Source organism: Thamnophis sirtalis, unplaced genomic scaffold (genome assembly GCF_051295495.1).
Source record: "Thamnophis sirtalis isolate CommonGarterSnake01/CBP01778 unplaced genomic scaffold, rThaSir2_p1.2 scaffold_1, whole genome shotgun sequence".
NCBI lineage: Eukaryota > Metazoa > Chordata > Lepidosauria > Squamata > Natricidae > Thamnophis > Thamnophis sirtalis.
Genome location: NW_028261381.1, coordinates 92,981,646 through 93,125,824, shown reverse-complemented (window position 1 = coordinate 93,125,824; position 144,179 = coordinate 92,981,646). Strand labels below are relative to the sequence as shown.

At 38.2% G+C, this 144,179-nt stretch overlaps 1 protein-coding gene across 6 annotated transcripts; it reads left to right on the top strand.

Moving 5' to 3' along the window:
* Positions 1-62,536: 62,536 nt before the first annotated feature.
* On the top strand, positions 62,537-134,863 carry ANO5 (anoctamin 5). 6 transcript variants are annotated; one of them, XM_087719000.1, is made up of 22 exons: positions 62,537-62,772; positions 84,333-84,403; positions 88,996-89,043; positions 92,507-92,551; positions 95,058-95,171; positions 104,331-104,399; positions 107,424-107,708; positions 109,061-109,174; positions 110,579-110,694; positions 111,592-111,726; positions 112,154-112,259; positions 112,348-112,408; positions 113,452-113,603; positions 115,977-116,054; positions 117,283-117,505; positions 118,846-119,015; positions 121,396-121,493; positions 121,915-122,045; positions 124,581-124,786; positions 126,595-126,776; positions 128,634-128,739; positions 131,512-134,863. In XM_087719000.1, exons 1-22 carry the CDS (start codon positions 62,712-62,714, stop codon positions 131,734-131,736), a joined length of 2,796 nt encoding a protein of 931 aa, XP_087575126.1. In that variant the 5' UTR covers positions 62,537-62,711; the 3' UTR covers positions 131,737-134,863. The 6 variants fall into 6 exon arrangements, with proteins under 6 accessions (XP_087575126.1, XP_087575133.1, XP_087575148.1 ...); XM_087719007.1 differs by lacking the exon at positions 115,977-116,054 and adding an exon at positions 116,494-116,568 and having other exon boundaries at positions 62,538-62,772; XM_087719022.1 differs by lacking the exon at positions 88,996-89,043 and having other exon boundaries at positions 62,538-62,772.
* The last annotated feature ends 9,316 nt before the right edge of the window (positions 134,864-144,179 follow it).

Genomic DNA, 144,179 nt, shown 5'->3' with positions numbered 1-144,179 from the left:
ATGCCCACATTGTACCTTCTGGGGGAATATCTTTTGTGAGTCACTGCTACCAATCTGTTATGGCAACCTTTTCGGGGCCTTTTAACAGCTGTTAGGAATTGTGAATTCAGAGGGGAAGATACATGCCCCACACAGGAGGGCAATTCTTATCCACCAACAAGACAGATTACACTGCAAGCAGTGCAGATTGAGGCATCCATACCATTTTATTTTATAAATTAGAATAAAATGAAATTATACCATTTACCAAGCCCACTTCTTTTTTAAAAAATATGTTTTTATTTTATTCAAAACAAAGTTAAAATACAAAACAGAAAACTCAAAAAACAAGAAGACAATAAAAGAAAAAACACAAAACAATCAAAGCATTTAAAAATGCATAACACACATGATATACATATTATATTCTCTAGTTGAATACTGATTAATATATTACTACATTATTAATTTCCATACCTTGCACAAACCCCACTTCTTACCATGTTAAAAAAAAAAAGCAAGACAATGGCATAGAGAAAGGAAGATAAGAATGATTCTTACAGAACTACCATTTCTGTTCATGGATACTGCCTCAGTTGCACTGCCTCATACTAAGTGAATAGTCTCATGGTTTTTATGAACTCAAGTCCTGCTTGAGGACTAAGTGGCAGTTTTGGCTAAGAGAACCTTTGCACAATTTAGAGTTGTACCGCAGTTACACCCATTCTGAAAATATTGTGCTACCAGTCACCCGTGCCCTAATCACCTTCAATTTGGATTACTGTAATGCACTCTATCTGGAAATTTCAGTTGGTTCAAAATTCAGTGACCGACATAGTTCTGTGCAAATTGAGACTTGTGTGTGTAACCTCTTTGTGGGAGCTGCACTGGTTACTGATTTACTCCCAGATGTAATTCAAGGTACTTATTATCACTTTTAAAGTCCTATATACCATTCCCTAAGATGAGATTGGCCACTATCTGTATACTTCCTCTCTCACCACTCCATGTATGTCCCCCCCAAAGCTGCATGCTTGGTTGAAGAGGGTGGCCATCCCAGATAGAAGAAGTATACCGATCCTCAGTCAAGGGTTATATTTTACATTTACATTCATACCCTCCCAAGTAAATCACATTTCTAGATAGGCAAACTGAGTCTTAACACTACATCTATGTGGTAAGACCTGGATTTTGGCATCAAAGCTTATAGACATTCCCCCAATTCTTCCTTTTCGTGGAAAGAAAAAGATTGTTTTAAAACTAGAAGCAAAAACTGCTGAAATAAGTGAGAAACAAGTGGGACTTAACATATTCCCACACCTTAGCATTAATGGACCAAAATTTCCTGGGAAAAAAACAGATATTTGGGAAAGGGGGTAAAAAAGGGAACAGGTGTTTCAAGAAATAGAATGCTTTGATGAGTAGTGAAACGTCTCAAACCAACAAGAAAATAAGTCCAGTTGCCTTGGTTCAATTTTCCAGACAACTCTACCAAGATGACTGAGAATCTTCATTAACATCTTGTTATGTACAAACCATGAAGTTTCCGGTACATTCCAACAACTCTACCTAACCAAGTTGTTCTAACTGAGGGAGCTGCTTGGATGAGCAGAGAAATGTCTTAAATCAAAAAGAAAGCAAGTCTAGTTGACATGATTCAATTTTTCAGGCAACTCTACCAGGATGATTGAGAATCTTCAGTGGCATATTGCTATGTACAAATCCTGAGGTTGGTGCAAGATTTACTGGTACATTCCAATGACTCTCTACCTAACCAACTTGTTCTGACTGAGGAAGCTGCTTGGATAAACAGAGAAACATGTCAAAACCAACAAGAAAATAAATCCAGTTGCCATGATTCAATTTTCCAGACAGCTCTACCTGGATGATTGAGACTCTTCCTTGACATGCGTCTTTCAAGACATTTGTTTCTGCTTGTTTCTGCAGAAATAGGTAATTTTTTAAGCTAGGAATCTACTTTGACTTTTCATGTGTTCTTGCTATATGAATTCTAGAAGCCTTATTCTTCCTTTGTTGTATTTGTCTGCACATCTAAGATATTATGTATAATAGAATGTCAGATCGGGTTCTTTATTTTATTTTTTAATTAATTTCTACGGAGCTTATATATATATTATTATATTTGTGCTGATAAATGTGCCGTTAGCTTCCTCCCATAATATATATATTGAAATATATATCTTGAAAGCTTTCTCTCTTTTGATATCGTTACGCTAACTCAGGCAAATTGACAGGAAAAGTACCCAGATGGAGAGAGGGAAAGGGGGAAACAGATAAAATACTTGCAGTTCCATCCACTGTTTTACTGTATTGGGTCCAGAGGCATTTTGGCAAATAAAAATGAAGGTTGATTGTAACATTTTTAACTTGCTACATCTATAAAAACAATACCAGTATTTTAAAAGTTAAAGAATCAGGAATGAGAGGAATAAACCCAGTTGGACAATCAACTCTAAATTACATAAGAAGAAACCTGGGATTCTCACAATTTAAAATTTCTAGCCAATAAGGGAGAATAAATATTCTATTTATAATAACATAATTTGACAATATAAAGATAAAAATCCTACAAAATGTAAAACTCTGAAGTATTAATTTATAACTAAAAATAATTGTTATAATGAAAATCAGCAATGGCATAATTATTGTTGGGACAATTTAATGATTTCAAAGCACAGGCTTAATTATTTCTTGGGGGAGGGGACTCTTTGCATAGCTATGTGTATGACTTCAATTCTAGAATTGCAAATATCTTATCTCTTTCCCTCCATTTTTCATCCCTCTCTGTCTTTCTGTTTCTCTCTTCCTTTCTCGCTCCTTCCCTCCCTCCCTCTCCCTCTCCCTTTCTCCCGCTCTCCTAGGTGAACATGGTTTTGTTGTGGTCCTTCTGTTCTGTTGTGTTGTGGTCATCAGCTGGCAGCAGAGCTGGTGGCAGATTCGGACGATGAGGAGGTTGGGGAGGAACATGGACCAGTGCTGGAGTCTGGGGAAGGCTCTGATGGATACTCTGCATCAGATGCAGTGATAAAGCCAGGCAGTCCAACATTTCCCAGCCACCGGAGAGGCAGCAGCCTTTGGAGCCTGATATGAGTGAGGAGGAAGAACATCTGGGACCTGTTTCAGATGCACATAGGCATTTAGCAGAGGTGAGCAATGGAGGATGAGGAGTTGACTTGGGAAGCAAAGCACATGTGAATGCTGAATGGCCCCTCCCTGGCTGGGGAATGAATAGAAGGAAAGGGGAGACAACAATTTGCATTTCTGAAGATTTGCCACAAAGCCTGCTTGCCAGAACTTAATTTGCAGCCTTTCAGCTGGGAGCTCATGGCCTTGCAGTTATCACAAGGAACTGATAAGGTCTGTACTGTGGTTAACTCCTTGAATTAATTCACAAGAGGTAAATAAAGAGGGGTTTTTCATGACAAGAAGTCTGCTTCTTGCCTCTGCTAAGGCTAGGTCAAAATAGATTCCATATAAGGCAACTGGCTGAAATACTTCTATAAAATATTTTATACAAATAGAATATTTATTAATATAACCCTGGGATCAATTGTTTATGCACATTCACCACTGTTGTAGTATAGCTGGGTACATTATACTGCATATGATAGGACTTTTGTTATCTAATAAAAAAACATCCACAAATATCTCAGGTTTATCTGGAATACATGACAACAGAGCAAAATTAGACTTCTTTGGATATTGTTATACTATACTATGCTATTAACTTATAAGATAACGTAACAATATATGAAGTATGGATGTTGCTGAACACCATTATAACAGCAAATTTGACATAAGAAATTTGATATGAAACTTAGGAAATGGGAGTGCTGAATCTTCCCCTAAAAAGAATCCTAATGATGATGGAGAGAGTAATGGTTTGATATAATTATCTGATTTCCATCTGGGATTTTAACCATGCTGAAATAGATTTGGGAATAAGACTTGTCTCTTTCTGATAATCAACATGAATGAATTCAACAAATTCAAGAATCAAAAGAAAGGCCAGAAGAAGGTATTTTGTAGAACTACTTGTTACCATGAAGACTGAAATTTATCAGACAGAATGGATAGAATTGGTCCAGATGGGAAATGGTGGCACTTAAGCTAGTTATTAATAATTAATAGTCAAACTCTTAGCCTGACCCTCTTTTGGCTGGTCCCAAGGCTTTAGTTTATGTTGGAAATACATTTTAAGGCATGTGGTAATGCTTTTATAAACTTACTTATAATTTGGGAAACTTAACTGGGAATTATAAAGCAGCTAAACCAAGAATTATCTGTGAATAGTTTTAAAGTCATAGCAACACATTGTTGGATGAAAACACTTCAAATAGCTGCAGACCATAGAGACAACATTTGCACTCAATAACACTATGTCTTAAATGATCTCACCTAAATAATTAAAAGCCCTCAACTCTCTGGCTATTACCTACTAGGGCACCCAGAATCTGATAGTGAAGACCATTATTTTGGTCTTCTGGTAGTTTATCATAAGCTGATATTCCCCACAGTAGCAAACTAAGGTGTTAAGAGCACACTTAAGACCAATTGGGCAGAGGTGATATTCAGCAGGTTCTGACAAGTTCTGGAGAACCGGTAGTGGAAATGTTGAGTAGTTTGGGGAATCGGTAAATACCACCTCTGACTGCCCCTGCCCCCATCTATTCTCTGCCTCCCGAATCCCAGCTGATCAGGAAGAAATGGGGATTTTTCAGTAACCTTCTCCTGGAATGGGAAGGGAATGGAGATTTACAGTTTCCTTCCCTGCCATGGCCACCAAGCCACGCCCACCAAGCCATGCCACACCCAACATGCCACACCCACAGAACTGGTAGGTAAAAATTTTGAATCCCACCACCGCAACTGGGGTTCTAGAAATAATGGTTGCATCATCTGCATAAATGTATAGCAGACATTGGCAATTCCAAATCATTGGTTTGGTTCTGAAGGTTCCTTATCCAATGAATTTATGTACACATTAAATAGGGAAGGGGGAAAGATACAGCCCTGCTTAATTCTCCCACATACAGAAATTAACATATACAGAAAAAACCTGATAGTAAACACTACACTCAATGCATTTCATTACATACATGGATTATGTTGACTAAATTGGGTCAATAAATTTATTGAAATAAGAGTATAAATTCAAATGTATATAAAAATTCTCAGTCATCCGGGTCATGATTGCCCTAAAAGTGCTTTCCAAAAAGCAACTGGACTTGTTTTTTTTTTCCTTGAAGATGTTTCATGTCTCAACCAAGAACTGAAAAAGCTTCTTGGATGAGAAGCGAAACGTCTTCAAGGGAAAAACAAAGTCCAGTTGTATTTTGGAAATCACCTTTGGGAGTATAAATTTAATTGGTTTAAGATTTTGACATATGGACATTTTTATAAAAGTTATTTATACCTTTTCAAGGAAAGCATCAATAGACATACATTTATTCCCCGCACCCCCTAAATGGCTTCAATAGATTCAATGTACAGCAGTGATATTTTTACTATGCCTATCTTTTGAAGAAATAGTGAAGGACAATCCTCATTACTTGCAGGAAGATTTAATTTTCATCACATTTTTTCTTAAGATTCCAGAGACATACATAGCTTACTACCAAGGTCTAGCTAATGATTATATAAAATACAAGAATTAACAGCAATAACAACAGAAGACTCTACACCTTTCTAAAAATAACTACAAATTCAGGTCAATGATTAATCCACCAGAGCCTGAATAATTTAAAGGCAACAATTAAGAAACATAAGCAAAGGCTGACAATCCAACTGAAATGTTCTTTTGGGCTGACCTCTGCTGCAATCACTTGGTCTCATAAGACAGTTTCATTAGATTGATTCTGCAGTGTTAAAATGCCTTTTAATTTATATCTCATACACCAGAGAGCCCCAATCTGCTTTTTGTTTGATGGACATGTTTGAAATATTCAGCATATGCTGGAGGTGCTCTTCTGGGGCGGCTTGCCCATTCACAAAATGGCAGCTACATGGAACATAACCATTGATGAAGTACCTTGTCATCAGAATGAATCAGCCATAACATCTAGACTAGGGTTGTCAAACTCGTGGCCCATGGGCTGGATGTGTCATGTGCTGGCCACGCTCCCATTCAGTTTAGCAAAAGGGCGGAAAGTCCTGATATGTCACATGATGCTGCCGTGACAACATGAGTTTGACACATCTGATCTAAACCATTCAGCCCACAGGAGTCTCGTTCCTACTTCTACTTACCTTCATTCTTTTACTGGCTACATCAGATGTGGAGAACCTTTATGACTTGTGGACTTCAACCCCCAGAAATTACCATCATTTTTATTTTTCTAACAGAATTTCTGAATTGCATAGTGTATTTTGGGCAATGAAAGTAACGCTAGAGATTATCACTTCCAGTTACTGAATGTGCCAGAGAAGGGAGCTAGAACAATATGAAACAGGCAAAGCAATTAAACAGTTGCATTTTACTTCAGGTTTCAGGTTTCAGGTTTATTAGATGTATATGCCGCCCTTCTCCCAAGGACTTCAGAGCAGATTCATGTAGATGGGGGGGTGTCAAACTCACGGCCTGCGGGGCAGATGCATCACATGCTGGCCCCGCCCCTGCCCGGTTTAGCAAAGGGAGAGAGTCCTGATGCATCACATGATGCTGCTGGGACAATGCGAGTTTGACATCCCTAATGTAGATGTTTTTTTCAAGACTTAAAACCATTCTGCAAATTATATATTTTCTCATTTGGGTTTTTTCCTTTACACACATGCAAACATTCACTAATCCAGCAACTAATCTCAACATCTGGAATTAATCCAGATTTCCAAGTGGGTTTGTATGTGCCTTGTGACTTGACGTGAATTATTTTGAGTCATGATTTAATTCAAATAATTTTAAGTGAAATGTAGGAGATAGTTTATATTACATTTGGCCCAACATAGATGGCTTTGCATGGATGGCCCTATTTTTTTTAAAGGTAGTTAGCTAACTAATCAATTAATACTTTGAGGCTACTGTTAGCTTTTCTTCCTTTGGACTACTGTAGATCTGAAGCCAAACTATGCGAGGATTATTTATAAACTTCTGGACAAGCATGATAGGGATTAATCTTATAACTTGATGAACATTTCATGGGAACTTAATAAGACCTTTTCAGCAGCTTCCTTTGGATTCCCTGCCGAGAGAGATTTATCAGGTTTATTTGTTGATGGCCTGCTGGCGAGTAACAAAAACTTCTATTTAAAAAAGCATTTCATATGCCAGGTTTCTTATTTGCTGCTTGGAATCTGTAATTTAATTATGTTTTGATCTAGCTTGCATAAATTCTTTTAAAAATTCCCTTCTATTTGATTATATTTTATAGTAAACATTGCTTGTTTTTTCCCAACACCACCATCCATGGAATTTTTTATTATTAAACTGTCATAGGATGAAAGAAAGAAATATTAGGTTTTGTGGAATTGCTTGTAAAACTGGCTTATCATATATAGTATTGGGGCCAGTATAAACAAAATATTTTTTTTATTTTTGATACCAGAAAAATTACTCAGATACACCATGGGTGTCTAACTCAATCATGTCATGTGACATCACATGATGTATCACAACTGTTTTGCCTTTGCTGACCTGAAGTGGGCATGGCCTGCATGTGATGTATCCTGTTAGTGGATCATCAGTTTGAGACCCCCTATGATACACAATGCAATTGTTATCATTTCTATATGTATGCATTTTAATGACATATTAATAAATAAGCAAAGCTGATACCTCTAACCAAATTGATAAAAGTATGTTTGATGACACTGGGAAAATTTTACATGATCAGATTTAGACTTGCATTGATAGCTACCCTCCAAAGTACTTCACAGTGGAAGATTTGCCACTTGTAAATCTTGGAAGAAATATTATGACTTGTTGGATCAAATCTTAGCAGAGTCAATAAAAGCCATCAGCTAATTTCAGGATTGTATTGCAATTACCCTTGGCATTCAATCATTCTATATTCCAACCATTGAAGTACAGCCAAATCATTCTGCCTGTGCTTTTTTAAACTCTCTGTTATCAAATTCAAGAAAGAAACTGTAGCCAACACAAAATGTTATGCTGAAAATCAGAGGTAAAAAGACTTGATTCTCCTATAATACATGGTAATCAGAGAGTGAAACAGAAAATAAGCACAACTGAAGATCCTTCAAATGAGTGTGTGTATGTATGGGTACATATGAGTAAATACTGTATACACATACAAACTTCCCGTTTGCCCTTTAATAAGAAATAGCATTTGACTTTTGCTTGGGATGTTACCCAGCAGGAAAAGAGTTAAAGTATAACAATGGTTATAGAAAGATAATATGACTGGGTTAATGATGGGCTACAAATCAGTACATTGTTCATAGTACTGCTTTCTGGCTAGATCTTGAGAAGTCATAACAAAGAAAAGTCTTTGATTTTTCTTGATGTTCCTATCCCTTTGCCAGAATCCTCTTAAGTACAAAAAATGGAAGGAAAAAGTGGAGAGTCCTTTCAAAGAAAGAGAAATACTATAAGACTTTTGCATACTTATACATTTACAATCCCACAGATACTACTAGGAGAAGGACACTTAACAGGATCCTGCATTGATCACAGGACTCACTATGAATTATTTAGTTTAAAGGCTTGAAATTCGACCTAGTCAAAAATCAATATTTCTTCACTTTCTCTGCCTGCACTGGGGCTGTTAGAGACCCAGAGTTCTTCAGCAAGTTCAGGTGTGAACTTTGGGAACTCTGTATAAACCCCCACCTCAAAAAAGAGATTTGTTCCCGGATAAGAGTCCAAGAAGAATTGCTGATTTCTCTGATTGACAAATGCATTCCAGTGCCAAAGGAGATCTGTCTCCTGGTTGAAGAAAGCCTGGTCAGATAGGGATCATGGAGGCCTTGACAGCACACTGACAGCTCCATTAGAGCATGTAATCTCTAGTTGCTGAAGCAACAGCTGCCGTCACAAGACTGTAAGAGCAGTGCTGAAGGACCAATGTATTTTGTTCCTATAGTGACCATGAAAATGCTTATGGAAAGCCCATAGGAGAAATCTCATGGCAACAATGCCCTCCCAGTCATATTTCCAAACCACTCTAATTGATAAGCATTCATCAAGCAATACATATAATTTTAGCTTTACATAAATATTTATATCCAACCCTTCTGTTATATATGGACCATTCAGAGCTGTTATATATCCTTAATTAGTTTTTCTTTTTTAAAACCATTCATGTTACTACCCACATCTGCGTAAAAATTACAATGGCTTGACAAAATAGATGGAAACAATTTTTTGTCACATTCTAGTAATTCTACCACTCACAGGCTTCACTACAGAGAATATTGGAAGATTCAGGACACAATAATGGAGGAACCTTTTCACATGGCACATAGTTAAATTTTAAGATTTATTAGCATAAAATGTACAACTTTCCCAGCTTTTAAAGGATATTAGAAACATGGTTTTAAAAAAGCCTGATACAAGATCTTCGTTACTTTGTTATTTCATGATGCATTTCTTACATATCCTCTGTATCAGTGGGTCGGGACCCCTTTGGTGGTTAAATGACCCTTTCACAGGGGTCACCTAAGACCATCGAAAAACACATATTTTCAATGGTCTTAGGAACTGAGATACCAATTTTATGGTTGGGAGTTCACCACAATATGAGGAACTGTATTAAAGGGTCGCGGCATTGGAAGGGTTGAGAACCACTGCTCTGTATGGCTCTTTAAATTACAGTTTCTTCTTCTCTACTTTTTGAAAGAATAACCAGCTTACAAACTACTTTCAGTCATACTGATTTTGCTATCGGCTCATTAATATGAGAAGGAAATAGGCCAGTTAATTCCACACAAAAATGGAGTCCACTCTTTTTTGCATCAAAGAAGCAGACACACAGCAAAGTTGCTCCCTCTCTTCTCTATATGTTCATAAGTTATTTATAATTTACATTTAAAAAAATCATTAGCTGTAAAATAAATGATAAGAGTTAGAAAGTAAACTATAGCAGTGAGATCTGCCACCAATATAAGGCATGAAGCTGCACCAGACTCTCATCTTTCCTGCTTAACATCTATATGGTAGAGGTCATCTGATGGAATGGATGCGGCATCATTAATATGCTGTATGATGATACCTAGCTCTACATTTCAAATCCTGGATGACTAAATGAGACTTTCAAAGTCTTGTCCCCATGTGTGGAGGTTATGAGGGTCTGGGTGTGGAGAAACAAACTCAGATTTTATCCTGGCAAGATTGAGTAGCTGGGCTACCTGATCACAGTGATTTTCCATCTTGTCCTGGATGGAGTAGCACTTCCCCATTAGCAACTGGTGTGCACTTTGGTTTTCCTGGACTTTCAGCTCTGAAGAAAGAACAAATGGAAAGAGAGCCTCTTCATCATGTAGGCCAATTGTGAGGAGGAGCAGAATTAGACATGCAAGATTCTGCTATTATAGTCTCATGGATATCAAACTTGATTTCATTGAGGGCCGCATCCGGGTTGTGTTTGATCTCAGGGGGTCAGGGTGGCCGTGGCCAGGGAGGGCATGGGTAGCTCAACACCAATCCTGTCATGGGCACTGTGGTGGCCCGAATACTCTGCCAGCAAAAACAGGCTCCTGAGCTCCGTTTTCGGCTGCCAGGGCTTCCTGCAACCCCCTGCCAGTGAAAATGAAGCTCCATTTTCACTGGCAGAGGGTTGCAGGAGGCCCTGGCAGCCGAAAACAGAGCTCAGGAGCCTGTTTTCACTGGCAGAAGCACCACAGCTTGGTCCTTCACTGTTTTCAGGTGGGTCTGCAGGTCAGATCTAAGTACCCCATGGGCGGGATCCAGCCCCCAGGCCTTGAGTTTGATACCCCTGGTCTATCTAAATAAATTGTGGTTCTGGTCTTCCTTTAGAATGTATTTCCTGATCTGACCTGCCTCAATCTTTCAAATAGGACTGTCTCTCTCCTCCACTGTTTCATACATCCAGGGATTTAGGAGAGAATCAGTCTGAGTCTCTTCTAAATGTTGTCTACTTTCTCAAGATTTTAGGAATGCTTCTGCCCTTTTTGCAATGTTTTTTGAATATTTGTTTTGAGGTTGCCTTCCTGAGAAAATTTTGGAGAAACTGTGCAGTAGCATTTATAGAAAAACACAATTTAAGCCTAAGAGAAAAAAAGGGAAGTGTTAAAAAGAAACTCAAACTGGCTTCATCCTAACTCCCTGGGGTATAAGGGGGAAATACAGTCTAGCTTTTAAGATTCTGTTACTATCAATAAAGCATAGTTTCTTGTGGAGTCTGTTGCTATGGAGTCAGGCAGCCTTATGTAAATTTGATAGATTAAATAAATAAATAGATAACCACCATGAATAACAAACTCAGGTCAATGGCATTGATATTATCAGCTTAATTAATGAATATTTTGGATGAATCATTTCCATAAATCTGTAGTAAATGAACCGAGATACTATTCTAACTTGCTACAAATATTTAAGGCATGTTATTGCTACTGAAGTGGCCTGACTAATTATAAAACTATTAATCAAAAGAGATATTCCAATATAGCTACCTACAAAATAGCTAACTAATGTTTTTAGCCTCTTTGTCGTTGTTTCAATGAATCTTCAACCTGTTCTAGACATAGCAAGACAAACCAGAAATATGGTCCACACCAAATTAGGAAAGGATCTAGAAACCAGAGATGGTATTCAGCAGGTTCTGACCAGTTCTGGAGAACCAGTAGCAGAAATTTTAGGAGAACCAGTAAATACCATCTCTGACTGGCCCCACCTCCATCTATTCTCTGCCTCCCGAGTACCAGATGATTGAGCGGGAATGGGGATTTTGCAGTATTCTTCTCCTGGAGTAGGATTTTGCAGTATTCTTCTCCTGGAGTTGGATTTTGCAGTATTCTTCCCCTGGAGTGAGGTGGGAATGGAGATTTTACAGTATGGTTCCCCTGTTATGCCCACCAAGTCATGCCCACCAAGCCACGTCCACAGAACCGGTAGTAAAAAAAATTGAGTCCCACCACTGCTGGAAACCAACTGGTGACAAATGAAGTTAGACCAGAATCTGATGCATCAGGGTAAATCCAGGATGGCGTTGAATAGATCTGAAGTGAAACCAAAGTACTGTTTGCTATAAAACAGAAATAATAGAAATTATCAAGAGTTAAAATTATTTGTACATTTGGCATTTACTGACTACTGATTCTATTTTACAGAAATTTGTAAAACAATGTGGACCAAGAAAAATGCAGAAGAGGGTTATTTTAATATCTTCCAGTCTTATTTCCTCTAGCCTTCAATTTGGCCCATGAGCTGATCTGTTTTTCTTTGTACTGCTATTTTATCAGACTGCTGACTTTTTTCTTTTCCTAGGCTACTTTTGGCTAATGCTTCTTCCAAAAGCTTCCTAAGTTGTATTTACTTTATATATATATATATATATATATATATATATATATATATATATATATATATATATATATATATATATATATATATATATATATATATATATATATATATATATATATATATATATATATATATATATATATATATATATATAAAGTAAATACAACTTAGGAAGCTTTTGGAAGCTTATATATATATTTCTAATCTTCGTTTTATCTTCCCTGACCTGCATGGCTTCCCTCTTTCCCTCCATTTTATTATGACATAGCTCATTTCTTGATGTTATCAATCATGCAGGGAATTGTGGAAAGGGAGAACAAGATGACTGAAAGGCTGCTATATTTACAAAGGAATCCACATCTTCATTTTCGTATTATTATTTTCTTCATCAGAGTTGAAGAGATAGATTTGAGGTTTTTTAATTCATCCAAATAGAAGGTCTCTTGCTTTTAGTCAAGAAGCCTAAAGATATTTCTTGAGACCAAGGAGCCACCTCTGGGACAGAAGAGAGGCTGACAAAAATAAAATATAACAAGGAACAGCCTAATTATTAAGATATTATTCCTCATTATTATTTCTCAAACTTTAAGAACCTAACTAACTAAACCAAGACAAAGTAACTAATCCTTGAGACAGACTGACCATCAGAACACAAGATCAATCTGAAAAAATCTAATAAGAGTAATTCCAATAGCCAATAACCAATAGCTCTGGTGGACATGCCCCTATTTCCTTCAAAATGAGACATCTTTATGGATCAAATTTCTGACCACAAAAAAGGATTCTATGTTATGTTTTTTTAAAAGTGTATCTGTGTTAAGAAACTGATCCACTTCTCAGTGTAGTACATCTATTACTGTTGACAGGAAGAATTGAATTATAATACAGGTCTCTATGTTGTACTGGAAACAAATAGCGGGAAGTATTCTTGGAGATCAGGGAACATGTCTCAGTTACAAAATTCATTCAGGAGTTGCAGTTGTAAAGGGGAACTTTCTTTTTGGTTAATTCATGGATTTTTTCTAATCCACTTCCATCAAAAGTCCTTCAGAGGAAAACAAAAGGGAACATAGAGATAGTAATGAATAGAAGATACAATAAGAGAGAGAGAGATACTGAAGACAATATCTCATGATAAGCTTCTGAATGCTTGGTCCAGATCCTTGGGGTTTTTAGTCAAAAGATTGTATTTCAGGACAGGAAGCAGGCAAACTGTTCTGTCACTGTGCAACTGCTTTCTTCACCTGAAGGTCACATTACATCATAACAGAACTAAATTGGCAGGTGCCTATCTCTCTGAAAGTATCCATGGTTTGAAATAAGCAAATAAAAAGCATCAGAACTTGGCATTCTGAAGAATTTCTTTCATAAGATATAAAAGCAAAGCAAAAAAAATATCCTTTTTTTATGAAGACAGCACCTGGTGATTGATAGGAAAGCAAAAATCAGACTGATGAAATATGAAAGGCATGGGTTGAGAAGCAAGATAAGAGATGCAAGTTATATAAAGTAAAGTTTCCCCTTGCATATATGTGCTAGTCATTCCCAACTCTAGGAGGCGGTGCTCATCTCCATTTCAAAGCTGAAGAGCCAGCACTGTCCGAAGACGTCTCCATGGTCATGTGACTGGCATGACTAAATGCTGAAGGAGCACGAAACACTGCACTATATTTTTTGGAGTATAAGATGCACCAAGGTTTTGAAGAGACAATTTTAAAAAAACAATTTTTGTATTCTGCGGACCTCCCAAAAAGGGCTCCATTTTTTTTTTTTTTTGAAAAAAGGGCATGAATAGCCTTTAGGGGGCTTGTGGAGTGCTCCTCAGGGGGGCAAAAATGAGCAAAAAACAGCCCATTTTTTGTGAAAATGGGCCCATTTTTGTCAAAAAAAAAAAAGAGGCATGCATAGCCTTTAGGAGGCTTATAGAGTGCTCCTGGGGGTTGGCGGGGACAGAATTGAGCGAAAAATGGCCTGTTTTTCACTCATTCCTGCCTTCCCCAGCCCCTAGGAGCACTCTGGAAGCCTCCTAAAGGCAATGCATGACCATTTTGGTGAAAGGGAGGGTTTCGGGAGGCAAGAAATGCTGTATTCAATGCTGTTTTCAGCCTCTTTTTTAAGGGAAAAAGGTGCATCTTATACTCCAAAAAATATGGTACCTTCCATGTAGGAATGAGAGGAAAGGTTATGTACAGGCATGCACAGCAAACTGCCATATCTCAGTAACCAATTACACAACATCTATGACCTCAACTGTTTATTAGAACCAGGTAGTACCAGGAACCTTTAGATATGTGAAGCCTCTACTCTGGCTGGGATGGTTTTAGAGATTGACAAGTAAAATGTACCAATAAGATGCTGTTGCTACCCCTGCTTTTGCTTTGCTTGCTAAAACTGTATAAAAGCCAAATAAACTCTGTGTAAACTCTGTGTAAGGCAGACAGACATTTTGGACACCACTGCTGTGATGGATTTCTGAGACCTACATTTCCTACCAAAAGTGGTTCCTATTTTTCTACTTGTATTTTTACATGCTTTCGAACTGCTAGGTTGGCAGAAGCTGGGACAGAGCTCACTCTGTTACGTGGCACTAGGGATTTGAACCACCAAACTGCCAACCTTTCTGATTGACAAGCTCAGCATTTTAGCCACTGAACCACTGCGTCCCCTGCAAGTTATATAATAATAACTTGATCCAGTGAATTTTGTATAGGCTTTAAATTCTCTCTCTTTTTTTCCTTGTCCCCCACAGCCGCATTTCAGGTTTTTTAAAAATTGAGCATAAAAGCAGCCTGGTATTGTGACTTAGAGTCCAAGTGATTGAAATTCTATTCCATAGTCCTCTTGAGTTTCCCTTGTCAAACTAGGCATAGGCTTTTAAAGGGCAAATCCCCCATCTAGTGCTTAGTGTTTTTGCTTCAGTTCTTCAGCTGCAAATACAGGTTTCCTTCACACAAACGAGAGGTGAATGTTAAAGGCTGCTTTCAGATATGGTGAGAAGTAAATATAGGAGTTCATTAAGCAGTCAATATTTAACACTGCAGCAGACAACCTGGGAACGAGAGAAGTTCAAATCAGTTTAAGTAATCCAAAGGAGCTAGAAGTGATAGATTAAAGCCATTTTGTATTTTACCATGCTATTGCTCACTTTAGCTAATGATTATTTATTAGCATATTAAACTTATACCCCACTGCAAACTGATTACTGTTAGTGGCTTACAAACTACACTGTATAATGAGAGTTTAAACATCATGGTACAACAAAAAACAAATAATAGTAACATCATAAAACCTGCAAGGAAGGCCTAAGAACAACATACAAGAACAATTAAAACAAACAAATAAAAAACGGTATGACAAGGCTTAAGCTAAAAAAGCATTCCTCATTTTCTATAGTTTCCTGAAGACCAGCAAAAAAACAAAACAACCGCAAGTAAGATCTCTACAGCAAAGCATAGAAAAGCAGCTGTTTTTAATTTTGTACTTTATCAGTCCCCACCTTCTCCAAATATAATAGAATGCAAGCTCCACGATATATAAGGTTGGGGCCATTTCTCATTGGAGCAGATGGAATCTAGGTAATAAGCCATGAAGGGATTGATAGGTCAAAGCATGCACCTTAAATGAAACCAAGGAACCAATCAGCAAGTAATCCAGAGCCTGCAGAATGAGTGCATGATCTCAGTGCCAGAAGCTGATAAGCATGTGGGCCAGTGGTGAAATTCATTTTTTTTTACTACCAGTTCTGTGGCCGTGGCTTGGTGGGCAGGGCAGGGGAAGAATACTTCAAAATCTCTATTCCCACCCTACTCCAGGGGAAGGATATTGCAAAATCTCCATTTCCTCCCCACTCTGGGGCAAGCCAGAGGTGGTATTTGCCGGTTCTCTAAACTACTCAAAATTTCCACTACCAGTTCTCCAGAACCTGTCAGAGCCTCCTGAATTTCACCCCTGATGTGGGCCCTTGCATTGCTGCTGGCATTGCCAGCTAAAGGACATTATAGTGGTCCAATAAGATGTCAGATAAAGGACACTACAGTGGTCCAATAAGATGGTTTATCAGGGCCTGAGTGATTGTAATTAGGTCCTCCTACACCTGATGAGATTGCTATAGGCACAGCAACCAAAGTTGGGCAAAGTCATCTCAAGCCAAGGCTCCACCTGGAGTTTCTGCAGGAGCCATGAGTCCAAAAAGACAGATGCTCTTTCATGGGTAGTGCCTAATCATTTGAAGATAGCACTGGCATAAACATAAAACATAATATACAAACAAAAACTAATCCCAATGTGTGATTAATCATCCTTTAAGAAAAGGTAGTTGGAGGATTTGCATTATATTCAGAGCCAGAGACATGTTTTATTTATTGTGGGCTCTCACAAGACTGAAATATCAGTTGATTCATGACAGGAGCTCATGCACTAATGTATAATTGCTACCTTATCACTATAACTGGGGTCATAACAACAAGCATCTCATTACCTTTCCTAAAAAGGATTCTGTATTTATCCCCCACAGTTCATCATAACTCCTACTGATTGTTTTACAGGAACCATTCTGCAATCGCACACAGTTGATGGAATCAATAAATAGCTAGTTTAACTACTATTTACAACTTATTTCATTTTATTTACTATTAGAGGGGGCCTTTCACCCTGTTTCAATTGAGGCTGCATCAAATGCCATTAAGAAATATTGGAAGAAATTATATAATTTGGAAAATAACCCTTCCATTTCTTGAATCTTGAGATGTATACCTAGACCCCTTCCAGTCTGGCTTCAGGCCCGGTTACAGCACAGAAACCGCTTTGGTCGCATTGATGGATGATCTTTGGAGAGCCAGAGATGAAGGACGTTCCTCCATCCTGGTCCTCCTTGACCTCTCAGCGGCTTTCGATACCATCGACCATGGTATCCTTCTGCGACGACTGCGGGAGGTGGGAGTGGGAGGCACCGTGCTACGGTGGTTCTCCTCCTACCTCTCGGACAGGTCACAGTCGGTGTTAGTGGGGGGGCAGAGATCGTCCCCTAGGCCCCTAAATTATGGGGTGCCTCAGGGCTCGGTCTTATCCCCCCTACTATTTAACATCTACATGAAACCGCTGGGAGAGATCATCCGCAGGCACGGGATTAGATACCATCAATATGCGGACGATACTCAATTGTATCTGTCCGCCCCGTGCCAACTCAATGAAGCGGTAGACGTGATGAGCCGGGGCCTTGAGGCCGTTATGGACTGGATGAGGGTTAACAAGCTTGTGCTCAACCCAGAAAAGACCGAGTGGCTGTTGTGTTTCCCTCCCAAAGATTTGGCTATTATTCCACCACTCAGGCTGGGGGGTCAAATTTTATACCCCTCAGAGAGGGTTCGCAACTTGGGAGTCCTCCTGGATCCACAGCTGTCATTTGACCACCACTTAACGGCTGTGACCAGGGGGGCATTCGCCCAGGTTCGCCTGGTGCGCCAGTTGCGACCCTACCTGAATCGGGAGGCTCTCACAACAGTCACTCGGGCCCTCGTGACCTCTAGGCTGGAATACTGCAATGTGCTCTACATGGGGCTGCCCTTGAGGAGCATCCGGCGACTTCAGCTAGTGCAGAATGCAGCCGCGCGAGTGATTGCGGGTGCACCCCGATTCACCCGCATAACACCTATCCTCCGCGAGCTGCGCTGGCTACCTGTTGATCTCCGGATGCGCTTCAAGGTGCTATTAATCACCCATAAAGCCCTACATGGCAGTGGATCTGGATACTTGAGAGACCGCCTTCTGCCAATTACATCCCTGCGACCGATAAGATCTCATAGATTAGGCCTCCTCCGTATTCCATCGGCCAGCCAGTGTCGGCTGGCAACTACAAGGAGGAGGGCCTTCTCAGCAGTAGCCCCGACCCTTTGGAACGAGCTCCCCGTGGAGATTCGTACCCTCTCCACCGTCCAAGCCTTCCGCATAGCCTTGAAGAACTGGCTCGCCCGTCAGGCCTGGGGATAGGATAGTTACCCCTCCCGAATGATGAATGTATGTTGCTTGCTATTTTATTACATGTTTTGTCCTAATGTCTGTATTCCCCCTTCCCAGTTTTTGTGTGAGCCGCCCTGAGTCCCCTCAGGGAAAAGGGCGGCCTACAAATTCTAATAAAATTCTAAAAAAAAAAAAAAAATTCTAAAATGTATACCCAGATTTAATTATAGACAATTATTCCAGCTTAAAAACAGCTGCTTTATTGATATAGCCATACTAAAGCTAAAAATATCATTCGCAACATAGAGAGTTCCAGTAACTGCTTGTTTTTGAATGAAATACCATATAAATTATTGTAACTTGTGCCAATAATGTCTTGCATTGGACAAACATATCAGTCCCTACCCAAAAGAAGTAATCTGATATAAAAAAGTAATGGAGAATGTTTCAGCTTTTCAAAATTCTCTCCTGCTAGCATTTTTGAACAAAGACATTCATAGAAAGGTTTTAATAGAAGAGAATATTTGTAGCTCATTATCAAACTAGGAAACATCGTCAGTGTTTTGAGAATGGACTTGATATTAATGAAGTAAATATTAAGCAGACATATTTCATATTTTACTTAATGTGTATAACTACCATTTTAACCATGTAAAAACATGTTTATTTCTTTTTGTAATTACTGTATCTTCTTTTTGTTTGTGCATATTAAAGCAAAATTAAAAAGTGGGGATATAAAGAGAGAAAAAATAAGGTGGATATATATAAATATAATTCAACAAATGTGAGATGAGATCCAGTCTTCAAAAGCTTATGCCGTATAAATTTTATTATCTTTGTTGCCACAGAATAACATTAAAACTTCAATAAATATTTCTGAATATAATGTTATGGTTTAAATTAAGTAAACATAATAAAACAAATGCAATGAAAGTTCATTTTTTTCTAAAAGTTCACTAAATAATCTTATATTGGCAATTGTCCACCTTATCCTGCTGTTCTGGTGCTGACAATACAATATATAACAAAATAACAGAATACTAATAACAGAGTAACAGAGTTGGAAGGGACCTTGGAGATCTTCTAATCCAACCTTCTGGTCAAGCTGGAAATCATATACCTGTGATAGTGAACCTATGGCACGTGTGCCACAGGTGGCATGCAGCGCCCTCTCTGTGGGCATGTGCACCTTTGTCCTAATTCAGCTCCACCGTGCATGTGCACGTGCCTCCTGCTGGCCAGCTGGTCATCAGGTTTCTGGTGCGCATGTGCAGGGAGTTAAGGCATGTGCAGGGGGCACGATGCATGCATGAGGGTGGGCCTCATTGCATTTTGGGGGTTCGGGCACACACACACACACACATTCACACACACACATGCTTGTGCTTTGGGCAATCGCCCCGGAAAAGGTTAGCTATCACTGTCCTATACCAATTCAGACAAATAGTTACTGAAATTCTTCTTAAAAACTTCCAGTGTTGGAGCACCCACAACTTCTGGAGGCAAGTGGTTCCACAGATATAATTCAAATGTATCAAACATAGATCTGGCTCACAATAGGCCCTGGAGTTGACCCCACTGGGCTGTCCAAGAGATGGTGAGTGCCTGGCCCCTGCCACCCCAAGCCTGGCCATGCCCACTGTTATATATTATGATTTGTGTTCTGTCATATTCAAAAGGGCTAGCAACTGCTCTGTGCTCCCTGATTGGTTGGGACACAGGAGAAGCTGTTGCTAGCGTACTCTGATTGGCTATTGCTGCCTATAAATACTCTGGTGACTGTTGGAACCGTTTGAATTGCTTGTCATCTCTCTTCTGTAACTAATAAAGTACACCTACTGGCTTATCCATGGCTCCTGTGTTCCCTCCCACATCAGTATGCAACAAATGGCGACGAGGATGGGATAAGCAATTCCCACAGGGCCTGGATCAAGAAAAAAGCCAGTCGCAGCCACCTCTGTTACGCAGAGGTCCAGAGGCTACCCGAGTCTACTGTCCAGCAGCAGCAGCTGTGGCCACCGCGGCGTCTATGCCAACTTGCACTGGTGCCAAGGACGAGCAGTGTACAGCGGAAACCGAGGCCAGCATGCGCCCAGCCAAACCAGTTCCTAGCCAACTGTCTGGGCCCGAGGTCATTGGGTGGTCTGGCCACTCCGCCTGCTTGCAAAGCCAGTCTGCCTCCCTACACATGAGATCAGCCTGCCAATCTCCAGGAGAGCTGCCTCTACTAGCCGTCGCCGAAGCCGAGAGCCGAACTCCGCCTCACCACCGGCCTCCGTTCTTCAAAACCGCACTGCCGGCTCGCCCTCTACGCCCTCGCCCTCACCTACTGCCTCCGCTCCGTTTCGTGGCTTCAAGAGTGACACACCGGTCGAATTGAAGTCATTTAAGCCTCTGCCGGCTTGCAGAACTGCCTTTACAAGTTGTCAAAGCCTTCCGAGCCAAGCCGCAGCTCAAATACACATTCGGCTACATTGTAACAGCCTTCTACCTTCCTGAAACCGTCTTGCTACTTTGTTTCTTACTGCCGATCTAGCCGGTTTTCATCGATACAGTGTTACGAAACATGCTGAAAATGAATTAAAACAAAAGGAATGTGAGGGGAAATTATTAAAACAAAAATAAATGCGCAGGAATGTGAGGGAAAATTATTAAAACAAAAGGAATGTGAGGGGAAATTATTAAAACAAAAACTAAATTAATTGAAAAAGGAGTTGAAACTACTATGCTTCTGGGCGTGTTCTTTTACTGTATTTACTTCCCCTCCAACTGAGCTGGGGGGAAGGAGTGTTATATATTATGATTTGTGTTCTGTCATATTCAAAAGGGCTAGCAACTGCTCTGTGCTCCCTGATTGGTTGGGACACAGGAGAAGCTGTTGCTAGCGTACTCTGATTGGCTATTGCTGCCTATAAATACTCTGGTGACCGTTGCAACCGTTTGAATTGCTTGTCATCTCTCTTCTGTAACTAATAAAGTACACCTACTGGCTTATCCATGGCTCCTGTGTTCCCTCCCACATCAGTATGCAACATCCACCCAGTCAGGTATGACAACCAGGCCATGCCCACCAGTGGTGGGTTTCAAAAATTGTTCGAACCTACTCTGTGGGTGTGGCCTCCTTTGTGGGAGTGGCTTGCTGCCCATGTGACCAGATATGAAGATGCCGACGACACTTATCAGAACCACCTTAAATTACCTCACACACAGCACTGGCATGCATAAGAATATGATGTAAACTTGTTTTTTAAAAGGCATCTTTGGTTTGCGTTAAAACAACTTCAACACACGCAATGTTCTGATTGCACCACAAATGCAGTAGTCATCCTGTGTATTCAGTGTAGAATAATCATATCCAAGGACCAGTAGTGGGTTTCAAAAAAATTTGGAACCTCTTCTGTAGGTGTGGCCTGCTTTCTGGGTCCACTGATGGAACCTCTTCTAACCGGTTCGGTAGATTTGATGAACCGGTTCTACCAAATAGGTGCGAACTGGTAGGAACCCACCTCTGATGCCCACCCCAGCTGCCAAGGGCAAACAAACTCCTGATGTGGCCTGCAATGGGATCGAGTTTGACACCCTTGGATTAATTGTTCCAACTATCAGGAAATTTCTCCTTAGTTCTAGGTTGCTTCTCTCTTTGATTACTTTCATCCATTGCTTCTTGTTCTGCCTTTAGGTGCTTTGGAAAATAGGTTGATCTGCTCTTCTTCATGACAGCCCTTTAGGTATTTGGAATACTGCTATCACATCACCCCTAGTCCTTTTCACTAGTTTCTGCAACTATTCTTCATATCCTCTAGCTTCCAGTCCTCTACTTTTAATTAATACTCTTATTAATGTGATGTAGCATACTGGTGAAATCTCATACATACACATAACAGAGGGATTTGCTCTCTGCTAATTAGTATATAATAAGAATGTAGTAGTATGAAAGTACAATTGTGGGAAAAAGGAATAGTCCTGTTTTTTATATTTCTCTTTAGCTAAAACTGAGTTACGTTAATTATACAATGGTCTCCTCCAGTTTAAATACTATATTATATCACATATTCAATAGATACTATAAAGGTTATTGAGATTATACAACAAAATAATTCCTAAAAGCAAGGAACCAAGTTAGGGAGGACAGTCTGCCTCCAGTTCAAGGCTCTTTTTTTACAAGTTTCCCAAAGGTGCTTTTTCAAAAGGCAACTGGACTTTCTGGTATCACCTGGTATCACTAGAAAATCCAGTTGCCTCTTGAAATAGCACTTTTGGGACAACCATGACCTAGATGACTAAGAATCTCCATAGACACTTTTTACAAGTGAATAATCAAAACAGTCTCCAAAATATGGCGTCAATATGCTAAGGCTGTGATGGCGAACCTATGGCATGTGTGCCAGAGGTGGCAGGCAGATCCCTCTTTGTGGGAATGTGAGCCATCACCCAGGTCAGCTCCACCATGCATGAGCACATGCCTCCCATTGTCCAGCTGATTTTTGGGTCTCTTGTGCATGCAGGAGGCATGTGCACATGCACAGAGGTCATACTCAAGGCAAGCGCAGGGAGCAGTGGGGAGCACGGGGGTGTGCTGCACTCCCCCATCTCCATTTTTGGTACCATGAGGCTTCAGGGAGAGCCTCTGGAACCAGGGGGAAACATTTTTGCCCTCCAGGAGACTCAAGGAAAGCCTCTAGAGACTGGGGAGGGCAAAAAATGGGACTTCTGGAAGTTCTGGAAGTACAGAAACGGGTCTGTTTCCAGCCTCCAGAGGGCCTCTGTAGCCCAGGGAGGCAGTTTTCACCCTCCTGGAGGCTCAAGGAAAATTATTGTCTAGTTCATCAGGTGGAAATATCTAATAAAGTGTACATATTCAGCACAGTATCAAACACTCTAATAAGCTATTTTGGGGTTTATTGGGTCGTAAGATTCTTGACTGATTTTATTGCAGCAGATTGAAATGGCTACCCTTTTGAAAAATGGAAATAACAATGACTTGTTCTAGCCTCTAGGGGCTTACTCTGACTTGTTATCCCATCTGGTCATGGTACTGATGAACTATGATCACAGTGTATTCTGTACCTTCTGCCAGATGGGAAGCAGGCTGTGGAAATCTATTCTAGAGACTGCCTGTGGAGCACCATGTGGTTCACACCAACTATGCGTGATTTCTATTTCCTCTGAGAAATGGCTAATGAAGGCTAGCTAAGTAGGCAGGAGGTTGTTCTGTAGATAAAAGCACAAAAGGATAATAGATTTCCTAATATTATATAGAGACCTTGCATAGGTTTCTAGTGTCTTTAACTATGGACAGACAATAATTAACTAAAATCAAAGGAAATGATTGCAACAAGTGGAAATAGCAAATGGAAATGTGAAAAAAAAACATTGCAGCTGACCAATAGATGTTATGCAAATTATTTTCTATCAATGTTTGCTGAAGAGTGACCTTATAACTGCTGGAGTTGGTTTCCTTGCAATATCAGTCATGAATAATGCAGCATAAGGAAAAGCTCAGAAATTCAATTGTATAAACTAGCCCTCCCTTCAAATAATTTTCATTGAATGTAATATATACCCATGTACTCATATACCCATAGATTTGCAGACTCGGTGTCAGGCTCCCATAGACAACACAGGTCTGCGACTAAAAAGCTGTTTGATTATTTTCATCTAATTTAAATGTATTTTGGTGTGCTGAAAACAAATAAAATATTGAAAAAACTCCTAGACATCATGATTTGTCACAACATGCAAAGTTGTCTTCAAATTTATCATTTTTTAAATTTTTGGTATGTTTTTATATTATGGGTTTTTAACCAAATTTAAAGTCCAAATTACTATTAATTAATTCACATAAGTGCATTTAAGATATAAAATGCCAAAAAAAACACCTTAAATTGTTTGTCCGAGTTATGTAAAAAAATATAGCACTGTAAATCTGATGGTCAGCAATATATACATAAGCTAAGCAAGTTTTAAGTTTGTGCTTCTAATGGTAGAAGGGGTTAATCTTTCCTGAAGAATCCAGTGGGAAGGAGACACAGGGCAGATAGCAGCATCTCTGATCAGTGCAGGGGGCGTGGCCAGCACTGTGACATCTCGTGTACAGACACAGAGCTGCTCTCTCCTGCATGCCACACTTGTGCATGAATCATCATCAGGTTCTTGGTTCTAGGCTGTTCACACTTTTTCATCGCAATTCATGTTAGCTCGTCATTCTTCAACCATTAAGGCTTCACAAAAGTGTATTAATTCGCCAGACAGTTTTTGTTTCATCTGTGGTTAATATACAGTGTTGAAGCAACAGCAGAATATTACAGACTTTGTGAAAAAAGTATACTTTGCATACTTTGGACTAAAAATTGGAGATCAAGATAAAGTTTGGGAATCTCATAAAGTGTGCAACCGGTGTGTTGAGGACCTCCGAAACTGGTTCAAGGGTAAGAAAAAATCTTTCTGTTATGGGATTCCTATGGTATGGCAAGAGCAAAAGAACCATAGTGATGACTGTTACTTTTGTTCATGCGATGTGAAAGGGTTTAATTCCAAATGGAAGCATTCCATTTCATACCCCAATCTTCACTCAGCAATTCATCCCATCCCCCATGGCTCAAGCCCCCTGCTACCTTGGAAGAGATACCTAGCTCCAATGAAAGTGAAGTCATACCTGAACCAGATGACGAATCAAGTTCTGACTTTGAACATGATACAAGACCAAAATTGTTTTCTCAGGAGGAATGAATGATTTGGTAAGAGACTTGAATCTTCTCAAAGATGCCGCTGAGTTACTTGGATCAAGGCTGAAAAGCAGGAATTTTTTGTTGCCAGGAGTGTCATCTACATGATTCAGACATCGTGAAAAGGAGTTTGTTCCTTACTTCGCCCAGGAAGACAAGTTGGTTTATTGCATCGATGTCAAAGGTCTGATGGGTCAATTTAAAATCCAATATGATTCAGAGCAATTGCGTCTTTATATAGAATCTTCAAAAAGAAGTCTCAAAGCAGTTTTACTCCACAACAGTTTTTACGCTTCCATACCTGTAGGTCATTCTGTACACTTGAAGGAAACCTACGAGAACTTGGAATTGGTTCTTCGTAAACTTAAATATGAAGACCATGGTTGGCAAGTGTGTGGGGACTTGAAGGTCTTGTGCATGCTGCTCGAGCAACAAGCTGGATATACCAAATACCCTTGTTTTCTGTGTCTATTGGACACTCGAGACCGACAAAATCACTGGACTAAGAAGAGTTGGCAGCCGAGGGTGCTAACAATCAGAGAAAAAAATGTTCTCCAAGAAACTTTGGTACCTTCTCATAAAGTTCTTCTACCACCTCTTCACATAAAATTGGGTTTGATGAAGCAATTCATAAAATCACTTCCAAGAGATGGAGAATGCGTCAAATACTTGGTCACCAAGTTTCCATGCCTGTCGGAGGCAAAATTGAAGAAAGGTGTGTTCATCAGACCAGACATTAGAAGGCTTATAGTTGATCAAGAGTTTGTCAATACCATGACAGATCCTCAAAAAGAAGGATGGATTGCATTTAAAGAAGTTGTACAGAAAGTTTTAGGCAATAACAAAGATCCTTACTACAAAAAGATCGTCGGAAGAATGCTGAAAGCATTTCAAGCTTTAGGTTGCCTGATGAGTTTGAAAGTGCATTTTCTCCAGTCCCACCTTGACTACTTTCCTGAAAATTTGGGAGCTGTGAGTGAGGAACAAGGTGAACGATTCCACCAAGACATTAAAGAGATGGAAAGGAGATACCAGGGAAAATGGAGCATTACAATGATGGCAGACTACTGTTGGATGCTTCAGAGAGACATTCCAGATGCTACTCACAAGCGTAAATGCACCAAGAGGAGCCTCACAAAGAAGAAGAATCGAGTTTAGTGTCTGTAGGTGAGCTCATTTCAGTTCAAAAAAGGATTTTCATGAAAATATTGTAATAAAACTTTGATTTTTTTAAGTCTATTTCCATTTATTTTGCAGTATTGCCTTATTTAACATAGTTACCTAAATTGTCAGGAAACGTCATGTCCTATGACAAAATGGAGGTTATTTTCAGATTCAGCGCATCAAAAAACATAAAGATTATGTGGAATACCAAAACAGCTCTCGAAAAAATTTTTTTTGCAGACCTATGAATTAATTATATAAATTGCATTACATGTTTGATTTGATTTCATTGCCATTGTCTTTTAAATACTTTTTTCTCATTTGACACCTTTGAACATTAATAGGTACTGCAACATCCTGAAAAAATAATAATAATAAAAACATTGTGTTTGATCTATGGTGCCCCCTGTCCCCCCCCCCCTCTTTCTCACACACACACACATCTAATTAATAGGATATTATTTGATTAATCCCAATTGAACTCTACAGGTATCTCATTAAATAAATGTATTCTAGGCCAGAAAAGCAGCTGTTTTGTCCATTCTTCTCCTTTACTGGAAACAAATTCTTGCTTAAATTCTGCAGATGACAATAAATATTAGTCATCTTCCCAATGAGAAGAAGACTCTTTTAAGCAAATTTTATTGGAAATGACAGTTGTATTGATTACTATAACTATCCAAAGGCAATATTCCAAATTTCATATTTTCAATCTCTAAATCAAAGGGAGACTTGTAATGGCCTTAAAAATAGCTTCCTGCTGCTTTATATTGTAGCAAGTGTGTGCATGCACATGTATATAAACACTTGTATGAATGTGTGCATAATACACAGAACCATAAATTGTGAATAATGCATTATTGAATATAAAGTTTCCCATTATCCTTATGATTTTCTATGATTTTTTTCTCATTTGCGAATAGTAAAACAATAGGCAGAGCCCTGTAATTCAAAATGAAATGGCCATTATTAAATGGGAGTCTGAAACACATACAGCTTTCTGCAGCTTTAAAATCACAGCTTTTGTTAACACAGACTTCCGCATTGCAGAGAACTCAGGCAATTCAGTGACTGATAAATCTAATAGAATAAAACAGTGAACTGTCTTGGTAGCTGTCCAATTGATGGCAGCCAGTATTAGCATTATTATTACTTATCATACATTAGGGAAGAAAGTAGCATAACAATCTCCCCATAGAAAGGAAGCTATTTTAAGAACACCCAGCACTGGATCATTTCTCTCTGTTTTAAAGTCAGGTATCAAGGTCTCTAACACCTGGAAAGGGAATATAAAGATATGCTCTTGTGTTGAGTCTACTGGGAAGGGAGCGATAGATGTCAAACATCAAGATCACCTGTTGATCATATAAAATTACCTGCGAGAGGTCACTCTCGGGTACCAGGAAAAAGTGTGATTTTTCAAAAGAAGAGATTAAATGGTTGGCTCTACCAGGGACGTGCAGTCACTAGAGGCAAGGGAGGCGGAGCCTCACCAGTCTCCTCAGGAAAAAGAAAGAAATTTAAATATATATTTTTAAATAATTAAAGCCAAGATAGTTGTTACCAGATTCCAGCTCACAGTGGCTTGGTGTCTGCTTAGTGTTAACCAAAGCAGGAGGTGAGAGAACTCGGGGCCTCTTTTCCATAAGGAATTTTTCACCTTCTAAAAGTTAATAAAGAGTTAAAAGGCAAAGAAGTTCAGATGGAAAAGAGGCACTAATTCTCCCACCTCCTGATTTGGAAGCAGCCAATCGTGTCTTCTTGAGCACGCTTACGTTGGGCGGGGCGTGCTTCAGAGGAGAGAGGAGTGGGCGAGAAGGAGGAGGCTGCCTCTTTGCTGCAGACCTGAGCTCTTGGTGGCTCCCGCGATGCAAAGTGCCCCACCATCCCCGATGCTGCCGCCCGCTGCCCCAGCCTGCCTGCTTCTCCAGGCTCCGCCGCTGGAAGTCCCGGATCGCCTCTGGGGGAAGGCTGGGTGAGAAGCGGAGCAAAGCTTCTCTGCGGCCTCCCGGCGCTGCCCAGAGGCTCTTGCAGGAGCACGTGTCAGCGGCCGGTGGCCTGGAGCGGCCCCGGCTGTGAGACAAGGGAGCACTTAAAGCAGCCGCTGCCGCCACCGCAACCGTCCCTCCTTCGCCCGGCGGGGCGGTGGTGGCGGCAGCAGCAGCGGTTACTTTAAGTGCTCCCTTGTCTCACAGCCGGGGCCGCTCCAGGCCACTGGCTGCTGACACGTGCTCCTGCAAGAGCCTCTGGGCAGCGCCGGGAGGCTGAAGAGAAGCTTCGCTCCGTTTTTCACTCAGCCTTCCCCCAGAGGTGATCCGGGACTTCCAGCGGCGGAGCTTGGAGAAGCAGTGGACGCAGGCCAGGACAGCGGGGGGGCAGTGGGGCACTTTGCATCGCGGGAGCCACCAAGCGCCTTTGCTGCAGACCCGGGCGCTTGGTTGCTCCCGCGATGCAAATTCCCCCCCCCCCTGCCGAGGCCGCTGCCCTGCTGAGCCTCACCAGGTATCAACCTCACCGCACGTCACTGGGCTCTACAGATATATGAATCAATTGCATGCATCTTTAGAATGCAAGATGTAGCTTTATTTGTGTGTTTGTTTGTTTATTTCTACTTTATAAGTAACTTAAAGCAAGGGGTGTATATTACGCTGCTTCATCCTCCCATTTTCCCCACCTAACAATAACCCTTTAAGGTGAATAGAGCTGACAGAAAGAGTGAGTGTCACCCAACTGGCTTTTGAGACTAATAGCACTAACACTAGGACTTACATACCGCATAACCGAGCTTTACAACCCACTCTAAGCCGTTTACAGAGTCAGCATATTGCCCCCAACATTCTGAGTGCTCATTTTAACCACTTTGGAAGGATGGAAGGCTCAGTCTACCTTGAGCCAATGAGGATCAAACCCCTAGCAATCAGCAGAATTAGCCTGCAATGCTGCATTTTAACCACTGGGTTACCATGGCTTCTAAACTGGGATTAAAACTCATAGTCTCCCAGTTTCTAGGCCAGCACCTTAACCACTAGCAAACTGGCTTTCATGTAATCATTTATTTGCAGAATACACTGATATACAATAATCCATGGCATCTGTAAAGGTCAATTAAATTTCAACATAAAATGTATTTATAGCTTATTAAGTTTGAAAATACTGTCAGAAATGATTTTTTTAAAAATCCTTTTTTCCATTTAGATGATGGACTTTATCAACAGATGAAGCTTAAAAGGCATTAGAAACAGAACCATATAGATCACTGATGGCAAATTTTTTTTGGTTGCCGTGCCAAAAGTGGGAGGAGCACAGAGGAGGGCGTGCACCAGCATGCCACACCCATAATTCTATGCATGCGACAACACCCCCACATACCAGTACATGAGCAAGATCAGCAACACACACCCACTTTTGCCATGTTTTTTTTCATCTTCCCCAGGCTCCAGAGGCTTTCTAGGAGTCTGGGGAGGGCAAAAGCAGCCTTCCCACCCCACCCCCACCCCCAGACAGCCTCTGGAGGCCTCAGGAGCTTCCCTGAAGCCTCCAGAGGGCAAAAAATGGACCTACGGGGAACCCAGAAGTTCGGGAATGGTGACTTCCAGTTTGTCCATAGGGCCAATTTTCAACCTCGGAAGCCTTCAGGAGGCTTCCCTGAAGGCTCTGGAGGATGAAAAATGGACCTCCGGACATAGGTTCACCATCATGGATATAGATATTGAAACAATTTATAAAACTAGGAGAAATTTAATGAGAAATATACTCTCGGGTTTCGATGCAAATCTTTACAGCACTGAGTCAAATTAGAAAACCTTAATAATAGAGCCCCTTTCTGAGGGAGATGGACAGTTAAGAAGTATGATAGATAAGTAAGTAAGTAAGTAAGTAAATACATACATACATACATACATACATACATACATACATACACAAACAAACAAACAAACAAACAAACAAACAAACAAACAAACATGATTTGTATTGATGCATTGAACTGAACTAAACAGGACAATAAAACAGATTTGGTGCTTTCAAATACTTTTTTCCCCAACTGAACTGGACCTTTGAATTGGTCCATTCAAATGTTCCAATTAACTTTCCAATCAAATTGATTGGACCTTCAAATCAATTCAATCTACCAAATTCCATCTACATTCCTCAGGTTGAAACATATAAAACCCTTCACAACAGAGGAGGGTTGCCAATTTTTTTTACTACTGGTTCAGGCGCAATCCCATGTGTGCTCCCATGCATGTGCAGCACTTCTGCGCATGCGCAGAAGAATCCAGGTGGGTGGGCGGAACCTCCTGCCGCAGCTACTACAGGTTCGGCTGATCCGGGCAAAGCGGCAGCAACGCACCTCTGCTTCACAGCCTTCACCAAGGAATATCACCCTTTTAGCCATGCATTTCTTTCCATGAAAGAAATGAAGGAAACATTCACCACTAAATAACTCATGCTCATCAAGCAAAATCCAAGCACCTAACCAAAGGTATTCTTTAGAATCTCCTTGCTTTCCAAACTCTTTTATGGTATCAGTCTTATCTACTTTACCAAGAGCCGAGGTGGCGCAGTGGTTAAATGCAGCACTGCAGGCTACTTCAGCTGATTGCAGTTCTGCAGTTCGGCTGTTCAAATCTCACCGGCTCAGGGTTGATTCAGCCTTCCATCCTTCCGAGGTGGGTAAAATGAGGACCCAGATTGTTGGGGGCAATATGCTGACTCTGTAAACCGCTTAGAGCGGGCTGAAAGCCCTATGAAGCGGTATATAAGTCTAACTATTGCTATTGCTATTTACAGAAGTTATAAGCAAACAAATCCTCACATTTCCCTCTTTAATATTGCATCATATTTTCCTTTTTCTTTTTAAAAAAAACCTGTTGATTTGTTGGTTTAGCTGCTAAGAAACCTTTCAAAACAGTAAGGCTATTGAACCAGCCCATACATGTACTACAAACAAGAACTGTGAAGGTTTAATCATTTATGTTAGAACTGTTGTGAAAATGTTATCTTCAGCCTACTTCTCCAACTTATAATGATCAATTTTAAGATTTCTTTCTAGCGTATTAGCTGTTCCCCACAATTCTGTATCCACTTAAGAGTCCTCACTTCTTCACCCATACATTAATAAAACTGTTAAAAAATAGTTTCTGGGACTGAAGTTTTTATGATTCCATTCAATGCCATCACATCAGTTTATTCAACCTCCATTAAATAAATCTGTTAATCTTAAAATTAAGAAAAATATGGTTTTTATAGTATAAAGGAGATTCTCCTGGCAAAGGAAAGTTAATCTTTATTTTCTCAGTGTGTTCTATTTTTAATTAATTTAATTTATTAAATTTATATGCTGCCAGATTCCTAGTGATGCTGGGTGGTTTACAAATTGAACATTTTAAAACAAGTAACTATAGGAAGTTAAAATCCACCCCTCTCCTAAAAAATGAAATATTTTAGGAAATATTAAAAAGGCAGAATATTTCCCCTAAATAGAGAAGTGGAAACTCAGAGAGGCAGAAACTCAGCTTCTCCACCTTTGTTAATGGGCCATTAAGGCCTGGGCCAGCCTGTTCTACATAACAAAGATCTACCCCCTTCAGGCAGAGCCATTTCATTGCCCTTCATGCACCACCCACCAAGTTTCAACCAAACTTACTTAACACACAGACAACCCACAAAGTTAGCTATGACCTCTGACAGCAACCAATCAGGATACTCTATGTTGTGTCCAAACCATGGCAACCGTGAGGTGTCAATCATCACCGGCGGGTGCCAGGATTGGCTAGAACGCGCAGGCATCGTCAGCAGAAGCTGCCGTCATTCTAATTGGGTGCCTGTTTGACAGCTACACTATAAATAGGTGTCAAACCAGAGTTCTGTTCTGACTAGTGAGTTGTTGTTAACTAATAAAGTTGCTGTTCCTGAATAAATCATCTCAGTTTGATCTTACTAAGCTGAGTATTTAATACTGATGATGAGGAGTAGAGGAAGTCTCCACACACTCTTATTCAGTCTAAAGATTAGCCTCCTGATACAAAATGTCTGCTATTCCCAGTTTTGCTCCTTTCTCCGCTCACAAGGAGTCATGGGAAGCCTTTTTAGAGCGTTTGAATGTTTTTTGCTTGCCCACGATTTCGCTGAGGTGACAGAAGATAGAAAGAGATAATTTTTCCTCAGTCCCTGTGGACCTGAAATGTTCAGTATGGCCAGGGCACTATCAGCTCCAATGCATGTGAATACCATCCCTTGGGACGTCCTAATGACTAAATTAAAAAACCATTACTCTAAAATAGCTCACAGACATGCTTTCAGGCAATATACACAATGAGAAGATGAGTCTGTTTGCCAATATATGGCTGCACTTCATCAGGAGGTAATTCATTGCAACTTCAAAGAATTAGACAAAGCCCTTTTAGAACAAATTGTGTCTGGGATTAGAGATGTTAGATTACAGCGCCGGCTCTTGACTAAGCCAGAGTTGACACTACAAGCCACTGTTGATGAGGCTAGAGCTGCAGAAATGGCTGAAAAGTCTACCACCCAGATTCAGACTAGAATTAATGGCGCTAGTCCTCAATTCGCTTCTCCCTCAGTCACCCAACAAATAGGCCAGGAGAATGAGGACTCAGACGACTATGAGCAAATTGGCCATGTCAATTTTACCTCAAGACTGAGCCCGCCAAAATGCAAGGCAATGGCTGCCTGAGTTGCAGAGGCAAACACATCTGTTCTACCTGCCATTTTAAACAGGCTGTTTGCAGGCATTGTGGTCACCTCCATCACATAGCTGCTGTTTGCCATGCAAAATTGTCAGATCAGACTCGTCAGAGCGACCGAGTCCCTAACAAAAGACTAGCCAAGCCAGAATATACCTTTAGACTTAATTGCTCTACCGTGACTGCTGAACGAGGCACTGATGACTGGAACGTTCAATATACAAAAACCTCTAAAAAATTTATTACTGTCTGCATTGAGGGGAGACCTTGTTGGATGGCGATCAACACTGGGTCAACTAAGTCAATTATCTCCTGGACTTGCCTGCAACAGTTAGTGCCTTTGTTCTGTAGAGACCAACTCCAAGATTGCACATGCCGCCTGCATGACTACCAGGGGAATATGATTCCCGTCTTGGGACTAGCATCAGTCCTCATCGAATACAAGTCATTTAAAGCAAGGCTTCCCCTTGTCGTGGTGGCCAAGCCGCTGGCTACGCTGCTTGGTGTTGACTGGTTCCAACCTCTGGGACTAACCATCGAAGGCATTCATTCTGCCTCCATTACTGATGACTTTGAGCACTTAACATTTGAATTTGCTGATGCCTTGGGTAATACATGGGCACCCCTATTTCTTTGAATCTTAACCCCAATGTTTCCACAATAAGGTTAAAACCCAGGAGGATTCCTTTTGCTCTAAAAGCTAAGGTAGAGGCCGAGTTTGACAAATTGGTGGCACAAAGAATCCTTGAACCTGTTAACCATTCACAGTGGAAAAATCCTATCGTTAACCCTGTGAAGACCAACAGGTCTATAAGCATTTGTGGGGACTATAAATCAACCATTAATAAAGTTCTGAATTTGCACCCATATCCTGTCCCGGTAGTGCAAAACCTTGGGACGTGGGTGTATTTTTGCCAAATTAGATATGGCTCAGGCTTACCAACAATTGCCTGTGGATCAGCGCTCTGCTGATGCCCAGACTATTGTTACTGACAAGGGCACTTTTCGATGTACTCCTATTTGGGTTTCTGTAGCTCCTGGGTTATTTCAAAGTCTCATGGAGTGACTGCTCCATGGACTGGATGGCATAATTCTGTACTTTGACGATGTGTTGATTGCTGCCACTAGCAGGGCAGACTTCATTGTCAAGGTACGGAATGTTCTATTGAGATTTAGGGCAACTGGTCTTAAACTAAAAAGAAGAAAATGCCATCTTGGAGTTCCCTCCGTAGAATTTTTAGGATTCTTAATTGATGGTGCAGGCATCCATCCCACGCCTAGCAAGGTTGAGGCTATCCATTAAGCTCCAATCCCACAGTCAAAATCTGAATTACAGGCTTTCTTGGGTCTGCTTAACTTTTATGCAATGATTTTACTGCATAAGGCATCTGTCATGGAGCCCTTGCATAGGCTCCTGGATAACTCAACTACATGGCAGTGGGGACCAAGGGAGACTAAAGCTTTTGAGGACATTAAGCATCTCCTCACTTCCTCAGCTATCCTAATTCAATACCATACAAATCTTCCATTAACCCTGACCTGTAATACCTCTCCCTATGGGATTGAGACTGTCCTGGCTCATATACTGCCCTCTGATCAGGAAGTCCATATTGCTTAAATGTTAAATGTTAAATGTTTTCATGATTACCTGTATGGCCACCACTTCCTCTTGGTGACTGATCACAAACCTCTTCTGGGGATTTTAGCTGGAGATTTACCTCAAAATATCCCCCCAAAAAATAGTTGTCTTCCTCCCAAAGAAAATGACAGAGATGGCAGAGAAAACAAACCCAGAGTTGAACAAAGAAAAGGAAGAAAAGAAGTGTCAATTATCATCACCAAAGGGATGGGTGAAGAGCTGTGTCTTCAGGGTCCTTTGAAATATTAGTAGGGCGGGGGCCATTTGAATATCTGGAGGAACCTCATTCATGTGGGGAGACGCTGCTACAGAAAGAGGCACTGTACAGGCATGCTTCTGAGGTCCTGATAAGGGACATTGATTAAATGAAGGAATTAGAGCAACCAACCCTGCCAGGTTGAACTGGCCAGGTAAATACTGTGGGACATAAGCAGTCACTCAGTCACCAGGCCCTATGCCGTGTAGAGCTTTATGGGTTGTTGAGCAGCACTTTAAATCAGATCTGGAAGCAAATTGGAAATTAGTACAGCTTCTGAATCAGAGGCATTACATGGGCATACTAAGACATACCTGACTCTATTGTTACATCCTCAAACCCTCAAAACTTCAACCTTAAACTGTCTATGGTGGACTTCACCCCATTCCGAAGAGGTCTGTAAAGGGAGTGTGCATAAGCGCAACAGGGTGCCTACTGTCTGCTTTATTTGTATTCATTTCCTTTGTTCATATCCATGTTCATACATATACCTGTTATCTTCTACATGTTTGACAAACCAATAATTAATTAATTAATGCCCATCACCACCCATTCTAGAAAAGTTAAAGCTTCTCGGTGATTTTAGAAAAGTCCCATGTAGAACACATAATAGCTATAATATTATTTTGTTGCGAGTTATTAGTTTACAAAGTTGCAGGATGTGCTCTTTAATTGATAATAAATGACCAAATACAACAATGAAATATAATTGTTGTAATATAACATAATTTATTCCAACTTTCTAAAGCATTGCACCAAGGTTTCATGTTGTAAAACCTGAAAAAGGAGAGGGAGGGTGAGAGGGGGAGGGAGAGGGAGAGAGAAAGAGATGGATGACTGAGCAACATCAACATTTTCCTTTGAGGTAACGTTTTTAATCTAATATGATTACTTGGTTCAGTCAGTTTCCCCAGAAAGGTATTTTTCGGAGTATAAGACGCATCAAGATTTTGAAGAGGAAAATTTAAAAAAAAGTTTTTGCACTCTGCAGACCTCCCTAAAATGCCCCATTTTTCATGATAACAAGCCCATTTTTTGTCAAAAAAAAGGGCATGCATAGCCTTTAGGAGGCTTGTAGAGTGCACCTCAGGGCTTGGGGAGGCAAAAACGAGCAAAAATGGCCCATTTTTCATGAAAACTGGCCCATTTTTTGTCAAAAAAAGGGCATGCATAGTCTTTAGGATACTTATAGATTATGGGAGATAGGGCCTATTTTTATACAGCCTATTTCTTGCTCATTTTCCCCGTCTAGCTCCCAGGAGCACTCTGGAAGCCTCCTAAAGGCTATGCACGGCCATTTTTGCAAGTGGGGGCAGGGTTTCAGGAGGCCAATTTTAAGTATTGGATTGAAGGGAACACAGGAGCCATGAATCGCGGATCCCATCCTCGTCGCCAGTTTTAAGTATTGGATTGAAGGGAACACAGGAGCCATGGATAGCCAGTAAGATGGATTTTATTACACAGAAGTAAGGTGACAGCTATTCAAATACGATCAGATCGCGCCCAGTATTTATAGAAAATTTAACAACACAATAACCAATCAGGGGCCGGGTACTGCACAGCAACTGCTGATGCAGTACCTCGGCCAATCAGAGAAGATTAGGTGTTTCAGGAAGGCTAGCAACAGCCTCCAATGCCTCCTGGCCAATCAGGGCTCAGCAGAGCGGTTGCTGGCCCTTTATCATGTATCAGAATACACAACAGCCAAAAATGCCGAATTCAATGTACAAGATGCACCCAGATTTTCAGCCTCTTTTTTGAGGCAAAAAGGTGCATCTTATACTCCAAAAAATACAGTAAAGGAGAACATCCATTTATACTGCTGCCAAAAACCTAAAAAATTAAAGCATTCATATTTGTATATAGTTGGCATGTTTCTTCAAATCTCTGGGTTCATGAACTGATTAGGATAGGAGACTTCCAGGAATCCTATATATGTAAAGATGTGTCAGGAAGCTATAGTTATTATTTAAAAAAAAATGTTAGCTAGAAGGCTGGAGCAATGCAAAAGCAATCCTATGAACAATAATCAGGTATACTTGTCATGTTGCTCATATGATATAATCAGTAATATTTAACTGGCATACAACTGAATAATAATCATATGACCCGCAATCAAGACCACATATCAGATCTCTGTAGGATTCAGTCTTGCCGTGTGCATTCAATAAACACTTCTTTTTTAAAAATGTCATTTATATTGCTGATCCTTTCCTCTGAGTGCAACATTTTACATCATCAAAATAGAAAACCCTTATTTGATAATCGAGTCTTCCAGATGCTTCCATTCTCTTCAAAATCAATCATTATAATTTGCTATTTTGTGAAGCCTGTGCTTTTAATAGTTTCATCTGCCATTTACAGAACCTTCTGTTCATTCATTTCCTCGAACTTGAAAAAGGTTAAACAATCAAAACCTCAGCTTCTTGTATATCAAAATTATTTCTGGATTAACTTGCTCCTGAATTCGTTATTTGAATATTACTAAGAGCGCTATACCCAATTAAAGAGTGCAAACTCCATTAAACTCAATAGGATTTATTTCAAAATAGACACTTATTGTATTTACGTATAAGAGATCATATGGGGATATGACCTCATAAAGATCATAATGTTTGGTTTATTATAAATTAATCACACATACAACCTCATACAAATGTCTAGGTAATGTGAACAATGCAGAGGTGGGTTGCTGCCGATTCGGCCCAGATTGGCCAAACCGGTAGTAGCAGTGGGGGAGTCTCCACCCACCCACCAGGACACTTCTGTGCATGCACAGAAGCATAGTGCATGGGAGCATGCATGGGAGTGCACCCAAACTAGTAGTAATAAAATTGGAAACCCACCACTGGAACAATGCAACATCTAAAACAAGGACTCACAAACAAGGTAATGGTTAGTTCTAAGATTTTTTTAACTAATCAATTCCCATCCCATTACTGAATAACTACAATTTGGCTTTGGTGAAACCTGATTGCTTACATTAATTCTTTCAACCCCACCAATATAAAGACAGCATCAATTATTAAGATACCCAATACTTCAGATTGTATTATATGTATCTAGACAGACATACAGACCAACCAACGAAATTTGGCAATTTTAAGATCTGTGGATTTCAATTTCTAGAATTCTGGGAGTTGAAGTCCGTATAGCTTGGTTACTGAGGCTGTGAAACACTGAGAGAGAGAGAGAGAGAGAGAGAGAGAGAGAGAGAGAGAGAGAGAGAGAGAGAGAGAGAGAGAGAGAGAGAGAGAGAGAGAGAGAGAGAGAGAGAGAGAGAGAGAGAGAGAGAGAGATTTGATAAATTTTAGCATACAATATTTCTATCTATTCATCTTATATGTAATTTATTTAAATTTCTAAAATTGCATTAATGTTCAAAACAGGTGCTTCAGAGTGGGAGTTCCAGAGCAGGAGGCTACAGTGGAAAATCAAAAGTACTTCTGGGAAGAAAGGTTTGGTCAATCACTTTTAATAAACTTTTAGATGCAGTTAGTAGGAGTTGCAAAACTTTACTCGGGGTCTTGATATTTAAGGTTCACTAATGGAACAAAGTAATATTCTCCAGGCTATACTTTCCAATTAAAACTTTCACAGCTCTTTTTTTAAGTATCAGGATTGCTGTTCGTGAGAAAATCCTTGTCTCGTATCCTGCTTCCTTTTTTCATTTTATAACTAAGACAAAATTTCACTCATTTCTTCTATTAAATCCAGAATGGAGGAAAAAATATTGTGCTCCTTAGATAAGAACCATAGAACAAAGACTACAATGTAAGTAATTTCTGCACTGCATTTTATGCAGCATGCATAGATTGTTCGGTATAGTAATTTCCATTTTTCTGGGATCACAGGAAATCAGTGGCCTTGATTAGGTATTTTGTCAAACAGCTTGTGATAAGGTGACTGGCTTGGAAGGGAATTTGACTAGTTCTGCATCTGTGATTTCTGAGAGAAACAGCTAATCAGCTCAGCAGATAAATTTTTGCAGACCACCTAGGAAGAAATGTCACGCTGGCATGCAGCTTTTGCTTAGATGACTTGGAACATTTCCTAACTTTAATTCACTTTAATCTTTTCTTCTATTTGATTTGGAAGAGCATTCAACCTCAACCCATGTAATTTTTGACTTTATTACTGCATGGGGGGAAATTGATAAACTTAATCATTGCTTATAAAAGAGGCTTGCATTCAGTCGAATCTTAAATGTCAGATGACCTTTCATTAGCAGTGTGTCAGTGGTTGTTGCAGAAATCCCATCTTCTCTTCTTCTCCCCTTTATGATAAAATTCTACCTCAAGTTAGCTCTTGGCATTGTGTTATTTAAATGAGGCATTAATATAATGGAAAGTATTTGCTTGTATCAGCAGGACTATGACCATAAACTTTATAGAGTAATCTGTTGCCATTAATAACTCTTCATGTGTTTCATAGCCAGCAGCATAGGCAGAGACCAGAAATCCTCTAGACTATTAACCTATTGTGAACTATCTGCACAAGTGTTTTGCCAAGTGTCAGGGCACTGGTCAGGTGCCAGACAATTTGTTCTTTTGGATCTAGATACGATGAGCACGTCAGTGAATAAAGAGATGATAAACTTTATTATCAAGTCAACAGATTTAAAAGCATAACATAAAAAAGCATATATGCCAAGGAGGATAATATCCAGTTCTCTTGTCAGGAACTCCATAAAAATGATAGCAGAGATACCTCAAGGACAGCCAACGGTGCTAATTTCTATACAGAAGTTGTCAACAAAGTATCAGAACTGAGGGGTTCTTGGTACTCTCTGAGTTTGGTTGTTTCTTGCAGATCAGTGGTGGGATTCACATTTTTTTACTACTGGTTCTGTGGGCATAGCTTGATGGGTGTGGTGTGGCTTGGTGGGCATGGTATGGCTTGGTGAGCATGGCAGGGGAAGGTTACTGCAAAATCCCCATTCCCTCCCAATCAGCTGGGACTCGGGAGGCAGAGAATAGATGGGGCAGGGCCATTCAGAGGTGGTATTTACTGTTCTCTGAATTACTCAAAATTTCCACTACCTGTTGTCCAGAACTGGTCAGAACCTGCTGAATACCTTCTCTGTTGCAGGTGTTTCATTACCCAAACTAGGTAATATCAGTGCCACCATTTCCTAGTTGGGTAATGACACAACTAAACCACCAAGAACTCCTCATTTCAACTCTGAGCTACAAATATTCTCCTTTATTAGAACAATAATTCCAAGGGTTTCCCCCACCCACCCACCCCCACCCTCCAAAAAAAAACCTGGCATCATGACTTCATGGTACTGCTATAGTCAGGAAACTGTAGGAACTGACCTTGACAAAGTAGGCCATTATTCTGGGATGGGAACTCAAAGCCTGAGACAGATTTACACCGATGTGAAGATTCACCCCTCCTTCTCTTTTATTCAATAAACAGAAGTAAAATCAAGCAGATTAGCTCAGAATGAGCTCTAAACGTCTAGACTTTTCTTAATACAATGGACGAACCAAAAGGTGTTACCAAATTCCTTGAAGTAACAATGCTCTTCCACTTTGGCAGGTGAATAGATTTTTAAAAGGATACAGAAGGGAGGAAGAACTTTGTTTGGAACAAGTAGTTACAAGCCCACTCCTCAACCTCAAAACATAGGCATTTAGTTAGTGTATTCTGAAGGAACCTAATTGCTTCTTAAAACATTCACCATACGTTGATTGAGCTTTTTTTACTCAAAGCTGACCTCTAATGGAAATATCTGACTTCCTTTCTTTCTATTATGGGTATGTAATTCATCAAGAATGCCTCCACAGACATTGCAGTATTGATACACTGATTAAGCAGATAAAACACATTATTCTTTTTTTTTCTGTTTCTAACAAGAGAGACAGAATGCAATATTACATTGTATTTCATTGCATTACATTACATGTATATAGTATGTCAATTTGTATCTTACTGTATCTTACTTGTATCCATTACTTGGGAACTCTCACTAGCTATACCATAATATTAAAACATCAGATTTTTTTTAAAAAAAAAATAAATCAGAGGAATGCATGGCACACATCAAGAAGGAAAACAACACAAATCCCTTCCTAAAATACTTTAAACATACCACAGGATCTGACAAAATTGCCAGGCTTTTATGACTTTATGAAAGCTCAGGAGAGTTGGAAACCACACCAGTCTCAGGGAACACACTGTTCACAGGTCTGGAGCAGCTATCAAGAAAACATATCCAAATCCCTTAAGATGACAGTGTTTTACAGTGGCAACCAGGAGTTTTGTCATTCTTTCATATCTTATGGGTCAGGCCAAAACAACAGTATGTCTGATAAGTTACCAGGACCTGAGCTAGGAAGGCAGTATGGGTAGCAACCAACAGCTCCAAAAGTTCATCAGTAGCCAATACAGCATACAGTGCAATGGTATTACATAGATGAGATACAATGGAACCATAACTATTGTGTAGCTACATATTGGACCTATTGGACCTTCTGACTGGCCTTCAAGCAACTAAACAGGAGATAAGCAACTAGAGCACAGATGCCTGTGAAGGGTTTGACTCAGAAAACATATAATTGGTGCACAAGATAGATGGTGAGCCAAGACCCTCCTGGCTATGATTGCCTTCTGCTTCTTGAGCAGCAGCTAAAAGTCCAAGAGAGCCCATGAATTATATACCGGTTCTACCTGGAGCAGTGCTATCTCACTGAGAAATAAAGTAGGTTAATCACTGTGAGTACAGGTCTTTGAAACTACAGCCAATACCTCGTGCCAAGGTTAAATTAAGCATCTTCTTCCTAATCCAGGCCATTTATAACCTCCATCCACTTGGGCAAGCCCTCTATAGTACATCATCACTCGTTTGGCTTGGGATCAAGATGTAAAGCTAAGTATCATCTGCATCTATTCATACTTGCTTTCATGCTGGTGAAATAATCTTACCCGGTGGCTTCATGTAGCTGATGATGATTTAAACATATATGGTGCATGACTCTCAATGACTCAGGACAACTCCCAACAATCCAACAAAGTACAATAAAATCAATAAAAGATGATGTGTAGTAGCACAAGGATTCTCTCTTGCCAAAGGGCTTGGTGAAGAGCCAGGTCTTCATAGCTCTTCTAATTAATAGCAGAATGGAACATCTGGATCTGGGAGAGGAATCTTTTTCCAGAGGTCATGATTATTTCATAACCATGAAATAATATAATGTATTGTATCTGTTGTATGTCAGGCTATTCTTTAAGGAAACCAAAGGGCAGTATAGGAAAACATAATCATGATACATTCATTCTTGGAGAAGCCACACAGGACCTGACTATTGGTTCCTGAGTCCAGCTTGAAGTTTTGGTACTTAACTTTAAAATCTTAAAGTGACTGTAAAGCCAAAATCCTGCAGAAGCCTGTGATTTCATATTGTCATTGTATTTTCTGATTTTCTAATGCCAGTTTTTATGATGATTAAATGTGTTTAAACTGAATTGACCAATATTTGTACATTTCTGTAATAGTAAATGGTTAAATAATATAAATATTGTTCTGACTATGCAAGTTTGGGTGCAGAGTTCTACAGTACTTTGCATTTTAGTGTGCCAATAAAGCTAAAACAGCATGTTTTGTTTTTTTTAAAAAAAACATTTGTCCATTCCTGAAATAAGGATTAAACATTTTAAATTCTAAATGTGGAGATTTTTAGAAAGAAGTCAAGAACCGTTTGCTGCTGTACACTGGGAGAACCTGCAAAATACTCCCCACAATGACTTAAATGCTGTCAAAAAAGGATAAAATTCCTATAGAGGGAAAAACATCCCCTCTGTTTTAGGAAAGAAGGAACAATTATTTGCCATAATCAAGAGCAGATGAAGGGGTGTAGCAGGAGTAATAGTTTATGCAGACACCTACATCTAAACCACATTTATGTAACCATACAATTATTGTCAAATTATAGCACAAAAAGTAATGAGAAAGATAGGAGTGAAAACATTTGGGGGGGTATCAGCTGAACTATTTTAAAGATTCACACGATGCACTCCACAATTTGTCTATATGGGATGCTGAATTTATCCCCTGTGCTTTTTTACCAAGCATTTAAAACAATCTGTGAGTGCCTCCTGCTGGCCTTGCTATAATATTTTCCCAAACAAGTGTGTTATCTAAGAAAGTAGTCAGACTTTGCTTTTAAACTTGTCGATTTTAAGAAATATTAAAGACTACCAAATGAATACGAGTTTGTTGTAGTAAAATCTTTATATGATTACATTGGAATAAATGTGATTCTATAACTGATATCAGTGCACAGGTCGCACAATGTTAATAGTGAGTGAACCAGGGGTGGAATTCACTTACCTTCCTTATCAGTTTGCAAATGTGAGTGGATTTGCCTTGTCTGCACATGTGCACTTTCTTCTGTGCATGTGCAGTGCTCATGCATTATGTCAAAGCAGGTGGGTTGAACCTCCCACAGCCAACCAGAGAGAACTGGCTGAATACCACCTTTGGAGTGAACATGAACTTTACTACATGTTCAGTTCATGAGTCTGACCTTGAAAACCCAAAATGGCTCAGAATCAAATTACCAGAACTTTGAGCCTTATAATTTTGTTGAGCGTTGAGCTCTGTGATAGATCCTTCTCCCAATAATTGACAGAAAAGTTGTTTTAGCAGTAGTGCTTCCAATATTCTCCCCCGTTAATATAAATTCACCCCAGTTAGGCAGGGTGCTACTTTTTGTGATAATTTATTATTGAATTTAGACCCATTCTGATTATTCTATTACCCAAACTGTCTGACAAGCAATTTTTTAACAAATTACAAAATATAAAATAATATTAACCCAACTGAAAAGAAATACTGAAGTTATTACAGCAATTAATAATCAAAAGTCCTGGAAAAGAAAAGGGATTTTTCCATCTCCCTAAATAGTTGACAAGTACAAGTCTGTGGATTTCCTTAGAAAGAAGGAAAATGCAGAGGTGCAGTTGAAAGTCTTTTCCCATATATCCAATCACAAGTTTTTGGCACCAAATATGTTCTTCTTGTGGAACAGCATTCCGTGCGCCTTCGGCATTTGGTCTGGCCGGCCACATGACCACAGAGACTTCTTTGTATAGCGGTGGCTCTTCTGCTTTGAAATTGAGATGAGCACCACCCCTAGAGTCAAGAAGAACTAGAACATATGTGCAAGGGGAACCTTTACCTTTACCTATGTTCTTCTTCTCCAGTTAACTGAAGTAACTGACCAGGTTTGTGGTGGTAGAGATCATCTCATGATAATCAGGCCCAAAGACATGTATGACTTTAACTGTGACAAGTAGGCACCCTTTAGTTAGTATAGACATTTTAGTATAGGCATCATATTATCCCCATAATTTGGTTTAACAGGTGCTCCTGAAGTTAAGTAGATTTCAGTATGGCTAACCATTGGATTGCAACTATCAAGAATCACTTAGCTTTGGCTAATGTGGGAAGATTACTGGATGTTGATAGACCATTTGTAATGTTGTTTGTGGTGGTCGTACTTTATATTAACTTATTTATTAAGCTAATGTATATTGCACAATATACATTAAAAACACAATACAATAAATAAACACTTAAAGCAATAAACTATGTGCTGCCCTGATAAAAGCTTATATTCATCCGCCAATCACACCATGCCAACTCTACCAACATCTTGATTTCATCTTTTAATTGCTTTCCTGAAGGACCACAGGGTTAGGGCCATCCATAGACTATAGACATAATATTCTGTATTTTATACAGAATGTTGCCTATATTTCAATCCGTATTCTTATTGACTCTTGACATTATAAGGTTGACACAGCCATGTTGAGTGTTGGATTCATCCAATCTTTTCTTAAGCTCTTAGAAAAAAAGCCTTTATCTTGATTTGAATAGCCTCTTGAGAACTTCATTGGCAGCAAAAATGAAAGAAGGCATTGTGGAGAAAAATCAAAGAAAAGCCGCAGAAAGCCTGATCATGGTTTAAAGGGAAAAAACAAAATTGATTTGTTTTCTTTGGCATAAATTCAAACCCTAATGAATTAATGTTAAATCCTCAGATTTGTATATTACTATCATATCTCAATAAGAACAGGTAGTCCTTTATTTACAAGAGTTTGTTTCAAAGTTATAATATCACTTTAAAAAAGTAACTTATGACCTTTTTCACACTTATGACCATTGCCGCATCCCCATGGTTAAAAATTAGATGCTTGGCAATTGGTTCATATTTATGACAGTTATGGTATCCCAGCGACATATGATCAACTTTTGTGACCTTCTGACAAGCGAAGTCAATGGGGAAGCCAGAGTCACGTGACAACCATGTTACTGTCTTAACAACTTCAATGATTCACTTAACAACTATGGCAAGAAAAATTGTAAAATGGGCCAAAATGTTTCTCTTAGCAACCTGAGATAAGTGTGCCACTTGGCAATCTAAATTTTGGGCTCAATTGTGGTTGTAAGTTGAGGACCACCTATAAAAATGTACTGCATATATTGCCTGCCATGGCCCTTTACTTTCCTATGGTAATAAAAGGACATCAGCCATAAAATGTATTATGAATAATAACACCTGTCAGAATTTGAAGATTGTCTAAAAGATTTCCATCATATTTTCTTCTAAAGAAGTCAGCTATCAGTACTATGATATATTAATAAAATTCAGGACTCTGGACCTTCTCGGGTTATTTTCATCTAGAAAAATAAAAGGACAAAAAGGCACTAGTGTTCTTTTGTGTACAATGTTTTGGTATTCTACACACATGTGTTAGCCAAGACCTAAATGACAAAAAAAATAAAAACAATTTGAATAGGCATAACAAAAAAAGTACATAAAAGCAGGTGCTTTATTCTAGACCCATCCTTTGTGGGCACACAGGTGCATCAGCACAGTGATTCTTCCTAATGCTATTGTGGATCAGAATAACTTGTATGAATTATTGAGCTGTAGCTGTTTATGTAAATACATTCTGTTCATTCATATGGGTTGGCACAAGTGCAGTGGAATATTATTGCTTCATCTTTGATACTGTGCTGCATTAAGGATGATTATTATTATTATATCATTCTTGAAAAGCCAAGACTGATAAAAAAAATTAAAGGTTACAGCAACAAACTGTTGCTGTAAGCATACTGTATTTTTCAGAGTATAAGACACACTGGAGTATAAGAAGAACCTTAATTTTTGGAGAGGAAAATAGGGGGAAAAAATCTCCCTACCAGGTATTTATCTGGCTAGCTTTCTTAGTCTGGTCAGTTTCAGCACATAGGTTTGCTGGTTTTGAGTGTGCATGCATGCACTTTTTATCCTCTGGTTGGGGATAAAAAACAGAGGCTATAAAAGGAATATAAAGAGAGCAGTAACATCAGAAGGAAAAGAAGTTACACTGCCACTTAGAGGTTGGAGGCTGAGTTCTGGAAATATTTTTCTCTCTCTTTTCTTTGATCATTTTGACCTTGCACTTCAAAGATTTTAGCTTGCAAAGAGATAAGATGGGTTGCTTATGCAGATGCCCTTTGGATGTCTCTTTGGCAGCGAGAGAGAAGTGAAAAACAAAGCTTTGTTTTCTAACTAGAGTGGCAGTGTTTATAAATTGACAACGACACAATACCAAGAAGAAACCATAACATTACAACAAATTATGTTTGAAATTCAAAAATTATTAGAAACATCAGAGAGAATTGAGGAGAAATTGGAAAATATAGATGGTAATAAAGCAAAATTTGATGAAATTGAAGATAGCCAGCTAATGGAAAAAGTGGAGATTAGAGTCTCAAAAAGCCAAGGGAAAAATGAACAAAGAGGAAAGATAACTGTGGATATTGACAGTGATCTGTATGTGCATGGAAATGGAAAGAATGAAACATGGAAAGGGAAGAGAGATGGAAAGGAGCTCTACCCCAGATTTCAAGGTGTAGAAGGAGAAAAAAGAGAAGAATTGGTGGATTTAAGGAGAGGAACTTTGACAAAAGCACTACTGATAACCAAAGATAAGCTGATTAAAGAATCAAGGGTTTGGAAAATTTATAGGACAGGCAACAAGCAACAAAGTGCGAAGAGAAGCCCACACAAAGTTGTTTAAGGAAATAACCAGGAGATTAATCCCACATAAGGCAAAAGAAATAAGACTGTACTACTACTGGAAAGACACAGGTTGAGACATGAAAACTATTAAAATACTAGCTAAATAGTTAAAATTAGAGCATTATGTTAAAAATGAAGTGATAATGGATATAGCTAGATAGATAATTGATAATGATATAATGTATACATATGTATTGGTTTGAAAAGAAGAAAATTTGGTATAAAATTTTAAATGGTGACCATGAAAGGAAGTTTTGAAACTTAGTTATGTATGAAAGCCTATAATATTGAAATTGGATATAAATTGCAAACAGTGATTAAGAAAGGAGGTTTATAAACTTTGTTATCAAACATAATTTTTATTTAGAACGTTTCACAAAGATAGAATGTTGTTGGATGATATTGAAAATAGATAATGGCAAGCTAGAGGAGGAGCATGTTGTCTGGGCAAAAAATTTCGGTTACAATGTGGAATTGGCTAAGTGGAAAAAACTTTGGATACTTAATCAGAAACTAACAATGACTATGGTGTATAAAGAAAATCTTTATAAGATGTTCTACAGATGGCATCTCCCTCCAGCACAGTTCTCCAAAATGTTTAAAAATCTGGCCCCAATTGTTGAAAGTGTAAAAAAACACCAGGCACTTTTTATCATATGTGGTGTATGTGCATTGAGGCAAAAAATTATTGGAAAATGATTCAATCATGGTTAGAACAAATGGTGGGAGACCAAATCTTGTTTAAACCAGAAATTTTTCTCCTAGGTATAATACCGGAGGGGTTTAAGAAAGATACACTTTATTTAATTATACATGTACTAACCGCGGCGTGCATAACTTATGCACAATATTGGAAAAAAGAAAATACACCATCAGAGCTAGATATAATCAGAAAAGTGTTGGCCTGTGCGGAAGCAGATAGGCTCACTCTTGAACTTAAAAATAAAGGGGAATCAGAATATTTTGAAGTCTGGAACAGATTTTATGACTGGTATAAGACAAGGTGACAAGACTGGAACAAACTGTATATATGGTGATTGGATAAAAGGATTGATAATGTATTAAGTAGGCTAACTGTCAATGGTTGAGACCAGCTGTATATAATGTGAATGTATGGTCACTTCAACTTTGCGGTACTGCATTGTTTTAAATGTAAAAATAATAAAATATATATTGGGGAAAAAAAGAAAATAGACAATGGAATGCCATTATGTGGTTTTGTTTTGAATTTTGGAATATTTGTTATAAAGGGATGTTAAAACAACTATAGTCATATGAAGGATGAGGTATGATGATAGTAATATATATATAAATATATTTGATGTGAAATATATAATTTGATATGGATTATAAGTGATGACTGTGGAAGGGATGCACGAAAGTTCTTTGTAACCAATTGACACACTTTTTATAATTTGTAATGGAATATGTTTTTATGGTGTTTGTTGTGTCTTGTTTGTTTGTGTCTAGTCAAAAAATAAAAAAAAATAATATAAAAAAGCCCACTTCTAAAGCACAGCTGATTGTGGGAAAGAGAAGCAAGGAGAAAAGCAGGGGAAGGCCAGAAGATTGCTTCAATCGCGCTCGAGCTTCATTGGGGCTGAAAAACAGCTTCTAAAGCACAGCTGGTCTTTGGAGGGAGCAGCAATAAGAAAAGAAGGCAAAGCACAGAAGGTCGTTTCACTTATTAGTGCCTCATTAGGTCTGGAAAAAAGCTTCAAAAAGCTACATTCAGAGTATAAGATGCACCCAAATTTTTAGCCTCTTACAGGGGGGGAATGCATCTTACACTCTGAAAAATACGTATTTAATAGACTAGCATAAATCTTTTTCTCTCTCTCTCTCTTTCTCCCTCCCTCCCTCCCTCCCTCCCTTTCTCTCTCTCTCTCTCTCTCTCTCTGTTCCGATTTTGTCCCAAAAGCTACCCAGCAATAGCCAGAAAAGTTAAACATTTTATTCTGGGAAAACATTAGCATGTTTCCTCCTCCTTCTCCTCCTCCTCTTCCACATTCCCTTGGTTATTTTATTTATTATCCTTTCCTAAACTGAACCATTATAGAAGGATACTGATTGTCCTTGAGGGATATGATTCAGGGGCCTACTGCAAGCTCAGTGAATGGCGACAAATTGAAGGAAGACATCTTTCACAGCAGATTACATTCATTAACCTGTAATACTTTTTCAGACTCTTTCTTTCCTCATCGCTTCCAAAACTTTATACCATTTAGACATCACTGAGGTGACATACGGTACACTCATACCCATTTTGTAACCGCAGAGCACTCTGTCACAAAAGCCACTTCGTTTCTGTCACTCATATTCACCATCAGTAGGACAATTTCTCATGTCTTTTATTTCCACACTAGGAACTGAACATCAGTTGCAACACCTATTATTACCATTAATACATTTGAATTTGGAATGCTACTTTTCAGCTTAAAAGATTTGTAGAAGACAAAGTATTATGAAAGTGAACTACTGGTATCTTAACCATGGGAAAATACAAAATCCTTCCTAAGATAGACAATTTCAGTTCATTTTAAAACTTCAACTTTAGAGGAAAATTCTCAAGTGTTGACGTGTTGAAACATCTGAAGGGCACCAAGCAGGGTTGGCTTATTTAGTTTACCTCAATTTAGCCATTTATACTGAAGCTAGATTTCTTGACAGCATTTAGTACCAGTCAGGGGTGAAATTCACAGATTCTGACATGTTCTGGAGAACCGGTAGTGGAAATTTTGAGTAGTTCGGAGAACCGGCAAATACCACCTCTGGCTGGCCCCAGAGTGGGGTTGGAATGGAGATTTCCCCTGCCACATCCACCAAACCATTCCCACAGAACCAGTAGCAAAAGAAATTGAATTTCACCACTGGTACCAGTCTTCTAAGACTGGCTGGACAGAGTGGTCATTCGATTGCTGCACTACTGGCTGTCTTCTGAAAGGAACTAGAAATTAAGGAACAGGATCTGCAGACAATAGTAGAGCTTGAACTGGGAGACAGGTCCAAAGACAGGACTATAACAAACTAGAAAATGAACCAAAAAGATGGCAAGTTAAATAGTAAATCAATGATTCCCAATCCAAGTGTAAAAGGTGCATTTGTGTACCCCTTGATCTTAGACAGTTCTAGCAAACTGATCTCTTACAGCTGACTGTAACATTAACAGACTGAGTGAGGTACAGCAAAGTCAAAAACCAAAGTATAAACCCAAGCAAATTAAAACTAATATCATTAATGGACAGTATCCATTTAATTAAGACTGCATTAAAAAGAATCAATTTAGTCATGGGAAATAGTGGAAGCACGCTATAAAATGATCATGTCATTAAAAGCAGAATAAATGAAGAAAATGTAACATCAGGAACTAATGCAAGCATAATCCATGGGGGAAAGTATATTAATCCAGAATGTGGAATGGGAGTAATATGCTAAATTCAAATTCTTGCTAATCCCATTTATGATATAAGCATATTTAGCTTTATAAATAGCTTAGCAGCAAGCAGCAAGTAAGTATTATTTTATGGTGACTTCACATTCTTTAGATTGTGGGGAAAAATGGGGAAACAATTTTTAAAAAGTTCTAAAGAAGAAACAATTTGGGAGCCAGTTTAGTCTAGTGGTTAAGGCACAAGAAACTGGGAGGCAGTGAGTTCTAGTTCCATCTAAACCATGAAAGCCAGCTGGGTGACCTTGGACCAGTCACTATCAGCCCAATTCACATCACAAGGACGCCATTGTGGAGAAAATAGGAGGAGGAACGCATGTTGGATATGTTCATTGCCTTGAGTTATTTGTAAAAATAATAAAGGTAGGAAATAAATAGATGAATATATTTTCTAAGTAGTCCAGGCATAGAATAGAATAATGTAAATGATATTTGCATACCTGTTACAAGGAAATTAACAAGTAGTATTCGGCATCTGAACAATCATGGTACAGACAGCATCTTTATAAAATTATTCTGATCAGGACATTTGAAGCTCTTATTACAGTAATCATCAATATATGACAACATTTGGAACCAAAATTGTCATTGCTAAGCAAGACACTTAGCAGCGTCATGCCCAATTTTACAATCTCTTTTTGCCACAGATATCAAGCAAATTACTCCAATTATTAGATGAATCATGCAGTTGTTAAGTGAATCTCCCTTTGACTTTGCTCCACTGGGAAAACTGTAAATGGTAATCATGTGACCCTGTGATGCTGCAACCATTGTAAATATATGACATAAATCTTTCTCTGGAATTATTTTCACCTGAACATGGATCTTATATTCTGGTTCTCTCGGAACTCATTCTTAGAGCAATAGCACTTAGACTTATATACCACTTCATAGTGCTAGTTTACATAGTTTACAGAGTCAGCCTATTGCCCCCAACAATCTAGATCCCCATTTTACTGACCTCAGAAGGATGAAAGGCAGAGTCAACCTTGAGCCAGTCAGAATCCAACTGCTGGCAGTTGGCACAATTAGCCTGCAATACTGCATTCCAATCACTGTGCCACCATAGCTCTTATCAATGGTAAAGATGAACATACTAATATTTTATCTTTTTACTGAAACTCAAATTCCATGAATCTACTAAATTATACATACCAGTAATTTATAAAAGTAATAACAATATATATCTCAGAGTTCAACCTTAATTAGCCATGTCAAAAGATCAATGTTCTTTAGAAAATTCTGCATTGCCCTAAGACAAAATATAGGAAGTTTATATGAAGTAAGGGGGTGATTTTTATTTATTTATTACCTTTGACTAGCATTGCACACAATCCTTTAGCAGGGCAATAAAAACACAAGGAAACAAGTTGTTTGCAGAAAGAGTTGTAGTGTAATTTCTTGTTGCTCTGGTTGCAATAAATCATTTTTCAATAAACTTGAATTCAAGTGCTACTCCTTGATTTTAGGGAGTTGTGTGTTACCTACTGGTATATAAATGAGTAAAAAACTTCTTCAGTACATCTGCCCAATTGAAAAGACACAGGATGCTGAAGAAAGGTTTATGAACACACAGGTTTGATTTGATATATAGAAGAAGTGGACTTCTCTCTTGGTTGTTCATCAGATACATTTCAAGGCTACCTGTCTCTTGCATTTCCCAAAGCATTATCTCATATACTGAAGAGAAATGATACTGGTAGTTCCCAATTTGCTTGTTGCCTATTCAATAATATCAACCTGAGTTTTCATGTGAAAATAGTGTGACATAATTTAAGACATGTAAAACAAATGTTCTACCACATTTATTTTTTATCCTATGCCAAAGAAACTATGTGTCTAAACTCATCCGTAGAAATAAAACATATCCATATGAATCTCTATGAAAAAATGATGTCATGACACTGAAAAATCTCAGAAGAGTTTTTTTCTCTTACAAAAAAGAAGACAAACTATTTTGCTAATATCACCATAAATGTATTGATCACTGTACAGCTCCCAGCATTTTCTAGAGTAACACCAAGAAATCACTAAGAAAGAGGCTTGAGTTTCATGGTTTCATTTATTTCAGTGAATTCAGATTCAGTGAATCATTGCTGCAAGGCCCATCAGGGGACCTATGACAAGAATTGCTTTTCATTTTTATCATCCCTGCTAGCCTTTTATAGGCTCCCTGGTGAAGTTTGGTAGAAGATACTGCAAATTCACCACTGAAAACATCTTTTATAAAGCCACTAAGCCCTAAAAGGTAAGTTTTTTTAAAAACACACACACACACAACAACAACAACAACAACAACAACAACAACAGTAGGCCTTATCTTTTCTGTTTACTCTTTATTTTATTTAATCTTTTGCATAACAAAAACCTTATGATAAAACCTGTAGAAGATGACTGGAGGTCTATGGAGCTAAAACACCAATTCCCAGATGAGAAGAAAAAAAGGAAGGAAGGAAGGAAGGAAGGAAGGAAGGATGGAAGGAAGGAAGGAAGGAAAAGGGAGGGAGGGAGGGAGGGAGGGAGGGAGGAAGGGAATGGAAGGAAAGGAATGCAACTCTATGCATCTACCTAATCCTCTTTTAAACCATTGTAAATTAGTGGCTGGTGGTATCACATCATGATGTAACAAACTTTATGTTGTTCATATGTTTCTTCCATATGAATTTGAAATTTTAAAACTCTGAATTCAAGAACATAACTAGCAAACATAGAATAGCAAACTATTAATTTAAATATTTAATATGTATAATTAGCAAGATTGTGATGGAAACTCTACTTGTTCACTAGGAATTAACACCAATTTGATAATAATCAATCAATCAATCACTATGACTGAAAATCACCACATCTCAAAGAACAAGGTGCTCCATAGAGCAGGGCCCGTAACAGAAAAGCTCTCCTCCAAAATCAACCAGTTGAAATTCTTTAGTGAACAGCATCCACAACATGTCCCTCTTGCCTGACTGGATGAAATGAATTGATGTAATTGAGACAAGAAGGTTTTTTCGGGTAACCTGGGCCCATGCCATGAAGGCCTTTAAAAGTCATAACCAACACATTGAATAACACACTCTGTCCCTGGATGCAGCTCACACAGCAGAGATGCTACATGCACAGCTTTAAGGGTGTCCAGAACTGCTTGTATCATTGTATTGTGTATCAACTGTAGCTTCCAGATACTTTTCATAGCAGTTCCATGTAAAACACATTGCAGTAGTCGATACTGGAGATGATCAGCCCATGAGTGACTGAGAGAAGGGCTCCTCAAGTCCAGAAAGGACACAGCTGCCATACAACATGAAACTGAGCAAAAACCCACCTAACTATGGCTGTTACCTGCACCTCAGTTAGGAGTTGAGAGTCCAGGATGTCTGGACTGTAGTATTGTTTTTTTAAAAAGCAAGAACTAAAACAGTAAAAAGAGTCACCTTGTAGTGAGATGGGAGGCTAATAAATTTAACAAATAATAATAATACATATCAAATTTCCAGTTGGCTAGTTGTGGGATTCTTCAAATCTAAGATTCTTCAAATCTGACTCTTTACCAGGGATAGTATTCAGCAGGTTCTGACCAGTTCTGAAGAACCAGTTGCGGAAATTTTGAGTAGTTCAGAGAACTGGTAAATAACACCTCTGACTGGCCCTGCGCCCATTTATTCTCTGCCTCCCGAGTTCCAGCTGATAGGGAGAAAATGGGGATTTTACAGTAACTTTCCCCTGGAGTGGGGAGGGAATTGAGATTTTACAGTATCCTTCCCTTGCCACTCCCACCAAGCCACACTTACCAAGCCATGCCCAAAGAACCGGTAGTAAAAATTTTGAATCCCACCACTGCTCTTTACATCAACGTTTTTTGCCAACTGTAACTTTGTTGAATAATGAATTTAGACTGCAATCAATTATACAATACAGAACTCAACAGAATAATTAAACTCAACATAACTTCCTTTGAAGTAAATGATTACAAGCAGCCCTTAGGCTCCCTTCTTAAAATCACTTTATCTTGTTGAAACAAGTGTTAATTAAAAGGACCTTTGCTTCTCTATATGGTGCAACTGATTATAAAATCAATAGCTTATGCTTTGTAGTTGTAGATAATATGTGTATATTTAGAATATCTTTTCCAATGAAGGACTACCTACAGTCAACATAGAAGTTGTCAGAATCCTAATCTGGAATATTTTGGTAGATTGGGGGGGGGACACCAAATTAGTACGTTTGGCAAGCCAAAGATAAGTCAGTTGACACTCTAAAAAGAATAAATATGACAGGGAGGGGAATACAACTTTTTGAATATAGCAGAACCTAGCTAAAAGCTATAAAACTAAATCCCATTCCAAGCTGTGTACCATCTTAGTCTTTTTTCCTTTCTTTCCTTTCTTTTTGCTTTAAGTCAATTGCTATTTAATTCCTGTCATTTATATGAAAACCAGAATCATTACTCATATAATTGTGCACTATGAGTTACAAAGATTGGGAAATGCACGTCTTACTAATGAATTCTGATCTGCCACTCCATATGTTATATGTACATATACCAGAATAGCGAACAATAACAAAATATAACTGCACTCTAGCCAGAAGAGGGCACTATGCATTTTAAAGCAAATTCTATTCTTAGAAAATACTTAATGTTGAAATGTTTTCAGTAAAAATGATTACAGACCCTTTGTTTATTTATGTGCAGTATTTTTCATGCATTTCATGCATTTATCCTGCAATTTCTAGCATAGAATTGCAGTTCTATGCTGCAAAACACAACACAAAAACTCCCAGAGGAACACCCAGTAAAAATGTAGCATTTTTGTATTTGTTATTCTGGTTACTAAAATAGCTTCTTAGTTACTGCCCTTATTGTTGAGCAGCAAATTCTGTTAGCAATTGTATCTTGGCGGCATGTAACTATACCTTCTGTAGTACAATATAATTTGCTTGAGTACAGTTAAAAAGCAGTCACTGAACATAATATTAGTTATTATGTTACACATAAAATATACATAGTATATTTCATTGGTCTAGAGCAGGGATAGTCAACCTTTTTATACCTACCATCCACTTTTGTATCTCTGTTAGTAGTAAAATTTTGTAACCGCCCACTGGTTCCACAGTGATGGTGATTTATAAAGTAGGGAAGTAACTTTACTTTATAAAATTTATAAAGCAGAGTTACAGCAAATCCCTACCGCCCACCATGAAAGCTGGAACGCCCACTAGTGGGCAGTAGGGACTAGGTTGACTACCACTGGTCTAGAGGCTTACTTACTATAAACTATTTAGTCAGAGAGATGCCAGGAAATTTCTTTTGAATGCATAGATTTTAAAAATTAACAACAAAATAGTAATATTACAAATAATAAATTACACACTGCTAACTCTGAACATATTGAAAAGTAGGAATACTAATGCGGTTGTTTGACAAAAGCAGAGGAACAAAAGAAAAGGAAGTCCTTTTGCACAGTGTTAAAAATATCTCACTGTTATGTTATATTGACGGTATGTATACATGACAACCCTTTCCTGGCATTTATGAAAGCATAGAAAAAGAGCCGCGGTGGCATAGTGGTTAGAGTGCAGTACTGCAGCTACTTCTGCTGATCATCAGCTGCCAGCAGTTTGGCAGATCGAATCTTACCAGGCTCAAGGTTGACTCAGCCTTCCATCTTTCCGTGTTGGGTAAAATGAGGATTCAGATTGTTGGGGGGGCAATAGGCTGACTCTGTAAACCACATAGAAAGGGCAGAAGTGGTATATAAGCCTAGTGCTATTGCTATAGTGGAATATGCTTGACTGTACTTACCTTTATTTGGAAGAACAAACTTCTAATCTGTTTTGCCTAATATATATTATGATTTTTTAATAAAAAAAAAGATATTCCTATTAGTAACAATAGAACAGGACAAAATATTTGGGATTCAGAGTGCTCTTTTATTTTTAACCCCAGCTCCATGTAATAAAGAGCAATAATCCATGATATAATGATACCATAAGATTAAATGAGTTTGGGAGGATTTGTTTCATTTTGAAAAGCAAAATGCACACAAACAATAAGAAAAGTAAAAATAAGCTGTGCAGTTCAAAATCGGATTTTGCCACTAAATGTCATCTGTGTGATTTAGAAGTGTTCTGGGGTTATAAAAAATGGGGGAGGGGGTTTGCATTTCCTCACTGAGAGGAACTTGGTCTCTCATAAAAGCCACTTAGGAGCAAATTAAAAACTTTTTAATTAAAAAAAATTGTCCCAGTGGTCCTGATTCATTTTTCTCTGCTGCACATCATTATACCATGCATTTTAATTCAATTATATTTTTATTGGGTGCCTTTTAAAATTATTTATGTTCCCTTAAGTTTTAATTGTATAGAGTGTTTTTTTTTAAAAAAAACATTACTTATATCTATTGTGTTAATTGCCTTGGGACTTGTAATATATTTTATTACTGCTATCAAAGTCAATTATCACTGATGGGCATTGGTTTTCCCTAACTAGCAGGACATGGGATTGGAACAAACATCTTACAGGACACTCTTTGGGATGGTGGCTTCAAGTCAGTGAGATTGCTTCAACAAGTCCCAGAAATAGTTCCCTGTCACCTTCATCCCTGTCACTTCCATCCTTGGGTTTCCTGTGGACTCCATCCTCAAGAGAATGACTAGCTCAAGGTCACCCAGCTGTCTTGGTCTTTCAGGCATGTCTAGAACTCACAGTCTCCTGGTTTCTGGTCTGGTACTTTAGCCAAAGTACACCAAACTCTCTCTCTAATGCTTAATACTGTATAGCAATAAATCATTTTAAAAGGACCTGTTTGCCAAAGTACTTGTGTGTTATTTTTTTAACATTCCTTATTGTGTTACTTAATATTGAGACCTTTTGATGAAGGTTTTGACCATTGTTGAAGTAGCGCAAACTATTTTAAAACTCTGGATATTTTCTTCAAACAAACATGTAAAAATAATAGCGCTCTCTCTCTCTCTCTCCCTCTCTCTCTCTCTCATTGTCTTTTAACAATCAAATATTGCTGATTTTTAGCTTGCCTTATCTCAAGCAATGTTTGATTGCACTCAAGCTATATGAATCTGAAAAGTGATGGATAATCAAAATATAAGTTGTTTATTCTAAATCAATACGGGTGGGTTGTATGCAAAATGAAGCTAATAAAAAACACCAATGTTTATTATATTTTATAATAACATTTAATATATTTTTGCTTGTTCATGTCTTAGTTCCTGTGTGCAAAATACGCTATTAAAAAGCAAAAATGTTTGAAGAAAGAGAAGTACTGAAAAATAGAGATTATTTAGCTTCATAGGCCATCAATCCACTTCAAAATAATAATCATCTTCCATTCCCCACTGCCTATATAATTTGGCTGTATATGTGAAAATACATTTGCAATATTCACATCAAAGATGATCTAATTGGGTGTGGCTAAAGGACATAGTGTAAGAAATTGCACAAACACTAATTCACTACTTTAGCACACTGAATAGTTTGAATATATCGTTTTATAGCTGTGTAGATAAGTGGGGGCAGAAAGCCAACCCAAGCCACTTACAATCTGATAATATAACTGGCAAAACCACAAGCAAGAGCCCACATCTTTGTATAAATGTACAAAGCAATCTTAAAAGGTTAGATAAATTATACACAGAGTAACTGTGAAGGTTCCTTCAGAATTTACTGGATAAAGGAATGAGTAGGTAATTAGTAGGCCAGCAGGACAATCCATCTATGGGCATTCTTGGCCCACATTTGGGGAGGGGGTCTTGTCATTCTTTTTTGCTGTATCAACAAAAGGTTCGATACATTTAAGGCATGAATAGATTTTTTTAAAAAAATAGTTTATAACTTAGAGCAGGGGTGTTAAACCCATGACCACATGCCAGATGCATCATGTGCTGGCCTCATCCACACCTCGTTTAGCAAAGAGGAAAATATGATGATGCCATGTCGATGTGAGTTTGACAGCTCTAAAGAGAATTGCAAACAAATGTAGTCTTTTTCCTGTGTATAACTTTTGCCATTAAATGTAATATTTAATTTTTTTGGTCCTTCGCTTTGCTTAATCCTATAATTATTGTAGAAATAGTGTCGGCCTTTAGATATGAACAGGGCAACAGTTTTTAATAAATTTAAGTATAAATTGCCTTTCATCTTCACCAAGGTGTTCAAACTTATAGTCTGGGGCAAAGACATAAATAAAATAGTAGTTAAAGTATAGCTTATCAATTATTTTATTCAGTAAACTAAACAATGGATGATCACCATAAGTTAATCATAACTGAGTCATTATTATCAGTTTTAATTCACAACTGGCCACTATAGATACACATTGAATACAAACATTTATTGTCAGTAAGAAACTGAAAGAGATTTGGAAAAAAATACACCAAATTCTTTTTATGCATATGATCTTCTATTGTAAATTGCTGGTATCATAAATTGTGTTGGTCTATTACAAATTAACTGAAAGATATAAAGACATAAATCCATGTTCAGCTTTATAGAATAGTTAAATAGAAGTTGAGGTATGTGGGGAGAAATATATAAAGGGCCATTAAGAAATAATTGGGTATCAAATGTATATAAAAATATACATTTTGTAGCATCCTCAAACAGCCTATGATTGTTGCATGAATCACCCAGGCCACAAATGAGCAGACTTCAATTTTGTAGAATCTACTATCTTTTGTTATTGTTATTAACAGAAGCTAGATGCAGTATCCATTTTCACTAGATTTAAATTCATTATTAAAAAATCATAGGTCTACTGTATATAATGCATAAAATACATCACTTTATTGAACTAATGCTGTGCAATTAAATTGAGGAAATTGTTTACACTATCCAATATGGAGTTCACGAAACTTTCATTAAAAAACAACAACACGTCTTCATTTCAACTATCATTTAGAGCAAATTGAGAGCTGTATTGTTAAAAGATTGTATACTCCTTTGAGGATTTGGTAGACATTACCCACAGATTTACAAACAGCTGTAGAAAACTTTAAATTTAGAAGTAATTGCACCACATTCCTCTTATGAGCTTCCAAGATGCAGCTGATATGCTGTTGTTGACCACACAATGATAGCCTAGAGAAGAATCTTGATTTGATCCAAGGAACCACTTATCACTGTGATGGCGAACCTATGGCACCTGTGCCAGAGGTGGCACATGCGCCATTGCCAGCTCCTCTTTTGGATTCTGGCACACTGGCCATATGGTTTTTGTGGGTGCTGGAGCACTGGAAAACTGCCAGAAAAATGACTAGAAAAACAGCCTGAAAATGGACAGAAAAAGGGCTGAAAATAACAACAACAACCCCCCAACAGGCCATTTTTGAGCTATTTTCAGACCATTTTCAGGGCATGTGCCAACTGGTCTTTGGTTTATGGTGCTTCAACACGCACACATGCATGGACATTCCAGTTTGGGCACTCGGTGCTGAAAAGGTTCGCCATCACTGACTTACCACATTCTTACATATATTTACCATAACCTATGACCAAAGTTCATGAACACTGGAGGCTAGATATACTTTTAAGAGATTTGAGCCAATTACCCCACATATTCTTCTATGAAATAAACAGTCACAATATAGGCATTTTTTCCCTTTTGAAGATCATCAAAATAACTAGATCTTTATCTTCCCCCTTTGTTTGTATTTGTGATATGTTTTGACAATCCAAATTATGCACTCTTTTGGAACTGCATCTTAAGTAACTGTTACACAATTCTTTTAAACCAATCAGAAAGTTAATGGTGCTTTAAATTATCTGTTTGGCTTGTATATATTTATAAAGCCTCATTCCGTTTTATCACTTCATTTAATAATTAACATTTTATAATACCAGCCATATTTCATCACCCTGTGAACTGAAGTTGTCAAATGAATTTGTTTACTTTTTTCATATCCATTTTCTCCCTTGCTTCAAATATTAATTACAAATGATATTGATCTGGGAAATATAAATAGGGCCAATCTGAACGTCTAATCTATATGCTCATTGAAGATCCACCATGCTAAGTTTCATGTTGTATCTTTCACAATTAGTCATATGAACCACCTGGTACTGAATATAGTTGCACAGTAGCAGAATGTTTATACTGTCTTATGTTATTTGTAACATTTTATACTGTTAAAACAATTGCCAGCTCTTCAAGGTAATAAGCCAGGAAATGGAGTTCTCAAGAATAAGTGGAATACTATTAATATAGACTGTAGGTCTAGTGGTCAGGGCACCAGCTAGAAACCAGGAGACTGTCACTTCTACAGTAGCTCCACCGTAGCCATGAAAGCCAATTGAGGAACTTTGTGACAGTCAATCCCAACATACCTCACAGTAATACAATAAATACAATAAAAATAAATAAGATGAATAGGATAAATAGATAGATAGATAGATAGATAGATAGATAGATAGATAGATAGATAGATAGATAGATAGATAGAAAAACAAAAACCAGACACTTGGAAGCCTGAATTTTCTTTCTTCCTTTTTATGACCAGGAGCTTTAAGGCTATGTGTAAGTTTCTTTCTAATGCTTTCTTCCTGTCTTTTATGTTACTCTAACATCATTAGTTATTTAAAGGTGACATCTGTAGCAATTGATATGAAATACAACTGCATATTCTTGTTTCTAAGGAGACAAAAATACCAAGTATTTTCATCACAGATACATATCATAGCATACATAACACAATAGCAGTTTCAAAAAAATCAAAATATGTTTTATTAGATAAGAGCATGGCAGAAAAGCTGTGGGGACCTTTCTTCCTATTCATTGGCCAACCTCTCATTCCAACTTTGAAGAGGGAAAAGCAATTAATCCAATGATACCTACTAAAGTATGGCACGGGTAATTTACTTTTATCTTAAATCAAGTTCACTAAGCTCATGACTCATAACAAAGTCAAAATAATAGAGTAGCATTCTAACTTCCCGGACTCTCAATGCAGATTCCAAGGTTGGTATTTTAGAATAAGAAAAACACAGCAGCTTTGTCAAGTGCAAGACTGCTAGACTCACATATTGCAAAAAAGATTCTGGTTATCTTAGAAGGCTTTAAGACAAACAACATTTTTAGCTTTACATTTGTAATTGAAGAGATCTCTTACACAATCTACTTCTAGTTGCCACTCTTTCTCCTCTGAGCTTGCTCGTTTTCTAGTTAGGGTAATGAAATGTCTGTCAGAAAACAAGGACGCTCAGAACGCACCAAAGACACCTCATTTCATCCCTTGATCTACAAATATTCTCCGTTATGGTACTCTTTCTCCTGCAAGGAAATCAAGAAAAGCCGTGAGCAGCCTAAGGTAATTCTTTATGTCATCTTCTACTGCTTTGAAAAGTCAAAGCCTTTAAGTTGTTCTTGTGAATTATTAAGAAGGAACTCATCGCAATAACATTTCGAGAGAGTCACGTGACAAAAAGCAAATTCCCTCTCCACTTTGAGGAGCAGAAAGAATTGAAGGAAGGAAGAACTGGAAAACCAACTCTTTCGATTACTTCACTTGGTCAATGCAAATGTGAGAATAAACCTGCTCAATAAAGAGAGAGAGAGAGAGAGAGAGAGAGAGTTCCACCCACAAAGCAGCATCAGCACCCAAAGACTCACTCACTCACACAGAGAGAGAGAGAGAGAGAGAGAGAGAGAGAGAGAGAGAGAGAGAGAGAGAGAGAGAGAGAGAGAGAGAGAGAGGCAGACATATAGATAGATAGATAGATAGATAGATAGATAGAGAGATAGATAGAGAGAAATAGAGAGAGAGAGAGAGACAGAGAGAGAGAGAAGGGGGGAGGAAAAGAAAGAGGCGAGAAAAACAGCGTGAAGCTTCGGTGCCCCTTTCTTCTCGCCCTCCCCTCTCGCGCCGTGACGCAAGCTGTCGAGTAACCCGAGACTGCACATTGACAGGGCGCGCGCGCGCAGACCCTGACTCACTCAAATCATTGCTCCTTCCTTCACTTCTTGCTCCCCCGCCCCGCTTTCAATCTTTAAGCCCTCCCTTTTTCATAACTCTGAGCCATCTTCCCCTCCCCCGCCCACCCGCCCACCTTCGGCATCTCCTTCCCAGTCCCTTGAGTTGGTATGACAGAAACTCATTACGCCGCTTTCCCGACTTTCCCGGGAAGACAGATAAGGCGGAGGACTTGACAAGGGGAAAAAGGAGGTGGCGCCCTCGCGCCTAGCCGAAGCCTGGCCCGCCCTAATTTCTTTCCAGTCTGACTTCACCCGCTGGATTCCGGGCTGGTTTTTGCTAACCCTTCCCGCCACAGCCTGCTTTCCCCGCAGCCATGAACCGCGCGGGGAAGAAAAACGAGGAGACTCTCATCGAGATGGGGCAGACCAACGACGGTGAGTAGTAGGCCAAGAGTAAGGCGGGAGATTTCGTTATTCCCCTATTTGCATGAGGGTTGCCCAAGAAGAAACTCTCGTCCTTTCATCTCGCCGAGACGGCGGTTCGGGCAGATCTCGGAAATCTTCGGGCTGCTTCAACCCAGGCCGTTTCCACTGCTTCCCCTATTGCGGTGCTGAAGGTTTGGGGGCCGCCTGCTTTGAGATATAACGGTGCTAATCAACCGGCCGGATCCGGGTTGGGTAGGGCGATGGCGTAGCCCGGTCCCGGCCTGGTCATCGGGTTCGACTGGTAGCCGTGAAGGTCCGATGTTTATTTTTTAAAATAAAGAAATAAATAAATGCTTTGCTTTAGGCGTGATTTTTTCCAGTTGTCTGCCGTGGTGAGAAGATCGGTGAAGTTGAGGTTCTGGAGTCAATAAGAAGAAAAGCGTGGATTGCCAGGCGGCCATAGCAGGAGGGCGGCACCCTCTTAAAAATGTTGGCATTTTATCCCTCCCCCCACCCAAAGCCCTTTCAGATGATCACTCCTGCATTCATTGTTCCACAAGATTGCACACTAATACACGTGCAAACAGAGAGTTGAAGGACAGGCAGCGCTGCATGCCTGCTTTCTGTTTAGTAGAAGTAGTAGGTCTAGACTAGAGAGAGAATATACGATGGGCACTCAGTAGGGGAATAAGCATATTTAAGTACAATTCTTCAAGAAAGAGAAAAAAATAGATTGTCCAAGAAAAAATAATAATAGCACCAAAGGTGCTTTTTCAGAAGGCAGATGGACTTTCTTGTTCTTTTTTCCTTTGAAGACATTGTGCTTCTCATCCAAGAAACTTCTTCAGCCCTAACTGGATGAAGAAGCTTCTTGGTTGAGAAGTGAAACTTCTTCAAAGAAAAATCAAAAGTCCAGTTGCCTCCTGAAAAAAGCACCTTTGGGACAATCATGACCTGGATCCATGACTGAGAATCTCTACAGACTTTAAGAAAAAAAAATAGGTTTGTGGTTTTTTAAATTGTTATTGAGATGGAAAGATATACCTCCTGTGTGGACTTTATTTGGACCTGGGGTTTGTTCAGTCCCTTTCAAATGAAAAGCATTAAAATGCATGAGGGATATGTAAGAGAAGAAGTAATAAAATGATGGGGAAAAATTGGGAAGCAAGCTTAAAGTGCCATTCACCTGATGGCATCAGAAGTTACTTTAGACCAGTGGTTCCCAACGTGGGGCCCTGGCCTCACGGGGGGGGGGGGATTTGATTTTTAATAGGGGCAATTTGAACCTTGTTTAAACTAAGTTAATAACCTTTTAGTCTTCCTCTGCCTGAATAGAGTTCACTTTTTGAGTAAAATAAGAATTATATGTCACACGGAGGGCCGGCATTAGGATTTTAGAGATGCTTAGGTGGGCCAAAAAAATGGTTGGGAACCACTGCTTTAGACCTTCAACTTGATGGCCTTATGTTCCTCTTCCTCTTTCAATATTGACTTTTTATTTTTGTTGTGATCTTTCTGCTCATTTCCTCCTATTTGTCTTCTATGATGTTCTTATTGGAGAAAGATAAAGCAAGTTGGAGTTATTATTTGGTTAGGCTAGGATTACAGTGTTAGCTATATGGTACTTCTTTTCTTAGAAAATGTTAATTGCAGATATGCAGATTACTGAACTTTTTTAAAGTGTCCAAGAAGCACACTGAGTGTTTTAATCAGAGGTCCAAGAATTACAGTTGGACTGTTCTCAGAATTCAAAGCCTTCTCAGATTTTAATTCACATACTTTAGTATCCTTTTGCAGTCGTTCAGCAGTTACATTGTACATTTTACAGGCAATGAAGTGGATGTTAAGATAGATTTGTATTTTCAAGTACTACAGAAGTTTATTTATTTATTTATTTAGAATGTTTATTTGCCAACCATCTCGGGAGGTGGGGTTGAAGTTTAATTAGTCAACCACCTTCAGTATGAAGCCTTCCCATTAGGTCCCAAAACCATCTTGTAGAGTCAGGCCCTAAGGCTCTTTCAAAACATCAGGAGGGTGGGAGCTAATCTCAGGTCATCTCATGTTCCAGAGGGCAAGTCCCATGGCAGAGAAGGCTCTTCTCTTGGAGTCCACCAGCCAAAATTCTTTGACTGACAGGATCCACAGCATGCCCCCTCTGCCAGCACAGATTGGATGGGCCAGTTGCATCAGGGTGAGATGGTTCCTCAAGTAGCCTGGTCCCATGCCATGCAGGGCTTTAAAAGTGATAAACAGGACCAAGAATTGTACCTGGAAGCAAACCAACGTGGCTCCTAAAGCAGCAGTATAACATGGACCACTCTAGGGGCCCTAAGAACTGCCTGCACCATTGTTCTCTGTGTGAATGCTTTCAAGGGTAGGTCTATATAGAGTGCATTGCAATAGTCCAAACATGAGGTGATTAGGGTTTGAGTGCCTGAATGCAGGGACCAAGAAAGGCCCCAACTGGCACATAAATTGAAGTTGTGCAAAGTGTCACCTGTGTCAGCTGTGACTGCCACATGCTCTTTTAATTGCGGACTGGATCTGTCTTGGGAAATTTCACCCCATTCAAAACTTTCGTAAGTCCTGTATCTTGCAGCTCCATGCACCCAAAGCCTTGCAGTCTTGCCAGGGTTCAGATGAAGCCTATTGCACCACATCCAGGTCCCCACAGTCTATAGGTACCACCAAGTGCAGTTGCAGCATCACTTGGGTTGACAGGGGTGAAGATATAGAGCTGAGTATCATCAGCATTCTGATGATACCTCAACCCATAGTGACAGATGATTTCACTCAGTGGCTTCATGTAGATGTTAAAGAGTGGAGAGAGTAATGAGCCCAGTGGCACAGCACAAAATAGGAGCCAAGGGCTAGATTTCTCACTCCCTTTTAATACCAATTGGGGTCAGCCTTTGAGAAAGAAGCTGAACCAGCATAAGATTGCTGGTACAGGTGAAGATGATGGAGTAGAGTAGAAAAAAAATAAAAGAATTTGGAAAGGAAAAGTTTCCTAACTCTGGTAGAGAGGAAAACCAAAAAGTTACACTGTACAAATGACATAAACATAACATACTGGAAATGGCAAGCTTTGATTAGTGAGTTCCGCAACCACCTCCTAGAATGGCTATACTGCTTAAAAACCTTAACCTGTTTTCACATATAGCAGATACTTAGCTGTACGTGAGCTCTGAAGCTGAGCATACAGATTGGAAGCGAACAATGCTGGAGCTGTAGACTTAAGTGCAAAGTTATAAAAGTATTCTGGAACAAAGCAGTGTAAAACCACTTTCATTCTGTTGCCAAGAAAACTATTCGAACATGACCATGAAATGAGTGATTTAGGTCTACCGCTTTTGATGCAACCTACCTCACAGAGATGTGGCAAGGAGAAAGTTGGAGAAGGAAGAGCTACACATTGCTAGCTTGAGCTCCTAAAGCAGTGATGGTGAACCTTTTTGCACACAAACATCGCATGGGTGCGTGCACGCATGCTCGTCAGGGACACATGCAAAAAAAGTCTAACTTCTGGGTTCTAGCACGCATGTGTGCATGGTTATCAGGTGGCTGGCAGGTATGCACAGGCCAGTTTGTGGCACTTGTTCCCGTGAAGGGATTGCGCTCTGGAAAAGCCAAATTTCTGGATTCTGGTATTCATGCACACCTGATAATCAGCTGGCTGCTACGCATGTGCACATCGGTTTTTGACACTGCCACATTTGTGTGGCAGCTGATCAGAAAGACAGCTGATCATCTCGCGCACATGTGCACCAGAAACATGGAAGACAAACAGGCAAGACCGCACATGCCAGCTTTGTGGGTCACTTTGGGCATGCATGCCATAGGTTTGCCATCACGATCCTAAAGGAAAGGCAAGATATAAATTGAATAAATAAAGTAAAAAATAGTCTCCAGGTTTTGAGTTTGTCTCAAAGGAGACTTTACCTCCAGCATCCTATTTTAATCATTTGGATTTCAATGGTTCCCTAGTGCTGTTTCTGAGGTAAAAAAAAATGATTTAAAATGTAATCTCATGATCTGCACAATTTACATGTAATGTCATTGTGAAATTTCATGTTTTATATTTAAGATGAAACATCAAAGTAAATCGCAATAACGCTGTAGTTGCAAACCAGTGGGCTTTATGTGAAATAGATGTAGTTTGAATACTACATAGTGTGTAGATACTACTTTAAGGTATTAGCAATAGCATTTAGACTTATATACCGCTTCACAGTGCTGTATAGCCCTCTCTAAGCGATTTACAGAGTCAGCATATTTCGCCCAACAATTAGGTTCCTCATTTTAGTCACCTCAGAAGGATGGAAGGCTGAATCAACCTTGAGCCTGGTGAGATTCAAACTGCCGAATTCCTGGAAGCCGGCAGTCAGTAGAAGTAGCCTTCAGCATTGCATTCTAACCACTGCACCACCATGGCTCATAGGTTTATTTTCCAAGATAATCAGTAGAACTTCAACTTTTATCTATATAAGAATTAAGTGCCATCAAATTTGTCTTGGCTTTTAGTGACTATATAGGTAGATTTTCTCCATGATGCTTTCCTTATGGTTCACCCATTTCCAGTGGTCCACCCTGCTATGATCAAGCCCATCCACTTTGCATCTGGCCATTCTTTTCTTTTACCTTTCACCTTTGCTAGCATTATGGACTTCTCAAGAAAGATAGAACTTATCATAAATGTGACAAGTATGATGAACATTTTGTGCCTTGAATTGATTTGTTTGATAATTGATTTGTTTGCTTTCTGGGCTGTCCATGATAATCTCTGGCATCTTCTCCAACACCAAAGTTCATAAGCATTAACAGTCTTTCTTTACTGCTTCTGCTTCAAAGATCAAGAGTTCATTTTATGCTGTTATCATACCAAAAGGATAGCCATGTGTTTTGGATTGGTATGACATGATCTTTGGATCCAGAGGCATGCTATGTAGTCATATTCCACTGAATTTAGGCATCATCAACCTGTTATCAAAGTATGTACTACATTATAATAATCTGAGTGTAATACTGGCTATTGCTGTTAATATATTTGTCATATAGTTATTACACTACTCTTCACAGGAATTAGAACCAGAATTTGTAGTGGTAAATGGTGCAGTTGTAAAGCATGATATAGCACACAGATGTCAAATTCACAGTGTCACATTGCCGTCGTGTGATGTGCTGTGATGTTTTTTTCCCTTTGCAGAGCTGGAGTGGACATAGCCTGTGCACATATTGCACATACAAGGGTATAGTTATTTAGGTATGTAGAAAAAAGTGACCACCACTGGGAAAACTATATGGAAATGTGAAATTAATGCAGTTAGTTTGTTGAGGACACCTATCTAGTAAAGAGTGTCTGTACTGTCAGTTTCCAGAGAAGCTTTGGAAATCCCAATATCATCACATGGTATTACTGGTGAGCAGGATGATGGTTAATAAGTGAAGATATAAGGTATGCAAAATAGCTATGCATCTGAATACTAGTAGAAAAATATGGCTTTCACTCATACTAGAATAGATTGGACTCCTTAAAAAGAAAGGCACATTTTTGCGAGATTTCTTCTGATCCTGACTTAGTACTACCGTAGATTTATAGGAAGTTTATAGCAACTCAGCATGTTGACTTTTTAGCTGTATATTATTTATAAACAGGATATCGTAGTTCATCCTCAATCAGCCCGGTCACTATTAGGTTCATTTGTTTGTAGTTTTCTTGTCACTTCCAAAGTTACATTTGCTTGGACAAGAGACAGAATATTCTTTGTCACTTTGACTGGATATTGGAATTTCCTACTTAGGGACATTTGCCTAGTATTTCCTTGTTTGGCTTCCTACTTCAGTATTAAAACATTTCTGTTTAATTCTTTGTTTTTTAAAAGCCAACTTTGTTAATTTCCTCTCACAATTATTTGCAATCTTCCTGGCATTTATTCCCCTCTCCTATTTTTCCTGACTTTTTATTTCATTCTGTTTTATTAAGATTTTGAAAATATATTGTTATGTTAATTTATATTTCTGGTTTGTTTGTTTTTTACTTCATCTTAGTTTTCTAGGTTGTCTTGGATTACATGATGAAAAGTATTATAGGAATAGAAGGCAATTATAAATAATAGGCAAAATTACATTGTGTTTTCCTTCCGTTAGCCTTCCAGCATAAGCAATTTGCCTGTGCAGTGAACAGGATAATTCTGGTGCTGATGCTTCCTTTTTCTACCTTTGAGTTTCACCCTTTCCTTCCGATTAGCGATATTCAACAGCCTACAAAATGTTGAAATATACAACTATGGGATAGTTTGAAACATAGAGGTAATCCTCGACTTACAGTTCAATCACAATTGAACCCAAAATTCCTGTTACTCAGTGAGAGATTTGTTAAGTGAGTTTTCCCCATTTTATGACTTTGCTTGCTGCACTTGTTAAGTAAATATCTGCAGTTGTTAAACTAGTAACATGGTTGTTAAGTGAATCTGGCTTCCCCGTTGACTTTGCTTGTCAGAAGATTGCAAAATATGGTCACCTGACCCTGGGACACTGCAAGTGTCATAACAAGTTGCCAACCATCTGAATGTAAATCATGTGGCCATGGGGATGCTTCAGTGGTTGTAAGCGTGAAAAAAGGTCATAAGTCACTTTTTTTCAGTGCTGTTGTAACTTAAGTGAACTGCTGTAAGTCAAGGACTATCTGTACAATAGTGCTGAAAAAGGTTGAGCCTCTCTTTTCTTCAGATTCTATGTATATAATGTAATTAAAAAAAAGTGATAAAGGGAACTTGTTGTTCCTCAAAAGCAATGTAGTCCCAGCTCAAAGTAAAGATGACAAGTCACCTGGCTCTTTGGGGTGCCAAAACCCCAAAGCCATTCAACACCATCCAGACCCTACAATCTCCAGACACTTGGTAAGAGTAAGAACATCATCCACCCAGCCAGGAGTAGAAATGTATAGCTGGATATCTTCAGCATACTGATGATACTGTGCCTTGTCTTATCAGATGACCCCACTCAGCAGTTGCATGTAGAGTACAAGTGCCTAAGACTCAACCTCTCCTCACCCACCAAAACTAACTGGCCACAGAGAAAGGACAACCACAGACAAAATCTCACTTCCAAGTCCCCAAAGTCAGCCCAGAAAGATAGCATGGTCAGGGGTGAGTGATCCAGGAATGTCAGGATGTGTTCACTATTGCCATCCCAAGTGTTCCCACTGTGACCATTTCAGCTCAATACTGAAGCAGGCTGAAAAGAGTCCAGATAACCCACTTCACCCTGGGTCTTATGAAGCTGCATGCCAACCACTCCTTAATAAACTCCTGCAAAAATGGAAGGTTGGAGATGGGACAAAATTTGTGTAATGTGGCTGAGTCCTAGGATGGGCTTTTGAGAAGTTGTTAGTATGCTTATAATTATGAGATGAGAGGTACCAGCCTAAGTTGAAAGTAAAAGTATGTTACTATCATTGCACTGGAAAATATGTTTTCCGCGCTAATTATAGGATGATTTGAGAAACATTTCTCTTTTCGAAAACATTGTCTAAATTATTTATAGCATCTCTAAGTCATTTTCCTGAAGCAGACTGTAATGGAATTATTTCTCTATGACTAAGGGAAAGGTTAATATTTACAAAGTACATTGCTGATGGTATTCTAAAAGCTTTTACTGAGCATGTTCTGTAAGAGGAAAAAAGTCATTACATTTAATATCCCACTGCATTTTCTGACTGCTCTTCCTTGAGGAAAACTATAATGGTAGTTTTCTTGACATTTTCCCATCAGTAGTAAAGAGGTCATGTTTTGTCTTCAAGCTCTTTATTCAAAAGATGAAGCATGTTATATTTGAACTTAGTTCTCCCCCCCCTCCCCCTAGAAACTTTAGCCTTCTGGTTTGTAATTTTTATTTTATATCTTGAAGATGTATTAAACTATTCTGATGATGTTGCATCCAGGTAATATAAAACAAAACTTTTCTTTCTACCATGCCAGTAAATACCAAGGGCATTCATTGCAAGTCAAGATTTTGTTAACACGCAAAATAAGTATTATGACTTCAGCTCTGACCCTTATTTATCAAAACATGTCAGTACAAAAAAATGGGTAGAGTTCACAGCACAACACATACTTTATAATTTGTCTTTTTTTTCTCATTGCTATTCCCACACATATCTATAGCATTTGTATATGCAAATACATGGAACTATAATCTCCCAGTCATATAACTGGATGCAAATAAAGATTCCCTCAGCTTGGGAGCAGTAGAATGTCTAGAGCAGTGTTTTTCAACCTTTTTTGTGCAAAGGCACACTTTTTTCATGAAAAAAATCACGAGGCACACCACCATTAGAAAATGTTAAAAAAATTTAACTCTGTGCCTATATTGACTATATATAAAGTAATTCTCCCACGGCACACCTTACACTATGTCACGGCACACTAGTGTGCCACGGCACAGTGGTTGAAAAACACTGGTCTAGAGGAAAAATTTCTCTCTCTGTCTGTCTGAAAACTGGAAAATATGTCATTTTCTGATAATCTTTGCAATCCAGTCTGCAGCTGTCATGCTTTTAAAGTGCCCACTTTTAATGACAATCTCAATGAACATGCTAATTTTAAATTTTAAAAAATAGTAAAGCTTTTGGGAAGCTATTCAGATAAGCATTCAAAAGCTCTATTTTTTCTGTTTGTTGGTTAAAAATACAGACTCTGCCTGCCTTATGAATGAATGACTGCCTGTCTCCAAAAGAAACTTTGGAATGGTATTACATATACTTTGCATGTTTCTTTAAGAAAAGTGACTCAGTATAGATCTCTATAAAGCCAGGAAACAGCCACTCACTTAGTCTTTTCTGCCCTCTAAGTGAAAAATGAAGCTGTGTTTATTCACCATAAGTCATATCTCATGTCAGATACCATTGAAGAATCAAGATAAGCTAATCAGATACCATTGAAGAATCAAGATAAGCTAATTTATGATAGGTTTTTTTGCTTTTTAGAATGGTGCAGTAGTCTCTTAAGGGACTAGTAAAAGTATTGTAGGCAATTGTTATTGCACCATACAATTCTTCCTCCAAACTATTTCCTTCAGCTCTGCACAAAGATGAAATTTCTTCTTAGCTCAGGTGAGCAAAATAATAGAAATTTTGAAATTTAGGTGCCTCAAGTTTGTATTTCTTATCTTTGAAGTGTTAGAATGAGGTAAGGTATCGATGCATACCAGCAATAAATAATTTTACATAGATTATGGTTGTATTTGCATTTGTCATCATGATTAATTTAATCATGGTTTATTTAGCTCAGTTTGGGGGGGGGGCTTGTCATGATACATTGTACCATAAACTAATATACTTTATATGTTATACGTAGAGTTCTATACATAGAATTAAAACATAAACTCTAAAACCCAAATTGTGGATGTGGTATGTTTTTCATATAAGGTTAGAGTCTAAGAATGGTTTCTAGTTATAATTAATTTCTTCACTTTTCCTTTAAAAGTAATTTTGTAGTTATTTTATTGAGACATATTCCCACTTTTTTATTCTGTAATTGTTATTAAATACTTTTTAAAAGGATAAAAATTAATTCAAGCAGTATTAAATTAGAGAAAAAAAATGAAAAAAATGAAGAGAAAGCTAAAATTTCAAAGGAAAAGGTAAAAGAAATAGAAAAGAATGAAAAAATATACAAAGAGGTAGCTTCTAATCTTTACAGCAGTTGTAAGTGCAATTTTAAGTTTACATCTGAATCTATGGTAACAACATAACTCCTTTTTCTATATCTTGCCTAACTGTCAAAACCATAGATCACAAGTTCATTTTTTTCCTGTTTCATGAAGAAAAAGTCAACAAGGGGTTTCGGTCAGCATGCATAACCACTTCCACAGTATTACCAGAAAATTATGAAGAAGACTATCATGATGCCAATTATTTTGCACATGCTAATGAAACTGGTCTAACAAACCTGCTTAAAGCTGGCAATTCTTACATATGTTAACAGTGTTACATGTGTTGCCATGTAACATGTAATTCATTTCTTCCACACTCTCCCAGTAAACATGAGATAAGTTAGGTATTTGGGCCTTGTGTATGTCAGAAATTTTTCAGAAGTGCTTCTCAAGAGTACACAATCTCCATAAGAACTTCAGGCTTATTTTCTAGGCTTCTTTAGAGTCTGGAAATGAGGTTTTGAGGAGTCTTCTCATTAGCTAACGTGGTTTTTAAATCTATGGCACTTTTAATTTCATGTGTAGATGACAGGTCTTGCACTTGTGCCTGGTTCAAATGCTTCCCCCCCCCCAATCATGTTTTGAAGCAGGAACAGCTCTAATGACTATTCTCAAGGTAGTACTTAACCAAATGTATTTTTGGTTTGTTGAACATCTCTTACAGAATAATTAACCTACCCTTGGGATGATGCCTACATTATGTTTGCATGTTTATCATGTACGCAGATCAACAGTAACAGTCTCTGTGTATTCCTATTGAAAATGCAAAATAAGAAATACATTATAATTATTTTAACCAAATTACTGAAGTGATACAATGGCATACAATACATGCTCACCAGTAATTTGATTAGAAATTGTTCATTTCCCCTTAGTTACTCCATGCTGTTACATGAAGGGAATAGGTAATATCCTATCACTACAGTTACACAAAGATTCACAAGGCATAAAGTTGTTCTCTCACATGATTTACAAACATAAAATATATCAACATTAAAATGTTGAATATTATTTGTATGGAATTTGTTAAAGGGTCACTCGGATAGGGAACTTAAAGGACTTGGGTTTTTTTTAAATTTAATTCTGTAGCATGCATTATCAAGCGGATAATTTCTATTCACTCTCTTGGTGGTATTAAAGAGCGGGAACTTCTGAAAAGGGCACTCAGGGAAGAGTGAGATGGGATAAGGGAATTTTGAATTCAGCAGATTGTTATTCTGCTGCTCCAAATGATTTCAATTTCATTTTCATTTCTTGATGATACACTAGATCTATCAATTCTTGACTCCTATGACAGCTAAACACTAGCTATCTCTTTGCTACTGTTACTCAGAATTTCATGGTTTGTGCAGGACATTTTGTAATTTTCCTATATGAGTATACTCTGCAGGATAACCTGTTTCCCTGAAAATAAGACCTCCCTGGATAATAAGCCCAATTGAGCTTTTGAGTACATGCACTACAATAAGCCATCTCCTAAAAATAAGTTCTTCCTGAAAATATTGCAACACGGCAGCAGCCATGAGGCAACCATGCTCACCGACTTCTGTACCCCAAAACTAATAAGACCTCCCCCAAAATAAGGCCAAACGCTTATTTCAGGGGTTAAAAGAAAATAAGACCCTGTCTTAATTTGGGGAAAACATGGTATATTGGTGCTAGATTACATTATTATACTGCTGGCCTTGGCATGTAAAATTGTATGATTATTTCAAATTGGAATTGTATCAACTAGTCTAAACAGAAATATAATGATCATACATACATGTATGTATGCAACTCAGTTACAGTGGCAATAAGTGCACCATTAAAAATCCTGACAAATCATCATGGAGAAAATTGATACAGTCATTAATACTGACTGGTAGTACATAGTTAATCTATGCATGCATGTATGAAAATACTAGGAAATAACATTCCTTAAAACTTTAAAGACTAGCTGCCATTGAAGATCAAATAAAAAAATTTCTTTTGAAATGTTAACTTTGGAACTTAGGAAAAATATTTCCCCCAAGTACCATAGGATTCTGCATCCCTGGCTCAAAATATGCAGTATATTGTTGAAGACTCTTTTCCTAAGCTCATGTTGAATTTAATGATTTTAGGGACTAATTTCACAAGGCAACAATTGAAAATGAAATATTTCTCAGATAGCTTGAAGTTAAATACTGAAATCTGTTACACAGCTTATCACGTTCATCCAGAATTTCTTAATTTTGGCTGTTTTATTTTTTCATTCAATTTTTAAACATTTCTGATAAGCGTATTTTGGGGGACTCTCCAGGAGCCCTAATATTTACAAATAGGGTGCTATTTTATAATTTGGCATTTTAAGTTGTGATACATTCCCCCCCACCCCCAGCAGAACTGTTTTAATATCAGGAACATTTCAGAAGTATCAAGAATAGGGCAAGATGTTAGAACTGCCTATGTCAGCAACTGCCCATAAATTTAACATTGCTCTTTAATTTTTTTTTCTTAGTTTGATTTTGAAAATTATACAGTGATCTCTGGTTTGTTATTCAAAGAGGTTAGGAGTTAGGAGAGCCAAGAAGCTATAGTTAGCAAATGTTGAGCAAGCCTGACAACTAAATACAGAAAATGGATACTTAAAAAAAAATCCAAAGCTATGATAAAGCTAACAGCCATTTCTTAATTTGTCATGAGTGTATCCCAAAGCGAAATGGTAAAGGGTATTTCACAATTATTTCAAGGAGAGAAAGACTGTATTTCTAAATTTAAAACTAATCTCAGAAATAAAATATGTTGGATTCAAACACCTCCAATACTAAAAGATTATGCTGGCTAACGATAGTAGAAAGTGTAATCAAGTTAATCTGAAGCACTTAATTTTGGAAGAGTTGCTTGCTTGCTTTCCCCCCTGAGATTATCTACCGTATATACTCGAGTATAAGCCGAGTTTTTCAGCCCACTTTTTGGGCTGAAAAAAGCCGCCTCGGCTTATACTCGAGTCTACAACTGGATCCGGCAGTGCTGTTGCCTGTTGGAGGAGGAGGAGGCGAACCAGCCTGCCATCGCCAGCCACCGCCAGCCCCGCCGCTCTTCCCGCTCCCTTCCAAGCCCCACAGTCCAGCGGACGGAGCAGAAACAGCCCCGGGGCTTCGCTGCCGCTCCCCGCATTTTTTGCACGGGGATCCCTTGGAGAGGGGATTCTAGCCTGCCACCGCTGGCCACCGCCAACCCCGCCGCTCTTCCCGCTCCCTTCCAAGCCCCACAGTCCAGCGGACGGAGCAGAAACAGCCCCGGGGCTTCGCTGCCGCTCCCCACATTTTTTGCACGGGGATCCCTTGGAGAGGGGATTCTAGCCTGCCATCGCTGGCCACCGCCAGCCCCGCCGCTCTTCCCGCTCCCTTCCAAGCCCCACAGTCCAGCGGATGGAGCAGAAACAGCCCCAGGGCTTCGCTGCCGCTCCCCGCATTTTTTGCACGGGGATCCCTTGGAGAGGGGATTCTAGCCTGCCATCGCTGGCCACCGCCAGCCCCGCCGAGAAGAAACCTCTGATCCCTGCTGCCTCTTCACCCACACGCGCAGCCTGAGATCAACCCCGGGACTCGAACCCGAGAGCCGCCTCTCCGGTCCAAACCCCACTCCCACCCCGGCCGGCCGCCCAGCCGCCTTGGTAGCCCGTGGAGACGGAGCGCGTTCGGTTAGCCGCTACCTGGGGGCGCTGTCCCCATGACATCACCGCGGAGTCCTCGCCTCCTTCCCTGGCAAGGCTTTCTCCCCGCCAGCCAATCAGAGGCCAGTCCCCGGGCAAACGGGGACAAGTTGCTGGCCGGTCGAAGCAGAAGCAGGAGATTGGAGGGGGGGGGAGAGAGAGCGAGAGCGAGCGCTAGGCGGGTGGCAGCGCGTTACACAGCGGACTAGGCGCGCCGCGGGCTGCCAACCCCCCCCCCCCACACACACACGTACACACACTGCCTCTCTGGCAATTGGCTGCCCAGGAAGGGAGCGGGGAGCTTTCACAGATAGGAACGTGATGGGGTTTGTTTTCTTCCCCCACTCCTGAGCCCTTTTTTTTTTTTTTGCTTGCCTTCTGGGGTCTCCGCCGTGGAGCAGCCAAGGTCAGATGGGGAGGCGGGGGGGAGAGAGAGCAAGAGCAAGCGCTGGGCGGGTGGCAGCGCGTTACACAGCGGACTAGGCACGCCGCGGGCTGCCAAAACCCCCCCCCACACACACGTACACACACTGCCTCTCTGGCAATTGGCTGCCCAGGAAGGGTGCGGGGAGCTTTCACAGATAGGAACGTGATGGGGTTTGTTTTCTTCCCCCACTCCTGAGCCCTTTTTTTTTTTTTTTTGCTTGCCTTCTGGGGTCTCCGCCGTGGAGCAGCCAAGGTCAGATGGGGAGGCGGGGGGGAGAGAGAGCGAGAGCGAGCGCTGGGCGGGTGGCAGCGCGTTACACAGCGGACTAGGCACGCCGCGGGCTGCCAACCCCCCCCCCCACACACACACGTACACACACTGCCTCTCTGGCAATTGGCTGCCCAGGAAGGGAGCGGGGAGCTTTCACAGATAGGAACGTGATGGGGTTTGTTTTCTTGCCCCACTCCTGAGCCCTTTTTTTTTTTTGTTTGCTTGCCTTCTGGGGTCTCCGCCGTGGAGCAGCCGAGGTCAGATGGGGAGGCGGGGGGGGGAGAGAGAGAGAGAGAGAGATGGGCGGGTGGCAGCTGTCTGTGAAACATCTTCCCCTCCCCACCTCCTGGGCAGCCAATTGCCAGAGAGGCACGGTGGGGGTGGTGGGGGTGGAAGGAAATAAAAAGAGAAGTTGCCCTTTCATTTTGCAATCTCTCTCTACGACCTTGTTTCATTCTCTTCCCTTTTGTTTCGTCCTCATTTCTCAATCTCAGCAACTTTAACACTTTTGGACTTCAACTCCCCAAATTGCCCAGCCAGCTAGAATAGATAGATAGATGGTGGATAGGTGATTGATAGATAGAGAGGGATGGATGGATGGATGGATGGATAAATAGATAAATAGATAGATAGATGATAGATAGATAGAGGATATATACACATACACGGATACACACATACATACACAGAGAGAGACAGAGACAGAGACAGACATGGATGGATATACTATAAAGAATAATCCAAACTCCTTGGATGTTCTGGGCACCTTTTTCCCACCTGGGCCTATTCACAGATGCCACTTTGGAATCTTTCTCAGGTTCCCTGACTCCTGTTTGGGCACACTCCCTAATCTGGTTCAGTGGTCTCTTTGTGGGATCCCGGGGATCCACTATACAAGTATTTTAATATTGCAGACTTGCAGTATTATAAGTCATACTGATATTATAGAACACTTTAATTAAGCGGGTCCCTTGAATAAACATAACTTTGAGTTTCAGATAACACTGATTTTTTATTTTTGAAATTTACCGGTATCTGCTGCATTTCCCACCCTAGGCTTATACTCGAGTCAATAACTTTTCCAGCTTTTTGGGGTAAAATTAGGTGCCTCGGCTTATATTCGGGTCGGCTTATACTCGAGTATATACGGTAGTATAAAAATTAAAAGCTAGGTTTTCTTGTTTTAAAGTATCTTGAGAATTTAAAAAAAATGGAAATACAAAGGTGATTTCCACATTAATGTTATGTGTTATTTTGCCTGTATAATATTAATTGCTAAAAATCATTTGGTAATTTATAAAGAAAATAAATCTAAAATTAAACAGAAACACTTAAAATAGCAATTGAAACCAAAACCGCATTCCAAAAAATTAGTTCAGTGGCAGAGAAGTCCTAATTCCAAATCTCTGCTTTATGACTTGGCCCTACTGTAAGCTAGTCTCCTCAAATGATTTCAGTAAATGTGAAGATTCATCATAAAGAAGCATGTTTTCTCAAATAGAATTGCGCAATCCAAAATTTTTCAACCTTTCTCATGAGTAGACTTCAACTCTAAGAATTTTGGCTTGGCAATTCAGGAAATTAAAATCCCCACATCTGGAAGTTTTCAAAACACTGGTCTGATGACCAGCACTTTGTATTGCTCCATGTGTGAATTGGCAACCCACTTTAAACACCAGTGTGATTTGTTTTCTTTTTTTTCACAAATCAACCAATCAAGCTTTTGTTCTGACCCAGCCTTAAGCAGAAACAAGAAACAGACTCCTTGTCATGAAAAACCATTCTTTATTTACCTCTTGTTAGTTAATTCCATTTACACACTAACAAGTCGAGGCAATAATCCTTCAAAGAGATAACTGCAGTACAGACCTTATCAGTTCCTTGTGATAATTGCAAGGCTGTGAGCTCCCAGCTGAAAGACTGTAAATTAAGTTCTGCCAAGCAGTCTTTGTGGCATGAAACACAATGAGCAAAATCTTCAGAAATATGAATTGTTGTCTCCTACAACAACCACTCCCCTTTCTTTCTATTTATTCCCAAACCAGGGAAGAGCAATTCAGTGTCCATGTGTGCTTTGCTTCCTGAGTCAACTCCTTGTCCTCCATTGCTCACCTCTTCTAACTGCTCTGCACATATGTGCATCTGGAACAGGTCCCAGCTGTTCTTCCTCCTCACTCATATCAGCCTCTAAAGGCTGCTGCCTCTCCGGTGGCTGGGAAATGTCAGACAGCCCTGGCTCTATCTCTGCATCTAATGCAGAGCATCCACCAGAGCCTTCCCCAGACTCCAGCACTGGCCCAAGTGCCTCCCCAACTTCCCCATCATCCAAGTCTGCCGCCAGCTCCACTGGTAGCTGGTGGGCTACAACAGCTTTATACAACTGAACTTTCCAGAGCAGACACAAAGGCAGCCCCTTTGTGGCATGTTCCTGAAAGAGATTCCTTTGGCCTATCACATGAATTGATAAAACATGTTCCTGGATTTGCCTCAGTTGGAGAACAATGGTGAGATTTGGGTTCAGAAGCAATCTCAACTACAACTATCCTGATAGAATGGATTTTCATTCAGAATAAGTCAATTTATGATGTCTCTGGAATTAGAACTTCTCATGATAAACAAGTCTGTCTAATGGTTCATATCCATTAGGTAGGAGTGAAGGTCATAAACGATTATGGCTGGTTTTACTCATGCATTTTTAAACAAGCCATATAAATGGCTTAACATTAAACATTAGTATAATTTTAAGCACAAATTGCAGTAAACCAGTATTTAAGAGCATGTGTCACCATAGCTACTCTGAGGCTAGGCAAGTCAGTTAAGAGATTTATTGTGAATAAGGGAAGTGAGAACCAAACAAGTAATAAGAAGAAAGATTTAAGTAGAGGAACATTTAGCCAAAAGTTGAACAATACCGCAAAGCTACAACCCATCTAAACCACATCCAAAAGCTACTGTTTCTGCTAGAACAGTGAAACTTGAAAACCTATTGTGGAACTGATTGCAGTTCCTAGAGGACAGAAACCAAAATGTTTCCTTTTTATTCTTGTGATTTAACAAAGTTTCTAAAGAACAGTGTAAACCACAGGTGTTAAACTCGCGATGTCCCATTGTTATGTGACATATTGTGACTTTTCCCCCCTTCGCTAAACCAGGGGTGGGTGTGGCCAGTGTGTGATACATCCAGCCCATGGGCTGTGAGTTTGACACCCCTGGTGTAAACTATACTTCACTGTATAAATAATAAATGCAATTATCATTTTTGCTTTTACTGAATTTCCTCTTTACTGTATATATAATTTAAACCCCTGCCATTTGGTTGTCAAAATCAAACAGGATTCCGAATACCTTATAGGTGTTATCATCCCTACTGTCCTTTTGGACAAAACCTGGTTATGTTAACAGACCTGACATTCCCAGGGAAATGGAGTTTTGCTTAGACAGCTCCATTATTGAAGTGTCTATTTTTATCCTCTGTATATATTGGGCTTTGCATATTTGTTTTTTATACTACTTGTTTCTTAATGTAAAAAAATAGTCATGATAAAAAAGTGCTTTTTAAAAAACTTAAAATTTAATTTTTTGTGACTATTTTTATGAACTATTCACAGAGGTAGGCAATATCGGGACCTGGAACTTGGCCTCTCAACCATCTGGTTAGCATCTGGTAATGTAATTACATCATAGGAAAGACTGATGTGCATTTATGAAGGCGGTTTTAGAATTTTATGGTGTAATGGAAGTCAGAAGCAAATTATTTATATACCCCACTCTTTCTACCCTTTAAAATGGGCCTGGAATTGTGCCATTAACATTTGGAAGTAAAACCTGGCATGGTTTGAATATAAATTAAGGTATAGATATTTAAAATGATTGTTAGTTCAACAATATGAAATAATAAACTACAATAACTAGAGTTTGACATAGTAATTTGTATTTATCAATTCTGTTAAAATTAATTATCATTTGAGTCTGACTGACAGAGCAAACTGAAATTAATCTGAAATGAAAATAAATTTTATTCAATTCTTTCATAAAGCACAGTGGTGAGAAAGGGAAGCATTCACATTCAACAGAAGTTATGCTAGACTGTTTTCAGAGTTACACCAGTTCCATCTTTGATACATTTCAAGATGTATGCATTAGGCTAGAGAAGAATTGGTGGTAAACTAGAATTATTTTGACATACAAAAAATTGTACTTCGATGTCTTACTGATTGAGGAATGATGAAATGTTTGTTTTAAAAGAAATAAAACTTTTGAACGGAAAAAAAAGATACGTTTCAAGATACAGGAATAGTTCAAGGACAATGTATTGTCCATATCTAATGAAACAATAATAATGCCTGAGGCAAATTGGTTTGAATTAATTTTGTAATGTATACAGTATATTACAATTCTGGTTCTTTCTTTTTGTGTATGTTTTGATTCAGTTTTAACACCTAATCTCTATGGTCTTCTTATTACTGTTTTTAGAAGTGGTTTGTCATTGCCCACTTCCTTGAGCGAACAGAAAGTAATAGACCCATAGTTACCCAGATGGATTTATGCCTAAGGCAGGACTAACGTTCACAGTTTGCTGGTTTTTAGCTTGGTGCCAACCCACAATAATAAAAACTCTCAGTTGTAGATTAGAGCTCCTTATTAGGTTTGTTAAGGATACTCCTGCAACATGGTAAATATAAATCCATTGATATTTGTTTGAGTAAATGAAACTGTGTTAGCAAGTATCTTTTTGGTTAGCCACATATCTTTGCAGACTCTTAAAATACATGTTGCTTAGGTAATATGAGTTCTGGCTGTGCCAGCACTCCTGCAGTGATATGATAATGATATGGCAGCCCATTGTTAATGCATTCATACTTACAACCAGTTGCCAAGCACCTCACAATTTCATGATTACCATTTGCAACTTTCCCTGTGCCTTCCCTAGTAAGTCAATGGGGAAGTCAGGGAAGCTTCCTCTCCTACATATCCTCCTCCCTCAGCCATACTGCAGCCTCATACATTCTATCCTCCCTGTACTGCACAATATCTCCACGCATCCTTCCTGACCCACACCAGGAGTCTCTCATATCGCTGTCATACCTGCCCCCTCTCTCCATGCCACACCCTTGCGCACTCTTCCTGATGTAAACTGCACCTCTTTTCTGCCCCCACATGCCTTCTGTGGCCCATTTCACAGCTTCACAGGCCTGATCTATGCCGCACTCACTTGTGCTGCATCTCTCATGCACACCCTCACACCCTGTCTGATTCACACATTGCTTCTTGCACACCCTCATGTATCCTAACCTGAATGATACCTCCCAGACTCTCCTTGAACTGCACTGACCCTCAGTGCACTGATCCGCATCGTACCCTCCCCAACTTGTGTAGCATGTCTTGCATACACCCCACATTCTCCCCAACCTTCCTTGCACTGTTACGCATCCTCCTTGATCCAACTGCATCTCTCAGGCATTCTCACTTATATCCCCTCCCTATCTCCCTCACCTGGCAACATCCACTTGTCTACCTATGGGCCTGAGACTTACAACTTTGTACTATCTTCCCCACTGACTTTGCTTGTGGGAGGTGCCAGAAAGTTGCCTCACCTATTAGCTGTGGGATATACACTTAACAATGGCAATGGGGATTGCAGGGATCATGTTCCTTAGTCATGGAAATTCTGGTCCCAGTTTTTGTTGTAAGTTGAGGATTGTTGACATGAGTATACACATGTCGATGTGTGCAATATTGAGCTAAATGAACTGTATTGATCATTCTGATCCACCAGCTACAGCTAGTCCTCACTTAACAAATGTAATTGGAGCTGTCACTAAGCAATGAGGATATAAAGCATGACATCACATGATTGTGTCACTGTGCAATGGAGATTCTGGAACTTCTGGTTTTCCAAGTTTCCAAGTTTAATAAAATTTGTATGCCGCCCACTGCCATTGGGACTCTGGGTGGCTGACAACAAGACAAAGAAACAATTAAAATTTAAAAAGAGAAAATACAATATTAAAATTCCACATCATCCATTCCATCTAAGCGGGACTGGATATCAATCAATAGCCCCAGGCCTGCCGGAATAGCCAGGTCTTGACGGCTTTACGGAAGGCTGGGAGAGTGGTAAGGGTCCAGATCTCTGCGGGTAGATCGTTCCACAGGGCCGGCGCAGCAACAGAGAAGGCCCTCCCCTGGGGAGCCGCCAGCTGGTATTGTCCAGTTGACGGCACCCGGAGGAGGCCCAACCTGTGTGATCTTGTTGGTCGTTGGGAGGTAAGTGGCAGGAGACGGTCTCTCAGGTAGCCAGGTCCTAAACCATGTAGGGCTTTAAAAGTAACGACTAGCACCTTGAAGCACGTCCGGAGACCAATGGGGAGCCAGTGCAGCTCGCGGAGGATAGGTGTAACATGGGTGTATCTAGATACACCCTATATCGCTCACGCGGCTGCATTCTGGACCAGCTGTAGTCTTTGAACACTCTTCAGGAGCAGCCCCATGTAGAGCGCAATGATGGTTACCATCATTAAGCAAATCCCATGTCATTGTTAAGGGAGAACATCACATGATCACCATTTGTGACCACCTGCTGCCTTCCCCATTGACTTTTTTTGTATGAAGCTGACAAAGAAGGTCACAAATTGCAATCCTACGATTAAGGATGTTGCAATGTCATAATTGTGAGCCAGCATACAACTGCCCAGATCACATTCACATGACTACATTGAGACCAATGTAGATATGTGGACCAGTCATAAGTACCATTCTTTCCATGCTATCATGAGTTGAGTCACTGAATGAGTGGTTCTTGAGCAAACACTACTTTGTATATTACTCTGTCTTAGTATGTAACAATGGACAAGGTGAGGAATTTCATTTTTCCTTTTGTTCTATATTGATACTTGTATGATACTGCTTCTGGGTTACAAAGGACTCAGTATAGTTGCTAAAATCTGGGGACTAATTGTCAGAAATGAAAACAGAGTTATTTCTCCAGTGATATTTTTTATAATTGAGTAGATGATATCTGTTTCAGTCCTAAAGGTGAAGTTGTTATTGGTTGTTTAGGAGAATGGCTTCTCAGTATTGGTACTGTGCAGTTACAGAATATTTTTATCTGGGACATTAACCTACTACTTTTGTCCCAGTCATTTTGACATTAATAATAATTCTTAATTAATTAAAGTTGTATGCAGCCCAACTTCCAGTGATCTGGGTGGCTCACAGCAAATAAAGAAATTATAATAAAATAAGTAAAAGTTGGCAAGTGTGTAGACCTTTTCACAGGCACTTGAAAATTATAGTTAAAGTTTAAATTTAATCCCTTTTACGGTTGCATTATTTGAATAATGTTGTGCAACTTGATGTTTGCTTGCTGAATAAAGGGTTTTTGTGTGTGTCTATATATCTTACATAAGCAAATGAAAACAATGTTTAAAATAGAAAACATAAGAAGTAAACATATGTTTTTTCTATATTGTTCAGGAGAAGAAAGTAATGGACCTTTGTTTGAAAGTACATCAAATACAGATTCAGAATTTCCTGGCAATTCTGAGGTAAGCTTTTATTGTAAATATAAATGGTTTTATAAAATGAGATTGGATATTGATGGAAGTTTCTTGATAATAATTATAAACATTGCCAAACCTTATCCATTCAAGCCATATTTGTATGTTTTTAAAATTAGTATTTATTTTAAAAATACAATTTAAACATATATTTATAATAATAAGATTGTGCATTCTTGTTGGTTGTGGCCCTGCAGAATTTTATGTTTGTTAACTTTCCAGCACAATATAATTAGCAGTTTGCAATCTACCAGTAGCTACACTGATAAGCAACCATTCATAATATTCTGCTTTTCAAAAAAGATTTCAGTTCTTTCAATTCCAAGCCAATACATCTGGAGCAGACCTTATTGAGCAGAGCTGTTTTAAAATATGTTTTATTATGATTATTACCTCCATGGTTTGTCAGAAAGAAATCCTACATGCATAACTGATTGAAAACAATATCAAGTTAATTGTCAGTAAGTGTCCAATACAGGATCTAAATTTTATCCCAGAATGAGTTTTGAAGTACTAAATTGTATTTTAAAAGCATCATTAATGAGAATAGATGACCTGTAACACTGTTCAGCTTTTTCATTGCTAACCATTTGCAATATTGTATTTATTTTCTACATTTGATTGCTAAGGGGAAAAAAATCAATTTGGGAATGTGTGTATCTCATGCTCATTTTTCCATTCTTTCCATTAATTTGAGTTAATATTCATATAAGTGTCCACTAAACAACATTTTAACTAGTTAAGATAATACTGTTAAATCATTTCTCATGTGTTCCTGTTACTTTTAGGCCATCCTTAGATTTAAAAAACCTAGACCAAAGCTATGCCAACTTTTGCTAACCTGAGTAGAAAATGACAGTGGGTACATTTTAATTACTTCTCCCCATCATATATATTAAAAACAGACTGGTAAACTCATGTCCCATTAATAGGAAAGATTTTTTTTCTGCTTCAGGCTAATTTGGAATGGAACCATTTAGCCTGGACTGGGTCTCTTTTAAAAAGAATGGAGAAACTAATTCTTATGTATCCAATTCCTGTTCATACCTGTCTATGGAACCTTCCATTTCAGACAATTCCACTTGTAAGAGCTACTAAGATAATAAAAATAAAAATAAAACAGTGATACCCATTGTCATCGCGGATTATTGGAACCATGCCCAATAATTTTATAAAACACATCAAGAATTTGCAGCTTCCTGCAATAACACCAGCAGAACTGCAAAAAACTACATTATTCAGAACATTGTACATCTTAAGAAGGTACTTGGTTGATACCTAGGACTCTGGCAGCAACCCATATCAACTATTAGCACCAGTCAATAGTATTTGCGATGCATATTTGAATGTTCAGTTTAGTTTCATGTTTAATGAATAAAGTATAATAATAATAACAACAACAACAACAACAACAATAATAATAAGGCAAAAATTCAACATGTTACCATCAACAGCAAATGTCGCCTCTGCAATGAGAAAGAGGAGACAGTCGACTACTTGATCAGTGGGTGCAGCAAAATTTCACAGACTGACTACCTACAACGCTATGACCGCGTTACTAAGATCATTCCTTGGAAATTGTGCCAAAAGTTTGGATTTGAGCACAGATAAAACCACTGGGAACATCAGGTTCAGAAGGTTTTAGAGAAAGTCAAGATCCTGTGGGGCTTCAGAATTCAGACTGACAGGCACTTGGCCCACAACACACCTGACATAACAATAGTTGAAAAGAAAAAAAGTACGGTTCATTGGCATTGCAATACCTGAAGATGCACAAATTGAAGGTAAACAGCAAGAAAAAATCACAAAGTACTGGGACTTGCAAATTGAAGTTGAGGAACTGTGGAAAAAGAAACCGTGTGTTGTCCCGATTGTAATTGGAGCCCTTGGAGCAATATCCAAAGGGCTACCTTGATATTTGGAAATTTTAAATTTATCAGACCTGAACATTCTGATTCTACAAAATACTACCCTACTTGGAACAGCTTATATCCTCCAACGTTACCTTAACAGTTCCTAGGTCCCTGGTTCGGACTTGAGCTGTTGAGCTACTAACTAGCCCCAAAGGCTGTGAATCTTTCCAAATAATAGTAATAATAATAGAACCACTCATGCAAATATCATTAGAAGCAGCCTCAATTCTTCTTCCTTAACAAAAATCAACTTCTAGGTTATATCAACTTTCACCAACTTTTGAAAATAAGTCTGCTTTTTAAATCAACCTAAATCTATTAACATTTCTAATTATGGAAATGGAACTAAGCATTTCCTAACATGCTTTGGATACAGTCCAAGAAGAAACTAGAATTGGTCTTGAAGGCAAACAGAAAAATAGTACTAGCCAATATTGTCTTCTGCAAACAGCATAATTCTGTTGTGTGCCATGATCTGATTCTTTTTACAAGTTTAATTCCATATGTCAATGCAGAGTTTATATATGGAAGAGGGTTAACTTTTGAAGAAGCCTCACATTTTCTGACATTAATCACTATATTAGCCAATCTCTTTCCCATGGTATACACTCCTCAACATGCCCTGAAATTAACATTTACTGTTTCATTTTGGAACCACATAATAGAAATTTCTTTGATTTGCACACTTGCTTATGCACCCTCTTTTCATTCAGGGCTGTGGGAAATGATATAAATAGAAGGGCTTATTGACTAGAATATGATAATATAAATTACATAATTCTAAAACAATTAAATAAAAATGTAAAAGAATGACATTTATATAATTGGATTAAAAAGGGAAGGTGAGAAACTTTAAACAACTCAAATTCTACATGTATTTGTAATTACCATAGGCAATGAATTCTAGTTATATATCTAATTTGTTTCCTTAATTCACAATTTTTCAGACTTAGAAGTCACAGTGCGATTTGAATGATCAAGGTTAAATACTTTTGTTAATATTTATAACTATTGAGTTTTAGAACGTCTTACCAGATTTTAAACTACTGTCTTGAAATTTCCAAAGAGTACAGGCAAGGTTTGAATTAATTTTCAAATATTATACTCTAGATACCGAGAACAACAGAAAAAAAAACCTTATCCTGAAGTTTCAGTCAGGGTAATTTACAGAAGTTAGCAAAGGGATGCAAATCAGTGCTCATAGTAAGATGTGGGGAAAAGGAGTGGGAAAAAAAATAGAGATGGCAGGCAAGGAAAATATCAAAGCAGAAAAAATCAAGGAATCAAATCAGTGAAGATTGTGCTAGGTGCAGATTGGGCTGATGGATAGTAAGAGAAAATGGCAAAAAGTAGGGAGCAGTTTTGACATGTTTTAATTTGGAATAGACAATGGAGGAGGTGTTGGAAGCAGATAAGGAATGGCTTTAGTTTAAGGTGGACAAATTAAGCATCAGGATAAGGCAATGGGAATTGGACAGCAAGATTGGATAGCTTTTGGCTATAAAGGCTGGATACACATTTACAATAATGTTAAAAGATAAGAATTTCTAGCTCTTTAATTTTAGTTGATGAGCAGCAGTTTCTATTGCCTACAAGATAAATCAAAATATAAAAGAATGACATTTATATAAATGGAAATTTATATAATATTTATATTATATAAATATTTACAGTATATTATGAAAATAATATAAATATATTATACTTACAGTATATTTCTACAAAATATTTATATTGTGGAAATATTAGGATAATTCATTTTATTCATAATATTTAATGGTGTTGCTCAAATTAGTTCTGATAGATTACCAAATATGTATACCAAATGTATACATTTTGCTTTTTACAACAAATTCTCTATGTTTTTATTTTAAGGAAGTTTGTACAGAGATGATCATTTATTTAAGTTTTTCAAACTAATTACAAACTAATAACCTAAGACTAGTTTAATTTTTTTTACTAAAGAACACTAAAACAAAATGCATGTTTGATAAAATTTTAGATATTCCCCAATACATATTCATGAAGTTACTATATCTAGGCTATTGTTTCAGTTCCCCTATTTATATTTAAAACTAATACCTCAATCATTTGTTCCCTTTTTTAATGTGTCACCATTGCATATCAATGTAATTCACTTCATTATGTTTAACTGCTATAACAGCACAGGCATTAAATTATGTAAATAACTTTATTGTATTGAATTCAACATCTTCTTAAAACCTATTTCATTAGGTTTCCATTTTGTATGGTAGTATGGATTGCATTCCAACTTAAAAATACCATAGCAAAATTTTTTATCAATTCCAAAATATATTATTGAGCCATTCCTTTATGTAGCGAACTTTAAAAAATTATAATCCTAAATGTTTGACAAAGTAGAGAAAATCCATTTGAAGCATAAGTTATTACTAGACTAAACAAGTAAATTACTTGTCTAAACAAGTAAAAGATGACAAATGGCCTAAGTGATCCATTTTTGTTTTAAGAATTAAACTGGGAATCATTCATCACCCTCATCCTATACCTGAGCTATAGATATTCACCAGTATTGCAAACAGCAAAAAAAAATGCCACAGAATGTTATGGTTGCTGCATTTTTATAAGCATCCTGCTGCTTTTGCACCACACTAACAGCATTATATTTCTCCATGATGCCACTGGCAGGGCCTAAGTACCACTGAGACCACATTGCTCATCTCTGACCTTCAAGGGGTAAGCAGCTACAGGGGAAGTGGTTATATATTCCTGCATGGGTAGTGTTGTGTTGCACTGTTTGCCAAAATGCAACAAAAGAAAAGAGAGACAGAGGGGGAAAAATATTTTTCCAGTTTTCCTAACATTTTTCAAAGAACCAAATTAGGTTTCAAAAGTCAGCAGATTGTGAATAGCAGATTTCTTCAGTGTGGCTGAAAAAGATTTGAACTTCAATTACAAGAATTCCCAGTTATATGAGAAAGTACAGTTCAGTCATGGATGAAAGATTAGAGGTTAAGTAAACCAGTTGGGTAGGCTTCTACATTTCTGAAATAATACCTTGATCAGGGGTGATTGCTTAAATACTACCGATTGCCTCACCAAATCTATAATCCTCTAATATTTTCCACTGGAAGAGTTTTTTTTGGGGGGAATCACTAAATGTATACTTGTATACAGAAAAATAAACATCTTTGAAAAGTCTACCTAACACTGAAAACTGGAAAGATTTTTGTTTTTCTTTTCTCTTCTTTTCTTTTTAGTTTTTGGTTTTGCTTTGGAATGAGTTTACATTAAGGGTCTGGGTCTTTTTTAACAGAACTTTGGCTTATTTATTAACACAACATTCATTTCTACAGCAACAAAAAATTGCATGCATTCTCTAAGTTAACTATGTACATCACTTCCCTGTAAGTTGTAGTAAAGGATTTAGTTTATATTTTGGGACAGGGGGATTCTGAGTGGAATAGTTTTAAAGCTGAAGTCCAAGCAAGTAGCTTACTCTTATAAAGTAAACAATCTCTAATGAATAAAAATCAGGGTAAAACTCTATCTTTCATTACCTCAATTTATTCTGAAAATAGACCTAAAATGTACATTTCTTTTACAAATAATTTAAATGTAATTAATACTGACATAGTAACCTCTTCAGCTCCCTCCTCACATTGGGTAGTATCTTACTAATGTATGTTTTCTATTACTAATATGCTATTTTTGGCCATGGGTCTTTTGGGGCATTTATATAACTCATAGTTTTGATGTGGAAGCAGAGTTTTTCTATTACTATCTTTAAATAATATATGGCGAAAAGTATAATAATATTGAAAGAAAATGAAAGTAAATTCTGAAAACAAGTTACTCCAGGTTTGTGTTCTCTTTATGAATCGATATTTGAAAGGCTGGTGAAAAACATTTATTAAGGTTTGTATAACTTTTTATGTAACAAAATAAATAAACTATGCAGTTCTTTTAAAAAGAAGTATAATAGGAACATTCATATTCTTCTGGTTTATGCTGTAATATCTTGAAAAACGTTCAGAACACAAACAGCACAAAAAGGCTACATTGTTTTGTATATGTAATATAAAAGGATATTAATGTGTGATGTGTGTTCACAGCTTTTCTTTAATATAAGATCTTAATCTGGGAAGGCATGTTTTGTTATGATAGTGGTATTGCAGAAATAATATAATGACATTTTCTCCTATGAGACAGTACAATACAAAAAGTCCAGTTTCATTGAGTTTTTCCTGCAGATTTTGCTTAAGGATGATTTACTTAAAAATGAATCTAAAATCTTCAGGATGCTCCATGTCATCTTCTGCAATTGTACCAAATGTTGGATTTTCATAATTCTGATCATAACTATATACTAATTTCATAGTATACAATGTTTTGTTATATGGATTAATGCAATAATGTGCATGTTTGCTAAGAATAATTTTTTTGGGAGTATAGTGGAACTTATTTTTAGATAAGAATATATGAGACTGCAATTAAAAAAACACTGATGAACCTACCACCCTTCTAGCAATATACTGGCAACATGCACTTGGAAAAACAAATAGCATTTGCTCTCTTTTCCTGCTCTTTTACCCCCTTGCAAAACAAATAAATGAATCATCTCCTCATAGCAGAGATTTGGGAGTATGTGGTTTCTTCAGTCTCTCCAGACTTCTACATTCAGACCCGGCCACATTTTTCAGAGTTTCATCATTTTAGGGAGGAAAAAAAAACCACAGCTGTGAAAGTTAATTGAGAGATAAATGGGGATTTATCCAAGATCAGGTTCCCCTTTCTAAATCAAAATTCTTTTCCTGCCTCAGAAGTTAAAGCCACTTTGTACTAAATATTGATACATGTAGCAAGAGACATGTTACATCTTGTTCTGGATTTATGGATAAAAGAAGTTCAAGTATTTAATAGTATCACATTTTGATGAAAACTAAGGTCAGGAATAAAATAAGACTTACAGTATAGCTGTTCCTAACCCTGCAAGAGAAAGGGCACGATACATCACTAATGATGCATTATAGCATAACTCTAAAAGCATGGAAACTGGCTCTGAAGAATCTAACTTCTCCATATTGGTCACATGAATATTATTGTATAGCTCTAAATCAGTGGTGTCAAACTCAAGACTCACGGGCCAGATGCGACCCATGGGGTGGTTAAATCTTGCCTGTGGGGCCAGCCTGGAAATAGTAAAAGACTGGCCTGCAGTGCCTCTGGCAGCCAAAATGGGGCTGGGAGAGGCTGTGCATGGTCCCCTGCATCCCATTTTCAGCCTAGATGACCACCTGCAGCACTCTGCTGGCCAAAGTGCTGCAGGAGGATGACCAGGCCGAAAAAGGGGTGTCGGGCTGGGACACATGTATTCCCCTGCACCTTGTTTTGGCCGGCAAAGTGCTGCAGGAGACCGTTTGTTCCGTGTCTCCCCCGGTCTGTGGTGGAGAACTACAATGCTGATCCGGCACTCGAAGAAATCCAGTTTGACACCCCTGCTCTAAATGAATATTGTTTTGTTGTAAGGATTAATTACCAAATATTTAATCTGGATAGGATAAGAAAATGAATCTTTTATATTTGTTAAGAATCCAACTTCTTATGTAACTTCTTTCTTTAACTTTATATAAAGGTAAAACAAATAATTCAGGAGGTCTATAAATAAAAGAACAGATCCTCAAAAGACAATGTCAATTCTTGTGACAGAACACCATTCATTTTTGTTGTAATGCCACCAGTTGGACCCAATCTGGTAACTTTCATCCATGAATAATAAATATGAAGGAGTTTTGAAAACATTGACTCTACGTTTCCTAAGAAGGCTGTGGGTGGCTATTCTGAATGTTACAACACCCTTCATTAATCTGGCTTCCTTCAGATGTGTTGAAGCATTCCAAATAGCAGGTCTGCAGGTTCTGGCCGTTTTTAGCATAGTCGCCTTGAGTTGCCATGTGGGAATAGGCGGCAATATAAATTTCCTAAAATAAATAAATATCTGGAGGACAGCAGGTGGTGGAAGGTTTTTCTTGAAGACCTACACAGGCATTTCTTGTCCATTTGTTTCCTTCAGATTGTGAACTTATTCAATAGTCTGGAAAAAAATTACTTCAATCCCTTGATCATACAAAGTTGTAGTGTTAGGGATTTTTTTTAGAGAGAGTTTGCTCATATATTAACACCCTGTTGGTTATTCCAGAAGTCTGGAAGGAGATTCAATCTGTTCCTGAAACGACGTCTCAGGGTAAACCATTGACAAATTGTACCACTAACACCTGGATGGCTGCAGTGATAACAAGCTTCATTATGTGATGTCTCTCTTTAATAGGGAACAAGATGAAGTAATGAATTTTACTTAAATAAATAAATATAAAATCATACACATTTAAAAAGATTTCAATATCTGTCAAAGGATATGATCCTAAAGCTGCGTATATAGTGCCTGTTTTATTGAATGACATGAAACAGCCTTATTTGATAACTCCTTAATTGCTAAATATATTTTGACACAATTGAAAAAAATATTTTTCTTTAGAATGATTCTTGACATAAAATGCTATTTAGAAAAGTCTAGCATTTAAAAAAATAGGTATAAACCATTTAGGTAGTAAATATGAGGTTGCAAACTCAAAATTCATCTGTAGGCTATACTTAGCCTCGTAGTAGTTACCTTATGTGTAAGGTATTATATTTACTCAAACATGATCAAATAATAGAAGGGCTGCAGGAACACTTAAAGATTATTTTATCTTATCTCAAGCCTACTGTAAGAAACCACCAACATGGTGGTTTTAGGTAAACCATGCCATTGATATCCATACAGATACCTTAAGTGTGAAATCAGCACACACCGTTTTTATTAACATCCAAAGAAGTAATATAGAATTGGGGAGATACCACAGCCATAATCACACACAAATACATACAGCATTAAAATAAGTAGGCAGCATTTTATTACAATATATTTGTCAGGCCTAAGCCTAAGGATAACACAGTAAGTTTTTTATTTGCTTACACCTGATAGAATCTTTTCAGATGAAATATATAACCTTCAAACCTAATAGATATGTTCTGGGAGATTCTAGGGAAGGGTATCCTGCACCTCTTTCCCCCTCCTCCATCCAGTGCGGAACTGTGCAGTGTCTTATTTTGAGGCTCTCTTTGTGCTGTCTCCCACCTGGGAAGCTATGGTGCTGTCCCAGTGGTGGGTTGCAGACGGTATGCCCCAGTACAGGCGTACCGGAGCATTCCTGGAGGACCAGTTACCGTTCTGATATGGTGCTCTGGAGGGCCCATCCACCCGCCCAAGTTCCTTTCCTGTCTTTTAAGTCTTCAGCACTTCTGCACATGTGCACGGCATGTACAGCACCTGTGTGATGCTCCGCTGAGCAGCTGGAGCATCGTGGAGGCTCGCAGAGGTGCTAAGATGCACCAGTTGGAACAGGATCTGGAACCCACCACTGTGCTGTCCCAACTCCTCCAACTGCATATTCCATCAGAACATTCAATCCTTTGGAATAAATGGATCATTACTGTCTGGACCAGTTGGATTCTGCAGATTTAATTCTCAAAGAATTCAAAATGGCAGCCTCCAAAGTTTGCTACCTTTATTGCTCCACTGGCAGCTAATTTCATGCCTAAAGTAGGACTAGAACTCCCAATCTGCTGGTTTCTAGCCGTACCTTGAGACCACTACATTAAATAGAACCTCAACAACAAGTCTTGACCCAATCATTCCTTTTCCCTATTTATTCTTCCAATCAAATACCATTAGAAACCAGCCTAAGTTCCTCAATGTAGGTGATGCACGTGCTCCCAGAAAGCCTGATGACACTCAAGCTTTTTCCCTCCCTTCTCCTTTTCCTTTTTCTAAACACCATCCCCCGAAACAGTATCTGAAGGAAGTGCCATCTGAGAATATTGAAGTATCGATTGGTAGGAAAGACTGACAAGAAACTGTTCTGGACTTTTCCCCCTAAAGTTTCCATCTTTTATATTTTATTTTATTTTATTTTTATTTATTTATTTATTTTTAGGTAGATACTGTATATAAATTATAAAATTTATGACAGCGTGATGATTACTAATCTCCTTTTGAAAGTAAGAAATTTAAAAACAAACATTTAAACAATATTCCCCAAACCTGTGCAATTGTAAATACTTTCCATTCCCATAAAATCTGCAGTCAGGTAGATTTCATTTCTCCGCATCTTGTTTTCCTAAATTATAATATTACAGCACTTACTCTTTATTTTCAGAGCTGCTTCTGTGCTTTCTGCTTTTATTTGTTGTCACTTTATACAGTGAAATGTACAAAATTGCACTGGGACTAAAATACTTCTGCAACATAAAAGAGCATTTCAAAGTAGCAACCCTGCGTCCTCGTTCAAATGTATGTTGACTAGCTTCTTTATTCTATGGCGAACGTGTGAGTCATAGTGTAGGCTTCAGATGTTACTGTTTAATAAATACCTTTATAACAGGGTGACTTCATTGTGGCAAATGTCTCTGCATTTGTGCTTGCTTATTTATGAAGAAAGTCAGTCATGTCCGTGTTTCGCTGTGCAAATATAAGAAAAATATATTTTGTAACTGTGTTGCAAATATTTGTCTGAAAATAAATGTTATTTAAACTTATTTGACCTTAGAATTTTCCTAGAACTGAACGCTTGAAAAAAACTGAAATACATGTGGATATTTAATATATGTACAATGGATGCTGACATAGTGATGCTTTCTGTTCTCTCTAGATTGATAAGAGGCACCAAAGCAAGGATTCTGTTTTCTTCAGAGATGGTATACGGAGAGTAGATTTTGTACTTACTTACGTGGATGACCCAAAAATTGATGGAGAAAAAAAAGCGGTAAGCATCTTTTATGACTTCTGAATTTGGGGCATAATTTTGCTTTATGTAAAGCAACAACCTGGTTATAAAATCTATGCAGTTTTGCTTGTATTTTGTTATTGAGTTCTGTTCCTTCCACCTCACGACACCATTGTAATGGGTTCTCTTCACAATGAAATTAATTCTCTTTCATCTCTACAAACCAGAATCAGTTTTTTCTAAAGTAATTGTTGATGTAATGTTAAAATAAATCATGTTTGATAATGCCAGTTGTGCTGCATGCAAAAAAAGATTTTTTTCCTGCCAAAGTTTGCTTTAGCCCTTGCAGACTTGAGCAATCTCTTATATACTATGCAAGGTAAAGTCCTTCATCTAGATCATGGGTGTCAAATTCGATTGCATCATGTATCTTGACATTTTTTTGCCTTTGTCGAGCTGGGGTGGGTGGGTAGCCTGCCTGTAATGCATCCGGCCCTCAGCCACCAGTTTCACTGGCCTGATCTAGATAAGGTGCTTCATGTTACAATACTTCATCCTGACGTACTGTATTTTGTGACAATTTAAGATTTCCTGTGGCTGGAACATGCTTTTGCAGACATACACAAATTTATGGTGGTGCCTGGAAGACTTCCTGTGGCTAAAAGATGCTTCTGCAGTTTCTGATAGCTTTCTCTTACATGGTATCCTCCAAATATGTTGGCTTTCAAAGCCCATCGTTTCCCTGGCTAAGGATTATTGAAGTCTAGAACACTGGGCAACATCAGGATAGGAAAGAAAAGTGACCACCAGTCATACAGGGGAAAAATATTCCCTGGGTGTGTATGAATACCATTTTTTTGATTGAAAAAATCATTCAAATACCAGACACATAAGTCATAATTACTTCATGTACTCACAAGCTTTTCAGATTTCTGACCAAGTGCTTCTCAAAGGCATCTGAGTGTGCTCCTTATATAGAAACTCAAATAGATCTATTTGATTTCAGTTTGATCTAACAGGACTATTTTTTTTTTATTTTAAGAAAAAGGTTTTTTTAAAAAAAATCCTTACTATTCCTTCTCCCCCCATTATTTTTCTTTTATTTTCTATGGGAATAGTGAAATTTTGTACATTACGTAGTATAGAGTAGTACATTTAATTCAGTGGTGGGATTCAAATAATTTAACAACCAGTTCTCTGCCCAGATGACCAGCTGGGTAGGTGGGGATCAGTGGTCATGTGACTGGGTGGGCGTGGCCAACTCAACATCACTCAGGTCGATGGGCGCTTCGCCTTAGCTGTTACAATGTAACAAGGGTTAACTGGAGAGGCAGTTTCTGTAAGTAGGGTAATAAAGATTAGGCTAGAAACAACACCAGAATGTTTCCTCTGTAAAGTGGGGTGGGGGAACAAAATGAGATTTCTTCCAACAACCGGTTCTCTGAACTACTTAGAAAGTAAAGAACCAGTTCTCCCTAATAGGTGCAAACTGGCTGAATCCCACCACTGATTTAATTATATTAAGTTTCTTGTTATAGTTTATGCTGCTGTTTTAAGAAAAATAGCATCTTTTTTAGTTTCATAACTGATGTATCCTATAAACTTTGTACAATATGGAAGCATCTTGCACATACAATCATTGAAAAAGTAAATATACCTAATGTAAAGTGTCCCCCCCCCCCGCCCCCGGTATATATTTATATTTTATCTTTATTCAAACCATGTATAAAGGATAGGATGATATAATTAAACAAAAAAAAATCCTTATACAACAATTTTTGGTCTTTGACTCAGTCAGGATTTCCCAAACTTGGGAATTTTTCGGAATCTGGACTTCAACTCCCAGAATTCCATAGCCAATTTGACAAATGATGAGAATTCTGAGTGTTTGTTGAGATCCATACTCCCAGAAATACCCAAGACTGAGAAATGCTGGCCTACTTGTTCATGAGGAAACTTGTTTTTTTTAAAAAAAGTTAAAAACTATTCCTCCTAAATCAAATATCCATGTTTGTTTCTCAAAACTGTTTCGTATCAGTGCTCTATTTCTTTAATTGCTGGTTATTCAACATTTTATGGTTGGATGGTCTATTTTTATTTTTGCAAGCTATCTTAGGGAAGAAATAATTATTTATCAAATTTATATAGCCGTCCATCTCACCAAAGGCAGCTCTGGGTGGCAGACATCAGATTAAAAAACAAATATATACAATCAATATTAAAATATCATAAAAGCTAAAATTACAAATTCTGAGAGGGGAGGAATACACATTTGTGGAATCATCTAAGTACCTATCCAGTTCCACCATAGTAAAATCTTAAGGGCTTTTCAGAATCCCAAAGGAGAGAGCTTTTGGGATTCTGGGGAAGGAATGTTCCATAAGTTTTAGAATTTTTCTAAATAATTACATAATTAGTGAGAAAACATTTGTATAGTGAATTTCTTTTCCATAAAACCTATTTCAATATATTTTTGTTCTGTACTATACTATATTTCTGAAGCACAGGACTTGGCAATGTTATGTTGATTAACAAAGGAAGCATTGTTGGGGAAATCTATGCTGGGGGCTTGTTTTAGAAATTTTTGTACTTTATTAAGAACTGAGGTGACACAGTCGTTGGAGTGTAGTGTTGCAGGCTATTTCAGCTGACTGCTAGCTGTAGTTCAGCAGTTCAAATCTCATGGGCTCAAGATTGACTCAGCCTTCCATCCTTCTGAGGTGGGTAAAATAAGGATTCAGAGTGTTGTGGGCAATATGCTGACTCTGTAAGCTGCTTACAGAGGGCTGTAAAAGTACTATGAAGCAGTATATAAGTCTAAGTGCTATTGCTATTTTACATTCATATTATGCTAATGGAGCACTTAAATTCTCCTGAAAAGTTTCTGGAAAAATGCTTTGCTCTGAGTAACCAAACTTGAAGAAATTTTTGGTATTTCCCTTAAAGCTTTTCTGAGCTTTGTTGGATTAAGAAGAACAAGATTATGTACTTTAATAATTTGATATCTGAAGAACTTGCTGGCCATTTTTTACCTATCTGATTGGCTTTTTGTTCAAACTTTTTAAAAAGTTTTTAAAAAGTGTGTGTGTATGCAATGTGACATGACCATTCTTAACAAGGACCAGATTTTAAAACAACTGCCATATTGTGCACTTTTTTACTTTAATATGCTGAATGAACCTTTTATTTTAATATGTTTAGTCATTTTTCTCTCCATGGGAGAAAAAACATGGGATGGAAAAACTAGTTTTGAACACTAAAAATAAATTTTGCAACCTTTCAACAAATAGATCCCCTTCAGAGCTATAAAGTGCTATTTTCCATTGGCAATGTATTTAAATAGGGTCCATGGTACAATTTTTGTAGCACCTCTGAATCCACATATGCATTTAAGGTTCAACTTATAACTACAGCAGTAAGTGGCCACTAATTTTAGGAAATTATTCAGCTTGAAAGGGATTTGACTGAATCATTCCATCAAAAGAGGTCTAAAAACAGAATGGTACCTTTTCATTACTGATTTGGTGTAACTGTACTATTTCAGTGTAGAAGTATCTAAGTTCCACAGTGATTTTCTAGATATGGGTAGCATATGGCTTGAGAACTGATCCCATCTCAATTCTTCATAAGGCAGATTGCTTTGTTTCAAATGCAAAAGAAGATTCACCTTTGATAGATGCACCTAAAACACAGTGAAACCATTTTGCATATGCCTAATGGCTGTACCAGGTCTTCCTGACTTTGCAATTTAACTTAACATCTGTCCTGGAAGGAAAAATTGGGGTGGTTAGACTCTTAACCCCAGGCCAGCCAGGATAGCCAGATCTTTAGAGCGGCGCGGAAGGACTGGAGGGTGGTGAGGGTCCGAATCTCCACGGGGAGTTCATTCCAGAGGGTCGGAGCAGCCACCGAGAAGGCTCTCCTCCGGGTAGTTGCCAGTCTACACTGGCTAGATGATGGAATTCGGAGGAGGCCTAATCTATGCGATCGTATCGTTCTAGTGGAGGTAATTGGCAGTAGGCGGTCTCTCAAGTACCCAGGTCCAGTACCATGAAGGGCTTTGTAGGTGATAAGTAGCACCTTGAAGCACACCCGGAGATCAACAGGTAGCCAGTGCAGCTCGCGGAGGATAGGTGTTACGTGGGTGAAGCGAGGTGCACCCACGATCGCTCGCGCGGCCGCATTCTGGACTACCTGAAGTCGCCGAATGCTCTTCAAGGGCAGCCCCATGTAGAGCACATTGCAGTATTCCAGCCTAGAGGTCACAAGGGCATGAGTGACTGTTGTGAGGGCCTCCCGGTTCAGGTAGGGACGCAACTGGTGCACCAGGCGAACCTGGGCAAATGCCCCCCTGGTCACAGCTGACAAATGATGTTTGAAGGTCAGCTGTGGATCCAGGAGGACTCCCAAGTTGCGAACCCTGTCTGAGGGGTGTACAGTTTGACCCCCCAGCCTGAGAGATGGAACACTTGGCCAATTTGTGGGACGGAAACACAACAGCCACTCAGTCTTTTCTGGATTGAGCACAAGTTTGTTGACCCCCATCCAGTCTTTAACAGCTCAAGACCCTGGCTCATCACATCCATCGCTTCGTTGAGTTGGCACGGGGCGGACAGATACAACTGAGTATCGTCCGCATACTGGTGGTATTTTATCCCGTGCCGTCGAATGATCTCACCCAGCGGTTTCATGTAGATGTTGAAAAGAAGGGGGGACAGGACTGAACCCTGCGGCACCCCATACGTTAGGGGCCTAGGGGTCGATCTCTGCCCCCCAACTAACACCGACTGCGACCTGTCCGAGAGGTAAGAGGAGAACCACTGTAAAACAGCGCCTCCCACCCCCACCTCCTGCAGTCGTCGCAGAAGGATACCATGGTCGATGGTATCGAAAGCCGCCGAGAGGTCAAGGAGCACCAGGATGGAGGCGTGGCCTCCATCCCTGGCTCTCCAGAGATCATCGGTCAACGTGACCAAAGCGGTTTCTGTGCTGCAGACAGGTCTGAAGCCTGACTGGAAAGGATCGAGATAACTGTAAGCATTTAATGTAAGCATTAAATAATCTGCTTCTTAAGAGAAAGACTGACAAATCTGGACAAACTATTAAAGTGAAGAGGCTTTCAGTTGCCAATGAAGGCAAGTATTGTAAGTGTCGTCAACTTCTCAGCCATAACACATGGCCGTGAAATCTGGTCACATAAAGGCTAAAGAAAGAAAATGACTGGATTCTGGTGCTGAATAGTATTTTGGATAGCAAGTGCAAATAAATCTACATTGAAGTAAAAACTGTCAGCTTATTTGAAGGATAATGAAATAAATTCATTGAATAAATGAAATATTTTGGATACATAATGTGAAAACAAGACTTTTTGGAGAGAAAATGATTGGAATGGTTGAAAAAAGCAAAATCAGTTGAAAAAGGAACTGGCAAAACCCTAAGTTGGTTAGATACTATCACTGATTTCACAAGTAGAAGTTTACAAGAATTCAAGGAAGCCATTATTGGCAGTCCTGGTTTATTCCATCCCAAATAGAAGCAATTAAACAACGAAAAATTCTGTCTCACAGATCATATATTGTTCTACTAATGAAGTAGTATCTATCTGCAATCCAGACAGTGCTATTGTATAGGAAAATATAATGCTTTTAATTTATCAAAGGAAAGTGTTTTTTTATTTAATGGATGCTTAAATAATCAAGGAGTAGAAGATTTTTGAGGCTTATCCAAAGAAAATCAGTGTATAAGAAACCTTGAAATTAAAATGGTATCTTTATATTTCTTTTTTGTGATGTAAGCAATGAATAGACCTCTTTGAGATTAAATCAGGTGATTAAATTTTCACTAGAACTTTAACCACTGTATTCAAAAACTTGTTTTACTTTACTAGTGTTTAAAAATCACAGTTAAATATTATTTTGAGGATGGACATGCCTATAAAAGATGATGTCTTTAATTTGCTTTATAAGCACCAATAAATAGTTATTCCATATCACAATACGACACCTATTTTGGCACATCTTGTCTATGGGCTAGGAATGAGCAGGTACTTTGTTCTTTCTCCATGGGGAATCAGTGCAACTGAAGTTTGCTTTGTTATTAGCACTGTAGGAAGTAGAAAGAACCAAATAGTCCCGCTGCCACTGTTGGTTTGTAAGCAGTGTGTGAGCACATCTATTTAAACAAGTCTTAACTACTTCCATTAGAACTCTCTCTGCTTATTAGGTTGCAGCTGTAAGCTCCATAAAAAGTCCCAGGAACGTCCCCTCCTACAATGAAAAGTTTATCACTGCCTGGACCAGAGGTGGTATTCAGCCAGTTCGGACTGGTTCATCCAAACCAATAGAAGAAATTGTGGGTGGCCACCCACTTTCCCTCCGCAGCTGTATGCTGTCCTATGTAGACATGTTTTCAAGCCAAAGCACATGCACTGAAGGCCGAGCAGATGAGTGAATGCATGCGCACTCACATTTGCAAACCAGTAAAGTAAGTGAATACCACCCCTGGCCTGGACCCATCTACTAGATACCGTCCTGGAGGGATGTGGATCTAATTGGGAGATGATTGCACTGACTTCTTCCTTAGAGATCTGGATTCACTGATTTCTGTTGCTTTTATTCATTTGCAGGTGTATAGGTGCATATATATTTGCTCCACACATGCACCATTTTTGTCTCAAAACAATAAACACGTAAAAGTGTCAAGTGGGACTATGTCAAAGAGGGGCTAAACAAGATTGTGTTGTATTCTCTTGAGCGCAATGCAAGTGAAGGTCCCCTTCCCCTAATCCCAATTCAGTGTGTAACAAACAGAATACTCATGAGACTATGATGTCAAGTACATCTTTACAGTCATCTCTCCAGAATGATTGGAAGTTTAGGGATGGTTGGGGATGATAATAAGTCAGAGATGGGGTGGAACTACCCAAGACAGACTGGTCCACAACATAGGGGTAAACTCACAGATCCTGCTTGAAGAGCAGGCAGCAGTTATAGCTAGGAGACCCTTTACACAACTTCAGGTTGTGTGCTAGTTGTGGCTTCTCCTGGATCAGAAGTTCCTAAACTCAGTCATACACAACATGGCCATTTCATGCTAGGACTTCTGAAATACTCTCTACATGGGTTATCCTGGAAGAGCATTTGGAAGCTTCAATTGGTGCTGAGTGTGGCAGCATGGGCAGTTTTAGAGTGACCCATGTTACACCACTGCTCCAGAGCTGCAGTGGTTATTGGTTTGCTTCTGGGTGCAATACAAGATGTTGGTTATTACCTATAAAACCCTGTATGACATGACTTCCAGGTTACTTGAGGAACTATCTCACATCTAAGTGACAGGCCTGCCCCACCCATGCCAACAGAGGAGGCAAACTGCAGATGGCAGCAGTCAAGGAATTCCAGCTGAAGTCCAGAACCTTCTTTGCCATGGCCCAGCCCTTTGGAACATCTTGGTCCCCGAAGTGAGATTAGTTCCTACTCCCCTGACCTTCTGCAAGAGTCTGAAGATCTAGCTTTAGCTAGTTAACTTGGAGCCCCAATGGGGGGTATTTCATACTGGAGATGGGCTATCAAATAATAGCAGTTCCCACCTCCCCCAATATATTCTCCTTCCTTCCTCCCCATCTTTAGTTATATCTTGTAATTTATTGTAGTTTTATTGTGACTTTATATATTTATTCATATATTTATGGAGTCATGTTAAGGTTGTAAGTCTTCCAGAGTTGCATTGTCGTGATATGGGTGGCAAACAAATTTAATAAACAAATATTTTAAAAAAATAAAATAAAATGAGTGAACTCAGTGATAATCAAAAAACACTGAACACAAATAAGCTTTATGTTGCTAGTGAACAGTTGGTTGTATCTAAAACATAAATTCTGAGGGCTCAAAGTTTGCATTTTAAATCTAATTTAAATCTAATTCATCAGATTTACTTTACAAATGTTTAAGCATGTATAGAAAGAAACAAAATCAGGGGAGTATAACTTATAGAGTTTTAAATCAGAAATTTGTTGTGATATACACAGAATAGCTTCCCAAATAGATTTGTAGAGGAATGCTACATTTAGAATTCTTGCTGGACACAGAGACATTGTAGAGAAACTGTCCCCAAACTGGTATCCATCATAATTGCTGGAATAAAATTCTTGGCCATGTTGGATGGTTAGGGATGAAGAGTTATAATCCAGCACAGGGGGGGTCAAACTCGCCGTGTCACGTTGCCGTCACATGAGGTTTTGTGACGTTTTTCCCATTTGCAGAGCTGGGGTGGGCATGGCCTGCATGTGATATATTTTGGGTTAGGGTTAGGGTTATGGGTGCCATTTTGACACCCATAATCCTAGGATGTCTGCAGAAACTTCCTTGGGAGAATGAAGAGAAGACAATTACAATATTTGTAGAACTGTTTGCTTTGGTTTGAAAATGTATACAGAATGGTGGAACATTACCCTTCTTACAAATTATTATGGAAAAAAAATCCACACAAGGGAAGGTCCAATGAACAGTACCAAAGAAAATAAGGCCAAAGCAAATTGAAGATGATTTGAAAAAATCTGACTCAGTTTAAACCAGAGGACCCATTAGTTAAGTCACTAGGCTAAAAACCAAGAGACTGGGACCATTCACCTTCAGCACAAAGCCAGCTGGGTCACTTTCTCTCAGCCCTAGGAAACCACTTCCAAAAATCTTGCCAAAAAAACCTGCAGGGGCTAGTCCAGGAAATTGCTAAGAGTCAACTTGACTTGAAGGCATGCATGCACACAAACAATGTACACAATGGAAACCCAGCAGCCTTCAGTTGGAAAACATAATGTACCATTGTAAGAAATATCTATAGTCCAACAGCACCCACCGCAATGTACTTGCTCAAGGTCAGCCACACCCAGACACCCATTAAGGGAACAGAAAAGAAAGAAAAATATTGTTCCTGATGCAAATCCATTCATAAGAATTTCCATTTCTTCATTCCTATTGCAGTAATTTATTGTCAGCAAAATTAAAATGCCAGCAATGTGTTTAATATTTTACTTGTTTTTATACTTTTGGGTGCATATTTTGTATGGGCTTCCTTTAAGTTTGATCTGGAAAAAGGTAACATAATTAATAAAGATGATATAAAAGAACTATGTTTAGAAGTTGATGTACATTAAAACTCATGTTAGTTGAATCAAAGGAAACAACTGTCTGTTTTGTTTTTCAGGATCGAAGGCGAACGTTTGAGAGCAATCTAGTAAAAAAAGGTCTGGAACTAGAAACTGAAGATAAGAAGGTAAGAATTACTGTGGGTTGTTAGTGATTAAAATAAATGATTTAAAGTATTGAGCAATACTTTTGCAATACAATCGCTAGAAATAGGGGGCAGTGGGATCTTTGCTTGCTGAACAGCATGTTTGATTTGTTTGTTTATACTGCTATCATTGTAGATAGAAGATGGTAATCAGAAAATAAAACTAGCAAGTTTCTCCGTGAAGCAACTATAGCAGTGATGACGAACCTATAGCACGCGTGCCACAGGTGGCACATGGAGCCATTTGTCAGGGCACGCAAGGTGCTGCCCTGTCAGCTGGACAGCGCACATGCGCACACTGGCCAGCTGAATTCACCATTTTTAAAGCCATTTTGCACCCTCCCCAGGCTTCAGAGGCTTTATAGGAGTCTGGGGAGGGCGAAAAGAACCTCCCCCGCCCCCCGAAGGCCCTCCGGAGGCTTCATGAGCTTCCCTGAAGCCTCCAGAGCTCAAAAAACCGGCCCTATGGGCAAACAGGAAGTTTGGAAATGGACTTCCGGTTTTTCTCAGAGGGTCGTTTTGACTGCTCCAAAGGCTTCAGGGAAGCCTCCTGAAGATCCCTGAGGCCGCCGAAGCGCTCAAAACGACCCTCCAAGCAAAGTGGAAGTGACTTCCGGTTTGCTCGGAGGGTCATTTTGACTGCTCTGGAGACTTCAGGGAAGCCTCCTGAAGGTCCCTGAAGCTTCCAGACTGCTCAAAACAACCCTCCGAGCTCCGGAGGCTTCAGGGATCCCCAGGAGGCTTCCCTGAAGGTCTCTGGAGGGCTTCCGGGAGGGGCTGTTTTCACCCTCTCCAGGCTCCTATAAAGCCTCTGGAGCCTGGGGGGGGGGGGAAGCATGCAAAAAATGGGGGGAGCGCCTGTAGTGCGCAAATGCACACTGGGTGTGTGTGTGTGTGTGTGTGTGTCATGCATTGCATTATGAGTGTGGCACGTCCACATACGACCCTCTCTGCACTACCCCTACTTATGGCACGTGAGCCAAAAAAGGTTTGCCATCGCTGAACTATAGTATGTAAGGATACTCCACAATTGATCTATGTCTTTTTCAGTTTTGTGAGATATTGCATTAATATTCTTTTTTTGTTAATGGGAGATTGCATAATTCTATATCATACTTTTATGTCTATCCTGGATTACAGAGAATTCCATGCAGGATGGAACTTATTATAAGTATTTTTTTCAACTGGATGAAATTTTGTCCATTTACCATCAGGTGATATTGCTAAAATCTCAAAGAAATAGGAATAGCTAAGAACATAACCAGGAACTGCAGGGACAAAAAAATATTTGGACATAAATGGAAGGTTTCATGAAAGAAATGGAATGTTGAACATTACAATGTTGCAAAAACAGGCATTTTTCAATGTTTTCTGGCCTTTGCTTTGAAGGATGGAAAGCTGATTATTGAGAAAAAAATTGTAACATTTTTTTGTACAAGGTTGCTTTTTCTCCCTCCTTCCACCTTGATTTTAGCTATTAGCCAACTTGCTTTTATTTAATGTTCTCAATTTTCAATATGTTATTTTTGGTAAACTGCCCAGAATTCACTGAAAGTGAGTGGGTAGCTGTATAAATTTTATAAGTAAGTAAGTGAGTTTGGTTTGATTTTATTGGACTTATATGCCACCCTTCTCCGAAAGGACTCAAAGTGGCATACAACATAAAAACACACATAACAAAAGTTAAAAAAGATTAAGTAGGAAATCCAATAACCTTTAATTGACAATTTAAATCAAATTTAGGATTAAATTAAAATTAACAATTTAAAATTAATAATTTAATTTATTCTATTCAGGCCAGGGTGGTTTGCTGAAAAAGCCAATTTTTTAGGGCACGCTGGAAGGACTGGAGGTTAGGAATTATGCAAAGTTCCAGGGGCAGCTCATTCCAAAGGGAGTGAGTAAATAAATAAATAAAATAAAATAAAATAAAAACAATACAATAAATATACAAAAATACAATTAAATAAATAAATAAATTTAAAAAAATGCAATAAAGTAAATATTTAACATACTATGTATCAGTAATTCCACCCACTCTGAATGGCTCTGAAATTATTTTCAGATTGTGGGTGCAATCAAAAGGAAATAATTTGAAATCTTATTCATATGAATCCATCCATCCATCCATCCATCTATCTATCTATCATCATCATCTATATATCTCCTTAGTCAATACTTATCCAGATAGCTGAAAATTAGTCTTTGTTGTTTTCTTCCATTTTCCATAATTCCAATGAAATTAGTGATAACTAATTTAAATCCTAGTGATTTAAGCATGACTAACTTTTTCTGCCTTGGATTCTAAAAAGTATACTAGTAAAGTTTTAAAGTCAGGGGTGGGTTGCTGCCAGCGTTATTGCCAATTCGCAACCCTTGTGTAACGTGTGCATGCATGTGCCAGATGCATGCTATGCACATACACTATTTTATGTAAATTGTTGTCTGCCCATGCGCAGAACAATTTACAGTGAATTGCGCACACAAAATCATTAAAATTCAAAATGGCAATGCCCAAGCAGCAGCAAGGGAACCAATTCAGGGTCGTGTTCAGGCCTGGGTTGCTGCCGGTTCTGCAACCCAGGCCTAGATTCCACTACCGGTTTGGCCAAACCGGCCGAACTGGCAGCAACCCACCTCTGATTGCAGGAAATGTTTGAAATTTTTCATTTTTAGTCCCAGAATGTTTTAGATTGCTCCTCCCCTTCCCAATTTTTTTTCATCCTGGCTGTTCCAGGAATTGTTCATTTTGGACTCTTTCTGAAATGCTGCAAGCTTTATCCAAGTATGGATGAATCACCTAGAAGAATAGCAAGATCAATATGTGCTGGGAGAAAAATAGAACACTCATGAACACTGTAAATATTCAGAGGACGTTGTCCTTCCTGATTTTACATGGGCATGAAAAGGGTAGTTGTCCAACTTCTTAGACCTTGTATCTGTTACCAAACCTTTGGAGGGCAAATTGCTTAGTTTACAATCAAGCCTTTACTGTTTCATTTGCAGGAGTCTGAAAATGGCAAAACGTATTTTGTGAAGATTCACGCCCCGTGGGAAATTCTGATCACATATGCAGAAGTGCTCAACATCAAAATGCCCATCAAGGAGAATGATATTCCTTGCCCGGTGGAGAACCCCTTGGAGTGCATATCCTGGCCATTTAGGCTACCAGAGATTGTGATGCACCCTGAACCCGACTACTTTACAGCGCCATTTAGCAAAGAAAGACAGGAATTGTACCTCATTGAAGATGAGAATACGTTTTTCTCCCCATCTGTCAGAAACAGAATAGTGAGTACTTCATTTGCCAATTCAGTGATCGTGTAATACAATAAGTCAGCTTGTGGCTTAGATGGCAACATGCTGCCTAACACAACATATGCCTGTGGGGACGGCTGTCAAATTGCCCCTAATGCTGTAGCGTTGTTAGCTTGTGGTTGGTTAGTTTTGTCACACAGAATCATTTGAGAAAAAGCACCCCAATCATAAAATGGCATATGCTTTACTTCCCTTGGTTATTCTAGCCAGAAACGGCCTTTCCTTTGTATTTAAATGATATGACTCACCCTGAATTAAAGTACAAGGGATGACTCAGCAATTGCATAAGGCCCAAATATGGGAGGATTCAGCAGGGTGAATTCTCAGCTAAATGCCTTTCTTATTGTGTTGCCAAACACTGCCATAGCCTCCAGACTTATGATAGCCAGCACTTTAGGCAATTTTTTTTCCAAGGATAGTACTCTTTGCCAGTTTATTTCATTGATGTGTTTCCTGTCTTTTCTCATTATTTGAATGGAATGGTTGCAAGTCGCTAGGCCCTTCAGAAGTGTAGAGGAGCATTGCTGTTCCAAGCAGCTTCAAAGGCAGAAGCATCATCAAACAAGCCAGCTCTTTGAAAGTTTGCAGAGTTGTAACCGGCACACAATTGTACGTGGTCAAATGAATGCAGGTAGTCCTGGACTTACAACAGTTCATTTAGTGACCATTCCAAGTTACTGAAAAAAGTGGCATGTTTTTCACACTTGTGACCATTGGAGCTTCCCCATGGTTCACGTGATCAAAATCCATACACTTGGTTACTCGTATTTATGATGACTGCAGTATACTGAGGTCATGGGATTCCCTTTTGCTACCATTTGGCCAGGTTCACTTAATAACCATGTTGCTAACTTAACAACTGCAGTGATTGACTTAACAACCATGGCAAGGCAGGTTGTAAAATGGGGCAAAATTCACTTAACAGATGTCTTGCTTAGCAACAGAAATTGTGAGCTCGGTTGTGGTTGTAAGTCAAGGACTATATCCCTAATAGGAGAGTCATACTGTTTTTCTACTTCTTCACAAAGATATTGGAAAAACAAGGTGGTGTGGCTGCTATTCAGTTGTTTAGATTCCCAACTGGAAAACTAAAACAGCAAAAGCAATAACATTCTTGCAAACCAACATTTATCTTAGGAAAAACTTGCTTCCTCTTATAAAGGGCAAGAAATATTTAGAAAGAGCCTCAGAGTTTAATGACATAATTAGTATGAGTAACTAATCAAAATTAATGTTAAATTTCACCAGAGGATGAAGAAAAGTTTTATATTCTCATTTAAATAATATTGGAATAATTTTAAATATGGAATTCTTTCCCCTTCTAGGTTTTTTATATTTTAACAAGGTGCCTATATGGAACAGAAGAAGGGAAGAGGAAGTTTGGAATCAAAAGACTTCTCAGTAATGGCACCTACTCTGCTGCTTACCCTCTTCACGATGTAGGCATTTTAGGCATTCATTTATTTTCTAGTATTTGCCTAGAAATTACTTGTCTTTCTCTGTAAATTGTATTTGAATACATTTGTCTTTGGTTTCTAATAGGCCTGTATCTATTTTTTTTATAATTGTGAATATTGTTATGGAATTGTTTATATTAAAGATATGTGAATATAAATATATACAATATAAATATATCAGAAAAAATGAAATTGGAAGGAGAGAAAAAACAATATCCATTTATAGTTGTAGAATGAAATAATGATAAGAGCATTAGAGGATTAGAGATTAGTGTTATATTGCCCTCTGGTGGCAAGCAATAAACACTTGCTGGAGGAATTTGTATTTTCCCTTTAAAACACACACACACACAAACACAAACACAATACATATAATTAGCTTGGAGAACAGTCTTATTCTGATATTCTCTCAAAAAAGTTGAAAGGAATTATTACCTTATATTGTATTATAAGGTAATAATTATATGTGCTTGATGTCAGAAGTTTGGGTGCTTCATCACTGGAATTTTTAAAGAAGAGATTGGACCGTCACCTGTCTGAAGTGGTCTCCTGCTTAAGCAGAGAGGTTGGACTAGAAGATCTCCAAGGTCCCTTCCAGCTCTATTTTGATTGATTCAGAATCACATAACTGTTTAAGATGAAGAAAGTCTCTCTAAATTTCTTAGGTAAAAGGTAAAGGTTCCCCTCACACATATGTGCTACTCATTTCAGACTCTAGGGGGCAGTGCTCATCTCCGTTTCAAAGCCAAAGAGCCAGCGCTGTCCGAAGACGTCTCTATGGTAATGTGGTCGGTATGACTAAACACTGAAGGTGCATGGAACGCTGTTACCTTCCCACCAAAGGGAAGATAACTTGCATTTTTACATGCTTTCAAACTGCCAGGTTGGCAGAAGCTGGGACAAGTAATAAGAGCTCACTCTGTTACGCGGCGCTAGGGATTTGAACCGCCGAAATGCGGACCTTTCTGATCGACATGCTCAGCTTCTTAGCCACTGAGCCACCACATCCCTTATATTTCTTAAGAAATGACAAAATACATAAACATTTCTCATGCTATGTGAATAGCTGAATGTTGCTTCTCACCACAACTTGATATTCAAATAGAAGTGTGTCACTTGCTTTCTCTGTTGTATGCTCTATTTTCTTATCTATTTTTATTTCCATTTGTTTGTCTTTCTGAATCACATAGTATAAGTTGAGCAGCCGTATATACATCTATAAATAAATAAATACATTTTGTTTCTTTATGGGTGTGAAAATGTCTTCCTATTAAACATAGACACCCATAGGGTTATTTTGCATATGGCAATAGTATTGTTGGAGAACTTGTGCTGCTATTTATTGATGTATTTTGTTTCTTCTTTATTCTTTTCATGCTGATTCAGTGTCAGTACTGGAAGAAGTCAAATGATCCGAAGTGTGAAAATGAAAGATATACATTACATAGGGAATGGGCCCGTTTTCCTAGGTTTTACAAGGAACAGCCCTTGGATCTTATCAGGTAAATGATCATCCCTGATATATTAATGGCCATTGGGCCCTTTCAGAAATATAGCAATAGCTTTATAGCACTCTCTCAGCAGTTTGCAGTTTAGCATACAGTATTTTCCCCAAATATGTCACCTAATTTGGAAAGATTTTACCTGCCTTGGGAAGATGGAAAGCTGAGTCAACCTTGAGCTGTCAAGATCGAACTCCTGGCTGTGGGCAGAGTCAGCCTGCACTACTACATTCTAATCACTGTGTCACTATGGCTCTAATATATGCTATATTACCTGCCTGTATTTCTTTTTCTAAACAATATCTTTATATGGACTATAATATAAAAGTCAAGCAGTGTACACTTGAAAAATAATTTGGAAGACATGCTTCACCATATATGAGCACAGCACTTTTCTGTCTATCTCTTTCCTAGATTCCACACAAGTCGAGAAAAAAAAAACTGCATTTGCTTTAAGAGTAATATAGAACAGTATTATTGCTGGTTGGAGAATTCTGGGTTTTGAAGATTACATGTCTTAAATTTGCCATGGTCGAGAAACAAATACAGAGTTAACAACTTGAAGCAATTCCATATTTTTTTTGATTCCCATATAGGATTCTTGAAAAATAACTACTTTAATAGATAGCAAAGAATTTCTGTGTTGCCACTTTTTCAAAACACTGAAGCACGCAGAGTACTAATATAAAAAAAAACAAGAAAATGCATAATAAAGTAGATAGAAGGTTGACAATATATTTTAGAGACATGTAGATAGATATTCAGTATTAGAGTATTGAGGGGTGAATAAGCTTAAAGGAATAAGTTCCTTTGGGATATGTCTTAGAACATTATATCCACATTTTTCCCTTTTATTTTGAGCTTTGCCTTTGTTTTTCTTGGATTATTTTCTTGCAGGAAGTATTACGGAGAGAAGATTGGAATTTATTTTGCCTGGTTGGGTTTTTATACTGAGATGCTATTCTTTGCAGCTATTGTTGGGTTCATTTGTTTTCTGTATGGCTTGTTCACAATGAATGAAAATATGAGCAGGTAAGTATAATTGATTAGTTAATGATGAAGTCCTTCCTTCCTTCCTTCCTTCCTTCCTTCCTTCCTTCCTTCCTTCCTTCCTTCCTTCCTTCCTTCCTTCCTTCCTTCCCTCCCTCCCTCCCTCCCTCCCTCCCCCATTCTTTCTTTTTTCTTCCACTCTCCCTCCTCCTTCTTTCTTTTTTCTTTTCTTTCTTTCTTGTATTATTTTATATAAGGATTCTGGCCTAACGTGATGAGCTGATTTCCGTATATTTCAGCACAGATCTATGATCCAGTAGCAGAACTCTAACCTATGCCATAATAGTGGCTCAGATACAGTTTCATAGTATGTACTGAAAGGCAGAGGTTAATTCTGATTGTAAACAAGCACTATTATTCCTTTAATCCATTTAATTAAATATACTACATCTTTGTCCATCCTCTTCAGCAAAGAAATATGTAATCCAAGTATTGGTGGAGAAATTATCATGTGTCCATTATGTGATCGAAAATGTGATTACTGGAGGCTGAATTCTACTTGTGAGTCTTCACAGGTTTGTAACAATTACAGCATTTGTATTTTCAAAAATACACACTGTTTCATGTATTACTCAATGGATAATGCCTGTTTTTCAATTCTAGTATTCCCATTTGTTTGACAACGTGGCAACCCTCTTTTTTGCAATATTTATGGGCATCTGGGGTAAGTATACTTGTTTCATTATTAATGTTTTCAGAATTAATTTTAAGGAGTTGGGAGTTATTTATTCAGATATGATTTTTTTGTTTTGATTTGTATACTTATCACATTTAAATGGGTGTTACAAAAATTCCACAAAATAAAGAAGACATAAATAAATATTCTGTGCTCGATCAGACTCCATTCCATTTATAGAAAACCTGTTCGGGATACAGCTTTGTTGAACTACTATGACAAATTGTAAACATTATTGATCTGAAAGAAAACTGGATGGTTGAATTAAACCTGTTTTCAGTTGATTGATAGGGACAAAGTTTCAGGCATGATATTCTTCCCTTCATGCTGAACCTCTTCTATAATATTGCAATATTTGCCTAAATATGTTTATTAATTGAAATTCAGTGACTTAGAAAAGTAAGATTTTAGTTGTGCTGAAATGCAACTAGTTAATTCTGACTAGCTGAGGTCCTGTTGATATAATAATATCCACATTTATTTAAAAAAATCATTTTATAGTATAATTAACATACTTTTTGTAAATATTTGAATAAGTAACTAGCTTCTAGCTTGCATCCCAGAGTTATTGTTGCTCTATCACTGGGGTTTATTAAGAAGATCTGGATAAGCATTTGTCTGGAATGCTTTAAGGTCTCCTGCTTATCAGGGGATTAGAAGACTTCCAAGGTCCCTTCCAACCTTGTTATTCTGTTACTACCCTCTTTCCGTCAAAATATCTCTCCAGATAATAAGCCCAATTGGGCTGTTGAGCACATGTGCTAAAATAAGACATCTCCCCAAAATAAGCCCTCCCTGAAAATATTGCAACATTGCTGCAGCCATGAGATGACCGCGCTCGCCACCTCCTGCACCTCAAAAATAATAAGACCTCACCGAAAATAAGGCCAAGCGCTTATTTCAAGGGTCAAAAGAAAATAAGACCCTGGGAAAACATGGTAAAACAGTAGAAGCTATTTAAGATTATGGTCTTATGCTGTCTCAAAATATTTTTAGGCTAATTCTATGTTGTTTAACCTTCTCTGATTTAGTTACACTTTTCTTGGAATTTTGGAAGAGACGTCAAGCTCGACTTGAATATGAATGGGATTTAGTTGATTTTGAGGAAGAACAGCAACAACTCCAACTTAGACCAGAGTACGAAGCAAAATGTACACAAAAGAGGAAGAATCCAGTAACTCAGGTGATTTTGTTAATCCTCATTTACAAGATGAAAATCATTTGTAGGTTGTGGAATTAATAAGATTTAGGTAGCTTTTTTGGAGACCCTTAAGTGAGCTTGCTCTCAAGACGTACTATGCTAGTTTAACATGCCGGCTAAGAATACATATTTGTTCCAGAATATGATAGATGTGTATTGTTTTAATAGGTTTTAGAATTATACAATTGTATAAATGCAATAGATAGTTAAAATGCAAATTTATTTTAAACATCAGCACTTAGGTTATTATCTGAGACTCTGATAATAGGAGCACCAGGATTTATCAGGTTTTCCCCATAGGTGATCATATAGCATTTTACTAGGAATAAATAATACATAGGAATATGCATTAACTTGTTTATATATTTACTGTGATCTTGAAATTGGTTCAGCTATTCAGAAAGAAATATGCTGATTCCCTTCTTATTTTGGTGCTACTTTACTGTTATAAAGTAAAGTAAAGTAAAGTAAAACCTTAATTAGTATTAGGGAGAAAGTTTTTATGTTTGCCCTGACTTGCTATCTTTTTAAATCTAAAGAAATTCTGCTAAAGAGTTATCATTCGCACCAACTAAGTTAAGATATTGGAGCGCTGCTTTTTCCACTTTTGTCAGATAGGTGTTATTGATGCAGTCCAAGAATGTGGGTATATTCTTGCCAGCTAAGAAACTGAATATTCATTTTCAATCTCTGTAGATCATGGTTAAATGGATGCAGTTGGCTTGGGGGTTCGGTTCTGGCTGAAACAAATGCATTATTACATTAACTATCTAGTTCTGTTTCTCAGTTCTTCTGTTTCTCTGAAGATACCCAATAAGAAAATGCTCATCGTTTCATTTGAGGCTTGTTCTACAGTTAAGAAGTCCTCTTTACATCTACTCTGAACCTATTTTCTTATAATGTTAACCCCTTGTTCTGGTTCTGTTCTCAGGAGCAATAAAGAACTCCCTTGCTTTTCTGCGAGACAATGTTTTTTAAACTGTTTTTCATAGGTCTTGTTTTCTAAGGTGATTGCCATCTTGGAAGCCCTGTTCTGAACTCTATTCAACTCATCAATGCCCTTGTTGAAATGTGATATCCAAGAATGGTTCCAGTATTGCAATAAGGGCACAGAAGAGTGCAACAATAACTTCCCTCTTCAAGATAATGCCCACCACAAGACAGCATTTACCATTTTTAGTCATTGCATAACATTGCTTGCTCATCTTTAACTTGGAGAGCAAGAATATAGATCCTTGTCAGAAATATTCCTGCCATGTTAGGTCCTGTCCCGTCTCCCTTCCATTCCATTCTCCTGGCTTTCATTCCCCCCTCCTACTCCGTCAAGAAATTAAAACAATCCTGGTAAATTTGAAGTTTTGTGGTTGCATCCTGATCCATATTTGTAAAAACTTCTTCTCACCCCTATGGATGGTATCTGTCTTCTTTAATCTCAGGTCATCTACTAGAGGCCTGGGATTTTTAGAATTCTGCGTAGTATTTTAGCTGTTCTAACACTACACTTTTCTGAGAAGAGAATATTTACATTATGTTGCAGGATCTGTTGCAAGGATCACAGTCCCAACAGTTGCTACTACTACTGCTTTGATCTTTACTTTCCATATCTTATCTAATTCTTCCATCAGGCCTGGTACTTCTCCAGCTTCTCATACTTTTTCTTCCTGAGATTGCTGTCACTAGGCACTGATAAATCTATCCCACCTCTTTCCTGCTGGTCCTTGTCGATATCATAATGTTTGCTTGATTGGTAGTACCTGCCTATCTCCAAGGCAGTCTAATAGAACCTTATCCCTTCTGTCTGTCTGTCTGTTTGTCTGTCTGTCTGTCTGTCTGTCTGTCTGTCTATCTTCTCTCTCTCTCTCTCTTTCTCTCTCTCTCCCTCCCTCCCTCCCTCCCCTCTCTTCCTCTTCATAGAATTGTCATTATCTCTCAAAGCCCAAGTGGCTGATACAGATACAGATAGCACTGTATCTCCCTGCTAAGGCAGTTAAGATATTTTTACAGTATGCATTTATAGTCTGCTAATTAAAAAGTGTTTATAATTTGCCAATGATGAAGACCTATTTGGGAAGTGAAATATATATGCCTCTGTTGATTTGTCTATGTGTACACATTGGATCTATGTGAGCAAACATGACAAGGGCATACAGAACTGACCTTTTCATCCATCCTTGGGAATCATTCTCTTACAGAAATAAAACTTGTGAATGATTGTATATACAGGCAAGAGCTTTGTGCATTATTTTTTTGCAAACCAATCTACAATTACTTGAACCAGTCCAAAATCCCCTTAAATTGATGTTCAGCAGAAGCCTTTTCATTCTTTAATTATTCCTTTTTCAACTGATGTTTTAGGAGGTAGAACTGTTTAAGAGGAACAGCATTCATGACTATGGAAAACTGAGCTTGTTATACTTTGGAGTATTGTTTTGGGTAAGAGAGGGCTGCACCAATTGCTGCAGCTTAAGAGTGGCAAAACTAATAAAACAAGCCATTTCTTCATGTGGGGTAAAAGGAAAGCATCAGAATATGGAGTGATGAATGGGAGTACCCACTGAACAATTTTCTGAACAATTAATATTGGCCACTGAAAAGAAATCTGCTCTCGACTTTCAAATAGCAACATTTTGTTCATAAAGTCATTGTAAAGCCTAAAATAAATAATAGGATGACCTGGTAAATGGGCAACCTCTCATTCAGTCTGCCACTCCAGCTTTTCCCCCAAAAGAGGAAATGTGCCATATTATGCGTTTGTGAGGGAGGGGACACGGGATTTGCTTTCTCCTAATGTTTGAGGTTGCTTTCTGCAGTGGTCTACATACAACTGTGACTGCGGGTGGTGAAAAGTGCTGTGCTTGCTTGATTGTTTCAGGAGATGGAGCCTTATTTACCTCTAACTAGCCAGGCTATACGGTTCTGCATCTCAGGAACTACAGTGTTGTTCTGGGTGAGCTCTTTTTGATTCATCACACTAACATGCCACTGATCACTTTTTAAGCTTGGGTTTTTAGCATGCAAGAATGGCCCTCTTTGCTTTGGATCTCTTTCACTCATGCTTGTTGCTTTGGGGATTTCTTACTAACGTTTTCCAGTTTTATCTTCCTGCTGCCATGCAAAGTACACATATATATGGCCTAAGTACCTCCTCCCACCCCTTTTAAATAACAGTTTCTTATTGTGTAATTATTGATGACACTTCCTTCAGGATTTACCTGAGATGTGTTCAAATTGCAATAGGCAGTTGTTGCTACAACTATATAATGTTTTTCCAACTCTTGTTGGTGGATTATGTGATAGAATTGCACTGGTATACTTTGCATGAACATGCATGGCACATTTAAAATGAATAAAACAATAAATGTTACAGCTCCATTGGGACTGTAGCTCCTATGAAGAAAAGAACTGCATGCTTAATTCTTCTCTGAATAGAAAGCAGAAGATAACAGAAATAATTTATTATTTTACTTAAAAAATAGAAAAGGAAAAACAAGCAATCTAATTCCATTATGGAAGCAGAAGTATTCAGAATGTTTTCTTCCACTTATTTTGTGCAATCTTGATAGAACTTTCTAAACATTTATTCACAATGTGCAGTTTGCATGACACACTAATTTCTCTGGTTTCAAATCCTAAGTAGTCTTAATTTATGTGGTTATCTCAGATCTCTTTAATCATAGCGAGCATGATAGCTGTGATAGTTTACCGCCTTGCAGTCTATGCTGCTTTTGCCAGCATCATGGAGAACACAGAAACCCTGCAACCCATTCGAGGTTTGTTGACACCACAACTGGCAACGTCAGTCACAGCATCATTCCTCAATTTTATCATCATTATGATATTGAATTTCCTATATGAGAGGATAGCTATCTGGATCACAGATATGGGTAGGTATGTCGCATGTTGGCTAAGCTTACACCAGTACGTTTTCTTCCCCTTCTGCTGCATGGGCTGAAATCATCAGCACATGAAAACAGAACATGCACAATGTTTTCTGTCAGTCTAAAATTCTTTGGGGTTCTTGCTTTTTGTCAGGTATGCCAGCCTTGGGTTCTATTAGCCTTGCTTTCAGGGAATGATGGGATTTATAATCAGACATATCTGGAGAATGGCAGTTTGAGGAAGGATATTGTTAGGTAAGCTCCCCATTGGGAGAGCGAGTACGTTCAGAGAAACGTTGTGAGAGTGTTGTTGGAGAACACACAAACCAGCATACAGAGACACTGCAGTTTAAGTAGGCTTTTACTTTCATGGAAATAGAGGTATCAGAGTCCATCAAACAGTCCAAGTCATACACGGATAAGACAGTCAGTCATCAATGTCTTTCAGTTAAGGGATAATCCAAATAACATAGTCTATAATCATGCAAACAGTCTGGTACTCAAAGTTTGCTAGCAGTTTCAAAACTTACAATAGCTCACTTACAATAGGCACTTTCTAACAGTCAGCTTCCAAAACACTCAGATCAGTCCAGCATCTAACAATGAAAGCTAACAGTCATTCTGGCTCCCTCTTATGGCCGATTGAGGAAAACAGCAACCAATCACATTTTACTGTATGATTTAAAGAAACAGGTACAGCATTGTTACATGATTTATATATTGCCAACCCAACCATTAGATTATATTCCTAACAGATATTTTATCCCTTTTGGCTTTGCTCTTAGACTATCTGACTAGCTTTCCAGCTGTGTGATCGCTAATTCTTAACTTGTACCTTCCTAAGAGCTGTGGGGTCAACAATGTTAATCATAATTCTATCTGATTGCAAGGGGAGCTCTCAGGAAGTTACTTGAGCAAAATTGCTTCTGTTTTCTCATGATTACAATAACTGCCTCTTGACAAAAGGCCAGGAAGTTCTTAATGGGATGTGTCTCTTATTTTGTTTAAATAAATGAGATCTCTATTTATATTTATATTGTGTATAAAAGAAACATGATAACAAGTATTTACTTCCAAGAATTGATTCTGTGCTAGTTAAAGCAATTAGGAATGATAGCAACTTTGTTTCCTTGTTCTGTACACACACTGTGGGCAAAAGATAATTTATTTTATTCATTAAGAAAAGTTATACGGTCAACCAACTCATACATGACGACTTAAGTAGATTCATAGCTCTACCAATGCTCTCTTAGAGAAGTAAACTTTGTAATATTGGCATATTCCTGAGGCTTCATAACTTTTGATTCCCTAAAGAGAATTAAATCCTTGTTTATTTTATCTTGCAGAAATACCAAGAACCCACTATGAGTATGAAAACAGACTTACTATGAAGATGTTCCTTTTTCAGTTTGTCAACTACTACTCTTCATGCTTCTATGTAGCTTTTTTCAAAGGGAAATTTGTAGGATACCCTAGTTCTTATACATACATGTTCAATCGCTGGAGAAATGAAGAGGTAATAACTTTCTAAATGAATTTTGAGGGGAAAAATGCTAAATACCTTGCTTTGAAGTATAGAACAGAGTTTCCCAACTTTTCCGGGTTGGTGACTCGGAGAGGGGGGAAAGAGCAGATGGTTTTGTAGGAGGGCCAGGCATTTGCGTGAGCACCCATTGGTCACACGAGTTGGGCCAAAAGTACCTGCAATGCTCACACAAGTGGAGCCAAGAGTTTTTGTGACATTCACATGAGTGAGGCTCCAAGCACCTGTGACATTTGAATTTCTCTAAATTCAGCGTGATCCAGAAATTTTTAAAGGCAACATCTGGAAGGTTGACAAAATGTTTTGGGAACAAGTTCATTTCCTGAATTAGAAATCTGCATAATCAGAACAAAAATAGAAGCTCAGAAGATTTGCATGGAGAAGAAAATTAAAAGATAAAATAGGAAAAGTACAGTGAAGGCAGAAATGGAGAATTATCATCTATGCAGGCAACCAAATAGGCAAGGAAATATAACACGTATGTGTTATTGGTGTAGCATGCATACCCTTTGACATGGTTCTATCATATTTATATGTCCTAATTTTTTTTTAAATAAGAACTGCCAAAATATTTATTTTTTGATGATTGGATCCAGTTAACTAGTGGTGTGGTTAAGGCACATTTTGAATGCAGTAACAAGTAGCATCTCCTTGACATGAGTTGTGAAATCTCTCCACTGATAAGTCTTTCTTATTGGTTTATTGTTTTGAGAGCCACCCTTCTCAGCAAATGACTCTGAGCAGCTCACAATCCAGAAACATATACTACAGTTAAACATCTTGTAAACATTTTAAAAGAATAAAAACAGTAAAAACCAATGAAACACTAAAAAACATGAAAACATCTAATTCGAGTTCATACAAAGCCAGACATTTGGCCTGTTAATAATGTAGCAGGGCCGTTGTTAGATGTAGCATCCCAGGCTTGGGAGCATAGCCAAGTCTTTAAAACTTTATGGAAGGCTAACAGCTAATATTTGATAGTTAAACCATGGGGAATATTTTTCTTCATGTCATTGAAAGAAGAAAGCAAGCTGGCCACACTCTATTGGTTTTTGAAATACTGTACTGTATAAGATGCACCTACCATATTTTTAAGAGTACCTTTTTCCCTCAAAAAAGAGGCTGAAAATCTGGGTGCGTCTTATACACTGAATACAGCATTTTTTGCCTCTTGAAACCCCGCCCCTTCAACAAAATGGCCATGCATAGTTTATAGGAGGTTTTCAGAGAGTTCCTGGGGGCTGGGGAGGGCAGAAATGAGCAAAAATGGGCCGTTTTTTGCTCAGTTTCGGCCCCCAGCCCCAGGAGCACTCTATAAGCTTCCTAATGTCCTTTTTTGGACAAAAAAGGACTCATTTTTGCAAAAAATGGGCTGTTTTTTGCTCATTTTCCCCCCCTCCCAGGAACACTCTATAAGCCTCCTAAGGGCTATTCATGCCCTTTTTTTGGAAAAAAAATGGCCCTGTTTTTGCGAAAAACAGGCTGTTCTGGGGAGGTTTGAAGAGTCAAAAACTTTTTTTTAAATTTGATTCTTCAAAACCTTGGTGCGTCTTATACTCCGGTGTGTCTTATATTCTGAAAAATTGGGAGGAAACAAGGGGGGGAATCTCCCTCTGCCTCCCAGCAATTTGCTTCCTTGCATCAAACAGCAAACAGTACAGATGATATATACTGTTTGTGGCATTACATTTCAGACTATACTTATACAGATGCTGTTAAAAATTGATATGGCTTTCTAGATGTATATGTTATTCTCTGCCATTTCAAAGAAAATACAGTAGCACTGGGCCTCTTCAGCATTTATTTTAAAAAGCTTCTTCATTTTGTTAAGTTGTCTAGAATAATAATAAAGCAGTCTTTAAAAAAATAAGACTAATAATTTGAACATTCTATAAGTGTTTATAGTTATTGACTTAGCTCCTTGCAGCAAACAGCAAACATCCTGTTTCAGTTTAGCCTGATTACAACAAGAAAAAAATCTGTCTCTGCGTCCCAGCAATTTGCCTCCTTGGAACAAACAGCAAACACTTCATTTCAATTTCAGTTTCAGCATGGGCCTCCCAATGATCAGCTGTTTCAGGCTGCCAGGGATTGCCATAGCCTATTGCCACTTCTGCAAGCCCCATTTTTCCCCGTTTGCTGCAAGGAGGTAAATTGCTGGGAGAGAGAGGCCAAAGGGTGGGGGCCGGAGGGTGGACGGGGCTACATTTGGTAATATGCACCCAAATTTTCACTCTTCTTGGAAGGGAGGCGGGGAAATGTGCTTCTTATACTCCAAAAAATACAGTAACTTCTGTTGCCATTGCTATTGAGGCATAACAAATTGCATGTTGTTTTATTTCTTTACCAGTGTGATCCTGCAGGATGCTTGATTGAACTGACAACCCAGCTCACCATCATCATGGCTGGCAAACAGATCTGGGGTAATATTCAAGAAGCTATAGTCCCGTAAGTAATATCTTAATAGTGAATTATTTGTATGTTTAAAAGACAGTCAGTTCATTAATTGAATATTTGGTGAATTCTGCCATGTTCTTTGGCTTAAGTTTAATGAATCAATATCAATGTAATCTTTACAAGTATCTTGACACTACTATATTATCAGGATTTCAGATAACACTGCTGGTGTGTAGTACCTTCTCCCCACCCCAGATATAAAGAATAAATCTGGCAAGTGCTTGAGGACAGGGAATGGATCAACTGACACAGCTCACCTGTTCAGTTCTACTTAGATGTAATCATGGGATTTAGACTGTAACTCTTTCTAACCCATATGAAATATATGTGGTGTCAATTCATAGAATTATATGATTTTGCTTTAAAAAAAAATAACTATTGCAACAGTGATTTCTGTTTTTCCACTATTTAGCTGGATCTATAATTGGTGGGGTCGTCGGAAGGCAAGAAGCAACCCAGAGAATTTATACAGTCGATGGGAGCAGGATCATGATTTGCAGAGCTTTGGAGCATTGGGTCTCTTCTATGAATATCTAGAAATGGGTAAGCAGAAAAGACTATGACAAGTAGCATTGTGTATTTCAGTGGCCCCCAATTTGTGGTCCATGGTCCACTACCGGGCCATGAGCTAACCACTACTGGGCCACATGAGTGGCCAGCTGGTGTGCACATGGCCCCACTTGTGCTCCCCTCTCTCCACCTTTGCCCAGTTTTGCAAGGATTTAGCAGATGCTGCCTTGGTGATGAGGGGAAGGGTTGTCAGCCTGTACTTTGCCTGCCAAGCAGCTTCAGGGACACCCAGGAACTATATTTTCTGACCACTTTGGACCGAGTTGCAGGATGCATATGCATTCCTGTGTGAGTGTGCTGCTGCTTGAGATGATGCTTCTCTGAAGTGCATGCTATGATCTAAGGCAGAAACCTCATGATGCTGTGATGTAACAGCCTGACAGTCACTCCTTTTGCAATGCAAGGTATCTTTCCAGAGACAGAGAGAAAGTGGCTGAAGTTCCCTAGGCGGCTTATTCCCCAGGTGTGTGGATTGCAGAGAGGGAGGGAGAGAAACAGAGGGAGAGGGTTGGGGGAGAGAGAGAGATGAACAACACCCGAGCCCGGGTTGTCAAAAGGTGGCTGGGAGAGTAGGGGTGAGGTGGGGGTGGGTGGGCGGGGCCAATAATTTAACAACTAGTTCTCTGCCCTAATGACCATCTGGGTAGGCATGGCTAGGGGGGAATCATGTGACTGAGTGGCAATGAGTGAGTGACATCGAGTTAGCCATGCCCACCCGTTCATACCGGTTGTTAAATTATTGGCTACCAGTGTTTTCTTTTCTGTGGGAAACAGGTCCAAATGGCTCTTTGAGTGATTAAGGTTGCAGACCTCTGATTTAGGGGATGAAATGGAGTTTATCCAATCCATTGAGAGAATTAATATTCCTAATGCATGTCTAGTTAACTGAGTGTTGTTCATGGAAGAGATTTGGTTTCTGGGAACATGTTCTATATAACATGGGTGGTGAACTGTCGGTACATTAACACAGATTAATAAAATCATAACATCTAATAAAGACCTGTGCACTGCAAGAGTGAGTGGAAGAATAACCAAACTAGGTCTTATTTAAATTGATCAATGAACAATCGGGACACTGACTCATACATTTCATGGCTCTTTCATTAAAGCTGCCACTGTGAAAATAAATAGGTTGAGTTTGAATTCTAATTACAGGGAGGCAAATGCAATTTTATAGGTATAAATGAAATGATTCCTCATGCTTTGAAATACAGCAGTTCAAGGATGCAGTTTGTTCAAAAGGAAGAGGAGTGTTAAAAAGGAAAGAGAATTTACATTGTATTTTTGCCTGAGCAGGTTAAAAGTTGATATGGCTATTGTATTGTGCCTTATTTGTAAGTGGTTTAGATGTTGAAAGCAGAAAGCAAAGCATCTGAAATGTTTTCAGACTAGTCCATTAAAAGATATATATATATATATTAAAAAGAACCTTTCATGACAAACAGAAATGTCCTTGATAATGGAATTTTATGTCTAAAATGCCAGGATTGGCCACACAGAGGCACTCAGAGTTAAGAAAACAGAAGTCTATATAATATATGTTTTTAGTGCGAGTGCACCAAGAGCAACTACAATGAATAAACTCAGGACATCGTCAACATTTCTAGTTGTTTGTGCAGCAAACAAAATACCTTTCCTTAATCTGGGGTTCTCCAAATGTGTGGATCTCAACAAGAATAGCTCAGCAGTAGTCATGCTGGCTAGGGAATGAGGTCTAGACAGCTGGAGGATACTCACAGGAAACTAAAGTGTGAATATGCATGTATGACAGGTGGAACTGAACACATTTTTCATGTAATGGGGTTTGGCTTAATGTAAGCAGATGTCCTGGGTAATTATGCTAATAATGATGCTTTTCATCAAAAAGGTTTTTTTTTCAGAGAACAAATTTTAAATTGTGCATTGAGATCAAGTGTAGTATACCTATCTGAAGACACTTTAGAGCTGGATGACACCTAAACACAACTTATGAAGACAAGCTATTCCATTGTTTGATTGCTGTAACCATTATGAATTTTCTCTTTATTTCTAGGTTGCTTCTCACCTTGGTTAGTTTCCATCCATTGTTTCTTGTCTTGTCTTTTGGTGTTTGGAAAAAGTTTGATCCCCTTGTCTTTATAGGAGCCACATAAATATTGGAATGCTAATGGGTTATATAAATAAATAAAAATTTCAGTGTATATTTCTTTAAGTTTTATGTTCCAATCAGTATACATTTTATTCATAAATAACTGTTGCTAACTTAACTTCATCTATTTTAATATTTTTTGGAGCTTTGAGAAGTGATTCAACTTTAACTACTTTGAATAGGTCAGAATAGTGAGTTCTGGTTTGAGATCAAAACACTTTGCACATCTCAAATAATTGCTTTCCACATAGGAATATTTCTTGCACTCAAATTTATTGATTATTCATGAATATTTCTAATAGCATTAAGTACATGAATCTCAAACATAACTTTTCATAGCTTTCATTCAATTGTTTATCTGCTATTTTCTATCCATACAGTTATTCAGTTCGGATTTATTACTCTGTTTGTGGCTTCTTTTCCTTTGGCACCTCTACTTGCTCTGATGAACAACATCTTGGAGATTAGAGTTGATTCTTGGAAACTTACAACTCAGTTTCGAAGGCCTGTGGCAGCCAAAGCTCATAGCATAGGAATTTGGCAAGAAATCTTAAATGGGATGGCTATCTTGTCTGTTGTCACAAACGTAAGTAAACAAAGGCAAATAATACCCAAAACTATTAATAAGAGCACTTTGAATAACTAGGTCATAAAAATAGCATGCTTCCTTATTAATTTATTATTTTATTAATTCCTTGTTATAGTTTTAAAAGGTGATTAACCCTAAGATAATCAATCTGTGGTTCTTCTAATGCTACTGGTTCAGTATAGGTACCTCCATGAGAAAAGGCAAAATAGGAATTGATGTATGACATCTGGAAGGTCATAGGCTGCAACTCTTTGACTAAGAAGCATATTCCAACAAAATCAGGTTTCCTTACAGAAATAAATGTGAATCATGAGGTTTCCATCTAGATAAATTTAATTTCAACTACACTTTATTTATTCATGAATAAATCATGTCTCATTATTTTTTTAGAACAGAAGTTCCAAGCCCTTGCTTCTCATTTTATTGGTTCAGAACTATGATCACAGATTGATTAATTCAGTTTGTATCTACTTTTATGTTCAGCTAGATGCTCAGGGAAATAACAGAAGTAAAAAAACAACTTTCCAAATACCGAGACACAGAGTTAAAATTAATACCAACACTGTTAGCAAACAAGAGTTATCTCTCCAACTAATGTGAGGAAGGAGCTCACCAATCTCCTACTCTAAGGTCCTTGAAGCTGGAAACGAACTTTTGTGTTTTAAATTGGATTTATTTAATGTTTGTAAAGTTATTGTTTTTCTTCTGTTCCTGGTGTAATTACTTACCACTAATGTTAAGCATGGGTACATGTGGGCAAAAACCTGCTAAATCTTTAAAGTCACTTGTTTTGGGCGATTTGAGAGATAAACATACCATATTTTTTGGAGTATAAGACGCACCTTTTTTCCTCAAAAAAGAGGCTGAAAATCTGGGTGTGTCTTATACACTGAATACAGCATTTTTTGAAACCCCACCCCTTCACCAAAATGGCCATGCATAGCTTTTGGAGAGCTCCTGGGAGCTGGGAGGGGAGAAATGAGCAAAAAATGGCCCGTTTTTGGTTCACGAACAAAAGTGCGCCCGACTAAACCGCGGTGATAAAATTGCGAGTTCTAAAGCGCTCTGACGAATGAGCGCTGAATCGCACTGACAACAGCGCGGCGACAGAAGCACGCTGTAAACCTAAACCTAACCCTAAACGTAACCCTAACCCTAAACCTAACCCTAAACCTAACCCTAAACCTAACCCTTACCTTAACTTAAATCGCCCTTCTGTTGACGCGCTGTTGTAAATCGCCCTTCTGTCGCCACGCTGTTGTCGGCGCATTGATGACGTTGCGGTTTTAGCAACACGGTTTTGTCGGCGCACTTTTGTCGTGTGCGCTTTTGTCGGGTCATGTTGTTTTTGCTCAATTTTACACCCCCCCAACCCCCAGAAGCACTCTATAAGCTTCCTAGAGGCTATCCATGCCCTTTTACTTTACAAAAATGGGCCCATTTTTGCAAAAAAAAAAGGGGCATTTTTTGCTCGCTCCCCCCCCAACCGAGAGCACTCTGCAAGCTCCCTAAAGGCTATTCATGCCTTTTTGGTGGGGGGAATGGGCCCATTTTGATGAAAAATTGGCCATTTTGGGGAGGTTTGCAGAGTGCCAAAACTTTTTTTTTATTTTTCTCTTCAAAACCTTGCTGCATCTTATACTCTGGTGTGTCTTATACTCCGAAAAATACAGTAGATATGACATGCAGTATAACTTAATTGTAAATCAATTTATCCTTTGTCACTGAGTAGTTAATCAGTTAACATGCATAGAACATGCAAAAATATATCTTAATTAACTTAAATAACCAATTGTTTCCTGCAGGCTTTTATTGTAGCCTTCACATCTGATATGATTCCTCGATTGGTATACTATTATGCCTATTTTGTGGATTCTGACTTACCCATGTCTGGATACATTAATAATAGCCTTTCAGTATTCCGAATCTCAGATTTTCCTGAAAAACACAAACCTGAACAGAATTCAGGCAAATTTACCAGTTGCAGGTCAGTTGCAATTATTCCATTTTATGCTTTATATTGATATAAATGTAATAATAAGTATACATGTTATAAAATATCAGTTGTGATTTTCTGATCTTTATACATGTATTCTGTTGACATCTTTATAAACTGTCTAGCCGTCAGTTGTATAACAGTAGTGATGGTTACAGACAAGATGCATTTATAGTAATTAATATGGGAAATATCAATTATGAAAATAGGGAAATGTAATTAGTTGACTCTTTAATAAATGTAATTCAGTTCCAATGCTAAGATGTTGTAATGCTATGGCTTATTCCACTTTATTATCTGAATTCATCTCAGATAATAGACATTACTTTGGAGACCACAGAGTTTAAACTTATTTTACAAACCATGATTTATGTTAAGCAAGAACTGGTTTATTTTTGGCTTGAATTTGTAACTCATGTGAGCCTTTGTCAGTCTCCACAACTCAATTTTTAAAAAATTACTGTATTTTAAAAACATCTTACCTTTAAAAATTACACCATATTTTAAAAATCTCTCACAAAGGAATAACAATCTCCCTCCTCAAATCTCAAAATTGTCCACTGCAGGTCTCTTCTGCAGGCACCCCACACATTAGTAAAAAAAAAAAGCACGCAACTATACAAATCAATCAAATTATACAAAGCAATTCTTTATTATTGCTCTTCCTCCCTCCCTCCCTCCTTCCCTCTGCAAACAAGTTTACTGAACTGCCAGACTATTCTAGCTTATACCATTAAATATAGTCAAAACAAATAATATTTTTTGTATTAAAATACAGAAAATGTAAGGAACTAAATTGTGGAATTAGATTCCCTATGCATTTTGATATGGACTTGCACTTTTTAGTGGGAATATCTTTGATTATTCTATAATTTCTAAGTAGAAATGCACAAGAGATGGATGATTGTTGCACAGTGCATTTTCCAGAGCTAAGCAAAGATAATTTATATGTGTACTATTTTTAAGCTTAGATATTCCCCTGTGGTCTCAGTTTCCTTTCTCTCCAGCATTCTTGTCCAACAGATATCTCATTATGTGTGATAGAATAGCCTTTCAGTAATATGATTTTCCATGTTTTTTCCCATGGAATTTAGTTTAACCTGAAAGGGTTGCCATATTTGTGGTGTAGCTTTCTACTATCCACCATCTCTGCTTCTTTGCTGGTTATACATTTGTCCTATGCAATACAGTTGATTCAGTGGTGGTATTTAGCAGCTCTGACCAGGTCTAGGGAATCAGTAGCAGAAATTTTGAGTAGTTCGGAGAACCAGTAAATATCATTTCTGACTGACTCCGCTCCATCTATTCTCTGCCTCCCAAGTCCCAGCTGATCAGGAGGGAATGGGGATTTTGCAGTAACCTTTCCCTGGAGTGGGGAGGGAATGGAAATTTTACAGTATCCTTCCCCTGCCAGGCCCCCCCAAGCTATGCCATGCCCACTATGCCATGCCCACAAACCGGTAGTAAGAAAATTTGAATCCCACCACTGATTTGATTTTCTTTTAGCATTTTTTTTCAATTTGTACTATAGAGCTACTACTACTCATCTTGTATTCTATTGTTCATTTATGCCAACCCATGTTTCATACTGTGCTACCCAGGTCACCTTATTCTCTCTTTTAATATGTGTAATTTTTCCCCCCTGTAAATATATTCTCACATTTGGCTTTTGCTATGCTTGAACAAATGAGAAACATGAGTCAGATTTTGTACTGAAAAAACAAAACAATAACATCGGGATCAAAAGTCCTCCTAACTGACAGCTTTATGTGAATGTAAATGCCACAGCAATTGTAATCTTCTGTGTTTCAGGGTAGCTGCTCACCTTTAGATGTTTATATTCAACAGGTACAGGGATTATCGATATCCACCAGACCATGAGAAGCAGTACATGCACACAATGCAATTCTGGCACATCCTGGCTGCAAAAATGGCTTTTATAATTATTATGGAGGTAAAATGTTTTTGATAATTATTGTTAAGTTCTTCTGCTCTTCTCCTAAATGTAATATGCTAGTGTCAATACTGAGTTATAGTGAAAGGTATATATGTTATATATAATGCATTCGAAAGTATTCAGACCACCCCCTCACTTTTGTCAATTTTGTTATACTTTAGTCTGATTCTATGGTTGAAATTATTTTTTTTATTAATCTATACTCAGTATTGTATAATGATAAAGTAAAAACAGAATTTTAGAAATATCTGTAAATTTATTAAAAAGAAAAAACTGAAATATAACATTGGCATAAGTATTCAGACCCTGTGCAACAACACTTAAAATTTAGTTCTGTACCTTACATTTCGCTTGACATGTTTCTATACCTTGATTGGAGTCCACCTGTGGTAAATTAAATTGATTGGACATGATTTGGAAAGGCACACATCTCTCTATAGAATATGTCACAGCTGACAATGCATGAGCAAAAGCCATAGGTAAAAAAAAAACAGCCTGCAGAGCTCAGAGACAGGATGATTGCAAGGTACAGGATCATTGCAAGGCACAGATCTGGGGAAGGCTACAAGAAAAATTCTGTTGCCCTGAAGGTTCCTAAGAGCAGTGGCCTCCATAATTCTCATATGGAAGAAGTTTGGTACAACCAGGACTCATCTAAGAGCTGGTCACCCAGTCAAACTGAACAATTTGGGGAAAAGAGCCTTACTAAGAGAAGTTACCAAGAACCTGTGATCACTCTGATTGAGGTCCAGAGATCCTGTGCGGAGATGGGACAGAGTTCCAGAAGGACAACCATCACTGCAGCCATCCACCAATCTGGACTATATGGAAGAGTGGCTAAATGGAAGCCTCTCCTCAGTGCAAACAGATGAAAGCCCACTTGGAGTTTGTAAAAAAAAGGACTGTCAGACTGTGAGGAACAAACTTTAAACAGGCTTTCATCTATTTTGCATTGAGGAGAGGCTTTCATCTAGTTACTCTTCCATAAAGCCCAGATCAAGGCTGCATTTTGATAAAATGGGAATTTAAATCCTGGTACAATTTGATCCTTAATTATGAAGTAATTAGTTATTTAAATCTGCCCAGAGTTATGAATGGGTAATTGCAAAATCTGGAAATTATAAATCAATAAATTACAAAAGTAAGATCTCATTTTTACTTCTTGTTCATTACTATTTACCACTTACTAATTATTGGTAAATTATATACTGTTATTTTTTAAGCAGCTACAAATGCTACTGGGTTTTACGGCCTCCCAACTCCCAAAACACACTGGGTGGTTTACAATATTTCACAAAATCTCTAATCCCAGTCTTGAGAACAAGAGCTAGATTTTAAGACTTTCAGAATGCTTGCAGCATGGGACCCATACATAGCTTGGGGGAGAGATTTAGATATTGTTCCAGAGTGCAGGGGTGCAACAGCGAAGACACATTTCTTGGTCCCACAAGATGATCATGTTTAATGGAGGAAGCCTAGAGTGCACTCATGCTGCCCAAATATACCAAACAGAAAGAAATAACTGGAGTTAGGTGGTCCGTCAAATACACAACATTATTCCATGAAGGGCTTTATAGGGGATTTCCAACACCCAGAATTACAGCCAGAAGGTAACTGGTAGTTAGTGCAACTTGTACAACAGCAATGATGCATGTAGCAAACAAGAATCTCTCTGTATGTGTGTGTATATTCAGTAGGAAAGTAGGTAAATAAATAAATTGGTTAAGGTACTGGACTAATAATGAGGACACTAGAGTTCTAATCCTGCCTTAAGCATGGAAGTCAGTTGGATGATTTTGGGCCAGTCATTACATCTCAGCCTTAGGAAGCAGCATGGCAAACCATTTTCAAAAAACGTTGTATGCACACAAACACACTAATATGTAGTATACACACACACATACTACAAAACATTTCAGGCACTCAGTTAATTTAAAATGAGACTTGTGACAAAAAGTTGTATTTGGAGTATTTTTGCACAGGCTGCTAACTATCTAACCATACAATTGCTGGACTATCATGCTGCTTTTCATTGGTGGAGGCAATAAGGGAAAAGGACAAAGGAAACAAAAGATGCATGATTATGTTTGAATGCAAATTCATAAAGACAGAATTTGCATGATGACATCACTGTGTATGCCATTTTGGCATCAACAATTTTATGCCTCCTTTGTTCTGGCTTCTTTCAGCAGCCAATCAAAAGTTTAAAGTCACTGAACATGTGAACTCTTTTAGAGTCCCCCATTAATATATGAAACATAGGCAAATCTATGAACAGTTTCCACGCATGAACCTGTGGATGCATTGTTCTGCAAGCTCAAGGGTTCTCCACAATCATCTTCCTTTTGCATATGATCATTTTACTACATAAAGATTGGTATTTAGACTACTGAATTTGCTCTTAGCATATGCAACATGGCACTTTATTGTTACATTGAACTTGGATCTTCTACTTTTGTGAGTGAAGAACTCAGTCAGGAGTACTTTCAAATGAGCACTCATTTAAATTTACTGATTTATGATTCAAGGTAAATTGCAATGGCAGTAGAAATTTTCTTTCATCACTTATCCAACCAATTCACTGGTAACATTAAAATTGGAGCACTAAAATTGGCAATGACAAAAGCATGAGTATTTGTTTAATGTTGCAGAAGTGCTAAACTTCACTTATTCAAGCACATTGCAAACATTTAAAACAATGAAGGAGAAATGACGCCATGTTTCCGTAACCTCTTTTCATACATTCTTCTCTTTTGTCTTCTCTTCCAGCATGTTGTCTTCATTGTAAAATTCTTTGTGGCCTGGATGATTCCAGATGTCCCATCTGAGGTGAAGGCTAAAATAAAACGTGAGAAGTACTTAACACAAAGAATCTTACACGAGTATGAACTCAATAAATTGAAACAGAAGTTGTTTGAAGGTAGGACCTGTGCCAGCATGGAAAAGGAAGTCATAGCTAGTGAAGGAATAGTGGAGTTATCAGAAGCCATGTAACTCGAAGTGGGACTCTTTGCCTGGAATTGCAGCCTGTGAAAGTTTGTTGTCCAGAATCTCCAATGAGCTCTATCCATAGTATGCCTTGAAAGCTTTCTGGTATTTTTAACCAATCTACTTCCTAAAAATATTTAGGAAGGAGACAATATGGTTTGACTGTTGGGCAGTCCACATACCCTCTCCCCCTGCCCCACCTTTGTTTGGGCTCTTTAACTCTGAAGGCTTCAGTTTATGTCACAGCATTTTCTCTCCCACTGCCTTGTCTTTGTAAGACTATGCTTTCTTGGAAATACTATTATCTTAAGTGCTTTTGGAATGAATAGTTCCCAGATCTCTGTGATGTAAGCAGGAGTTCAAAGACATAAACTGTAAATACCGAAAGGGCTTACCCCTTGTTAGGTTTGGAGAGTTGCCAAGAAAGATACAAAATTCTCCCAACCCAGATTTTTTTATGAGTGCATGCATAAATCAAATGATAAGGCCAAGAGTCTGATGTGAGGTCTTCCACTTATTGCACGGTCAACTCATGGTGCTACAGATGGAAAGGAAATTGTGGTGTTTTATCATTGTCTTGAGATTTTAAAGAACACCAACAGATTATGGTGGCCCTTACTCATTTTAATATGACTGTTCCCAAATTTAAAGTCCTACTCAGCCTATTAATAATTGTTAGCTTTGGTGCAATTGAGAGGATTTAGCAAAGCAAGAACATATATATTAGAGAAACTTCTTTGGAAAGTTTATTCCAAGAGGTAAATGTTAGAAAATCAGATGCCTTGCTCAGTATTAAAGAAGTACTATTCTATAATTCTCTGCTTGCCCATAGGCGCTATTGTGTACTTTTTGAGCTTCATAAGGTATTCAAGCATTTAATACTTGGAAAATCTTACACATATCATGAATACATTTCTGTTGCACAAATATGCACCTTTGAATGCCTTTTTGAGGTGGACAGTCTATTTGCCTGTTTTTAAAGGCTCAAATAACTGAATTATAGATTATTTTTCAATGGGGTACAATTAGAATTTGATTACCTTTTAAAGCAAAACTCAAAACCAAAACTAATGTGAAATTTAGATAGAAAGTATTTGATAAAAACCCAAACCACTGAATTGATATGAATTTTTGTCCACTAATATGCTATTTTAACATACTTAAATATTAAAATAGCATATTTTCAAATATCTAAAGAAGGGCTACCAGCAAAGCCATTTCTTGTGACTCTGCCTTAAAAGTTGATCTATTTCTTTGTAAAGAATATGTATCCTTAGTAATTAATGAATGAAATATTATGCACATTATTGTAGTCACAGTCCCAATGCTAAGAAATTGTGATTGTTTAAATATTGTCAAGGAATGTATCCTTAAAAGGGGTATGTTAAAACAATTTTGAACATTTATTGTCTTATTTATCAATTTTGTGTGTCTTGTGTATGTGAAACTAATTATAAGCCTTTTACATTTGGTTTCCTTGTTTTGTTATATAACTTTAAAGATATGCAACTATTTTTGAAAATTCACTACAATTTTATAGCCAAATCTATTTTGCCATTGCTTAGTGCCTTTTGTATATTCATTTAAAAAACAAAGAATGGGTGTGAAAATGTTAGTTCTTTTAATCATATAGCATAATGTTATATAAAAATCAGTTCACAAGTATCATGAGGTTAGCAGCTTTTATACTCAATCATGTCTATCAGTAATTTATCCAGACAGGAGCAAGTTTTGCAAATTTCCAATTGAGTTAATTCTTTATAATTAATTAAACTGAATTTTAATCTTGGAATATAAACATTACTGGATTTATCAATCAAAATGAAGCATGTTGGACATCATATTTCATTAAGATAAAGTATTTGTACTAATCAACTATTTAATATTGGAAATGCCAGTCAACATGTGAATCAGAATTTCTGTTTATTACAGTAAAAGAGGTAAAATTATACCCTCAAAATATTATCAAAAATTTTCTTTTAGATTGATAAAAACAGCATTATTCACAGATTTATGCATACAGTGCTGCTTGAACACTACAAAATCCAAAAATGGCTATGTACCATGATATTGTCTGTCATTTAATTTTCTTTGCTCAAGTTTTCATGAATTGAATCATTTATAGGTTTTTAATATTAACATAGCCTCAGACCAAAGTAGTATTTGGATTTCAAAACAGATTTCAAAATTGGTATCAAATATATTGCAGAATCTTCCATCTTTTTTCATATGCAAATATAGAAAATCTTTGGACTGTGCTATAACTTGTTTGTTTAGAATACTGATTAGGATAACCAGCTGTCTAATCATTACAAAAATTGGATTTCAGTAACCATCATCCTCTCATCCAGTATCTTATTTATGCATAGGTCATAGAATCAGTGCATAATTTATAGTTATAGTATGTTTGGAAAATAGTATGACAATAATTATTGTCTTTTGAATTGTACTGAGAATTAACTTTACTGTGTTGCACAGATTTTGAATCAAAATTTTTATCATCCTTAAACAGCCTTGTTTTTGTTACTATTTATGATTAGTCTAATGTGCTAAAGAATAGTATTTTAATGCAAAAAATGTATTCATGGCTAGGATAAAAATATGTAATGTGAATTTCAGTTTGCCAAAGAATGCATTGCAATCACCAAACGTCTACATATGTAGCCATGGATGCACCCACTTCATAACTGAACATCACTGCTTCTTTCTTTATGAATGTTCTTATAAAACAAAATGGACAATATGAAATATTCGTATCAATGCCATATCTAAATCCTTGTCATAATACTTTATGGAGCAAACAGTACATTTAACACTATCCTGGTTTCATGAATTATCATTAAAAACTCTCTTTGTATTCCATGTATGTGAAACGTTTGTAGGATTTGTTTGACTTTTAAATGTGCCCTTCTAAATATATCATATTACATTGAGGGTTTTTTAAAGGAAGGAGATCAAAGAGGAAGAATGAAATAGTATGTGGTTGTGTCATATTCCACCATATGTTGTTATTTCACAAGTTCAGATCGTTTTCACAAAAGCAGATTCTTATTGTTTCTCTATCCTCTGTCCAGGGTCACTGAAAGCAGGGGAATGGGTAAACAATGTTTAAAATAAATTTATTCTTAAAGTATTTATTGCATGGTTTGCTGTTGCTGTTTGAGTCATAAGTGCATCCCAAAGCTAGAGTAGTATCAATATAGTGCACCGTATTTTCGAACAATTATTTCCCTTGGCTCATTGAAAAAAAAGTAATTGGTTTTTAATTTGTATATAAGTGCTACCACTTTATTCTTTGAACCTATGTTTTTGTCTATAATGAGTCCCATTATGTTCACTGACAATCGCTTTCTTGTGCGTATGGAATTGCAACTAGAGTTCCAGAATTTGTAGCAACAGAAGTTGGCTATATACTGATTCAATGATTGGCATGATTTTTTTTTAAAAAAAGCTTTTTTCAAGAAAAAAAAATGGGAAGGAGGAGGAAGTGGGATTCAGTACATCTTAAAAGAATGAAAAGAGCAAAGTGCCAATTTTACCTGAGCTGGATTGCAAAAATTCAGAATTCAACTTGTATCTTTCTGCTTTCTTCTAATGCAAGACTATCAAACTCACGATGACACATTGTTGTAACATGACATATGGCAACTTTTTTCCCCTTTGCTAAACCAGGGCTGAGTGTGGCCAGCACGTGATGCATCCAGCCCAAGGCCACGAGTTTGACACCCTTGTTCTAGTGTCATCCATATTTATGTAGCCTTAAACATGTATACATAGTACACTTCTGGCAGTGTCTTTTTACCAGTTAAATACTTTTTCTCATCTATTTGCACAATTTTAATATGGATTGCGGAAGACAAATTTTTACCTCTCATCTTATGTTTGGTTGTTAATGCATACTGTCCAATGACTCATACACCACACTATCCAAACACCATCTTATGATAGGCTATTTTGTTCTGCAAAGTCAAGTACTGCTTTGCTGTCCTCTAATGGTCACTCAGTTTTTAGCGGCTCAGATTTGATATCCTATCCAAACTACCCAAATTGCATTGAGTTCATATACTATATGCCACAATTAAGCAGAATACGCATGGATATCCTTTAGTGCATGTTGAACCTAATCTTGACCCAGTCATACATAGTACACATACATATTTTATAAATTCATGTACCTCTATTAAAACAATGGCTATTCTCAATGAGAAAAATGCTACATTTCACAATTCTTAGGTGTGGGTAAAATTCAGGTAAAATCCAAAGTTAAAGATACTATCATGTTCCTTTCCTTGAATAAATAGTATTCAGGACATGGTGTATAGATTCCAATTCTATTTGCTATTTAGCTGAAGAGATCTGTGTCCTTGCTTTCATATAAAACTTCTAATATATATGCATAGGCTGTTGTCATGGTAAGATCTGCAATACAGCCAGTGGGATTTCTTGCTGATTCAAAATGCATATAATTCAGTTATGTTATGGTAGGGAGGACATTATCAATGGCAAATAAGTTCAGCTTATTCTATGACATGGAGAAATTAAATCTACAGGTTTTTTTTTGCTATTATAGCTTTGGGACAACTTTAGAACAGGCTTTAGCATTGTACCCAGAGCTGAATGTTGTGCACTGCAGTCATCTTCTAAATAGGTAGGTGAATTTTAAATATTAATCTTTGCAAAAGCATCCTTATGATTATCCTTCTAGGTAATGAAGAACTAGAGATAACTATCATCAGGGCCCTTGCAGGGGAGGTAAACCCCAAAATGGCAGCTGCCACTGAGTCCTGCCCATCTCAATGTGTGTTTTACATGTGATTGCAGCTATCATCCTGACTTTTGATGTACTCCTGCCTATGATTTAATAGTCCTTTACCCTATTCCTAGTTGGAGGCCTTTCTGCCCATTCTTGCAAAAGCACTGAGCCTTCATGATGTCTGGAATTGAAGGAAAAATGATCTAAAATATCTTGACTAGTGATATCGTCAGACTATTGGTCTTATAGCTGTTGGTCAGGGCGATAAGTATTCAAGGCAATACTAATCTACACTTCCATTAGTATGAATGCTGTTCTCCTGGTTCTTTCATTATAGAACAGAGAAAATCAATCCATGCTCAAGAGAAAATAGCTAAAACAGGATTTTCTTTGTTTCTGTGCCAATTACAGAGTAGGAGGGGAAAGACACTGCTTTCATTAATTTATTTGACTGATAACAGTCTATAGTATTATAGTATTTCTAGTACAAAGCATAATTTTAACCAAAAGGGCAGTTGCTAGGCATAGTTAAAGAATACCTTAGGAAACACCAATAATATTTTAATCTGCTAGATTATATATGGATGAAAGTTGTGCAAATCCTTCAAAAAAACTTTTACAACATAAAAGAGCATGAACAAAGCATCTCTTGAAAGATTGCTCAGTGCTAATCTCTTTCAGTAAAGTAACAGTAATTGTTTATGTACATAACTACATGGAGAATATTAGATTCCTATGAATACTGATTTAACACATAGTAAGACATATTAAGGTTCCATGATTCTAAAAATACCAGAAGAAAATACAAAATACATAAGAGGGATTTTATAGTACTGCACAGTAATGTATGTTAATGAAATTCTCCAAAGAAATATGCAAGACATGTAGGTGAAGTTGATACACTTTAGGAGTTAATGAATAAATATTAGACAAATTAACCTAATGATCCCCCAATTAGGGAAAGAAATTAGATATATTGTGGTTAATGAGAACTACAAGTCTAACTTGCAGCAAAGCAGTAAAATTTTGCATGGTGCAGAAGTGAATTCTGTTCACTTTGTGGAAGAATCTATTTCTGGATTGTGTTTTTTATTGTCTACTTATAACTGTAATAGAATTTTTACAATATATGATTAAGGCTGTGTTATTTCTTGATTCCATTTCTGTCTTAAACCCAAATTCTGGATCTATCACAATGGAAGAAGTGACGCCACAGAATTACAATCCTATTTATTTCTTACCCATTCCCTCATAAGTTGTTTTTGATCTTCAGACCCATCTATTGAGTCTATCAAATCTACCTGTTGCTATCGAGTTTCTCATCCTGCTTCATCTACAATGAATGATGGCAATAATGAAAATGGTTGCTGGAACAGAAGTGTTTGAAAGAGAAGGAAGAGACATCTACCTCTGTTTTTATCATTATCAACCAAAGAGAGGTGGGGGTTTTCTGCAGTGTTATTGTGGACTTGTCTTTTTCCGGTGATGTGGCTTCTTTAACTGCAAGCAGCTCTGAGTAAGCTAAGAGACTCTCCCCCACACCCACACACACTGCACGTATCCACTGGCTGTTTAGAAATTCTCTGTGTTATGTATCTGCAGTACATAGTTGCAGTAGACGTAACAGCTGCATAAAATGTGAATCTGCTTTCCACATATGGATGTCATTTCAGTTTGTGGGAAGAAGACAAATGGAAGTCTGACAAACAATGCCTGAAAGAGTTCTCACAAATACTAATTTTGGTGCCCAAACTAAAATACAAGAGCAATGTTTTTTTTTTTTTCAGAGATGCATAAATAGTGTGCTGGGTTTTTATTGTTTAAATAATCTCAATATGTACATTACGTGCAGTTCAGAAATTACATGTGTTTGCTTATTTTGCAACATGTCATCTTCCTAGAAGTGCCTTCATGAAGGAAAACAATGTTTTGAATAAGTGATGAATCAAACCACCTGGGAAAAGATGTAGAAAAAGTTCCTTTTAGTATAAGATGCTTTTTTGCTAGTCCAATTCAAGCTAGTGTAACATTAACTATTATTTTTTTGTCTTTTCCCCTCAATCCTTTTTTATTCTGGTCATGTTACTTAAAAGGTTTGAGTGCAAACCATCTCATTGACATTGTAAACTAGTCCAAAGAGTTAGAAAGCAAAATGTTTTTAATGAAAGTGTTTAATGAAATGCTTTATCAAAAGTATTTACAGATCTGGAAGATTAACTAGGAGCCTGGAAGATGTAACTCAATATGGCAGAGACAAACAACTGAGAACTTTGTTCTAGAGTGCAACAATCACTGTTACGTTACAAGGTGTTGTAATGAAGAAAGTAGAGGCTTCCTTTTTAAAGTTGAGCATTGTCATTTAATTATTTTGGCTAATTAGTGTTATTCTGTCCAATTGTTGGAAGCTTTGCATGCAAAATTCATCCTTAGTCTGCCTTGATTCACAGATTTCAATGTGAAAAGTTGGTTCATTGAATTTTGAGGCTTTCTTTCTGTTTTTGAACCTGACTTTGATTTGATGCCACCAAGTGTTTGGATGGGTATGGCCAGAGTTGGATCACTTGTGGAACGGGGAGATGGAGAGAAGGAGACTGCTTTTCAGGGTATTGTTTGGGGGTGAGGGAATGTGACTGGACATGTGCGTCATGGCCTGAGAAGAGCAAGTGAATTATAAGTGCAGAGAGGGGTTAAGTGAGGGGATAGGTAGGAACATCACAAAAGTGTTGAATAGCAGAAGATATGGCAGATTTTTTTAAGCTATATTAGACTCTTTTAACCTGTAATAACTCTTTGTTTTGTACAAAGAATGAAAAATACTTTTAGCTCTAGATAAAGATTTAAAGATAATTATATATAAAAGTCCAAGAATGCCTCAAGGGAAGCTTGGCACCATACTTCATAGGCAATAAATGCTTCTGGTTAAATATTTTAGCTAAAGACATAAAATAATTACAGAAGATTGCACAATGACATATAATCTATTGCCTATAACTGAGAGATCCAATAAAGGCATCTTTAAGCAAGGAGATGTTTGTATCATCTCTCAAGACAGATTAATGATGATAATTGAGGTTTCTCTAATAATCTCCTGGATAGAGGCTACAAGTAAAATAGGGTAAGAATCCACAAGATTATATGTATTTATGTAAGAGGTGCATGTGTGTGTGTGAGAGAGAGAAAGAGAAAGAGAGAGAGAGAGAAAGAGATTTCAAGGAATTTGTCCACAGCTTGGGTGTCACAAACTAAAATCCATCCACTCTAACTATACAAGCCTTTGAATAGTCTATAATGCTTGAAAAGGTGGAAAGAAAACAGACAATAGCAGGTTGAATGGATGCAAGTATAGCAATTATGAGTGCCTGACTGGAAGGACCAGATGGGAAAGACCATCCTGAGAACTGTCTATATAGCTTCTAAGAGAAGACACCAACTTAACATCAGGTAATCATCAGTATTAATCAACTACACAAGCAAGGTCATTGGATACCCACATAACTGACTATGCATTGGTTGTGTCTCCCAGATACCCAAATTATGATATATTTTATCCACAAAAAAACTATTTAAAGCAAGCAAGCCTGTAAGAATTCTCTAATGGATTTACAACCCTCAAAAGCCAGAATGGCAATGACTTTATAGATGTAAAACATGTAAGAAGGGTTATTGTCACATACTGCATTTGGCCTTGAAACGTCCTTTACACTATATCTGGTTGGCTGCGAGTCTGTCTCTACCTCTATTCTAGCCAACAAATTTGCTGTTACCATGGAGCTAAGTGATGAGGAGGAATATTTGATTCTTGGAATATAATTGCTAGGAGCTGATGTGACGATAATGATTTATTGCTTCTAGTAGAGCTAATGCGATCAAAAAACTGCAAATGGCAGTCAAAATTAGTAAATGAGCATAAAGTAGGTATATTGCTATGCCATGTCTTATGAAATCTGAACAAATTGATCTGTTGATTGACGATATCAGGCAAAAGATCTGTTGCCTTTTTTCAAAAACCCAGATTCTCAATATGGAGACAATTCAAAAGAAAATAAAAGAATCCACTTGTTTCTTTCTTCCCCAACTCTCCTTCCTATGAAGCCCATTGACAAAATCTGAATAATTATCATTTCATGATTCAGCTGATATATTTGCCTTGTGCATTGTCTTAAACTCTGACACAGACTTCAAAATCCCCCATTCCAGATAGAACAAGTTAATAGATAGTAATCTGATCATTGATTGGGCCACTTGAATTGGTGGTTCAGCTCTTCTTGTTATTCAGTTTGCTCTGCCCTTCATATCTAGAAACTGGCAAATCTCTGGCACCCTGGTATTTTGTACTATTATACAAAACCTTGCTGCATTCATTACTGATGACCTACAAAAACCAAGAACACTCTTCAAGCTACATTTATCAATGCATTGTTTAAACCCTGTCCTTGGGAAGAGAAGGGGAAACAATACTGGGTAGGTACATATGCAAGAAAGCAGCATACATAATCAATTAAATGCAAACTCTATCCAAGCCATTTAAAACATCATTTTTGTTGCTTTATAGTGTGACTCATTGTGTTTCTTTGGATGTATGAAATCTTTTCTCTAGAAATATGCTTTAGCATTGACCCACTTTAGCACTGACTCACCAAGAAATAAAAGTTGGAGATGTGAAAAAGGCATATTTTCCAATTATATGGAGGGCATGAATTCTAAATTTTTAAGTTTCATCTAATGATAAGATAAAACAGGCACCAAATGTTTTTTTTTAGTGCCTGGTAATTATCTTTTTTTCAATTTTTTAAAAAATAACATGAAATCCAAAATCCACTGTTAATTTTACCATTAAGACCACTCTTATTTGGGCATGATAGTATAAACAGAGGCATTGAATCATAATCATGTGAAGTATTAATACTACTTTATAAAACCTTAGTAAGACCACACCTGGAATACTGCAGCCAGTTTTGGTTACCACATTACAAAAAAGATGTTGAGACTTGAAAAAGTTCAGAGAAGAGCAACTAAGATGATTAAGGCCTGGAGACTAAAATATGAAAAATGATTGCAGGAATTGGCATGGCTAGTCTAGAGAAAAGAAGGACTGGGGTGACATGATAGCAGTATTCCAGTATTTGAGGGGCTGCCACAAAGAAGATGAGAATCCAAAGCACCAGAAGGCAAGGCAAGAAACAATGGAGGGAAATTAATCAGGGAGAGAAGCAACTTGGAATGAAGGAGAAATTTCCTAACAGTAAGAACAATTAACCAATGGAATGGCTTGTCTGCAGAAGATGTGGATGCTTTATCCCTGGAGGTTTTTAACAAGAGATTGGACAGCCACTTGTCTGAAATAGTTTAGCGTCTCCTGCTTGAGCTGGTGAATTGGACTATAAAACCTCCAAGATCCCTTCCAGCTTTATTCTGAATTGAATTGGTTAAAGGACTTCAGTGAGATCTACCATATTCACTGAAAATTACCATGATGGAATCTAGGAAAACTGTTGCATCTTCTTTGAAGCACAATCAGAAACTTCACTGTTGGGTGCAGGGTAGCAGATTTAAATATTTTATTTTATTTTTTTAAAAAAATAAGGTTGTTTTTCTTAGTACTCCACCCACAACAATTAGTAAATCCCATGTACATATTTAACATCTCAAGATTCTTCAGTTTTTGCATTCAAGTTGAATGAGTAAACAATACTGATGAGCAGGCTAGAAAAATAAATTAGTTCTGCAGCATGAGAACTATTTAGCATAATTTTATTTTTTTAGTGGTGAAGGGACAAAGAATTCTCTTCACCAGGTATGGATGATAAGCTGCATTTCTGAATAGAGATGACTTGGCTTCTTGAAAAGGTTAGTGAAAAAACAACTTCAAAGTTCTTCCATGACTAAGCATCACACAGACAAATTACTGGATTACAAAATCAGATCATTAAAACAAAATCCTAAAGAAGGAAATGGGGTGCATCGTTGGCTGAATTAATTGAAGTGTTTGTCCTTGTGAAGACTTACCTTTCCAGAAATTGAGCCTTGGTGTTGCATTTTCTATGCAACAGAGTACTTATCTATTATACCTATTCTTTTCCATGGAATGTGTCATGGAATAAGTGACACATTTTGAATTATTATGTATATAAGCAAACAACCATAGACTACCCCTACATACTTCAAAAATTGGACTTTTGCTAGAAGTAGAGGGACAGGGCTATTGGTAACAATGAGTCAGCAAAAATAGTAGCTTGCTTAATTAACATATGGGAAAATTCCTTCTACATCCGTCCTATTTCAGAAATAGGAACAACCACATTCAATGGCTCTTATTCTCTGAAATCTCTCTCCTTCTCCCTTCTCTCCCAGCTTAATTGCTTCCCCCAAAAAAGTCCATGGATTCAGCAGAATCTGGAATCATGTTATCTGAGACCTCATAGTTATTCTTATCATGGATGGGGATTTTGCATCATTGCTTCTGCAGTCAGAATTAGAGTGTTGTTGACAGAAGGGCAGGGACACTAGCAGTACAAGCAACCCTAGACATTGAGAAACAAATGGTTTTTATTATTACATTTTGAATGACTAGAATCAAAGATGTTCAGACGATGCCTGTCAGTGATATCTGTTGTCTACTCCTCTTCCTCTTCCAATTAAATTGGAGCATCTGTTTATTTATAGTAACTTGTAAAATAACATGTCCCAAATATTTCAATATTAAATAAATAATAAAAGAGAGTAGAGAGACAATATTCCAAGATATAAAATATATAGGAGTACTGTATATATGTAATCAAATAGATCACAGGTGTCAAATTCACAGTGTCTCATTATCTTGTGATGTTTTGCGATGTTTTTCCTCTTTGCGGAATTGGGGTTGGTGTGACCTGTGCGTGGTGCATCCAGCCCACAGGCCACCAGTTTGACACCCCTGAACTAGATTGACTCAATTTTTGAACCAAGGTATCTCAAACAGACTCCTTACAGAAAGTGTCCAAAGTCCAGCAACCATGACTCCCAAGGGAATAAAATTTGGGGAATTGTAGTTGCTTCCATGCTACTGACTTCGTTGCGCTGCTGCCGCTGCGTCATATGATCTTCATTTTCAACCTTCTGTGATAGTTTTTCAGTCAGTCCCACAATCCCTTGCTCCGCCCTTACCCAGCAACAAGGAAGAAGCAACAACCTTAAGAAAAGAAAGAACCAAAGAAAAGGCTTGATATTTTTATTGCTTTATGTGCCCTTCTCTGACACACGAACGTGCACATATATCTACGTATGTTCCATCTTTGTTCCGGAATTCAAGGCACATACATACTAGCCCACCTTCCAATATTTCTTCACAACCCTGTGAGCGAGGCTGAACTGAATTACATCAAGCAAGCTGCTGTGGCTATAAATTTAATTGGATCTCTCTGATGTCAGTCAAATATACAAGCCATTGTAATTTAGTCCTTGCCCATCCTATTTCGTTTTTCAAGTGAGGGAGCAACTTGAATTACTGCTGGTGTCAGAGGGTGTTGTCAGTCAACATATGAGCTATGTTTCTCCCTGAAGAGAGAATGGGAACATGGCAGAATGGGAAGTGGAGGTGCAGTTTTTCTTATGGTCCATAGTTTCCCCTCCCCATAACAAAGTGCAGGCAGTTCCGCAGGTCAGCCAAGGAGGAGGAGGAGGTAATGATGCAAGCATATAATATGTGGGAAGTGGAAGA

Bases quoted from the DNA above. Each gene is read 5' to 3' on its own strand.
- ANO5 (XM_087719000.1), top strand. From the start codon at position 62,712: ATGAACCGCGCGGGGAAGAAAAACGAGGAGACTCTCATCGAGATGGGG. The intron at 89,044-92,506 runs GTAAGCAGCTAC...TGGTTATTCCAG, and splicing joins TCATCTCTGACCTTCAAGGG to AAGTCTGGAAGGAGATTCAA. The intron at 113,604-115,976 runs GTGATTTTGTTA...CTGATGTTTTAG, and splicing joins GGAAGAATCCAGTAACTCAG to GAGGTAGAACTGTTTAAGAG.